Source organism: Anolis sagrei, chromosome 2, assembly GCF_037176765.1.
Source record: "Anolis sagrei isolate rAnoSag1 chromosome 2, rAnoSag1.mat, whole genome shotgun sequence".
Classification (NCBI taxonomy): domain Eukaryota; kingdom Metazoa; phylum Chordata; class Lepidosauria; order Squamata; family Dactyloidae; genus Anolis; species Anolis sagrei.
This window is the reverse complement of record NC_090022.1, coordinates 289,794,246-289,904,121: the sequence shown is the minus strand read 5'-3', so window position 1 is coordinate 289,904,121 and position 109,876 is coordinate 289,794,246. Positions and strand designations below refer to the sequence as shown.

At 42.4% G+C, this 109,876-nt stretch overlaps 2 protein-coding genes across 4 annotated transcripts; one reads left to right on the top strand and one right to left on the bottom strand.

Annotated features, from left to right (window-relative positions):
• Window positions 1-8,682: 8,682 nt before the first annotated feature.
• Window positions 8,683-80,959, bottom strand: ST8SIA5 (ST8 alpha-N-acetyl-neuraminide alpha-2,8-sialyltransferase 5). 2 transcript variants are annotated; one of them, XM_067464666.1, is made up of 8 exons: window positions 80,399-80,959; window positions 53,702-53,809; window positions 40,392-40,484; window positions 34,069-34,155; window positions 30,950-31,094; window positions 24,905-25,017; window positions 18,235-18,327; window positions 8,683-15,660 (listed from the first exon to the last, which is right to left on the bottom strand). In XM_067464666.1, the coding sequence occupies exons 1-8, from the start codon at window positions 80,791-80,793 to the stop codon at window positions 15,192-15,194; spliced, it is 1,503 nt and encodes a 500-aa protein (XP_067320767.1). In that variant the 5' UTR covers window positions 80,794-80,959; the 3' UTR covers window positions 8,683-15,191. The 2 variants fall into 2 exon arrangements, with proteins under 2 accessions (XP_067320767.1, XP_067320768.1); XM_067464667.1 differs by lacking the exon at window positions 53,702-53,809 and having other exon boundaries at window positions 80,399-80,958.
• A 12,395-nt stretch (window positions 80,960-93,354) lies between these two features.
• LOC132775336 (uncharacterized) lies at window positions 93,355-104,806 on the top strand. Of its 2 annotated transcripts, none has more exons than XM_067464664.1 (4): window positions 93,355-93,522; window positions 100,979-101,069; window positions 102,042-102,110; window positions 104,074-104,806. In XM_067464664.1, the coding sequence occupies exons 1-4, from the start codon at window positions 93,370-93,372 to the stop codon at window positions 104,481-104,483; spliced, it is 723 nt and encodes a 240-aa protein (XP_067320765.1). In that variant the 5' UTR covers window positions 93,355-93,369; the 3' UTR covers window positions 104,484-104,806. The 2 variants fall into 2 exon arrangements, with proteins under 2 accessions (XP_067320765.1, XP_067320764.1); XM_067464663.1 differs by having other exon boundaries at window positions 100,916-101,069.
• The last annotated feature ends 5,070 nt before the right edge of the window (window positions 104,807-109,876 follow it).

The following is a 109,876-nucleotide window of genomic DNA, read 5'->3' as shown; positions in this document are numbered from 1 at the left end:
ATATTCCATAATTGTCTAGAGTGGAAGGGGCAAGGAGGCTGATATGAATGATAATGGCAGTTGCATGCTGTTTTTTTCCTTGTCAGCCAATCACACAGCTTTCTGCAAGATTAGTTTCCTTCCCTCAGTATCTGTGTTTCTTTGTGGAGTTTTTGTATGGATAACTGAAACATTCTGAAACTTGGCAGGTTTGAAGTTGTAACTGTTGTCTATAGGTTTGCCAAGTTTCATCCTGATAGCTGTTGCAACCCAGATCAGGAAACAAGACCATAAGATTAAATCCACCACACTTGACTGTGGGAAAAACAATCCTTTTTTATTGATGAAAAATGGTTATAAAATGTAAAGTCAAAAAGCCACAGTAAAACTCAGCAGTCAGGAATATCTCTGAACTAGATCAAAATTCCAAAAGCAACACTATAAAAACCTGGAACCTGTTAGTATCTCACTAACCATACTTGGAAACTAGAAGCCTCTGGGAATGCAGGCCATGGGAAATGGGAACTCTGCCAGTGTAATGCCTCAGTCTAAACGATGCTTGATCTAACGAGACAGCCCGGGGGGAGACACTTAAAACTAAAGAAACTGTTTTGGGATACACCTCCAGGCTTGGAAGCCTCCTTTTCCTTTAATCTACTTGACCTTCGCAGACTCTGTGATTCACTCCTGTTTTTCCAAATCTGCCCTTTTCTATCCTCATTTAAAAAGGCAGGTGTTAACTCCTCTGGAGAGTTATCACCGCTTGATTCTGAAACATTCTCATCAGGATGTGTAGTTTCACTTTCCCAGCCACTGCCCTCAGAATCAACAGTTTCCAAACCATCAGGGAAAAATACATGTTCAGTAGCCTGTTCAGTTGCATCAAGAAATACAATCAAAGAATCAGGTTCAGGTTCACACGGAGGCTGAACCCCAACAATAGCCATAAAAATGACAGGGACATGAGCCTCAAAATTTTACCCATTGTAGCTAATGAAACAAATTTTAATGAAACAATTACGAAGCTTTGGAGATTCGGATTACAAAATGAAATGGGACCTTTTTACAAAACAAAGAATGGGTCATCCAAATCTCCAAAGAAATTACTAATCAGATTTCAGCCACTTCGCACACCTCTAGTCTCTCATCCAAGAGAGTCTCCCATCCATACCTGACCCTACTTAGCTTCCAAGATAACACGTATGTACATTCCCTTACTTGTGGAGTTGTCATTTTCTGAGGCCTTTGCAGAGCAGATTTACTTAGTGTATGGATGTCTATGTGGCATTCTGGAAGCATCATTTTACACTCTGCTCCACATTCTTGGATGTATGTAAGCAGTCATCAGTGTTGTATCTTCAGTGACAGACAAAAACTACTACTACTGTCTCCTCCTCCTTTTCTTGGCAAAGGTATGATAGTTGGGATCCAGTGCTGGTTGCACTACGCTGGTTGCGCAATGAGGCTCTTGCGAGACAGCGCACCAAGTGAGAGACGCAGCTGCGGGAGGATACCAGTGAAGTAATATAACACAGGTGGCACAGGATAACAGTGAAGTAATGTGACAGTAATTGGATTTGATTCATTTTTCACCACTGCTCATATTTCTCCCCTCCTTTTTATCCTTCCTTCCAATGCAACTATGTTTTTGAATGTGTTGCATAGGATCTCCGAATAGCTTACATCACTATGCTTACCTCTTTATCCTCCCCCTTTCTACTAAACTACCTTGTCGACTCTCACTGCGTCCGGTCTCTCGCGCACGTGGTGCTGTGTCTCGCACACGTGTTTCCTTCTCTAATGCAGAGCCACGTCGTGCAACCAGCTTAGCACTACCAGCACTGGATCCCAGCTATCATACTTTCTCACCCTTTTCTTTATATCCTGCTTTTTCTCTCTTAAAAGAGACTCAAAGACGTTATTCACTGAGACAGAATAAATTGGCTCTGTGCACTGGTAGTTAGATAGTTGCACAGTGTTGACATACCCCTGAGGGATGTATAGTGCGAGAACCACAAAATTAGATGACTGTAGACTTAAGTTGGATCTACACTGCCATATAATGCAATTTAGAACTGCATTATGTGGTTATTGTAGACCCATACAATGCAGTTCAGTGCAGTTAAACTGTATTATATGAGTGTACGCAGATGAAATGCTTATTGATAGTGAAGAATCCACCACGTTTTCCATATTTGTCAGACCTGCTTTGATGCTGAAAACATATTTTTAATGTTTCAAGAAGATTTGGCTCTGATGCCGAAACTGCAGAGCATGATGCTGTTAAATTATCCCAGCTGCTAAATCATCTAAATATCTCTTCCTGCAACATAATAAACTAGCAGAGAGGTTGGAATGAGTCCAGAAAATGCTTCTAACATGAATAGATGGTGAGAGCAAAAACACTGAATGAAAATAAAGTGGTGCATCTGCGGAAGGGGGATGTGACAGATAAGAAGGAAAAAAGAATGAGGTGTGGGAAAAAATAACCAACATCAAACAAGTGCTAGAAGGTGTGTGTGTTTGTCTGTCTGTATGTGCAATTTCTATCTGCAACGCGGTGAGGAGGGGAAGAATTGGCAGGGTTCTCGGTGACCTCATTCGGTACAAGGTGACTGCAGCAACAGAGTAAAGCAGAATGAATTTCAATGTGTGTACTGCAGAGGGAAGCTGGAGTCGATTAGAGGGAACAGTGGATGGTGTAGCTATGGGCTTGCCTATACTCGCCCAAAACAGCTGGAAGTTTTCACAATGTGCAGTGATTTCCATTTAATATTGTGAGCTTTTACGTTTCATTTGACTTTTTCCCATCTTGGACAAAATTGTGGATTCTCTGGATTTTATTGGAACCTCTTGAGTAGTTATGGTTAGGGGAAATTTGGACAACTCAATCAGATTTGATTTGCCCTGATTCACCGATCTAGGGCTGCTTGAGGATAGATAGCCTTCCTGGTGTTGATATGCCATAAGGGTGCATCTACACTGAAAAAATAATGCTGTTTGACCCTAATTTAATTGCCATAGCTCAACGCTATGGCAGTCTGAGATTAGTAGTTTGGGGAGGCACCCGCACTCTTTGGCAGAGAAGGTGGAAGACTTTGTAAAACTACAACTCCCATGCTCCATAGCATTGAGCCATGGCAGTTAAATTCTACAGTGTAATAATAATAATAATAATAATAATAATAATAATAATAACTAGCTGTCCCCTGGCACATGTTGCTGTGGCCCACATGGGGGTTCTGTGTGGGAGGTTTGGCCCAATTCTATTATTGGTGGGGTTCAGAATGCTCTTTGACTGTAGGTGAACTATAAATCCCAGCAACTACAGCTCCCAAATGTAAAGATTCTATTTCCTCCAAACTCCACCAGTGTTCACATTTGGCCATATTGAGTATTCTTGTAGAGTTTGGTCCAGATACATCATTGTTTGAGTTCACAGTCATCTTTGTATGTAGGTGAACTACAACTCCAAAATTCAAGGTCAATGCCCACCAAACCCTTCCAGTGTTTTCTGTTGGTCATGGGAGAACTGTGTGCCAAGTTTGGTTCAATTCCATCATTGGTGGGGTTCAGAATGTTCTTTGATTGTAGGTGAACTGTAAATCCCAGCAACTACAACTCCCAAATGACAAAATCAATTTTTTTTTAGTGAAGAACATACATTGGGTTGTTAGGTGTCTTGTGTCCAAATTTGGTGTCAATTCGTCCAGTAGTTTTTGAGTTCTGTTAATCCCACAAATGAGCATTATATAGATAATAACACATCATTTATATTCCACCCTTCACACCCCGAAGGGGACTCAGGGTGGATCATAATACACATACACGGCAAACATTTAATGCCACTTTGTATAGACAATACACAGACAGACAGAACAGAAGGAGGTGCCATGGAAGGTTGGCTCGAGTCCAGGGGGTGCTGTTGCTTTATCCTCAATGACAAAGAGCAGTCAGGACTTCTTCCTTTTGGCCTCACAGCATTTTCTGATCTTTTTTCTTTATGGCATTGGAAAACACCAACACCGCTTTTAGTGGTACCTAATTTCTCTAATCACAGCTAAAGCTGTTGTCGAATTGCTTAGGTAAACAATGAGCTAGGCTGACAGTTGGCACCTCATGCCAACCTGGGGCTTCGGATATGCAACCTTTTGGTTGATAGATCTTATAATTGCTGATGATTTACCAGCTGTGCTAAACCTCCAGCCCACCTACACTATAAAGACTTATAGTGTAAATGCACTATAAGTCTTTATAGCCTCATAACTGGAGCTCTTTCACGCTCAACGGTTGTAATACTAGGATTCCACTTCAACTGGTTTGATTGTCATCATCACACTTATGTGTATCTGTCTTTCCCCAGAAAACCTGGGATTCAAAGTGGCTTAACATTTAAAATAAATCCCCAATTAAAACATGGGTTCAGCAGGGTAGAAGGTAAGTGGGTTTTATACACGGTGATAAATATGTCAAATAACTTGGATCTATATAGGGTTTTATATATAGGGTTTTATAGGTCATATCCAAAACAAACTGCCAGCCAGTAGAGCTGTTTTAACAGGTGTGTAGAATGGTCTTTGCAGCCTTCCCCAGCTGTAGCTCTTTGGGATGGCTGCATCCTACATAATCCTAGGATTTGCAGTTTAAGGAGGAAAACATAGGCTTCTCTGCCATGTAATCTCAGCTGCCATACCTCTTGTCTTGAAGGGATGTAATTCAGGAAAATACACCACACGCACCAGCACAATATTACACTCCATTTGCAGCCTCAGACTGGAGCTGGTCATGGAATTAATTTATCATTATTAAGGTCAAAGATATGGGACGGATCAAGGAACAGGGCAGCTTGGGCGATGTTGGGCTGCTTAATTTGGTACCCTAAAATGCAGGAGCAAAACAGCTTATGTTTTAAGATAAGTTTCTTCCCCACCCCAACCCCTTCCTTCCTTCCTTCCTTCCTTCCTTCCTTCCTTCCTTCCTTCCTTCCTTCCTTCCTTCCTTCTCTCCTTGCTGGCTTTATTGACTTTGGAAATGTAATCATCTCTTACAGTACAATTTCAAGCAGCTGTTCTTTCATCTGCTGCTTTCCCCTCTTTTTCTGCAGCAATCATGGTAAGGCAGCTGTATCACCTGCAGCTGGAGAGAGAACATACTGTCCATTCCAGAGAATGTGAGTTTTATTAAAATGCTGCAATCAATGTCAATTCTACCTGAATTCATCATAATACTGCATCTTCATAATAATCCTATTTTTCTTTTTATGGTTTCTGGGCTTATGCATGGCTCCATTTTAGCTGTTTTCCTTAGGCCAATCTGGCTTCTTCGGCCTGGTCGGATGGCCATAATGGCAAGGGACGGCCATAACGGCAAGGATGGCCATAACAGCAAGACTACTGCAACGCTCTCTACGTGCGGTTGCCTCTGAAGACTGCCCGGAAGCTACAACTAGTCCAACGTGCAGCAGCCAAATTACTAACAGGAGTGGGGTACAGGGAGCATACTACTCCTCTGTTGCGCCAGCTCAACTGGCTGCCAATCGGCTTCCGAGCACAATTCAAAGTGCTGGTGTTGACCTATAAAACCCTAAACGACTCTGACCCAGTTTACCTGTTTGAATGGATTCTCCCCTACAAGCTTGTTAAGATCTTCTAGAGGGGCCCTGCTCTCGGTCCCACCACCTTTGCAATCGTGTCTGGTGGGGACGAGAGACAGGGCCTTCTTGGTGGTGGCCCCTCGGCTGTGGAACTCTCTCCTGATAGAGATCAGATCTGCCCCCTCCCTCCTGACTTTCAGAAAGATGTCTGAATGGATTCTCCCTTACAAACCATCAAGCTTGTTAAGATCTTCTAGAGGGGCCCTGCTCTCGGTCCCACCACCTTTGCAATCGCGTCTAGTGGGGACGAGAGACAGGGTCTTCTCGGTGGTGGCCCCTCGGCTGTGGAACTTTCTCCTGATAGAGATCAGATCTGCCCCCTCCCTCCTGACTTTCAGAAAGATGGTAAAATCTTGGCTCTGGAACTTAGCATTCTCAGATTGATGATCGAATCAATAACTGTTGACCACAAGGTGGATGGGGGTGAATTTGTGATTTACCTTGACAAATTGGCTTTATGTAATTCTTGATCTGTATTTTAATGTGTTTTAATGTATTAATGTACTATGATGTTATTATGCTTTAGTTTATTTGTATATTGATTCTCTGTTGTTAGCCGGCCTGAGTCCCTCCTTGGAGGTCGAGAAGACCGGGTTATAAAAGCTCTAAATAAATAAATAAGTAAATAAATAAGGGCCCAGCCGGCATATTTTTTCATCCATTACAGAACCATGTGGCAGCCAGTCACGACACCTTCTCCTCTTCAGCATCATGTGATGGCTTTCTCACTAACCTCATTGCTGAAACCCAGGCTCCCTTGAAGGAAGAAAAGGAAAGGATTCCAGGAACGGAAAGGGGAGCCTGGGAACCCCGCCCATTGCCAACAATGGGCCAGATTTAGCAGTATTTTCTGGCTGCAGAACAAAAATGGCTATCCAGGTACCTGCTTGTTTTTGGGAGGTGCGTGAAAAAAGGAAAGGATCCTATGAAGTGTGCTTTCTTATCCTTGTTGCTGAAACCCAGGCTGTTTTGAAGGGGAAAAAGGAAAGATTCCTAGGAACAGAAAAGGGAGCCACCCATTGCCACCAATGGGCCGTATTTTCCAGATGCAGAACAAAAACGGTTATCTGGGTACCTACTTGTTTCTGGGAGGTGCGCAAAAATGGATACAGGGGTCTACTGGAATCTGGCCAGCAGAAATGGATGAAGGTTCTGCCAAAATGCACAAGCCTAAGAGCAGATAAGCACTCCAGAAAGGTTGCCATTCTGGGAGTTGTGGTTTGGTGAGGCGCCAACATGCTTTGGTAAAGAAGGCTAAAGACCTTGTAGGATTAAAACTCCAATGATTCCATAGTGTTAAGGCCTGGCAGTTAAAGTGGTATCAAAGTGCACTAATTCTACAGTGTAGATTCACCATTTGTGAATACGTATTGAGGTTTCTGGTACTATAGTCCAGCTGGCATCCACAAGCCATAGAACCAAGCTCAACAGACTGGAAGCAGAAAGGTAGTTGCATAGAAGGGGAGATCTAGATAGCTGGGATTCCTGGTGTGACACACAAACAAATACCACCTCCCTACACCGTGAAATGCCTGTATGGTTTGTTGTGAGTCTTCAGGTCTTTTCTAACTCACAAAAAACCTAAAGAAAACTTATCAAAGGGTGTATTGCAAGATCTGTTGAGAGGATGGTTGCCATAGCCTTCCTTCAAGGCTGAGGGACTCTTAACTTCTTCAATGTCCTACACCAGCTTTTGCCCATATGGGTTACCAAGCTATTAATTTTGCACAGAGAGAATTGTTTTGTATTGTATTGTATAGTACAACCTCCATAACCACGGATCTAGTATTCACATCTGATAAAATGTGTCCCCTCCAGGCATTTTCACAGTCCTTACATGGTTGTAAAGTATTGGGCTGGAAGTTCTTCATTTCAATAGGGTTGACTATTTCCCATGTGTTTTTTGTATCCATATGAAGTCAATGGGTATGGAAAACATACTCCATTTTTAAGAAACCAGATGTAACTTCCATTTCCCCATCTATTCAGTTATGACAATACAAGAATCCCAAGAAGGTGCATTTTTCAAAACTCTGTGCTGCAGTTTCCAGGTTTACAAGAGTATACTCATATGGGTATATCGGAGAATATTTGCATAAAATGTATGTATTGTAAAATTTTCTACAATCCTTGATATAGTGGAGAAAGTTGCATGTTGAAAGGTAGATATTAGAGAATATTACATACAAAATAGAAATGTTGGGCAATGGCACTTGAAAACAAATGCAAATTGCAGTGTTCCCTCGCTACTTCGTGGCTCGCTTTTCGCAGACTCGCTGTTTCACGGGTTTTTGCCTCTTGGCAATGATGGAGTGTGGAAGGGGGTTTCACCCTCCCCCTCGGGAGAGAAGCAACCAATCATAAAAAGAAAGAGAGGAAATACAAAGAAGTATGTAAATCATGGCCTTATAGTCCCTTCCTTATAGCTAGCCCAAAAAAGGGTGCGCTGTGCCTTTAAATGTCTCCTGCTTCTGCCTCACCCTCAGAATGTGATATGTGTGTGTGTGTGTAGTGTCCCTACTTCGCGGATTTTCACTTTTCGCGGGTACTCCTGGAACGGAACACCCAGGATAAGAGAATAGCCATGTATAAATATGTGAGAGGAAGCCACAGGGAGGAGGGAGCAAACTTGTTTTCTGCTTCCCTGGAGACTAGGACGCAGAACAATGGCTTCAAACTACAAGAGAGGAGATTCCATCTGAACATGAGGAAGAACTTCCTGACTGTGAGAGCTGTTCAGCAGTGGAACTCTCTGCCCAGGAGTGTGGTGGAGGCTCCTTCTTTGGAAGCTTTTAAACAGAAGCTGGATGGCCATCTGTCAGGGGTGATTTGAATGCAATATTCCTGCTTCTTGGCAGGGGGTTGGACTGGATGGCCCATGAGGTCTCTTCCAACTCTTTGATTCTTTGATTCTCTGATAAGTGAGGGAACACTGTATAATTATTTTTTAAAATATAGGGTTAAATCCAATTTTTGTATTGTACAATTGACCCATTGCACCGAATAGGGTATAAACATGAACACAGATATACAAAATCCTACAACGTAAATTCCTTTTCTCTCAAATGGAACTGATAGAACTGGTTTATTTGTTAACACATTAACTTATCCCCCAAATACAACACAGTGAAGGATGAAAATACCCTGATTGCTGTTTTTAAAGTTATGGCTTACATCAACTTATAGGCTTTCTTTCACCTCATACAGTAAAGTTAAGAAAATATACATCAAAGTAATAAAACTATAAGGTCAACTATTTTAGCAAATGGTTAGTCAATGAGATCATCAAGAAACCAATAAAGTGCTCTTTCTTGTATCGAAGCGGGACCAAGAATATGATTCCTTTTCAACAATATATATAAAATAAATAATATATATAGTCAGTTCCCCATATTTGCTGGGTTTAGATGCACAGATCCCTCACAAAAGTAAAAAAAAACACAAAATAATAACATTGCTATTTTTTTTTAGTTGAGAGAAGTTTCCTCTAGAGATCTCTAGGTCCTCCCGGATGGTCCAGTGGAAGCTGATCACAGAATTGTACAGAAGGACCTAGAAATTCCCAGAGAAATGTTCTCTCCAGGAATCTCTGCCAACATGAGTCTGTGATTGGCTTTCAGTAGAAATTCTGGAGGACCTAGACATTCCTAAAGAGAACATTTAAATCACATTCTCAAACAAAAGAATCTGCAAAAGTCAATTCTGCAAATGGGGAGGGCCATCTGCCCTTCAGGTTAAGTTAATAGCAGAAGGTTAAGCCAAGCCTCAAAATATGAAGGAACTGGTCTAATCCACACTGTCCACACCGTGGGGTATTCTTTCCTCCTTTACTTTTCCTTCAGGAAGGCCTCTAATGAATGCAATAAAATTTGCAATGAGTGACACTTTTAAAGACAAGGGGACCTCATCCCATATGTAATAAACAAGGCGTAATGAGAACTCTAAAATTGTTTTGTCCTCTTCTGGAGCCAGTGTGGTGTAGTGCTTTTTGGTGGACCCTGAATTCTAGAGTTTGAATCCCTGCTCAGCCAATGGAACCCCACTAGGACTTCATCACACTAGAGAGAAAAATCCACTGAAAATCCAGTTTCTGCCTCCTGCAGAGTTCTGGGGTTTGTAGATTAGGAAGGAGCCATTAACAGCCTCACTACACTACAAACCCTAGAATTTTGCAGGAGGGAGAAACTGGATTTTAAGTGGATTTTTTCTCTAGTGTGATGAAGCTTTGGACAAGTTATACTCTCTCAGCCTCAAAAAAAACCCATCCGAAGTAATCTTACCAAGAAATGACCATGATAGGTCCACCTTAGGATCACCGTAAGTCATATATGAATTGAAGGCATGGAACAACAAAACATCCAATGGCAGCAAGCAATGTATGTTGCTACCAAAGAATCAAAACATAATTCTTAAACCATCTCTAGATACCAAAAAATCAAAGAACATTCATGAGATGTTTTCCAAAGTACTATGCATTATGCAATGTTCTGCCATTCTTGTTTTTGAAAAGTTGTGATTTCATTGAGTCAGTAGAGGACATTTGAATAATAAAGTAATTCTACAATGAATAAGATGCTATTCTTTTATCTTTAAAGTGAATACTAAATTCTTGCTAGGCAATAATATGACTAGGAATGTTGTCAAAGGAGACTGATCAATTAATCATTCCTAAGAGATCAATGGCTGAGCATTTGATGTCTCAAAGGGACTTTGAAGGCTTCAAAGCAGCTTGTACATGGTGGAGGTCTGGAGCTTGGAAAAGTTACCCTTTTGTGTTAAAGTTCCCAGAATTCCTTAATCAACATGGCCTGTACCATGCTGGCTGGGGCATTCTGGGAGTTATCAAAATTAAACCTTTCTGAGCTGCCAAATCCAAAACAGCGACATTCACCACCACCACCACCACCATCGCCATCATTGCATGTCTTTCAAGTTGCTTCCAACATAAAACAACACTAATTATATTGCAACATTTTGGGGAGCAAGATTTGTTCAGAGGGGGTTTGCCATTGCTTTCTTCTGAGGCTAAGAAAATGCAACTTCCCTAAGGTCACCCAATGGGTTTCCATGGCCAAGCGGGGATTCCAATCCTTGTCTCCCAAAGCCTGAGTCCAGGAGTCAAACTACTGTATCACCCTGGCTCTCCATCATCATTACACTCTGTTATATATATTCTGCCCTAATTCTAATTCACATATCAGTCCTTCCATTTTATCCCCACAACTGTGTGAGGTTGGTCAGACTAAAAGCAATTAACTCAAAGTCAACACAATGAGCTCCTTCTCTGATGGGGTGGTTAAACTTGGACATCCCTAATGCTATAGCGACTATTATCTGACTCTGCCAGAAGTTAGGAAAGTCACAGCTTCTCCTACACGTGGTTCTCAACCTGGGGTCCCCAGATGTTTTTGGCCTACAACTCCCAGAAATCCCAGCCAGTTTACCAGCTGTTAGAATTTCTGGGAGTTCAATGACAAAAACATCTGGGGACCCCAGGTTGAGAACCACTGTCTTACACTATTGTTCCTTGGTTCTGGAACCCACGCTGTCAAAATTTGCAACATCCTTGGAGCCAGACTCACACCAGAAGATCAAGTAGATGATATCCCAATGGAGAAACAGACTACCTTGTATGCTGTCATATTAGATAGAATAGGGGTTTAAAACTCATTTTTCAATATTTTCATGCATTGTGTTGCAGGTTCTCATGCACTGCATTGCAATTCTTGCATGAATGGGGAGGCAAAATTGCCTGGAAATCATTCCATTTTAATGTCTTTAGATCTTTGGAGGGACTGGTAGAGGTGCTTCAGGGGTCCATGCCCACCCCTGATGGAAATACGTGTTTACTCCCTATCCAAACTCAAAGCATTGCAATTATCTCACCATCAAAACTCAGAGCATGGGAAGAGTTGCACAGAAGGAAATATCAATGAAAGATTCTCCCCGTTGTAAGATCCTAATTCGGAATAGGCTAAATTTGCACTACAAATCCAGAATGAGTTTCAGGTCTGTGGAATGTATTTCTGGCTATGTGCATGTACATGCAAACACACAGCATTCCTTGAATGCTTGTTTAGTGGTTCCTGGAGGGTGAGAATTTGGGCAAGTCATTTTCAGATCTCAGGATCAATATTTTTTTAAAGAGTTGCACCAGCTACAATTTACTTTTCTTAGCCAAAATGAAAGATAAGATACACAATCTCCCTGTATGCTGAAACTAACACAACTCCCTTCTTTCTCCCTCAAGTGTCCTCAAGAGAACAAATTAAGAAAGCTATGGAGCACAATAGCAAAACAAAATAAGAGGCAGATAGATAAGGGTTTTGCATAGTCTGTTGGGTGAGTTAGTCATGAATAGTGCCTTCTGCCAGTTGAACAATGAATCCTCTCTGGGGCTGGATCTACACTGCCATATAATCCAGTTCAATGCAGTTAATCTGCATTATACAGCAGTGTAGATCCAGCCTGAGTGAAGCTCAAACTTTAAAAGAACTGTCCAAGGTTCTGAAGCCTAACTACCAACAACTTGGATCATTTCTTGAATCTGTGGAGTTAAACGCAGAATGGATTCAATGACTCACTGGAATGGAGGTCACTTGTGAGAAAACCAAGGAGAACTTGGCTATGATTGTGCGCAGGGGAGAGGCAAAACTATGATTCCCAATAGAGAAGAGAATCAAATGGAGATGGCTATGCTTCCAAAATTTCTCATAAGAATTTGTATCATTTACACATGACTCCTACCAGGAAAATAATATGCTGCCTTGGGGGATGCTGTTGTAACTGAAGCCTGTTGTTCTTCACGCAAGATGAGCTGCTTCTCATTAGGAGTTGCAGTGTATTGTGTATCTTTGTGCTGAATTTCCACCCCTCCACCCAATGTTCCAGGGTTTGCACTTCTTTGACAGCTCCTATACAGTTCAGACTAAAGCCCAGAGCAAATTCATGGCTCCAGAAGACTTTTCTGAGAAAAACCACAATGAAGTAAGCATGGCAACTACAGAGTTCTTTGCATGAATCAAAATGTGGGGAAAACTTCTACAAAATTGTGCCTTTGCTCTTCCACATTTCCACATTTCTAACAAATCCAGACTATCCATGGATTTGGACAGAGCTTGGAAAATCCAAGAAAGGATTCTGTTCATTATAGTCTGCAAAAGTCACCTTCCCAAGCTCTAGATCTGGACTGTTTATGAATGAGAAATTCATGCACCCTGCCATGCCTTTGGGTAGAACTTTGACAGATGTGATCCGAAAGAATAATTTTGCCAGTGGCAAATTAATGCAGGAATCTCATTTTTGCATGGACATATGTTCCCATCCCCACACTCTACACTGGCAGCTTTATCTTTCAATAAAAACATAATCTTCCTATTTGCTGCACAAAGGAAAATGTTGGTGCCAAGGTAATTTTAGATACCTTGAAATTACAGACATATCTCAGTTCACAAAGTACAGCCAGCCTTCCATGTTTGCTGGGTTTAGGGTCACAGGACCTCCTTGAAAGAGGAAAACTGCTAATTAAAAAAATACACTATTTTTAAACTATCTAGGAATCTTTAGATCCTTCAACAACAGGCTATGATCAACCAGAAGTTGACCACAGAATCTCATTGGAATTTACAAATATCTAGATAAGTGTTTTTCCGGGAATCTCTAGATCCTTCATCACAACTTTGTAGTCAACTTTGGGTTGAACATGACCATAGAATTGCACAGAAGAACATAGAGATTTCCTGAGAAACCATCTTAATTAAATCCATGAATGATCAAATCCACAAAAGTCAAACCCACAAATGTAGAGGGCTGACTGTAGACGTGTTCATGACCATAGCAGAAAATTTGGTACATGGCGCAGAAACATTGGGCTCATCCAGACTGATTCAGAAGACCACACAGTCCCAGATTCTGTTCCTGTTCTTCCTGGTTTTATTTTTAAGATCCATAGGTAAAGGTAAAGGTCAGGGCATTAAGTCTAGTTGTGTCTAACTCTGGAGGTTGCTGCTCATCTCTATTTCTAAGCCAAAGAGCCAGCATTGTCTGTAGACACCTCCAAGGTATTGTGGTCGGCATGACTGCATGGAGTGCTGTTACCTTCCTACAGAAGCAGTACTTATTGATCTACTCACATTTGCAAGTTTTTGAACTGCTAAGTTGGCTGAAGCTGGGGCTAACAGCAAGAGCTCACCCTGCTCCCTGGAACTGAACAGGAAACCTTTTGGTCAGCAAGTTCAGCAGCTCAGTGGTTTAACCCACTGCACCACCGGGGGTCCATACATGGTACTAATTCAGATGGGGGTGGGGGGTGAGAGCAAAGCCTGGGATTTTTCCAACCAGTCTGGATGCACCCATGGAAAGGATAAGAATAAGGTTCTGCACAACAAGACAGATGAGCACTGAATATGTTCCAATAATGTTTAAAATTCCATATTCTTCATTAACAGTGGTGCATGTGGGAAATTAGGATGGAAGTCAATGGAGCTCATGGCATGTTATACAAAAACAACATCCCTCACAGTATTTGGTGCATCACCTGATAAATCATACAGGCATGAATACCACAGTCTAAGAACAGAAAATCTAGATCCTGTCCTTTGCTGCAGACCCTCGGGTTTGGTGCTTAGTGGCGCTGGATTAATGGCTCACTACAGTGATGTGCTATGTCTCTATAACTTCTACTTGAATGTGCTTGTCGATTCCCTATGGGTTCTAGGACAATATATGGATTTCTCCCAAACAGACTTGTACAATTTATAGCACGCCAAGTTTGTTGGCCTTCAGCTCCCAGAATTCCTGACAATTGGAAATAGAATCATAGAATCATAGAGTTGGAAGAGACCTCATGGGCCATCCAATCCAACCCCCTGCCAAGAAGCAGGAATATTGCATTCAAGGCACCCCCAACAGATGGCCATCCAGCCTCTGTTTAAAAGCTTCCAATGCTGGCTAGGGATTCTAGGAGTTGGAGTCCCAAACACTTAGAGGGCCACAAGTCGTGAAGCCTTGCACTAAAAGACAAAAGCCTCACCCAAATGGTAAAAACCCTATGGCACTTTCTTCCTGAACCAATGTCCTTGAGATGTGTTAGTCTACAACTCCCATCCCTAGCCTTTCTAGGCTGAGGATAATGGAGCTGTAGTCCAACTTATATGGAGGGCACCAGGGTGTATGAACAAGGCTTGCCTACACAAGCGACTAGTAAGGGAAGGTGCTGGAAACACCCAGCTCTCAAGAAAGGCAAAAACCATTGAAGAACTGTACATGTTCAACCACTATTGCATAAATCTCAATATATTAAAGTTCTGCTGCATTGAATGCCCTGGACTAATTCACACAGTCATGACTATTTTTCTCCCCTCTAGAGCATGGTAACTTAAACTTTACCATGGGGGCACATTTGGAAGATGAAATATCGGAAGGAGACAAAAACCACATCGTGGAGATCGTTTGTGCCTCAAAAACAAGCACATGGGTTCGTTCCAAAGGCTCCGAGGTCCTGTTCTGTCCTCTCCCTTCTTCTTTATGTAGCACAAGACATATCAAACAGCCGCTCTCATCAACAGCAATTGCAGGCATCCGTGTGGACCCTCAGGATCCCTTTGCTGTGCATATGGAGAAAGTTGAATATTTCTGAAGGCATGGCGTGGAATCCCGGGCGAGGTTTGACATTGTCATAGTAATGATGGGTTATATATATCCCTGAGGGGTTCATGGGGAAAGCCCAGAATCCAAAAAGGTGTACTTCTTCGCACAGCTCCAACGCCGCCGTCACAAGGATCAGGCCGGTGCTGATGCGCTTGGCCCGCACGCCTTGATTCAGCCAATAGCGTGAGAGGTTGATGAGATACTGCGGGTGGAAAAAGTAGACGGCCTGCTGGGATTCAAAGTCATCCATGGCGTACCGGACCCGGATGGAGACTTCCGTGTTGCGGGTGTTGTAGAAGGCCGGAAGCAGCACGGAGGCATTTTCATATGTTTGCAGGAAATTATAAAAGGGCTTCCTCCACTTCTCCAGTTTGTGGAACCTGATGATGTGGAAGGAAAGAGAAAAACTAATTACAAAAGAACAGAAGAAAGCTCCAACAAGGTAGCCATGGATGGGGCCACACTCCTCCAAAAGACTGCGTCCACATCTTGGGAGAAGGGCTCCTCTCCAAATGTCAGCCCAAGTACATGCAAAGGTAATGAGTGCTTACTACCAGCTTCAGCTGATACACACCAGCTGTGCTCCTTCCTAGATTTGGAGGACCTAAAGATACTGGTAACCTCAAGGTTGGATTTCTGAGATGCATTTTATATTGGATCACCTCTGTACTGAATTCAAAAACAATTAGTTCAAAACATGGCAGCCAGACGTGTTACATTAGCATCTAGGAGTGAGCATATTACAGCTATACTAAAGTCACTCCACTGGTGCCAATTGGTTTCCAAGCAAAGGACAAAGTTTTGACCATTAAATCCCTATATGATTTGGGTCCAGGTAACCTACAGGCAGGCCAGTAGCCAGGATTTCATTTCGGGGGGGGGGGGGCTGAATTTTTTTCAGGGGGGTTTCGTGGGGCTGAGTTTCGGGGGGGGCTGAGTCTGAGTGAAAGAGGGTCTAGCCTAGCAAACCTTTTGTATCATTACCCCAATACCCTCATGCATATGGGATATATTGAGTATGGTCATCAGATCATGATATGAATAAACATAACAGCCTAAATAATGCACCAGTAAGGCCTTTTTGCGAACCACCATGAGAATTTCGGGGGGGGGGGGCTGAAGCCCCTCGAGCCCCCCCCCCCCCCCCCCCCCCGGCTACATGCCTGCCTACAGGATCATCTTCTCCTGTGCAATTTACCCACACACTTATGACCTCTGTGGGATGGCTACTCCAACTAAAAAGAACCCAACTGGCAACTGTCACTCAGAGGACCTTTTCATCAGCCACCCCAAAATTGTGGAATGACCTGCCGTAAGAGTTCCAAATGCTAAATCAGCTGTCAGATTTCAAGATGCAAATGAAGGTCTATTTCTTCCAGCAGGCCTAGCCAGTCAATTTTAGCTTGTTAATTTTAACCTACATGTTATTGGTGTAGTCTTCTGTATTCCGTTATATGTGTTTTAGTAGTGCTGTGTTGTATCACTCGGCTGGTCCAGGAGGTCACGAAGAGTCAGAAACAACTGAACAAATGAACAACAAAGTTCTTCACTTTCCCAGGGGCCTTATACCCCTATTTATTTATTTATTTATTTATTTACTTGTATACCGCAGTTTCTCAGCCCAACAGGCGACTCAACGCGGTTTACAACAAGGATAAGAATCAATCAACAATATACAATTTAAAACCATAAAAGCATAATATACAATATTGACACAACAATAGACCACACAATGCATCTCATAACTAGAGTCGTGATCCAATCCGTCGTCCAAATTTCCATTCCTGTAATCATCACATTCATTGCACTGTTTAACCGAATGCCCGTTCAAACATCCAAGTTTTTAATCTTCTTCGGAACACCATTAGCGAGGGGGCTGATCTTACCTCCATAGGAAGGACGTTCCACAGCCGGGGGGCCACCACAGAAAAGGCCCTGTCTCTCATCCCCGCCAGCTGCACCTGTGAAGCAGGCGGGATAGAGAGCAGGGCCTCCCCAGAAGATCTTAGGGTCCTGGCGGGCTGATAGGCAGAGATACGTTCGGATAGGTAACTTGGGCCAGAACCGTTTAGGGCTTTATAGGCCAACACCAGCACTTTGAATTGAGCCCGGTAGCAAATCGGCAGCCAGTGGAGCTGGTGCAGCAGAGGAGTTGTATGCTCCCTGCGCTCCGCTCCTGTTAGTATCATGGCTGCCGCGCGTTGGACTAGCTGGAGCTTCCGAGCCATCTTCAAAGGCAACCCCACGTAGAGAGCATTGCAGTAGTCTAGACAGGATGTAACCAGAGCGTGGACTACCGTGGCCAGACTCTTTCACACAACAGCACCAGCTTCAGGTTTTGTGCTCCCCATCTCGGATGCCTTCTAGGTGATTCCATGATATACTATCCCCAGAATTTAGAAAAAGTGAGATTTATAATAGAATTTGGTCACACCTGCAGTTTCACATAAGTGTGGTCCATCTAGGGATATATCTCTCATAGATACAGGGGTCTTACTGTACCTATTTGTATCTGTTCTCACTTTGTCCAACCATGGGAAGCTAACTTACAAAATGTGAACAGACTGGCACCCCTTTCATACATGTTTCCCTTGCAACTGGTATTTAAAGGCAGACTCCCCCTGAAACTGGAGGTTATGCATAGATTTCATGACTATAGGGCATGTCACTGCTATTGTGAGGTTCAGCTTCGGAGGCCTTAAGACAGATTGGATGGAGTTATATTTGGAATATTTCTTGCAGAACAAAGGATAAAAGAAGGCCTCTTTTGAACCTTTCCTTTCCTTTGATAAGAACACTCAAATTATTCTGATTTCCAGTTGCTATGAAATTATCGGGTAGAGAGCATGCACCACCAGAATTAATAACACAGCACGGTCTCTCCTTTTCAGAGGTTCTCTCAAAAAGGCAGAAGGGAAACGTGGGCAAAAGTGGGCACCGGGCAAACCACTGACCTTTCGGTGATTATGCTGGGATTAACTGTCACAATGTCAGTCTTTACTCCAACGTCAGCAATGTATTTCTCGGAGATGGGAGGCAAATTACACCTAAAGGAAAAGAACAGAACAACAAACAGGTTATTTATATTTCTCTTGTTACCAAGGAGTTTGGTAAGTTTCGCTGTGCCTTCATTTTATCCAAAGGACCCAGTGAGACTAAAACAAAGAGAATGCAATTGTGATTCATCTAAAAAGGGACTTGTTCACCCAAGTCTTTCTGGTTCAAACCTAGTATATAAAGCATTTTGGCTACTAGGGTTTGATAGGTTCATTCAGAAGAGACTGAAGTTCGGAATAAAACATACGAATTTGGACATCCGATGCAGTTTTGAACCATGCAGGAAAAGTTTGGGGGGGGGGATCCAACTTTGAACCACTTACCTTTTTCTTTTCTTTTTTGGAAAAATTCTATAATGTTTGGATGTCTCCCAATGTTATTTTAATTTTCACAACCATTAAGCAACTTTGGTAAAGGCAAGGGAATTTTCTAAAATTTCATGCCTTCCACACCACAGGTGATGCAAGGAGGAAGCGGTGGGCATGGCTAATCTTTAACTGTAGTAGTTTGTGAAGGCCAAGCCACCAATGGTAGAGATTGCAAAAGGCCCTGCTGTTAAACTACATTTCCATACACTGCACTGCTGCTCATTAGCCAAAATGGTTGAAGGACCCAAAAATAGCTGTCTGTAGCAGTCTTCGTCTAAATATAAAATAAACTGATTGAATCTACAAAGGTGTCTAAAGAAGGCAGCAAAGCAATAAGCAACTTTTGCAAAGCCAAGAGAACATAAACTTCTTAAAAAACAATCATCTTTCTTTTGCCTGATTGCCACAAGCAAGGCACTGGGGTAGCCAGCCACAGCCAGCCAGCCCTTTACATCACTAAGTGATTATAAAATAAAATGATTGATTGCATCTGCAAAAAGGAATAAATAGATGGATGTGTCTTGAGGGTCCCTTCCAACTCAGTAGAGAAAGCAAATGGATGTCAGGAGAGTTTGGATGGTGCCTTTCCACTCAGAAGAAAGAAGTCAGTCTAGATGTCCCTTGATGGGGTTTGTACTATGATTTCTGTTCTCCATCAATTTAACACAGTTCATGCCACACAAAGTTTCTGGAGTAGCACAACTACTTTCAAAGTAAAGACCACCCAATGAAACAGGAAATAACTTTCAAACCAGGAACAGATTTTCTCTTTTATTAAAAAATGTTTTTTTAATAAAAACTTTGAAAATTCACCAAAAATCCATGGATAAGTCAAAGGTTATGAAATGTGGTGATCTAACAGTAGTCCATGTGTTCTACTACTGTAGTAAGTTTCATCAGGATTGGTCTAAAATGAGGGAGGGAGAATCCCCTGAAGTTTCTCCAGTGCCAGTGCTGATTTTTTTTTCTACTGCGCATGCATGTCCGCATTAATGAATCGATTCAGAAGTTTCGGAAAGTTTTGAATTTCTTTCTGAAAAATCCGAAAGTGATTTTAGAATCAAGCCACCAGTGCCCCCTACATCCAAAACAAGTTTTGAACCATTTTATATTTTGGATCAGCCAAGCCTATTGGCTACCTTTGTGTAGAGAATAGGCCATAAATGAATAACAAAAGTAGAATATTTCAAGTGGGATTCTGGTAAATGACCCAAGAATAGTCCACATGATGGAGAAAGCCATAGCTCCATGGTAAAACATGTGCTTTGCATGCAAAAAGTCCTAAGCTTCAGTCCTTTATATCTCCAGATCTCACCAGATCAATTCCTTCTGGTGCTACTAATCCCAGAATCTCCATCCAGCACTGCTGCTGCATAGAATCAACATTGGTAGGAGAGGCTAAAGTCACTGGAATTTAGAAATACTTTTGTCTTGATAATCTAAAGTATATGTCAGATATTAATATGCTTTCAGCGATAATAAATGCATTATGTTTTCTGAAACATATGACAGGTTGAATGTGGCTTATTCAAAATGCTCAGACCCAGAAGCATTTCAGAATATCTGTATTTGCATATATGTACATAATGAAATATTTTGGAGATTTGATTCATATCTAAATATTAAAATCCTTTATGTTTCATATACACTTATACACATAGCCATTGTATATCTTACATCCAATGTTCTTAATGACCCAAACAAATCTTCATAGTTGGTTCACTGTGATGAGTAATGAGAAGAATCAGCAGCGAGAGCAAACGTTGCTTATGATTTCTATTAATGCTTAAGATTTCTTTCAATGTAGTCAGCCCTCCATATCCACAAATTCTTTATCCATGGGATCCACCATCCATGGCTTGAACAATAGAGGGTGCCATTTTACTATATTGTATGTAGAGTGACTTGAACATCGATAGATTTTGAAATCCATGGGAGTTCCTGGAAGCAAAACCCAGTGGATACCAGGGACCCACTGCATTTCTGTTTTTAAATTATAATTATAATTAGGCTTGACTGAACAAGACATGTCCCATGAACTCTTGCCTCATCCCAGCTGAGCTGTGCTTTTCACATCTGAACTCTAGGTGGAGCCAAGCAGCTGACAGAGCAAACTTTCTGCCTTCAGGGGAATGTAGGAAACTCAATGCAAGGTAGAGCTTTAGCCTCACCAAGCATGCACCACAATTTTCTTGCAATTGTACAACAATGCAGATGAATGTAAGCAAAGGTGGATGACCTGTCCCTCAAGAAAAACTGTCTGACCTTACTGATGAAATAGTTTAACTCCAGATCAAGCTTTTTCTTCTTCTAACCTAGCATTGTCTCATATGGACTCCTTAGGCTCACCAGCTCAAACCGAAATATTGCTTTCTGTTCATGTAATGGCAAACCAGTTGACTATGGGAAGCCCACAGAAAGGGCATGAATACAGTGTTATCTTTCTGGGTTTCCAATGGCAGTGACTTGTTTCCAAATTGGTGGAGCAGTGAATTCATTTAGAGTTTGAGGAGATATGGGTTGAGCACCTTGGACAGCTCCAAAGATGAAACCTTGTAGTGATGAAGCAGAAGCAACCAGCCACCTCTGCAAGCTTCTCTAAGCCAGCACCTTCCAGATATTTTTCACTTCTGCTCTTACTATCCTCAATCATGCACCATGTCTTGGATGATGGGCACTGCATTGTAGCACATTTTGAAGTTGGCAGATTGGAAAATACTAGTTTATTAGCAATGGGGTTCCCTGTAAACTTGTGCAAAACATATGCTCTGACACTGAGCTATTATAAATAACACTCTATTTGTATTCCATCCTTCTTCTTGAGGGGACTCAAAGCAGATTACAATATATCAAGACACAGGCAAACATTCAATGCCTTGTTACAGTGAAATACAATGACACACAAATGCATAGGCAAAGGCAAAGGCAAAGGCAAAGGCTTCTCCTTTCATTTCCGGCTCTTGAAGGTGGGCTCATCTCTGGCTCTGGGGGAGATGCTCATTTCATTTCCAAGCAAAGGAGCCTGTGCTATCCATAGACACCTCCTCATCGCGTGGCTGGCATGACTACATAGAACTTTTTTTTTTGGCCTTTCCCACTGAAGCAGTACCTATTGATCTACTCACATTTGAATGTTTTTGAAATGCTAGGTTGTCAGAAGCTAGGGGTAAGACCTCACCCCATCTCATGGATTCAAACTGCCAACCTTCAGGTCAGCAGTTCAATAGCACAAGGGTTTAACCCATTGCACCACTCGCAGCTCCAATTCCCCCCCTTTCCAATCTCATTATTTTTAAATCATTGTAATCCCAATGTTTTATCAAGATATTGCAAGGTAGCAAACAGAAAACACAACATTCAAAGGAATCTTGTCACACCTTAGAGACTAACTGAGAGAACAAAAGTGCAACAAGATCACTTTGCAGGCTCATATTCCAGACTAACATAATTAGGTCCAGAGATAAAGCAGTGTAAACCATTAAAACAATTCCAAATGAAAAATGTAAATGAGATAAAATCTCAATCCCTTGATAATGCACAAAAATGGTATGGTGTAATGGTTTGAGCACTGGACTACAACTCCGGCGACCAGGACTTCAAATCCATACTTGGATATGAAAATACACTGGGTGACTTGGAGCAAGTCATACACTCTAAGACTCAAAGGAAGTCAAAGAAACAATCAGAGCCAGCTAACACCTCCTAACAAAGAATTCCCCCAGGCAGGAGGCAACCAGGCTTTGAAGCTGCAAGGCCCCTCAATGTTAATCAGGTTGGTCAATTGCAACATTCACACTTGCTTCCATCAGGCAAGAGTTCTTTCTCTCACCCTGGACATTCCACAGATATACAAGGGTTGAATGAAAAGTAATGCCTCCACCTTCGTAACTCCTCAACACATGGCAGTACTGGTATGTGGCAGGTACTGGCTTGTTCAGTAGACTCTCCTCTACAGTTTCATTTTGGCGGGAAGCTTTAGCATTGGATGGTTGTGTTGTTAAAGTGCAAAGTATGGAACCCTGCGCAGATGGTCAGTCAATGTGACTTAAGCAATGTGCAGTCATTGAATTCTTGACAGCAGAAGGGGTCACCCCAAAGGAGATTCATCAGAGAATGCAAGCCATTTATGGTGATTGTGTTGATGTGAGTACTGTAAATTGTTGGGCAATGTTTAAAGATGTTGAGGTGGGAATATCTGACTTGCATGACTAAGAAAGAGTTGGACATCCTGTGACAGCAACCACCAAGTTTCACAAGCAAAAGGTTGACAGATTGTCATATCACTCAGAGAGAAATTTCAAGCATAATCAGCATTTCACAAGAATGTGTGGGTCACATTATTGCTTTGCTTGGCTACTGGAAGATCCATGCATGATAGGTACCCAGGATGAGAGAACTGTGAGACATTGGTCGCGGAAACAGAGTGTCGACTTCTTCCGTGATGGCTTCAGAAAACTTGTTCATCATTGACAGAAATGTATTCAATTGTCTGGTGATTATGTGGAAAAGTGAATAGTGGTAGTTAAAGAGCACATTCTAAGGATGATTTCTGCGTTTGATTTATTAAAATATTCCCATCCAAACTCAAGTAACAAAGGTGGAGGCATTACTTTACATTCAACCCTCGTATAAACCTCACTTGCCTAGTTTCCAACAGACCTCACAACCTCTGCCACAGATGTGGGTGAAACATCAGGAGAGAATGCTTCTGGAACATGGCCATACAGCCTAGAAAACTCACAGCAACTCAGAAGAAAGAGACAATTGCCCCTCACAAACAAATCTAACTAAAGAAATGTCATGATAAGCTTGACTTAGAATCTCCCTAAGTTGAAAACAACCTGAAGACATACAACAGCAAAAAGGCTGAAACCTTGTAGTTCTCCATGAGTAGAGTCATAAGGAAAGAAATGGGTCCTACCACCTCCAAAACTGCCCTGTGACTGATTGTTAGTCTGATTTATTGATTTTAGATCATCAGCTTTAGATGTGCTTCACTTCTTGAAATATTATATGCCATTAAAAGCATCAGGCTACCCACAATTGGTGACCGGTTTCTTCTGCATCATCACTACCAAACTCACTGTAAACAATTCTCCCACTTATCTGGATCTGTGATGAAAACATTTTGGAATTCCTCCAAAATATCTACAGTCAGCTTACATTCAGCCTCCCTAGGATAAAGAAATCAACAGCAGAAGCTTAACCTCTGACATTCGTATTGAGGAGAAACATGTTCTTGTTTCAAAGGCAACAAAATCAACACTGCTTCCAATTTTTCAGCCTTTGAACTTTTGTTTATCTGATGAGCCAACTATTGGGGAGATAACAGAGTGTCAGAATAAGTGAGGCTGTAATAGTCAGCCACTGGAAGATCAAATCTGGCCCTTGGAGAGAATGCCAATTTGGGGGTGAATGGATGCCTGTGCTAAATGGCTGATCTTTCAAGCAAATTAAAGTGGAGGCAAACAACCCGTCCCTAGTTGGTTTCTCAAAGTGAATGTAGACTACGACTCCGAGACCAGGGTTAGAATCTCCACTTGATAATGGAAACTCACTGGGTAACATTTCTTTTTCCATGTCAGGAACAACTTAAGAAACTACAAGTCGCTTCTGGTGTGAGAGAATTGGCCATCTGCAAGGATGTTGCCCAGGGTGCACCTGGGTTTTTCACCATCCTGTGGGAGGCTTCTCTCATGTCCCCACATTAGAAGCTGGAGCCGACAGATGGGAGCTCACCCCACTTCCCATATTCAAACAACCAACTTTTTGGTTAGCTGTCCTGCTGGCACAAGGGTTTAGCCCATTGTACCACCGGGTGACTGATGGAGTGCAACTTGTCTCAAAGCAACACAACAGTTGTTGCTAAGAAAACCTCAGAACAGGTTTGGCTTAAGGATTCCATACTTCAGAAACACTGTGAGGACACCAATCTGTCTTTTGACCAGTTAATTAACACTTAGATATAGATAGCTTAATAAGCAAATATATGTTTATTGATGTTGTTGTTGTTGTTGTGTGTCTTCAGGTTGTTTCCAGCTTACAGCGACCCTAAAGCAAACCCACTGCAAGGTTTTCTGAGGCTGAGAACATGTGATGCCCAGGAAATGCATGTGCAAAGCCAAAGCACTGACGCACTCATTGGTCATTCTTGAATATCGTTTAGGTATACAAAAAGGCATCATGCCGAGACAATTACCGGAACACAAAATCCGCACTGTCGATCTCCCGTCCACATCGGCTGTTCTTCAGAATCCCTCCATTTCCAACCACAGCACATTTTTTAAACTGGGAACGAGAGTATGGCATCTCCTATGGAAAGATGGGACAAACCAGATAGTTAATAGTAGCAATATATGAGGATTTTTTCCGTCATGCACTAGGATATATTTAAAAGCAGTGGTTCTCAACCTTCTTAATGTCTCATCCCTTTGATACAGTTCCTCATGTTGTGATGACCCCCAATCATAAAATTATTTTCATTGCTTCTTCATCACTGTAATTTTGCTACTGTTATGAATCATAATGTATCTGATAGGCAGGATGTATTTTCATTCACTAGAACAAATTTTGCACAAATAAATGATACACCCAAATCTGAGTACTGATGGGGTTGGAGGGGGATTGATTTTGTCATTTGATAGTTGTAATTGCTGTGATTTATAATTCCCCTACAATCAAAGAGCATTCTGAACCCCACCAACGATGGAATTGAACCAATCTTGGCACACAAAACTCCCATGACCAACAGAAAATATTGGGTTTGGTGGGCATTGACTTTGAGTTTTGGAGTTGTCATTCACCTACATCCAGAAAGCACTGTGGACTCAAACAATGGTGGATCTGGACTGAACTTGGCATATTTATTTATTTATCATGTCAAGAGCAGACCGAACAGTTGCATTGCATTTTTAACAAACAAACAGACAGACAGACAAAATACAAAGTTTGCAAGCTTGGTAGTTGATTAAATGTCCTTTGACCAGTATCTGGCCACTTGGAGTGCCTCTGGTGTTGCTGCAAGAAGGTCCTCCATGGTGCATGTGGCAGAGCTCAGGTTGCATTGTGGCAGGTGGTCTGTAGTTTGCTCTTCTCAACACTCCCATGTCATGGATTCCACTTTGTAGCCCCATTTCTTAAGATTGGTTCTGCATCTCGTGGTGCTAGAGCACAGTCTGTTCAGCGCCTTCCAAGTCGCCCAGTTTTCTGTGTGCCCAGGGGGGAGTCTCTTGGCATGAATCCTCAGTATGCCCAAATGTGGCCACTGGTGAAGTTAGGGGAAAATAGACCTTGAGATTTGGGAGTTGTAGTTGTTTGGATTTATAGTTCACCTACAATCAAAGAACCCCTTGAACGCCTGCTCTCCCCACCCCCACCCCTGCTTGGAGTCTCAGAAATAGCTCTCCCCTTGACTGAGAGGCCAGCTGAGAGACCAGCCAATCACTGCTGGAGGAGGGCTTTTGGTGGGAGAATTTGCTAGCTGTTTCCAAAAAGGAAGAGAAATATGTGTTTTCTGATGGTCTTTGGTAACCCCTCTGAAACACCCCTTGCGACCCTCCCAAAGGTCCCAACCTCCAGGTTGAGAAACACTGTTTAAAGGTTACATATTTTATTTGGCATAAAATGTATAAATCTATGAAATCCACTTCTCCACACAATAGTGTATGCTACTTTATCCAAGAAATTGTTTGCTTGTTTTAAAAAAATCTCTACAGCCATCCTTCCACAATGGTGGACTGAACATTTGCAGAGAAGACTAGTCGATTTCAGTGGTTAGACAGTTTTTGCTTGTTTATTGTGATATTAATTGACATGTTTTCATAATTGTATATTTCATTCTATTTTAATATTTATATTTTGTAGGTTTAAAGGTATTGTTTTTAAGGTTGTGACCTGCTTTGAATCTAGATCAAGAGGGATCAAGAGATGATGATAGTAATAATAATAATTATTATTATTATCATAGAATCATAGAATCAAAGAGTTGGAAGAGACCTCATGGGCCATCCAGTCCAACCCCCTGCCAAGAAGCAGGAATATTGCATTCAAATCACCCCTGACAGATGGCCATCCAGCCTCTGCTTAAAAGCTTCCAAAGAAGGAGCCTCCACCACACTCCGGGGCAGAGAGTTCCACTGCTGAACGGCTCTCACAGTCAGGAAGTTCTTCCTAATGTTCAGATGGAATCTCCTCTCTTGTAGTTTGAAGCCATTGTTCCGCGTCCTAGTCTCCAAGGAAGCAGAAAACAAGCTTGCTCCCTCCTCCCTGTGGCTTCCTCTCACATATTTATACATGGCTATCATATCTCCTCTCAGCCTTCTCTTCTTCAGGCTAAACATGCCCAGTTCCCTAAGCCGCTCCTCATAGGGCTTGTTCTCCAGACCCTTGATCATTTTAGTCGCCCTCCTCTGGACACATTCCAGCTTGTCAATATCTCTCTTGAATTGTGGTGCCCAGAATTGAACACAATATTCCAGATGTGGTCTAACCAAGGCAGAATAGAGGGGTAGCATTACTTCCTTAGATCTAGACACCGTCGTCATCATCATCATCATCATCATCATCATTATCATCATCATCATCATCATTATCACTGTATTTTCCACTTCCACCTTATTACACTCTATACAACCAAAAAATATGTTCTCTAGGCATGTCTAGATCAATAGTAGATCAATAGGTACCGCTCCGGCGGGAAGATAATGGTGTTCCATGCAGTCATGCCGGCCACATGAGCTTGGAGGTGTCTATGGACAACGCTGGCTCTTCGGCTTAGAAATGGAGATGAGCACCAACCCCCAGAGTTGGACATGACTGGACTTCATGTCAGGGGAAAACTTTTACCCTTTACCTTAGGCGTGTCTAGGTCCTCCAGCACAAATCTAGAATCAACTTCCATAGCAACTTGACCATAGAATTGCACCGGAGGACCAAGAAATACTTAGGGAAGTTTTGTCTTACAGTAAAAACAAATTACAGGGTTTTATATCTACCACCCTTTGCCCTCATGAACATTGGAGGCCTTCTCTATTTCAATCTGCATGTTATGAACTGCTGTGAAAAATTGCTGCTCCTCAGTTTGAAAGAGGTGCACTGTGGTTTGTACCAAACAGTTATATAATGGAGGGTAACTGTGCCCTAAAAGTCCATTCTGAATCATTTTGTGCAGAAAAATATTAATTTGGAGCAGCTCTGATTGCAAAGAAGGGACCAAGTTCAGCAGCAACATGCAGGCCTTGCAAATGTCAAGTCTCCAGTTCTAATCTCCAGCATATCTAGTGTTGCGGAGCTGGGAAAGTCCTCTGGCGGAGACCTTGGAGAGCTGCTGACAGTGTCAGATGGAGATGGATGAATGGTCTGAGTCAGGAGCTCCTTATAACTGCTGGCAACGGAGAGACCTGCTTATATAAGCATGCAAACGCAGCCATTAATGCATGCATAGTTTATGAGCAACTTTACAACTGGAAAACAAAAGTACACCCAAAGGAAGGAAGTGATGTGAAATGGGTTTCTTTTTTTTAAAAAAAATGTTTATTTATAGGACACATTGCCCATCAGCGCTCATCAAGGCAGCCATCCTGAAGCAGCTAATAAACAGTCTGCTCAGTCTGATTTTGGAATGACTAGACAAAAGGCCGTCAGCATAAAAATGAGAGCTGACATATGAATCACACGCATGTTGAACTTTTTGATCATTTCTGCTTGTTAACCAAGACTTGGCTTGTTGTGCCCTGAGCAAGCCATATCTGCAAGTGGAAAAGTGACCAACAACCACTTTGCTAGATGCCCAGCTGCAAATTAAGTCCGTCCGTGCAGTTTCTGACCCTTCACAACCCTCCCTTTCTATTTTTCAAATTCACCAGAATGCAATGTTAATTCTGGTTGCCATTTTGGATTATTTTCATTGTTCTTTGAGCATGGGATAAAGATTGGACCTTCCTGGGAATGGGTGGGTTAACTTACTGCATTGGAGACACTTTTCAGGCAAAAACTGCCCCAAAATTAGTGCAGGCAAAAATTTAATTACCAGCATTTGATAGATCACGGATATGGGGCATAATATCTACATGGAGACCATTAGCAGCAACTCTCTACACCTCTCCTACAGCACGGCTTTTGTTGGAAACCATCCTGAGTCCCCCCAAGGGGATAGGGCAAGTTATACATAAATAATAATAATTATTATAATTATAATTATAATTATAATTATTATTTGGTTGGTTGCATGCTGCAAGTCTGTTTGGCTGGTATTGCACCACCTGACATCCATTGGGAAGTAGCGGCCAATTATGAAAGGACCAAGGCAGTGACATCTCCAGCCCTTCCTCTGTTCAGATATCAGCCAGCATGCCAATGCCTTAAATCAAAATATAGCTTCATAAGATCTACAGAAATACTCACAGGAACACCTCAGCAAGTAGGAGTTCAAAAGTGGCAGGCTAAAACTCAGAACCTCAAGCCATGGCTGAAATGAGAGACTCCCCCCTGGGCACACAGAAGACTAGGCAACTTAGAAGGCACTGAACAGACTTTGCTCTGGCACCATGAGATGCAGAGCCAACTTTAAGAAATGGGAGTGTGGAGAAGAGCAAACCACTGACCACCTGCTGCAATGCAACCTGAGCCCTGCCACATGCACAAGGAGGACCTTCTCACAGCGACACCAGAGGCACTCCAAGTGGCCAGCTACTGATCAAAGAATATTCAACATAATGCCAAGTTTGTTTTAAATACATTTTAACTATACCCTCAATTCGCTTCTGACATAATATATAAATATTATTATTATTTGATACATAGTAAGATTAGTACACAGCAAACAAGATCACTATGCGGGCTTTTGTATTTGATCACACGTCGGACCCTTCCCAAGTGTCTAGGACTGTGTGATGTATCGGCGAATAATGTGTGAAATCCTATTTGGAGCTTGGACATGTAACATTTTGGACTCCTAAAACCTCCAACATAGAAACTATAAATATCACAAAGGACTTTTCCAAACTCTCAATCTATCTTGGATGCCCACGTAGCTCAATGGTATAGCTCAGGCACGGCCGAACTTTGGTCCTCCAGGTGTTTTGGACTCCAATTCCCACAATTATTAATAGCTGGTAGGCTGTTGGGAATTGTGGGAGTTGATGCCAAAAACACCTGGAGGGCCAAAGTTTGCCCATACCTGGTATAGCTGGAGTTCATAAACATTTTTGTTTACTATGTCTCCTAGAAATCCCTATTCTAACTCTGGTTGGTGGAGGATATTGGGAGTTGTAGTATAGCATTCCCAAGCTTTCTGATCCTCCTGTTATATAACCTTCCTTCCAGACTCTTGGACTCCTCCATATCAGTGCAATTGTGAATCCATTCTAGAGCATAGTCCAAACTTTACAGCAGTTGTTCCCATGTGCCAATCCTATTCACCAACCAGGACCAGTACCTTGGAGCTTTAAAGTTCTGACTAAAACCCAGATCAGTTTTACCTGGCCACAGACACAGGAGCAGCTTCAGCGATGCTACTATAACTGGAGGTCACAGACTAGCCTCTGAATCCATGGTGAGGAATAATGTGGCTGGGAACTTTATTATTGTTAATACATTTTTGGCAGCACATAGTGATCATCAACGACTATCCTATTTCCATAACTGCATCCCAGTCATTTTCCACATGATGCAACAGGTTAAATATAGGTCATACTGGCTGCCACCTTCTACTCAGAAAAGTGGGGGCAAAGAAATAGCTCATGTGTCTGATCAGGACAGTTATGGAAAAGGTCATTGCAATGTGTGGATGTCAGATTTGGACACTGAAGAAGAGATGTGACGCTGAAGGAGAGTTCTCAGCATAGCATGGGCCACCAAGAAGGCAAAGACATAGGCCCAAGTGCAAAACAAGCTCTGACTCTTGCCAGAAGCTCAAATGACTAAATGAATTTACATAACAGAGTAATATCATGTAATGGCACAACTCATTGCGAAAAAAATGACAATGCTCACTCAATTTGGAAGGCAGTAGGAAAAGAGGAAGGTGCACAACAGGTGGGTTCATTCTATCAAGGAAGTTACAGTCCTGAGTTTGCAAGACCTTAAATAACAGGACCTCTTTGAGCTCTCGTTCATAGGGTTGCCATAAGTCAAAGGCAACTTGATGGCACAAAACAGCAACTACATAAACAACAACAGCAATTGCAATGTGCAAGAAAGCAATGGTTGTAAATAAAATGGCCATAAGCACACTTAGGTACTGCACCTGTGGAAACATTTTGAATGTTTCTTGGTTGACGTGGAAGATTCCGCTTGTATCCACCTCATATTTCAGTTTTGTTCCTAAGGGAGTGTTCTTCTGAGTGGTGAATAGGAAGGCTGGGGCATTACAGCACCTTAACAACGTAGCTCTAGGGAGAGATCAAGACAGGAATCAAATGCAGCTCAGTTGCAAATGTAAACCCAACAAGAGGCACTTCCTCCAGCATTTATTTATTGTTATTTATTTATTCATTTATTTGACTTGTATACTGCTACTCCCAATTTGGCTCGGAGCGGTTTACAGCAGTAGATTAAAACAATACAATTAACTTTAAAATACAATATAAACAAGAACAGACATAGTCCCGAGTTATTCACCCTTGAAAGCTTGTCGGAAGAGAAAGGTTTTTCAGGCTTTCCGAAAAGCAAGTAGGTCTCGGATAGATCGGGTTTCAACTGGCAAGGTATTCCATAAATAAGGGGCTACAATCGAGAAGGTTCTCTGCCTAGTAGAGGACAGATGGTAAGTCCGGATGTTGGTAACTTCAAGCAAATTTTGGTCTTCGGACCGAAGTAATCTCTGGGGTTGGTAGGGGGATAAGCGGGCCCTCAGGTACGCCGGCCCCAGACCATATAAGGCCGTAAAGCAGTGGTTCTCAACCTGGGGTCCCCAGATGTTTTTGGCCTTCAACTCCCAGAAACCCTAACAGCTGGTAAACTGGCTGGGATTTCTGGGAGTTGTACGCCAAAAACATCTGGGGACCCCAGGTTGAGAACCACTGCCTTAAAGGTTAGTACCAGCACCTTGAAAGTAATCCGGTACTCAATCGGTAGCCAGTGCAGCTGTTGAAGAATTGGGGTGATACGACACCTCGCTGGCTCCCCGGCAAGAAGACAAGACGCCGCATTTTGCACCAGCTTCAGTTTCCAGATCACTGACAAAGGAAGGCCAATGTAGAGGGCGTTACAGTAGTCAAGCCTCAATATGACCATCGCCTGGATCACCGTAGCTAGGTCGTTCCTAGATAGGTAGGGAGCCAGTTGCCTAGCCTGACGTAAATGGAAAAATGCAGATGTGCTCACAGCAGAGACCTGGGCCTCCATTGTGAGCAGAGGGTCCAATAAGACACCAAGGCTTTTTACAGAAGATGGCGGACGTAGTGTCTCGCCATCCAGGGTAGGCAGCTGGATCTCCCTCCCACCCGGACGGCCCAGCCAAAGGATCTCCATCTTCGCTGGATTCACCCTCATTCCCTCTCCAGACGCTTTTCTCCCCACTGAAGCTCCAGTATGCCTTTGATCTTGAGATTTTCCCATCCAATTCAGTGGAAAAAAGAGATTCATATGTCTGTTCAAGTTTCTTCTTTTAGAATTATGGCCATAATAGTTGGGGCAATTTATAAAAAGATGAAATTTTCCAAAGTCCTGCATGTTCCTAATCACACATGCCTTCCTTTCTTCCTTTGAAGTGAATGGGGCTGCTCATGTTCTCCAAAGATGTCCTGGATGCAGAACTGCAAATCAGGGCAACCTGATTGTTAAACCTCTCTGCCCTTGGAGACCTTATGTAAAGCTTTTAAGGCTTTGCCCAACAAGCTTCAACAAAAGAGCAACAAACTGGAACACATCCAGAAGAGGGTGGTTAAGATGAAACATCATGCCAAGTCTCATGATGAAAAGGCTGAAGGAGTTGTGCATCTTCACACGTGGAGAAGAGGCCATAAGGAGGCAATCTGAGAGCCTTCTCAAATGTCTGTAGGGCTGTCACACAGAGGGAACAAATTCATTCCCTGTCATTGCAATGAATGAGACTTGAACCCACAAGTCCAAGGGTAAATGGGGCTGTTCTTATAGAATAATAAATAATAGATTTGGAAGAGACCACGTGAGCCATCTAGTTCAACCCCCTGCTATGCAGGAAAAGTACAATGAAAGTAACCCTGACAGATGGACACCCAGCCTCTATTTAAAAGCTTCCAAGGAAAGATCTTCCACCACAATCCAAGGAAGAGAGTTCCACTGCTGAACAGCTGAGTCAGCAAGTTCTTCCTAATGTTCAGGTGGAGTCTCCTCTCCTGTAAACTGAACTCATGTATTCTTCATGGAAGGTTCTCCATCAAAGTGTGGTGGATGCTACCAGAGATGCCACAGCAGAACACCTACAGTAGGTTGGAGTAAATGATCTTTGGCTGAATTTGGACATTTATTTTTTGATAATAATGTTGCTGTGCATTTTGTTACAAAGCTCCAAAAACCACAGTACGATCTTATCTTCAGTTCAGTCCCATTGACACTGCCGTTATAATGTAGACTGAACTGCATTATATGGTCATTATGTTAAACTGCATTATATGAATCCAGTTGGTGGAGGGCATCATCATCAGGGTGACTTTATGGTATCATTTAACAGATTGTTACATTATTAACCCTAAGGCATTAACACTTAAACAGCCTTAAGATTAATGAGAGAAAGGCAGAACACCTCAACGATTCTGTTCAAAGTGGTTCCTAAAATGCCCTTTAGGAGGAACTTTGGAAAACATGAGAAAATTTGCTCGATACACACATCCCAAAATCCAATTGTTCCACTAACTGACTGTTGTTCTAATGTCATGTTGCTATTTCCTTATAAGGCCCATCCAAGAGAATACCCTTATCTCCTTGATACAGGACAAGTGAATATGGAGATTGATCACTAGGATCCTATGGTGTATTTTTCGGCAATATAATTGCACCCGAAAGGTGTGTGCAGACGCAAATTTGTGCTAGTAACAGCACAGGAAGAGAGGAAAGCCTCCTTGAGATGGTAGGGATATCTAAAGTACCTGTGGAGCAAAGAACAATAATGATTATATCTGTTTGCATAAAAGTGTATAGAGCAGGCATGGGCTGCTGGGAATTGTGGGAGTTGAAGTCCAAAACACCTGGAGGGCCCAAGTTTGCCCAAGCCTGATATAGAGCCGGGCACTCCATTTTAGAGAAAACAAAGTGCTATGTCGATGGGGTGTTATGAGTACTTTCCCAAAACATGTGATCCACCAAACTGCAAAAACCAATCCTAGTTCTTCTGCTTCAACATCTACTTGGTTTATAGTGTTTTCTGATGTTTCAGTAATCTCTTACTTGAAGATGTTGGCTTGCGTGATATTCATCTCCCATTTGCACATCTGAAGGTTCTTCCACCTTTCAAACAATTCCGTCTGCTTCACCCTAAAAAAGAGGAAAAGAGGAGGACCTTTAATTCCTAAACAACTTGGGATCTTGATGTATGATGATGGAGGGAGCCTTTCTCCCTATACGTGCCTACCTATGGACAGAGATGTGCTGGAGGAATTGTCTTTTGTCTCCCAACAGTGAAGTCAATACATACGATGAGAACATGGGATGAGCTTTCTCACATGTTGCACCCCAGTTGTGGCATTATCGTCACCAAATCATCATAACAGTCAATCACTTGCCACTGAGTATGATAGTCTTCTATAGGTAGAGTCTTGGTAGTGGGTCCATAAGTGACTGTAGATACCTATTCTGGATCTATATGGATTTTCGCATTGAGTATATAAGGTTGTGACTGTTCCTCCCCTTGGAGGTCCAACTGGCACCAAAACTGGTTTCATTTGAGTGAAAACCTGGCTGTTTTCCAAAACCTTTGGGGTCCCATCTACAGTTTGAAACTCCATTATATGGCAGTGTAGATGGGGCCATGGTCTAAGGCATTCAGTTTGACATTGTTTTAAACTTTTTTAACTTGGCAACTATGTTCTACATGTTTTGTGCTGCTGTTATATTATTATTGTGTGCCTTCAAGCCACTTCTAGTGTACGGAGACCCTAAGATTAACCTGATACTGAGTTTTCTTGGCAAGATTGGTTCAAAGACAAAGATTTGCCTTTGCCTTCCTCTGGAACTAAGAAAATGTAACTATCCATGGCCAAGCATGGATTCCTGGTCTACCAAAAACCTAGGCATTTTGATTAATCAGAGTACGTGTAGAAAGAGATTGTGGGAATTTATCACTCTTACCACAACCATAGTTCGAATACAACATTTTGTTTTTGTTGGAGGAATTCCTTTGGGTCGGAATTTGAATTTTCATCCATTGATGAATTTATTTATTTATTTACAGTATTTCTATTCTGCCCTTCTCACCCTGAAGGGGACTCAGGACGGATCATAGAACACCTATACGGCAAATATTCAATGATTATACAATGACAAGACAAACAACAGATAGCAGTATATCTATCTATCTATCTATCTATATATATATATATATATATATATAGGCTTTCCCATCTTTTGGCATCTTTGAGGGCTGTGTTCGGTTCCAGCCACAGAGGAGTTCTGTAGCTCCATCTCTTTGATGGAGAGCTTTTCTTTGTTCATAAATTTCCTCCGTTTTCTGATATGCCTAATATACCTCCCTGCTTTATTTATTTATTTATTTATTTATTTACAACATTTATATACCACCCTTCTCACCCCAAAGAGGACTCAGAGCAGCTTACAAAGTGTGTGTGTGTGTGTGTGTATACACACACACACAATATATATTATATTATTAGCATAGTACAATGTCAGTATTAAATATTACTATATTGTACTATATTTATTTATTTTTATTTATTTACAGCTTTTATATTTCGCCCTTCTCACCCCACAGGGGACTCAGGGCGGATTACAATGTACACATATATGGCAAACATTCAATGCCAATTTTGACATACAACATATACAGACATACACAGAGGCTATTTAACTTTTTCTGGCCGCCAGGGGAGCTGTCGCTTTCATCGTCCATCTGCGACACTGATGAAATACTTCCGCATTCCCCGCATGCTTTTTGCTGGAGTGCTTTGCTGGAGTCTTTTTAATGGCCTCATAAATTAGTTAATTTAGCCTCCCCACACTTTAAGGTGGTACCTAATTTTCCTACTTGACAGATGAAACTGTCTTTTGGGTTGCAAAGGTCGACAACAGGCTACACAATTGGTTGGAAACCCACTCCAACCCGGGCTGGCTTCAAACTCATGACCTTTGGTCAGAGTGATCTTAATGCAGCTGACACTTACAATATATCATTATATTGTAATATTATTAGTAATATTACATGTAATATAAATATATAATAGTAATAATTATAATATCATATTATTAGTAGTATTATATTGCATTATATTATAATATTATAAATATTATATGTATATACAATATATTATATTATATTATTAGAATAGCAGAGGAGACAAAGTGTTACTATCCCCTGGCCTCCTCTCTCTATAATGTGGTTGCTATTTATCTACACATATTTGTTTTTGAACTGATAGGTTGGCAGAAGCTGGAAGGACAGGCATGTACCCTGACCCAGGCTTTGAACTATCAACCTTCCAATTGGCAAAATTTATTGCAACTTGGTGATTGTACCAGCTCCACTGGCTGCCGATTTGCTACCGGGCTCAATTCAAGGTGCTGGCGTTGGCCTATAAAGCCCTAAATGGTTCCGGCCCAAGATACCTATCCGACCGCATCTCGGCCTACGAGCCCACCAGGACTTTGAGATCTTCTGGGGAGGCCCTGCTCTCGATCCCGCCTGCCTCACAGGCACGGCTGGTAGGGACAAGAGATAGGGCCTTCTCGGTGGTGGCTCCTCGGCTGTGGAACACCCTTCCCGTGGACATCAGACTGGCTCCCTCCCTGATGATATTCCGCAGGAAATTAAAGACTTGGTTGTTCAAGAAGGCGTTCGAACAAGAAGTGCAATGATTGGTAATGACTATAGGAATGGAACAACGGAAAAGGATACTGGATTGTGGTTTGGACGTTGAGACGACGCGGAATGGCTTTTGTAGTAATGATGATGTTTTTTGATGATGATGTTTTTGTTATTGCTGGATTGTGGATCATTTTATATTGTGTATTGAATTTTGAACCTTGTTCTTTCTATGTTATACACCGCTGTGAGTCGCCCCCGGGCTGAGAACAGCGGTATATAAGCAAAGTAAATAAATAATAATAATTAACCTGCTGTGCTAAAGCCCAGCCCCTTCCATGAACCACGGAAAACTTGAGCAGTTTCTTTTTGAACTAGAACTCTCCATCCCACATGACTACTGGTGTTTGGCAAAAGAAATCTCAGGGCAAAACTGATGAAAATGTGAAACCCAACCCCATCATCAGAGGACAGAACTTTTGGACTTCAACTCTTAAGGTAAGGGTGATGATTAATTTCACACCCTCCATGCATCAATATGGGAGGCATTTTGTTTGTCCATCAACAGCAGCCTTCTGACATTCAAGTCACCTTAAAGAAACTTTGGAAGGGCCAGCCGATCTCTAAACCACCTGACAATCTGTCTTTAAATATCCATCAGCCCTTAGTGTTGCGTAAAGAAAGGAGGGCACCCCAGATCTAAGAGGAAATTATCTCATTCTAAAGAGGACACACTATATTAGAAAGTCATTAGCAGTATATGTCCTGTGCGCATTTGCCTATAACTTTGTCTTTCACGCAACACGGTTCTTTTCCCCGATGGCACTTCTGCAGAAAAGGGGTTTAATATTTAAAAGTGGCATGACCTGTGATTTTATTTCCCCATAAGCCATTCTTAAAGAACTAGGTCATCCTGTGCTTTAGACCAGAACAGCATGAGAAAGTGGGCAACTCCCCAAGGTGGAGCATAGCACAAAAAGGTGCATAGGGTGTGGAGGTAGGGAGAAATGGGTTGTGGAAGGGAAGCGAGAAAAGCCAGGAAAACACAGCAATGCACCAAACAAGGGCGCATCGCAGTAAGCGGTTGATGTGTCAGACATGATGATTCAGCATCTTTCATGCACTTTGATCTACCGTATGTTGCACATGAGGATTTAGAGATTCATAGAGAAATGTATTGCCAAAGGCTGTCATTGCACTGGGACTGTGGCGCAGCTGGCTGGGAGTCAGCTGCATTAAGATCACTACTGACCAAAAGGTCATGACTTCGAAGCCAGCCCAGGTCGGAGTGAGCTTCCGACCAATTTGTGTAGCTTGCTGTCGACCTTTGCAGCCCGAAAGACAGTTGCATTTGTCAAGTAGGAAATTTAGGTACTCCTTATGCGGGGAGGCTAATTTACGACGCCATAAAAATCTCCAGAAAGCATGCAAAGAATCAGGAAGTACTTCATCAGTGTCACAAATGGGCAGTGAAGCGACAGCTCCCCTGGTGGCCTGAGTACCCTCATGAAAAAGCTGGAAAGTGAAATAGCCTCTGTGTGTCTGTCTATATATGTTGCGTTTCTATGGCATTGAATGTTTGCCATGTATATGTACATTGTAATCCGTCCTGAGACCCCTACGGGGTGAGAAGGGCAGAATATAAATACTGTAAATAAATAAAATAATAAATAATCACTAGTTTGTTGTAGGTTTTTTGGGCTCTATGGCCATGTTCTAGAAGCATTCTCTCCTGATGCAGGCAAAACGTCAGTAGAGAATGCTTCTAGAACATGGCCATACAGCCCAAAAAACCTACAACAACCCATAGAGAAATGTTCTCACTGAGAATCTCCAGCTCAGAGATGTCAAACCCACTGTCATTAAGGGTCACATCAGCCTTATGGTTGCTTTCAAAGGGCCACTGAATTCATAGATGGAGAACCCATTGATACAGAGGGCCAATTATAATTTTTTAACATAGTGGTCAGTGCTCTTTACTTTTTACCCAGTTTGGGTCCCCAAATGTTTTCAAACAATGACTTCTATCACGTTTGATTATCTACTATGTAGACTGGGGATAATGGGAATTGCAGCCCAACAGCACTTGTAGCTCTGAGGTTAGAGAAAGGTTAAAGGACATTTTGAAGTCAAACATCATATTCACAAGACTAGTATCTAAATCCAAGCCTCACTATCTTAACTAAGCAGAACAAACTGTAGCCTTCCAGATGTTACCGTATCCCAACTCCCATCACCTCTAGTCATGATATCTAATGATGAAGAATATAGGAGTTGCAGTCCAGCATCTGGAAGGACACATAAAATGAGGGGATGGATTTGGACCGCGGGACATGAGTTTGACACATGTGACCTAAGTCTTCCACTGGTGGGAAGTTGACCATAGCATTGCACTGGAGGTCCTAGACAGAACCTAATCAAATTCATCAATAACTAAATCTGCAAAAAGTGAAACCCATAAATGTGAAGGACTGTACTTATGAATGTGTCTGTACCTTATATAACACTCCCGCACAAATATTTACTGGCTGGAATGTGTTGGTCTTCTTTTTTCAATATTTTGTTCCTCTTTTGTATTTACTATTTACTATCCTGATTGGGTTTTCCACTGCAATTCTCTCCTTAAGATGCTGTAAAATTTAGTATTCTACTCAGAACTGGGAGTTTCATCCACTCCAATGTTTTAAGGATGAAAACTGGAACACGAGTGGCCAAGAAACATCAGAGTATGGTCAAGATGGGAAGTGAGAAAGAGAAAAGGAGGAGAGCCTGCAGCAGTTTCCTTTTGTCTGAGTCTACTGGGAAGAATAATAAAACTTTATTTATATTCTGCCCTATCTCCCCAGAGGGACTCAGGGTGGATTCCAACATACAAAGGCAAACATTCAATGCCTCCATTAAGCAAACAAGTACCAACATTAGAATCCAAAAACCCCACATGTGAAAACATTAGAACCTAACATCAACAGGTTAAACTAAATGTAATCAAACAAAAATGATAAAACAACATAAAATCTGACATAAAAAAATTCAGATTAATTTACAGACGCCAACAATTGTTCACAAGGTGTTGTAGGTTTTTTCGGACCATGTTCTAGAGGCATTTCTCCTGACGTTTTGCCTGCATCTATGGCAAGCATCCTCAGAGGTAGTGAGGTCTGTTGGAACTAGGCAAAAGGGTTTATATATCTGTGGAATGACCTGGGTGAGACAAAGGACTCTTGTCTGCTGGAGCTAGGTGTGAATGTTTCAACTGACCACCTTGATTAGCATTTGATTGCCTGGCATTGCCTGGAGCAATCTTTTGTTGAGAGGTGATTAGATGCCCTTGTTTGTTTCCTCTCTGTTGTTGTGCTGTTCTAATTTTAGAGTTCACAACATTGTGTGGGTTGGTTTTGTGGCCAGAGTGGTTGCATGGCCACTGATGTTAACTGGGCTAACATTAACTGGCAAAGCCCGGGTACGAGATAGTTCTCAACCAGAGGTCCGATAATGATCTCTCATTGTCTAACAAGATCCCACCTTCTCCTCTCCTCCGAGCCAAGCTGAATTAATTTCAACTTCTTCAACATAGTTTGCATCAATGAAACACCATATGCGTTCCCCCTCCTCCCACTCACCTTGCAAACTGGTGGCCAGACACCAAAGAGGAGCTTTATGCCTAAATGGAGAGTCAAACCCAGTTCTGTCTGGCTGAAGCCACAAAACACTCACAAAACTGAATGGCCCCACTTACATTGAGAGCACCTTCACATCAGTGATGCCTTTTCTCAGTTCCAGGCATTTTGAGGAGTTGAACTCTAAAGGGCCTTCATAAAAGTCAAAATACCTGAAAGAGATGGAAAGGAGGGGAGAGGAGAGAAAAAACATAATCACAACTTGTCAGTTTATGAAATAAACACAACCATTTAGTTTCAGATTCCTAGACAACGGACTCTGTCTATCTGTCTATTCAACCAATTCATATCTCTATCTATATCTATCTATCTATATATCTATCTATCTATCTATCTATCTATCTCAGTGCTTCTCAACCTGGGGGGTCAGGACCTCTGAGGGGGTTGTGAAGGAGTGTCAGAGGAGTTGCCAAAGTTGCCTTCAGAAAACACCGTATTTTCTGTTGGTCGTGAGGGTTCTGTGTGGGAAGTTTGGCCCAATTCTATTAATAGTGGGGTTCAGAATTCTCTTTGATTGTATGTGAACTATAAATCCCAGCAACTACAACTCCAAAATGTCAAGTCTATTTTCTCTGAAGTCCACCAATGTTCACATTTGGGCATATTGAGTATTTGTGCCAAGTTTGGTCCAGATCCATCATAGAATCATAGAATCATAGAATCACAGAGTTGGAAGAGACCTCATGGGCCACCCAGTCCAACCCCCTGCCAAGAAGCAGGAATATTGCATTCAAAACACCCCTGACAGATGGCCATCCAGCCTCTGTTTAAAAGCTTCCAAAGAAGGAGCCTCCACCACACTCCGGGGCAGAGAGTTCCACTGTTGAACGGCTCGCACAGTCAGGAAGTTCTTCCTCGTGTACAGATGGAATCTCCTCATTGATTGAGTCCACGGTGCTCTTTGGATGTAGGTGAACTACAACTCCAAAAGTCAAGGTCAATGCCCACCAAACCCTTCCAGTATTTTCTGTTGGTCATGGGAGTTCTGTGTGCCAAGTTTGGTTCAATTCCATCGTTGGTGGAGTTCAGAATGCTCTTTGATTGTAGGCTGAGTATAAATAGGAGAAACTACAACTCCCAAGTGACAAAATCAATCCCCGCTCCCCATTATTCAGATTTGGGTGTATGGAGTATTTGTGCCAAATTTGTTCCAGTGAATGAAAATACATCCTGCATATCAGATAGAATCATAGAATCATAGAATCAAAGAGTTGAAAGAGACCTCATGGGCCACCCAGTCCAACCCCCTGCCAAGAAGCAGGAATATTGCATTCAAATCACCCCTGACAGATGGCCATCCAGCCTCTGCTTAAAAGCTTCCAAAGAAGGAGCCTCCACCACACTCCAGGGCAGAGAGTTCCACTGCTGAACGGCTCTCACAGTCAGGAAGTTCTTCCTCATGTTCAGATGGAATCTCCTCTCTTACATTACAATTCATAACAGTAGCAAAATCACAGTTATGAAGTAGCAAGGAAAATAATGTTATGGTTGGGGGTCACCACAGCATGAGGAACTATAATAAGTGGTCATGGCATCAGGAAAGTTGAGAACTACTGTTGTAGGGAAGATGCATTAGGTTTTTCTACACAGTGCGGTATGGCCCCATATCTTCCGGAGGATATATTTCCAGACTTGCATGGATTTACAAACCCCAGATAATAGCAAACCCTTTTGAAATGAAGGACTTCTGATCCAGGAATAAGATAGAGCCATGCTAGTGGACCTAGAAAAGACAGGACATATGTTGTCAGATGTGGATTAATGACACCAGCAATTCCACACCTACGGATAGGGGAGAAGTAGTGCATATGTTGTGCTTACGATGTGCGTATGTGTGTTTGAGAGAGACAATGAAGAAGATTGAAGGAAGGAAGGCTTTACCACCTTTGGTGAACGTAGGCCTCAGAGTGTATAACTAACTGGAAATACAGTACAACCCGAATTTTGTCCTCTTCCCAGTAAAGTTTTGCAGGGAAATGATATTGAGTGATATTGCTCAGCAAGCAGTGCAACATTTCCCTGCTGTTCATCCTTCTGTCAGGAATCCAGGTTTGCTCCTTTTGTTTGCTTGTTTTATGAGCCACTTATCTGGGTAAACAGGAAACAACCAATGGAAAGACTGCGGGGCACCTTGAAGTTTTTCTTATCAATTTGGCTACCAGCCCTGGCTTCATCCTTCTCTGTTTCTTTCACTCTTGGAAACTCTTCATAAGCCAAGTTTCCCTCTCGTCTGCCGGATGCCCATATGGCAGGTGAGCCGCTCAAATGTGAGCTGGAATGTTTGTTTTCCCACCACTACAAATTTAGGAAATGCAAGCAGCACGTCCATGCCATGACATTCATAAAGGTTTATTATTCTGTCTTCATGGTTGTCTATGGGCAGGTGCTTTCTCTCCCTGCAGCACATCACACAGCTTTCCAAGGCATTTAAAGGAGGCCCAGGAAAGGAGGAGTGATGACCTGGAGATATCTTCTCTGTGTTTCCTTTAAAAAGCCCTCTTTTTTCTCTACTGCAGGCTTTGGGTTTAATGCTTCCTTGAAGCTGTTCCTACTTTAGATGTGCTGTAGGTGCTTTCTCGCTTTCTCTCCCTGCAGCACATCACACAGCTTTCCAAGGCATTTAAAGGAAGCCAAGAAAAGGAGGAGCAATGACCTGGAGATATAATCCCGGGGCTTCCTTTAAAAAAAAAAAAACCCTATTTTTTTCTCTACTGCTAGCCACTTTCTGCTTTGGGTTTAATGTTTCCCAAAAGCCACAGGGAGGAGGGAGCAAGCTTGTTTTCTGCTTCCCTGGAGACTAGGATGCGAAACAATGGCTTCAAACTATTTATTTTATTTATTTATTTACAGTTCTTATATTCCGCCCTTCTCACCCCGCAGGGGACTCAGGGTGGATTACAGTAAACACATATATGGCAAACATTCAATGCCAGTTTGACAAACAACATTTAACAGACAAAGGCTATTTAACTTTTTTTTTTCTGGCCGTCAGGGGAGCTGCTGCTTTTCATCGTCCATCAACAACACTGATGAAGTTCTTCCGCATTCCACATTCCCCGGAGTCTTCTTTCTTTATGGCCTCATAAATTAGTTAAATTTAGCCTCCCACACAAGGTGGTCCCTTATTTTCCTACTTGACAGATGCAACTGTCTTTCGGGTTGCAAAGGTCGACAACGGGCTACACAATGGCTGAACACCCACTCCAGCCCGGGCTGGCTTCGAACTCATGACCTTTTGGTCAGAGTGATCTTAATGCAGCTGACACTCAGCCAGCTGCGCCACAATCCCGGTGCTACAAGAAAGGAGATTCCATCTGAACATGAGGAAGGACTTCCTGACTGTGAGAGCCGTTCAGCAGTGGAACTCTCTGCCCAGAGTGTGGTGGAGGCTCCTTCTTTGGAAGCTTTTAAGCAGAAGCTGGATGGCCATCTGTCAGGGGTGCTTTGAATGCAATATTCCTGATTCTTGGCAGGGGGTTGGACTGGATGGCCCATGAGGTCTCTTCCAACTCTTTGATTCTATGATTCTATGATTCTATGAAAAGCTGTTTCTACTTTCTACTCTAGAGGAGAGGTAACTAGGTAGTAGTAGTTTTCTGAGAATGAGGCTTTTCTTTTTTGTTTGCTGGGATTTATTATTATTATTATTATTATTATTATTATTATCTTTTAGAAAGAGAGGAAGGGGAGGAGAAAAAAAACTAAAAGAGTGCTTCTCCCAAGCCCCCAAGCACACGTCTGCAACCCACTCACCCATCCCGCATGTCTCCAACTCCCAGTCAGACCCACTAAATAAAAAGAATCAAGAAAATATAGGAAAATGAAGGAAATCAAAAAGATTAAACTGTGATGCCGAACAGGGGAGGAGGAACCATAGAATCATAGAATCAAAGAGTTGGAAGAGACTTCGTGGGCCATCCAGTCCAACCCCCTGCCAAGAAGCAGGAATATTGCATTCAAATCACCCCTGACAGATGGCTATCCAGCCTCTGTTTAAAAGCTTCCAAAGAAGGTGCCTCCACCACACTCCGGGGCAGAGAGTTCCACTGCTGAACGGCTCTCACAGTCAGGAAGTTCTTCCTCATGTTCAGATGGAATCTCCTCTCTTGTAGTTTAAAGCCATTGTTCTGCGTCCTAGTCTCCAGAGAAGCAGAAAGCAAGCTTGCTCCCTCCTCCCTGTGGCTTCCTCTCACATATTTATACCGAGATTGGCTGCCACGTGGTCCTGTTATAGACAGGAATTCATGACAGTTAGGCGCTTGCCGTTATGGGCACCTGAACAAACCAAAGAAACCAGATTGGCTGAAGGAAATGCCTAAAAATAGATCCGTGCTCAAGACTATTGACCATATAGTTGTGCCAGAGGACCTAGAGATTGCTAGGCAGGCTACTTCCCTAGGCATTTGTAGGTCCCCCAATGTGATTGTATGGTCATCATCCACCGGTTCATCAAAGAGCCACACTGGAGGATCTAGGGAGATGTTATGTCATATTTTAAAAGTATGTTTTTATTCAGGGTTTTCACTTTCATAGGAGTCTTGAATCCCTAACCCATCAAATGTGGGGGTCCCATGCAGCTGGTCGGATTGCAAACCCACACCAGGTTTCAATTTTATTTCTCGCCAAGCTGTTGAACCCTATCTCCAAATAGGTCTACTAATTTGGATAATTCCTTTAAAGGTCACACTATATATCAGAGAGGAGTCATCACCCTACTGACATGGGACCCACCAGCACTATTGGCATATTACCAAATAGTTGATTAATTACAACTTCACTGCTGTGTCACGTTCAATACCAAAGTCTCTAAAAAATGGTACAACAAGGATGTCATTTGCACGTCCAAGGCTTGGTGATAGTTTACAAAGCTACAAGGACTGCCGCTTCCATATGTGAATGAGTCAGCACAGTTCAAATACACAGATGGAATTTTCATGCATCTTGATCATGCTTTTAATCCCACGATGGACTTTAAAAGCGTGCCATCTGAGCCTCATCCCAAAACATTTGCAGTGTCGCCATTTCTGGCCGCAGTAAGGAAGGCAGATATAGCTGAACAGTAGACAAAATAAGGCTGAGAGGTTACATGATAGCCATGTTTAAATATTGGAAAGGGTATCGTATTCAAGATGGAGCAAGCTTGTTTCCTACTTCTCCAGAGACAAGGACATAGAAAAATGGATTCAACCTACAGGAAAAGTGATCACATGTAAACATTTAGAAGAACTTCCTGATGGTATTGACATTGAACCCAAGGACTCCTGCTTTCAAATTGATCAAACCACAGCTGGTTGCAGCAGTGAGTTTCGCAGATCCAATATCTGCACCAGCTGCACCTCCAACAGAAGTCTCTCTTTCTCCCTTTCAGTTTCCCTCTGGCCACTTTGTAATGAAGTCCCTAATAAAATGTATCACTTTTCCTAACTTTCAGCTCTCCATTTGATACATTGTGTCTTTCTCTGACTCTAACACATAAACCAGCTCTTTTCCAAGCTGCAAAATCTTGCAGGCTTGGCTAGGACACTCAGGCAGCGTCCCAGGTGCAAGGGACTGAGGTCGTTTAAGCCGCGGATACCGCATCCAGTCTTTGGATCTCCGTATCTGCGGCTTAACCAATCCCTTCTGAACCAACGCCATATTGATCCTTGACTAATTAGACTAACTGCTATCTCACTTTTTTTTAACAAACCCCTAACACCCTGAAATCTTCCTTTTGGCCCTATCTAAAGATTCCTGAGGGCCCCTGGTGGCGCAGTGGGTTAAAGCACTGAGCTGCTGAGCTTGTTGATCGAAAGGTTGCAGGTTCGATTCCGGGGAGCGGTGTGAGCTTCCGCTGTCAGCCCTAGCTTCTGCCAACCTAGCAGTTCGAAAACATGCAAATGTGAGTAGATCAATAGGTACTGCTTTGGCGGGAAGGTAACGGCGCTCCATGCAGTCATGCCGGCCACATGACCTTGGAGGTGTCTATGGACAACGCTGGCTCTTCGGCTTAGAAATGGAGATGAGCACCACACCCCAGAATCAGACATGACTGGACTTAATGTCAGGGGACTACCTTTACCTTTACCTTAAAGATCCCTGTGGATACTGGAGAACTCTTTGTAGGTTCATGGTTCCACTGAATTGACATTTGTTTTTCCCTTGTCCCTGGGCAAGTCACCTTGAAAAAGCCTGCAGCAAGGTGGTTTCCCATCCAAGTACTAACCTGGCCCAACCCTGCTTAACTTCTAAGATCAGATGAGATTGGGCATGTTCAAAGTGGTACAGTGGAATAAGCTGCTTTGAAGTATGGTGGAGTCTCCTTCTTTGGAGGTTTTTTAACACAGGCTGGATAGCCATCTGTTGGGAATGCTTTGGTTATGTCTTCCTGCATGGCAGAATGAGAGTAGACCCTTGAAGTCTCTTCCAAAGCAATGATTCTCTCAATCTATGTTACAAAACAAAGCTGAGATCAACCCGGAGGCCCACATAGGGAGTAATGGCAAACCCAATAAGAATTCTGTCCCCAATGAAATTTTCCTTCTGCCTCAGATTTCAAGTATCACAACAAGTAAAGAATCATTCACACTTAAAAATCTTCTATTTGCTGTGTTCACAGTCCCTTGGTCACTTTGCCTGTTCCTTTTCTCTGGGTGCCTAACATGCAATTCTAAAGGTAGTACTGAAGAGTTAAGATACCGCAATGTTAGAAACCTGGAAGACTGAAGGGGGATTTCATTTGATGGAGCAGAATACTCACCAGTTGTGTGTGTGCCCTCATTTTGCCTGTACACACCCTATAAGCTACACCTCTGCTCCCACCCCTGTTTTGCAGTCTCTCCCAATCCACATCCTCCCTTGTAACACAGCCCATTTGCAGCTGTGCAAAAAGGCCTCTTCCCAAATGCAACAGCGACACACACAAAAGCTCTGCATTTCTGCCCACGTGCTCCCTGCCGCGAGTGTGGTTTGCGCGTTCTCACTCTGAAGGATGCAATTATGCAGGCTTTTAAAAGCTGCAGAAAGAGCACAGAAGGCAAACTACTTTCTCTGCCTTACTCCGATTACCAGAGCAACTTGATGTTCAGCAATAAAATGGCTAGTAGACACAGAGGGCAGTTGAATAAGCATTCTGCTCCTGCAAAATAGGTTTCTACACCCCTACAATGCAATAGTTGCTGCTAAAATGGTATATATTCTGCTTTGCATTGGGACAAGAGTCCTCTTGTTATTTATTTGCACCAATCCCATAAAAGCCAGCAGTTGGTGACTCCAAGGTCCAAAAAGTGAATGATGAATCCAATCCAAACAAATGCTATGTTCAGCAAAGGACAAGAGGGATTCTCTCACTTCTGCAGGAGTCTAGGGTATACCATGCAGCTGTGGACAAGTTTACATAAGGACCACCAAATGCAACAATGCCCAAACACGAATCAAGGAAAACGAAAGGCACTGCAGACTAACTCAGAGAAGTCAGCCATAGCACAGCACTTGATGAACCAACCTGGACACAGCATATTATTTGAGAACACAGAAATACTGGACCACACCAACAACCACCATGTCAGACTACACAGAGAAGCCATTGAAATCCACAAGCATGTGGACAATTTCAACAGAAAGGAGGAAACCATGAAAATGAACAAAATCTGGCTACCAGTATTACAAACTCTAAAATCAGGACAGTAAATAAAGAGCAACACTTAGAAAACAGGAGAAATACAGCCCGGAAAACTCCCAGCAACCCAATCTAATCTGGGTTTTAGTTTGAATTGTCAAAGGTGCTGGACCTATTTAGAAGGCAGAGGTCAACACCATGGAAATCAGCTCAGAAGTTCAGACTAAAAGCTAGAATCAGAGTCATGAACTGCATCAGCTCACTCTCATATACCGCCATGTAATGCAGTTTCAGAATGCCGTTTAACTGCATTGAACTGGATTAGGTAATTCTTCATTGGCATATAATGCAATTCAATAACTGCATCCTTAAACTCCATTGTATGGCAGTGTGAGAAGGCCTCTGTTGATTTGAGAATTGGACCACAGAGGGGGGGGGGGGTGGGTGGGTGGGTTGGATAGCATTGTTGTTGTTCATTCGTTCAGTCGTTTCCGACTCTTCATAACCTCATGGATGGCCCACCCCAGAGCAACAACAACAACAACAACACAATTTGGAATTCTCTCCCAGAGACATCTAGTGCCTCTCCAAACTACAGATCCCATTCCTCTGCAGAACAAAGCCATGGAAATTAAAGCGGACTCATACCTCTACAATGGCATGGTATGGGGATGCCCGCTGCAAGTTCATTTGAAGAGAGATGCTTCAGGTTTTCTAAAGCACCAACTAATATGAATTCATACATAGTAAATGTGCATAGTGGCTCCCTGATGGCGCAGCAGGTTAAACCACTGAGCTGCTGAACTTGCTGACCGAAAGTTTGCAGGTTTGAATCTGGGAAGCAGCATGAGCTTCTGCTGTCAGTCCCAGCTTCTGCCAACCTAGCAGTTCGAAAACATGCAAATGTGAATAGATCAATAGGTACCACTCTGGCCGGAAGATAATTGCACTCCATGCAGTCATGCTAGCCACATGACCTTGGAGGTGTCTACGGACAACGCTGGCTCTTCAGCTTAGAAATGGACACGACTGGACTTAATGTCAGGGGAAAACCTTTACCTTTACCTACATATAATTAATGGGCATGACTCTTTTTGTATACTGAAAATGAACTCTTATTTGGCTTTATTTAATTTACGCCCCTGCTTTTTCACTTATGCAAGTTGATTTACATTAAAAGAAGTTGCAGCTTTGAAAATGGTTAATAAATAACTGAAAAAAATAATATCAAAAGCACAAAGTTAGCACAGTTGAATACACATTTGAAACCTGGTTTTGAATAAGATAAAAGCACAGTGCGCCCCATTAGAAGCCTCATCGGCCACATGAATGAAGAGCCAACGGCCCACCGACATAAAAAGGTCTTTGTCTGCTGGAAGAAAGAGAGCCGAGAGTGGCCAACCAAACGTCCCGCCAACTATGAATTGCTGATGCAAGTCACGTTATATAGCTTTTCTTGGTGAAAAGGGTGAAATAACGGTCTTGGCAAAGAAACTGGCTTCCCTCACTCTAAACGGACTTCATGATATTGACACCTCATCAGACGGCATCCTTCTGAAGGAGTCCAGGTAGAGATGCTTCCTGTCTTGACTCTGCAATGAGTTGTGAGATTTTCTAAATTGCATCCATCACCAGACAACAACGGGATCACTACCAACCATCCAAAACTGCTGAAATGCAGTTATAATCTAGGCAGGCCTGTTCTGGTATGTTTGTACGAGGAGCTCCAACTTCTTTTTCTTTCTTTGAGTGTTTGCATGTATTCCAAGGTTCCATGCATTTTGCAATAAGGTGGCTTTCCTTGGTTTGCAATTATAGGGCCGAGGACCTATCAATCATCATTAGATTCTTTAGTTCTGCCCCTTTTTCTGGGTTTAGGAGGGGAAAAGGGGACCTCTAGTTCAGTTCACACAGAGAAGCCTTTCGTACAGGACGTGAATCAGTTCTGCCTGTAGAAAGCTTTGTCTTTTACAGCTTTTGCTAGGAGAATTCAGTCCCACAGCTCTACAGAGAACTACAGCTTTTGCTGGGGGGATCCAATCCCGCAGCTCTACAGAGAAGCATAGCCTTTGCTGGAGGGAATCCAGTCCCACAGCTTTACAGCCAGCCTACACTGGGAATTGAAGACTTTCTTTCCTCTTGCAAATATACAAAAGGACTCTGTTTGGTAAGGACCACTCGCGGCAGCCACAACGCCATTTGGACCGGGTGTAGCGGCCCACTCCAGCAGAGCCTAAGGTAGATTGCCCAGGTAGAAGTCAAGGATTTCCCTGATAGAGAAGAAGCAGTTCATGAAGATAGTTGCTTGTCCCTTGTGGACAAGATTAAGAAAGCCACCAGTTGATTCAAAGCCTTGAAGTATTTGTTTGATTTATTGAAGACCTAAGCACTAATAAGAGTACCTTGGACTGAGAGTGCATTGGACTGCGAGAAGATCCCACCAGTCCATCCTCCAGGAAATAAAGCCCGACTGCTCATTGGAGGGAAGGATACTAGAGACAAAGTTGAAGTCCTTTGGCCACATCATGAGGAGACAGCAAAGCCTGGAGAAGACAATTATGCTGGGGAAAGTGGAAGGCAAAAGGAAGAGGGGCCGACCAAGGGCAAGATGGATGGATGGCATCCTTGAAGTGACTGGACTGACCTTGAAGGAGCTGGGGGTGGTGACGGCCGACAGGGAGCTCTAGCGTGGGCTGGTCCATGAGGTCACGAAGAGTCAGAGACGACTGAACGAATCAACAACAACAACAAGCACTAATAAAAAACTTTGTTAACCTTTCCAAGTTTCTAAAGACTTTGTTTAGGGAAATCCAAAGAGCCTCTAATCCGAGGCACCCCCGATGTCCCGTTGGGCATACAGAACACATCCTGTCTACAGACCTTTTCACAGGCCCAGTGTGTGACAGCACAAGGCCCCTAAGAACATACGAAGTTGAGAAAAAAGTTGATACTCACCAGAGGTCCTTCCAGACAGGCCTTATATTTTGAGATCTGATCCCAGGTTTTCTATTTATCCCACATTATCTGGCAGAGCGGACTCATATAATCCAGTTTAAAGCAAAAAACCTGGGATCAGATCCTGGGATATAGGGCCTGTCTGGAAGGGCCCCAGGACTTTGGTTTTTCTAGTTCAGTGATGTCAACCAGGACTTCCAGGACATTTTGAGATAGGGATCTGTGCAAGCTTTGCATGCCGACGCACTGCTTTACTCCTCATGCAAAGCATTGGCAGTTAACAGCTTCCATGTCAGTAGACTTAAATCTGCTCTGAGGGTGCATCCACACTGTAGAATTAATGCAATGTGACCCAACTTTAACAGTCATGACTCAATGCTATGGAATCCTGGTGGTTATAATTTGGTGAGGGCACTAGCACTTCTCGGCAGGAATAGCTAAAGACGTAAACATCCCATAGCACTGAGCCATGGCAGTTGAAGTGGTGTCAAGCTGCATGAATCCTACAGTGTAGATGAACTCTGAGTTTCAGTCTGAACATGAAAGGATCTACCCAAGGGATAGTGTTCAGTTCTATTAAAGGTTGGACTAAAACCCAAAGCTGATTCTACTGTCTCACTGATATGGAAGCTACCACCTACCTACTGAATTGGGAAAAGTTCATTTTCAGATTCTCCATGGAGGATTCTGGGAGTTGAATCCAAAGCAAAAGAAAGTTTCCAAAAAAAGTATGAAACAACTTTTAGGCCTTTCCACACTACACAAATTTAGTGCTGTGGTGGCACTTTAACTGCCTTAACTTTAACCTATGGAATCCTGGGATCTGGAGTTCATTGTTGTGTGCCTTCAAGTTGCGTCTGACATATGGCAACCCTAAGGTGACCCTATCACAGAGTTGTTTGGGGTCACATCACTCATAGCCATGGGACAAATCAAACTCTGGTCTCTAGAGAAATAGTGCAATGCGCAAACAATTACACCACTGAAGCTTGTTTTATCATATCAGAAGTGACTTGAGACTAAAGTGGAAGTCGCTTCTTGTGTGAGAGAATTAGCTGTCTGCAAGGATGTTGCCAGGGGGATGCCCGGATGTGTTACCATCCTGTGGGTGGCTTCTCTCATGTCCCTGCATGGCAAGCTGTGGCTGACAGATGGGAACTCAACCCATCTCACAAATTCGAACCGCCCACCTTCAGATCAGCAGTTTAGCTGGCACAAGGGTTTAATCCATTGTGCCACCACGGCTACACACTAAAGCTTAAAAAGGAGCATTTAGAATTATCATCCATGTGATATAAGAACCATGTGATATAAGGACTAGGACACACAGAATCATAGAATAATAGAGTTGGAAGAGACCGCATGGGCCTTCTAGTCCAAGTCCCTGCCATGCAGGAAAAGCACAATTTGTTGGGAATCAGCCTGTGTTTGTGTTTCAGGATCCTGATGTGGGAAATGATGAGGGAAATGATGAGAGAAATGATGATGCTGAGATACAAGATGGAGATGGTTTGGTCAATGATTTTCAGGTAGACAATGACAGAGAGGTCCCAGTGCAAAGGGCAGTTTCTCATGAGAATATTCCTGCTGGGCCTAGCAATGATAGTTCACTCCCTCTCTCTGTGAGCTCTCAAGATTTGGGTTTGGAAAACAATCTGACACCTGGGAATTTTAATGAGCAGCCAGATAGGGAGCTGAAGAATGTGGTGGCTGGAGATTAGCCAGGATTGACAGCAAACTCAGTGTTTACATCGCTCTGAAAAGCTTCGTCTGATAAGGGTTAAATGTGGGGGAAAGCGAAACCAATTTCTAAGTTTGGGGATATAAGGTTTGCCTCAAGGGGAAACTTGTTAGATCAGGCATCGTTTGGAAATTAAGTTCATGTGCCATGGAAATGCTGTTCAAAGGGTCTCATTCCTATGGATCTTTTTTAGCTTTTTGGATTGTCTTTGCATCCTGTTGATTCCTGTCTGGTTAAAATTCTTGGATTGCTTTTATTTCTGGTGTGGACATTGTTTTGTGTTACTATTTTTATGGACTTAGTACATTTTGGAATTTTCTTACACGCATTTATTTCTTCTGGCTATTTACTAAGCTTCAATAAAAGAAGATTTGTTTCTTCACTCTTCATGTGGCGTGTTTTAAAGTCAGAGGGCTTTTTCCTGACCTGGAGTGCAACACAATTAAAGTATCCCTGACAGATGGCCATCCAGCCTCTGTTTGAAAACATCCAAGAAAGGAGCTTCCACCACACTCTAAGGCAGACAGTTCCACTGCTGAACTGCTCTTACAGTCAGGAAGTTCTTCTTTCCTGGGTTGTTGTAGGTTTTTTCGGGCCATATGGCCATGGTCTAGAGGCATTTCTCCTGACATTTCACCTGCATCTATGGCAAGCATCCTCAGAGGTAGTGAGGATTCTCCTTTCCTGTCATTTGAACCCATTGCTCCATTTAGTCCTAGTTTTCAGGGCAGCAGAAAACAAACCCACTCCCTTATGACGTCCTTCCAAATATTTATACATAGCTATCATGTCCCCTTCTCTCAACCTTTATATCTGCAGGCTAAACAGACCCAGCAATTCAACATGCTCCTCATAGGAATTCATGGTCTCCAGACCTTTGATCATTTTAGTCACCTTCCAGTCTGTCAATCTCTCTCTGAAATTATGGTTCCAGAATTGGACACAGTATTCCAAACAAAATAGAGGGGCACCATTAGGGGCCATTGCCATGACAGTTAAAGTAGGATCATAACGCCATAAATCTGCAGTGTGAGACGCAGCTGCCCTTTCCAGCATCATGCCATCTGTGTTTGTACCTGGTGCCTGTGTCACCGCCATTCCTCAGAGCTCCGCCATCCGTAAAATTGGGGCTGCTGGTCCAATTGATCACTTCCTCTCCATTCTGCCAGCTAAACTGCAGCCTACTAGTGAGAAAACGAGGCAGTTGATATTTCACATCTTTCATCGGCTCAGTTTCGTTTCAGCATCAGTCACAGACAGTCATTGTCAGGGTATATTTTCCAACAAAAGCAGAGAGAATGAATAGAACCAATTTATTCTTAAAAGGTTGGGTAGCCACCCCCCACTCGCAGCTTTCTTCAGTCTGAGGACTAGATTTAAATACACACACAAAAACTCAAATATGGAAGACTTCTGAGGATTTGGGCCCCCACCCTAGCAGCCTTCAAGAAGGATCTAAAACCTTGGCGCTTCCAATGTGCCTTTGGAGAGTGGCCATATACTTACTCCCTGTTGTTTCTCCCATAATTGTTGTCCTCATATTGCACCTTTTTTAGGCCGGTCTCCACTGTTTCGTACCCTACGTGCTCCTCCCTTACAAATATACCTTTTTCATTCTTATCTCATCCAGAGTTTTAGCATTTTATATCGTACATTTGGCCTGCCTACTGTGTTTGATTTTTTTTCACTTTGTCATTTTGCACTGTTTTATTTTGCTTTTATGCTTTACTTATTTTTATTGTGTTGTTATTTATTGTGTTCTGTAATATTTTGCTGTAATGTATTACCGGGCTTGGCCTCAGGTAAGCCACCCAGAGTCCCCTTTGGGGAGATAGTGGCAAGGTATAAATAAAGATGATGATGATGATTATTATTATTATTTGAAACTTTACTTTACTTACTTAAGCGATCCCTCATAGTCCGAGGATGATGGTCCTCCAAGGCCGGTGTTCTGTAAGTGGGTCTGTAGGTGACTGTGGAGCCCAATTCTTGATCTGCATCTTCTGCTGCAGTAAGGGCATTAATTTCCAGGTGGAAGGCGGTCCCGGTCGGGGTTGACTTGACGCGCCTTCCTCTTGGCATGTTTCTCTCTTTCGTCCTCCATTTGAGCCTCTTCAAACTCCACAGCACTGCTGGTCACAGCTGACCTCCAGCTGGAGTGCTCAAGGGCCAGGGCTTCCCAGTTCTCAGTGTCTATGCCAGAGTTTTTAAGGTTGACTTTGAGCCCATCTTTAAATCTCTTTTCCTGTCCATCAACATTCCATTTTCCATTCTTGAGTTCGGAGTAGAGCAACTGCTTTGGGAGATGGTGGTCGGGCATCTGGACAATATGGTCGGTCCAGCGGAGTTGATGATGGAGGACTATCACTTCAATGCTGGTGGTCTTTGCTTCTTCCAGAACGCTGACATTTGTCCGCTTGTCTTCCCAAGAGATTTGCAGGATTTTTCAGAGGCAACGCTGATGGAATCATTCCAGGAGTTGCATGTGATGTCTGTAGACTGCTCACGTCTTGCAGGCATATAGCAGGGCTGGGAGGACAATAGCTTTATAAACAAGCACCTTGGTATCCCTACGAATGTCCCGGTCCTCAAACACTCTCTGCTTCATTGGGAAAAAGGCTGCACTCGCAGCGCTCGGGCGGTGTTGAATTTCCATGTCAATGTTGACTTTGGTGGAGAGGTGGCTGCCAAGGGAGCGGAAATGGTCAACATTTCTTTTCTAATGTTACACCATTAAGCTGTATATCTGGCATTGGAGAGGGATTGCCTGGTGACTGCTGGAAGAGCATTTTGATTTTCTCGATGATTAATGACAGGCCGAGCTGCTCGTATGCTTCTGCAAAAGTGTTTAGAGTGGCTTGTAGATCTTCTTCTGAATGCACACAGACGACGTTGTCATCAGCATACTGGAGTTCTATAATAGATGTTGTTGTAATTTTGGTTTTGGCTTTCAGTCTGCTGAGGTTAAATAGCTTGCCATCTGTCCGATAGATGATTTCCACTCTGGTGGCAAGCTTCCCATCAACAAGATGAGATATCATAGCGATGAAGATGGAAAATAAAGTTGGGGCAATAACACATCCCTGTTAAATGGGTTACTTTGGGAGCCATAGCTGTCCAAGACTTTTGCCTGTTGTTATTTGAAACACAAAATGAGTCCACAGCAGACACTCTGCTGGCTGTTGTATTGGATCACACGCCGGATACTTCCCAAGTATCTAGGACTGTGTGATGTATCGGCGAATAATGTGTGCAGATCCCAGTAAGGTGGCCTTTTGCAGATGGTAATTTTATCAGCGCTGATTGTGTTTAAGTGCAGGCCAAGGTCCTTATTGTTATTATTATTATTATTATTATTATTATTATTATTATTTGGAATGCTCAAGCATATGAGAATGCGTCTACACCAGACATGGGCAAACTTCATCCCTCCAGGTGTTTTGGATTTCAACTCCCACAATTCCTAACAGCCTACCAGCTGTTAGGAATTGTGGGAGTTGAAGTCCAAAACACCTCGAGGGACAAAGTTTGTCCATACCCAATGTACACTGTAGAATTAATGAAGTTTGGCATCACAAGAGTTCTGCTGTAATGGCTCCATCATGGAAACTGTCATTTTCCAAGGTTCTTTGCCCAAGAGTGCTGGTGCCTCACCAAACTACATATCCAATCATTCCACAGCATTGAGCCATGGCAATTCAAGTGGTGTCAGACCGCATTACTTCCACTGTATAGAATTTCCTGACCGATTATCCAGAGAACATTTCAAAGGAGAAGCAACTTGGAAATGGACTCCTCAAGCCCAAGGCAGAGTTTCGGCCAACATTACATCCAGTCCCTGCCTTGGGGCTGGGACTCTATTATATAATAAGTCGTCGGGTTCCTTGTCACCACATCTTAGCTTGAACTCTCTCGTAACTTTTGCAGTGCTTAATTGGATCCCCGCACTCAGGGCTATCTGAAGGTCAAGCATGTTAAGCCTTTTTAAACATTTTTTTTTCCTTCTCCAAAGTTTTCGCTCTGATCTTCGCTCTGATCTTGCTTTGGTCTGGATCCAAGATGTGAGGTTTTGTGTGGGTCGGACATCTGTTAAATGTGATTCTCTGAACACAGCACACAAAGATCCCAAAGAGGAGGCCGGGTCAAGAGGGATTACAGAACGAGAAAATGACGCTCCGTTCTTTCATGTACTCCCATTCTTTTCTGGTTCCTCATTTGGAAATAATTTCAGCCGCAACCAGATCAAGGACATTAGCAGTCATTAACATCAATGGGGACATTTGAGGTTTTGCCATTGCTCTAGAATTTCTCTTTTGCAAACTTTTTTCCAGTGAAAGCTTTTTGGATTACAAGTCCCAATATCTCCCAAATAGGATAGCTACTCTTCTTCAGGCTAAAGGATTTGAGGAAATGTAATTTTCAAAAAATGACAGTCCCATGCTCTGTCTATCTCTTATCTGAAATGGTTTCTGTAGACCTTTGCTGGAAATATTTGGGCTTTGAGCCATAATGCTGTGATATTTTCATTCTTGCAGCTCTGGGTCCACATCATTTATCCTGCCAACATTATAACCTCTTGATCTGTGTCTCACAGACATTTGGCTGGGTTTTATAGTTAATTTACATGCCAAGATTTAATTTTCATTTATCAATTTATTTTAGGTTTTTGGAGCAATGCCAAGAGAACTGCTATTACTAAACAGTTCAGGTCCTGCCATAATGGTCCAGTTTTCAGGCCCCGAAATGAAAGAACCAAAAAAAATCCCTCAGTGGGTTAAATTGCTAAGCTGCTGAACTTGTTGACTTAAAAGTCACAGGTTCTAATCCGGGGAGCAGCGTGAACTCCTACTGTTAGCCCCAGCTTCTACCAACCTAGCAGTTCGAAAACATGCAAATGTGAGTAGATCAATAGGTACCGCTCCGGCGGAAAGGTAACGGCACTCCATGCAGTCATGCCATCTACGGACGACAGCGGCTCTTCGTCTTAGAAATGGAGAGTGGCACCAACCCCCAGATTTGGACACAACTGGACTTAATGTCAGGGGAAAACCTGCTCCAGGTGATTTAATGATATGTCTCCACTGGAAGTTTCTATAGAGTTGTGTTGAAGGACCTAGTAAATCCTATAAAGGATACCTCCAACACAACTCCATGTACAGTCACAAGTACGGTTGGTGGGGATAAGAGAAAAGGCCTTCTCGGTGGTGGCCCCTTGCCTCTGGAATGCCCTTCCAAGGGAAATAAGGAAGGCCCCATCCCTCCCTTCCTTTTGTAAGAGCCTGAAGACCTGGTGGTTTCAGCAAACCTTTGAGAATGACCAGTTCCAGCCTAGCCCCAAACATTGTTGAATATGGCCTTGCACTTCTTACCTATTATCCGGTCATCCCTCTAATAGGCCCTGGAAATGAGCAGCCACAAACCCGTACCTGCTATTGCCATTAGCCTGTTATAGCACTGTACTTAATTCCCAGCCCCCTCATATTTGGAGTTTGCACTAGCCTCGGCCCGGCCTTTTAATTGCTCTGAACAGGCAGGATTATTTTGTAATATATATATATTATTGTGATAATTTTATGCTTATGTTGTTTTGTTGATTTTATGTTATGCTGTTTACTCTGTATGTTTTGGTGATGTTGCTTGGGAACCGCCCTGAGTCCCCCTCGGGGAGATAGAGCGGTATATAAATAAAGTTTTATTATTATATAGTCTTGTCATAAATCTAACTTCAATAATATAATCCAGAATCATATGCATTTGAATCCAATATTTTTGGGTGGCAAGCAGGGATTTGAACCCTGGTTTACAGTTTCAATCCCACACCCAAACTACTGCACCACAATGGTTTATTTATTTATCATGTCAGGGGCAACCAGACCATTGTATTACGTTTCTAACAGAACAAAACAAACAAACAGATAAAAAAACACAACGTTTGCAAACTTGGTAGTCGATTAAATGTCCTTTGACCAGTATCTGGCCATTTGGAGTGCCTCTGGTGTTGATGCAAGAAGGTCCTCCATGGTGCATGTGGCAGGGCTCAGGTTGCATTGCAGCAGGTGGTCAGTGGTTTGCTCTTCTCCACACTCGCATGTTGTGGATTCCACTTTGTAGCCCCATTTCTTAAGATTGGCTCTGCATCTCGTGGTGCCAGAGCGCAGTCTGTTCAGTGCCTTCCAACTCGCCCACTCTTCTGTGTGCCCAGGGGGGAGTCTCTCATTTGGTATCAAGCCCTACGAGGAGCGGCTTAAGGAGCTGGGCATGTTTAGCCTGAAGAAGAGAAGGCTGAGAGGAGATATGATAGCCATGTATAAATATGTGAAAGGAAGCCACAGGGAGGAGGGAGCAAGCTTGTTTTCTGCTTCCTTGGAGACTAGGACACGGAACAATGGCTTCAAACTACAAGAGAGGAGATTCCATCTGAACACGAGGAAGAACTTCCTGACTGTGAGAGCCGTTCAGCAGTGGAACTCTCTGCCCCGGAATGTGGTGGAGGCTCCTTCTTTGGAAGCTTTTAAACAGAGGCTGGATGGCCATCTGTCAGGGGTGATTTGAATGCAACATTCCCGCTTCTTGGCAGAATGGGGTTGGACTGGATGGCCCATGAGGTCTCTTCCAACTCTTTGATTCTATGATTCTATCAGCCATTGGTTGAGGTTCTGGGTTTGAGCCTGCCACTTTTGGACTCTCCCTTGCTGAGGTGTTCCAACGAGTGTCTCTGTAGATCTTAGAAAACTATTTCTTGATTTAAGTCGTTGACGTGCTGGCTGATACCCAAACAGGGGATGAGCTGGAGATGTCTCCGCCTTGGTCCTTTCACTATTGGCTGCTACTTCCCTGCGGATGTCAGGTGGTGCAATATCAGCTAAACAGTGTAATTTCTCCAGTGGTGTAGGGTGCAGACACCCTGTAATAATGCGGCATGTCTCATGAGGGCCACACCCACTGTTTTAGTGTGGTGAAATGTGTTTAATATGAGAAAGAGGTGATTTTACCTCTTTCTCATATTAAACAAGATGATGGGCTACAGTTATACCAGGTGTTTTTTTTTCCTGCTTACCTAATGCTGCTGACCCTTTTGTCATCCCTGGCAGAATGGCACTTGGGGATTGTGCCAGTACAAAGCGGCCATACCCCCACTGTGCCAGTCTGGTCATTTTCAGAACAGCAAGCTGTATGCAGCAACTGATGGGGAAAATGGATCACAATTGTCAACAGAGGTCTCTGTAGCAGAACGAGGCGAGCACTGAGTGGAATTGATCCGACAGAAGCAAGAGAGAGCTCAAGGTTGCTCAAGGGGAACGGGCAAGATACGTCCCTGCGTGTCCTAAGGCTCTGCAGCCGTGCTCGGAAATAAAGACTCTTTGGTTTTCACCATCAAAAGGGAAATGCATGTATTTATTTATCACAGGTGAGGATGACAAGGTGGCATACCGTTACAGTAGAAAGCATCCCCTCCCCTTCCTTCAAAGACAAGGCACAGAACAACATCATGGCCTAGTTTAGTGAATTAAGGCTGAAACAAAATCCTTCCCCAAATTACTCTCGTCAAAATTCTCCCTTCGATTCCGACAGCCAGCGTGCTTTCTAAATCCGCTCAGTGCCTGCAGTGTTCAGTGTGCATTTGCTATTCATCATCTTCCTTTGACAAGGGACAGTTTTGCAGCAGCAGTCGATGTTCTGACAGTGTCTGACAGCTGCCTTGAGAAGGCATCCTCCCTCGGTCTGTACGAAATTTATATGTTCATTTCCTCCATGGAGAGGCTGAAGGATTTGAGACCCTGAGCCTCTCCTTTTTCCAAAGGTAAAGGTAAAAGGTTTCCCCTAACGTTAAGTCCAGTCACACAGTCATAGAGTTGGAAGAGACCTCATGGGCCATCCAGTCCAACCCCCTGCCAAGAAGCAGGAAAATTGCATTCAAAGCACCCCCGACAGATGGCCATCCAGCCTCTGTTTAAAAGCTTCCAAAGAAGGAGCCTCCACCACACTCCAGGGCAGAGAGTTCCACTGCCGAATGGCTCTCACACTCAAGAAGTTCTTCCTAATGTTCAGATGGAATCTCCTTTCTTGTAGTTTGAAGCCATTGTTCCACATCCTAGTCTCCAGGGCAGCAGAAAACAAGCTCACTCTCTCCTCCCTATGACTTCTGCTCATGTATTTATACATGGCTGGCTATCATGTCTCCTCTCAGCCTTCTCTTCTTCAGGCTAAACATGCCCAGCTCTTTAAGCCGCTCCTCATACGGCTTGTTCTCCAGACCCTTGATTATTTTAGCCACCCTTCTCTGGACACATTCCAGTTTGTCAATATCTCTCTTCAATTGTGGTGCCCAGAATTGGACACAGTCATGTCCGACTCTGGGGGTTGGTGCTCCTTTCCATTTCTGAGCGGAAGAGCCAGTGTTGTCCATAGACACCTCCAAGGTCATGTGCCCGGCATGACTGCATGGAGCACCATTACCTTTCTGCTGGAGTTGTACCTATTGATCTATTCACATTTGCATGTTTTTGAACTGCTAGGTTCCTTGACCATTTTCTATTGCCATTCAGGACACCACAACAAAAAATCTGACAATGTCTCCATGTATGTATGTATGTATGTATGTATGTATTGTGATGACTTTCAAAAAGATAACTTGGAATCAATGTATTGTTGAAGGCTTTCATGGCTGGAAACACTGGGTTGTTGTAAGTTTTTTGGATATATGGCCATGTTCTAGACCAGTGTTTCTCAACCTGGGGTCAGGACCCCTGAGGGGGTCGCGAGGGGGTGTCAGAGGGGTCGCCAAAGACCATAAGAAAACACAGTATTTTCTGTTGGTCATGGGGATTCCATGTGGGAAGTTTGATCCAATTCTATTCTTGGTGGAGTTCAGAATGTTCTTTGATTGTAATGAATTATAAATCCCAGCAACTACAACTCCCAAATGTCAAGATCTATTTTCCCCAGACTCCACCAGCATTCACATTTGGGCATATTGAGTATTCGTGCCAAGTTTGGTCCAGATCCACCATTGCATGAATCCATTGTGCTCTCTGGATATAGGTGAATTACAACTCCCAAACCCAAGATCAATGCCCATCAAACCCTTCCAGTGTTTTCCATTGGTCATGGGAGCCAAGTTTGGTTCAAATCCATCGCTGGTGCAATTCAGAATGCTCTTTGATTATAAGTGAACTATAAATCCCAGCAACTACCACTCCCAAATTACAAAATCAATCCTCCCCCAACCCCACTAACATTCACATTTGGGTGTATTGGGTATTTGCACCCAGTTTGATTCAGTGAATGAAAATGCATCCTGCATATCAGATATTTACATTATGATTTATAACAGTAGTAAAATGACTGTTACGAAGTAGCAACGAAAACAATATTATGGTTGGGGGTCACCACAACATGAGGGACTGTATTAAGGGGTCACGGCATTAGGAAGGTTGAGAACCACTGTTCTAGATTGTTATTGGGTTGTTGTAGGTTTTTCGGGCTGTATGGCCATGATCTAGAGGCATTCTCTCCTAACGTTTCACCTGCATCTATGGCAAGCATCCTCAGAGGTAGTGAAGCTCTGAGGATGCTTGCCATAGATGCAGGCGAAACATCAGGAGAGAATGCCTCTAGAACATGGCCATATAGCCCAAAAAACCTACAACAACCCAATAACTTGGAATCCTTTTAAGCAAAAGAAACCTCTTCAATTATTAAACCCTAAAAGGAGCTGACAAGTTGGCCATACCTATATATATGCGTGTGTGTGTGTGTGTGTGTATGCCTATATGGATGTCCCTCAACCACCGTATATCCAAGAGGAACCATGTCCTGAATCCTTAATCCTCAAACTTTGAGGTTATGCTCTCGCTGCCTGTATTTTTGGACTCTGCTTGGGGGCATGGTTAGGGAATGTATCGTGAACACCTGCCACTATGACATTGATTACAACTTCAGTTCACTGAGGCCGTGCTCTGTTTTGTAACTCTCCATGGGAAGAACTTGAAAAAATTTAGAACCCCCTCCCCAATTTCCCCCCATTTTCTAAGCAATTGTGGTATCGGTTTTTCAGATTGGAGAATAAAGGATGTAAGACAAGGTTCCCATATATTTAGTCTCCTTACTTTATTTTCCAAAAGCCATGCAGTAGGTAAACTTTCACATAACATTTGGTACACCACAATTCAAGAGAGATATTGACAAGCTGGAATGTGTCCAGAGGAGGGCGACTAAAATGATCAAGGGTCTGGAGAACAAGCCTTATGAGGAGTGGCTTAAGGAGCTGGGCATGTTTAGCCTGAAGAAGAGAAGGCTGAGAGGGGATATGATAGCCATGTATAAATATGTGAGAGGAAGCCACAGGGAGGAGGGAGCAAGCTTGTTTTCTGCTTCCCTGGAGACTAGGACACAGAACAATGGCTTCAAACTACAAGAGAGGAGATTCCATCTGAACATGAGGAAGAACTTCCTGACTGTGAGAGCCGTTCAGCAGTGGAACTCTCTGCCCCGGAGTGTGGTGGAGGCTCCTTCTTTGGAAGCTTTTAAACAGAGGCTGGATGGCCATCTGTCAGGGGTGATTTGAATGCAATATTCCTGCTTCTTGGCAGAATGGGGTTCGACTGGATGGCCCATGAGGTCTCTTCCAACTCTTTGATTCTATAATTCTATGATTCTATGTATCTCACATCACTAAAATCCCTGCTTTTGGTTTCTCTTTCTTTAATTTTACCACAAAAAACTGGGGAAAACGTATTGATTCGAGTATAAGCCAAGGGTGGGAAATGCAGCAGCTACTGGTAAACTCCAAATTAAAAAATTCATACCACTAAAATTACATTAATTGAGGCATCAGGAGGTTAAATGTTTTCGACTATTTACATAAAATTGTATTTTTAGATAAGACTGTCCAACTCTGATTAAACCATTATTCTAACCTTCTTCACTGTAAATGTTCTTATGTATTCTTCCAGTAATAATAAAGATAGTAAAATAAGAAATGTAATCATAATAATAAGAGTAAAAAAATGGAAATGTAATAGTAACAGTAATAATAGAGTAAAATAATAAATGTAATAATAATAAAGTAGAATAATAAATGGAATAATAACAATAATAAAGTAAAATAATAAATGTAATAATAACAATAATAAAGTAAAATAATAAATGTAATAATAACAATAATAAAGTAAAATAATAAATGTAACAATAATAGAGTAAAATAATAAATGTAATAATAATAGAGTAAAATAATTAATGTAATAAAAATAACAGAGTAAAATAATTTAAATGTAATTATAATAACAGAGTAAAATAAATTTAATAATAATAATATGTTAAAATAATGTAAAATTAACACTACATCGTGATACAGCGAGTTAAACGACTGAGCTGCTGAACTTGCTGACTAAAAGGTTGGCAGTTCAAATCAGGGAGCGGGGTGAGCTCCTGCTGTCAGCCCCAGGTTCTGCCAACCTAGCAGTTCAAAAACATGCAAATGTGAGTAGATCAATAGGTACTGCTTCTGCGGGAACGTAATGGCGCTCCATGCAGTCATGCTGGCTGTGGGCTGAAACACTCGGCTTACACACGAGTATATACGGTATCTGCTTAGAATGGGACTAAATGGCAGTGTAGACTCAGATAATCCAGTTAAAATCAGATAATATGGATTATCTGCCTTGATATTCAGAATTATATGGCAGTGTAGAAGGGCCCTAAGAAGGGTTGGAGGCGACAACATAATTTTCTCTGTTTCACCAAACTCAACTCAGATTCTAAGCCTCCATCTACACTGCCATATAATCCAGTTGCTGAATGCAGATTAACTACATTGAACTGGATTATATGGCAGTGCGGACTCATATAGTCCAGTTCAAAGCAGTTAATCTGCATTCTGAAACTGGATTATATGGCAGTGTAGATCCAGCCTAAGAAAGATAAATTGAGCTCCTTGTGCCATTTTCAACACATTTTCTGCATCTTTGTGTCTTAGCTTTCTTGTCTATGGATACATCTACACTGTCATCATCAAACGAATGCAGTTTGGCATCACTTGAACTGCTATGGCTCAATGCTATGAGGATCTAGGAGTTGTAGTTTTGTGAGGTACCTGCACTCTTTGGCAGGGAAAGCTAAAGCACTTGTAACACTACAAGTGAAAGGGTCTTTGAGTGAAATTAAGCAAGGGGTTTTGAATGAAATTAACAACATAAGAGAAGTATACCCTTTCTCTGTAGAAAAAGAGCAATACGGAAGAAAATGTTTTTAAGAAACAAGATGTGACATGTAGAGGTACAAGGAGGTACTTTCTTACACAGGATGTTGTGTTGTGGTTAACTTCAAAGGTTGTAGTAAAGTGCAGAGTCTGCATGTACAAGAAGGTACTTTCCATCAAAAAGTCAAGGGAGAGGGGCTGGCAAGAGAGTACTTTCCATGACAAAAAAAATGTTTTCTTTTGTTAAAGGTTAAAATTGTTGATTTCACAGTAAAAGGTTAAAATTGTTGATGTCAGTGGTACTTTCCCTTTTTGCATTGTTTGCACTAAGGTATAAAGATATGCAGATTTCAAGAGAAGAGGATGGCAGTCACTTGAAGGGTAGCATCTACGTATGCTGTCAGGCTGTTCGTCTTCTTCATGAAGAAACTAAAATAAAACCTTGGGTTTTTTTATCTTTCATCGGGACTGTCTCCTTCCTTTCGTGCTCCCGCGATGTGGACCTAAGAAGACCCAATTTAGGGTCTCTAACACAAGTGCCATTTTTATTGTCTCAGAAACAACTTGAGAAACTGCAAGTCGCTTCTGGCGTGAGAGAATCTGCTGTCTGCAGAGTAGTTGCCCAGGGGATGCCTGGATGTGTTACAATCCTGTGGGAGGCTTCTCTCACGTCCACACATGGGAAGCTGGGGCTGACAGACGGGAGCTCACCCTATCTCACAGAATCAAAACGCCGACCTTCAGGTCAGCAGTTCAGCCACCACAATGTGCCATAGCATTGAGCCATAGCAGTTCAAGTGGTGCCAAACTATACTCATCTGATGGTGCAGATGTCCCGTATGAGGTCTTGAGAAAAAGGCTTATCCACCTAATGATAATTGCTATTGGGTTCAAATCAAGTTTTCAGTTTTTGGGAATGGCTCCAAACCAGTGTGAGAGCTTTGTAGATGAAAAACGTGGGCTACAGATTGGGGACTAAACAATTAATGCGCACAGCTTTGGTGGGAGAGTGAAATTATTGCCAAAACCATTTGATAATTTGCTTTTTTTCCCCCCCTCATCAAACCAAAGCAGGGATCAGGGAGAAAGAAAGGCAAACAATATCCAGTGAGTCAGAAGAAAACGTCCCCGCTGTTAACAAGGCTGCGGATTAGTAGAGGTACTAATAAATATACCAGGGATTTTAGTGCAGGGATACTTTCAGAGTCAAATCGTACCTCATAGGGAACAATTGAACTGCAAGAGCTTGCAAATTCCTGCCGTTCTTTTACATCACCGTTCAAGTACGTGTGATCCCTTCCCACCCGTTCCGTTTTGTGAAGGTCCACAAAGGGGAGAGCATTATGTAATGCAATTGGCACTAAAAATGAGAAAAAGTAGAAAGGGGGTGGCACGCAGTCAGGAAACTTTACTTTTGAATATGCTGAACCAATGTAAAAAAAGACAAGGGTTGAATGAAAAGTAATGCCTCCACCTTCGTTACTCCTCAACAGATGGCAGTACTGGTATGCGGAAGGTACTGGCTTGTTCAGTAGACTCTCCTCTGCAGTTTCATTCTGGCGGGAAGCCTTAGCATTGAATGGTTGTGTTTTTAAAATGCAATGTATGGAACCCTGCGTAGACGGTCGGTCAATGTAACTTAAGCAACATGCAATCATTGAATTCTTGACAGCAGAAGGTGTCACCCCAAAGGAGATTCTGACCGCATTTCTGTGTACGAACCCACACAATCTCTTCGATCATCTGGAGAGGCCCTGCTCGCACTCCCACCTCCATCGCAGGCGCAATTGGTGGAGACGAGGGAGAGGGCCTTCTCAGTGGTGGCCCCCTGACTCTGGAACTCACTCCCCAAGGACATCAGGCATGCCCCAACTTTGGCAATCTTTAGGAGGAGCCTGAAAACGTGGTTGTTCCAGTGTGCCTTCCCATAAGGAAGGCACACTGGAACATAAGGAAACTCCCGGCAATATGTCCCTAATTGCAATAATTGCAGTTTATTAGTGATCTAGGACTGTCTGTATTTATTTATTTATTTATTTACTTCACTTATATACCGCAATTCTCAGCCCAAGGGCGACATTGCGTACTGTATGCTCCATTCTTTTTCCAAAATTCTATCCTAATTATATTTCAGCTGGTCTTGCTCAGCATTATTTTTAAAGTTTTAATCATTACATTTGGCCCAGCCATATTTTTAAATGTTATTGTGTTATTGTTGATGTTAACTGCCAATTTTTATCAGTTTTATTTTATTGTTTTGTATTACTGTTGTTGTTGTTTTTGCTGATGTATTGTGGGCTCAGCCTCATGTAAGCCGCACCGAGTCCCTTGGGGAGATGGTAGCGGGATACAAATAAAGTTATTATCATTATTATTATTATTATTATTATTATTATTATTATTATCAGAGAATGCAAGCTGTTTATGGTGATTGTGTTGATGTGAGTACTGTGCATCGTTGGGCAAGTAAGTTTAAAGATGTTGAGGTGGGAACATCTGACTTGCATGACAAACAAAGATTTGGACGTCCTGTGACAGCAACCACCCAGTTTCACAAGCAAAAGGTTGACAGATTGATTCAGGATGATTGTCGTATCACTCAGAGAGAAATTTCAAGCATAATCGGCATTTCACAAGAATGTGTGGGTCACATTATTGCTTTGCTTGGCTATCAGCAGATCTGTGCATGATGGGTACCCAGGATGAGAGAACTGTGAGACGCTGGTTGCGGAAACAGAGTGTCGACTTCTTCCATGACGGCTTCAGAAAACTTGTTCATCATTGGCGGAAATTTATCCAATTGTCTGGTGGTTATGTGGGAAAGTGAATTGTGGTAGTTAAAAAGCACATTCTAAGGATAATTTCTGTATTCGATTTATTAAAATATTCTCACCCAAACCCAAGTAACGAAGGTGGAGGCATTACTTTTCATTCAACTCTCATAGATGTAGCCAACATGTACAATTCAGGCATCACTGAATTTTGGACCACCAGTTTGACATCATGTTAACAGTCATGGATCCATCATGGGAGCTTTCATTTTCCAAGATCTTTCATTTTCCAAAGAGGGCTGGTGCTTCAGAAAACTACAACTCCCAGGATTCAAGAGCATTGAGCCATGCCTGCTAAAGTGATGTTAAACTGCATTAATTCTACAATATAATCCGAGGCCCTTTATACACTGTCATATAAAATCCAGATTATCTTATTTGAACTGGATTATATGGCAGTGTAGACTCAGATAATCCAGTTCAAAACAAATAATGTACATTATCTGCTTTGATAATCTGGATTATATGGCAGTGTAGAAGACTTACATTAACCCATTCATCACCAGCTGCTAGGTCTGCCACCACTAACCACCATCAACTGTGGGACATGATACAAGACAATATTAAAGGTATAGATTTCCCCCTAACGTTAAGTCTAGTTGTTAAGTCTAGTCTCTGAGGGTGGTGCTCATCTCCATTTCTAAGGCAAAGAGACAGAGTTGTCCATAGACACCTCCAAGGTCATGTGGCCAGCATGACTACATGGAACGCCGTTACCTTCCTGTTGGAGTGGTTCCTATTGATCGACCTACACTTGCATGTTTTTGAACTGCTAGGTAAAGGTTGGTAAAGGTTGTCCCCTGACATAAAGTCCAGTCATGTCTGACTCTGGGGTGTGGTGCTCATCTCCATTTCTAAGCCGAAGAGCCAGCGTTGTCCATAGACACCTCCAAGGTCATGTGGCCAGCATGACCGCATGGCGTGCCGTTACCTTCCCGCCAGATGGTACCTATTGATCTACTCACATTTGCATGTTTTCGAACTGCTAGGTTGGCAGAAGCTAGGGCTGACAGCAGAAGCTCACGCCGCTCCCTGGAATCGAACCTGTGACCTTTTGGTCAACAAGCTCAGCAGCTCAGTGCTTTAACCCACTGCGCCACCGGGGGGCCCTTTGAACTGCTAGGTTGCCAGAAGCTGGAGCTAACAGTGGGAGCTCACCCCAATCCCCAGACTTGAACCACTGACCTTTCAGTCAGCAAGTTCAGCATCTCAGCAGTTTAACCTGTTGCGCCACTAGGATATAGATGAAGAATTATTTTGAAGGGGAAAAAACATAGACTATGAGAATGACAGTGTCAAGAACAGGGTCTGACACCCATTTATAGCACACCATTATTATTATTATTATTTTCAAGCACTGTCTCTTTTGTGCTCTGTTCCCATTAGCTGCCTCTGCTCACATCTGGAGACGTTGGGTTTCATAATTGCCTAAATTACAGCTATTTAAAGGGAAGCAATTAAATATGTGGCGCATGACAAACAACTCAGAACAGGTCTGTCAGCTGTGGGCGAATGCTGAGGAAGGCCAGCCCAGTAAGCGTGGCCTCCTCCAGTTTAAATGGCCCCAGCATCGTCGAAACAGTCCAGATCGCCTTTTAAAATGCTCCATGTGGGAGGAGAAACCTTCTGAGCCTGCATTTATCGGCGGAAAGAGCTTTCTGAACAGCTGCGGTGACAGAACAGAAAGCGATGTTTCAAGCAGCGCCATGAGAATTCGAGGTTTAATGCTTTCTCTCTAGGGGTCTGATTATGCATGCGCTCCAGCCACTCGTCTGGCCTGCTGTAATGCGTTGGATATGGAGCTGCCTTCAGAAAGGACTCAAAAATGGGCCCAAAACAGAAATGCTTGGACATTTCGATCATCTCAGCCTCTGCATTCTATCATTGGCACTCACTCCTCGCTCCATCTCTAAGAGTTGCATCTATACTATAGATAGAGTTAATGCAGGATGACACTGCATTAATCGCCACACCTGAAAGCTGTAGAATTGTGGAAGTTGTAGTTTGGTAATGTATTAGTGCACTTTGGCAGATTCAGCTACAATGCTATGATTTCACAGCATTGAGCCATGGCATTTTTAAGAGGTGTCAAACTGCATTAATTCTACAATGTAGATGCACCCCTAGAGATGGAACTAGAATCATAGAATCATAGAATCAAAGAGTTGGAAGAGACCTCATGGGCCATCCAGTCCAACCCCCTGCCAAGAAGCAGGAATATTGCATTCAAATCACCCCTGACAAATGGCCATCCAGCCTCTGCTTAAAAGCTTCCAAAGAAGGAGCCTCCACCACACTCCGGGGCAGAGAGTTCCACTGCTGAACGGCTCTCACAGTCAGGAAGTTCTTCCTAATGTTCAGATGGAATCTCCTCTCTTGTAGTTTGAAGCCGTTGTTCCGCGTCCTAGTCTCCAAGGAAGCAGAAAACAAGCTTGCTCCCTCCTCCCTGTGGCTTCCTCTCACATATTTATACATGGCTATCATATCTCCTCTCAGCCTTCTCTTCTTCAGGCTAAACATGCCCAGTTCCCTAAGCTGCTCCTCATAGGGCTTGTTCTCCAGACCCTTGATCATTTTAGTCGCTCTCCTCTGGACACATTCCAGCTTGTCAATATCTCTCTTGAATTGTGGTGCCCAGAATTGGACACAATATTCCAGATGTGGTCTAACCAAAGCAGAATAGAGGGGTAGCATTACTTCCTTAGATCTAGACACTATGCTCCTATTGATGCAGGCCAAAATCCCATTGGCTTTTTTTGCCGCCACATCACATTGTTGGCTCATGTTTAACTTGTTGTCCACGAGGACTCCAAGATCTTTTTCACACGTACTGCTCTCGAGCCAGGCGTCACCCATTCTGTATCTTTGCATTTCATTTTTTCTGCCAAAGTGGAGTATTTTGCATTTGTCACTGTTGAACTTCATTTTGTTAGTTTTGGCCCATCTCTCTAATCTGTCAAGATCGTTTTGAATTCTGCTCCTGTCCTCTGGAGTATTGGCTCTCCCTCCCAATTTGGTGTCGTCTGCAAACTTGATGATCATGCCTTCTAGCCCTTCATCTAAGTCATTAATAAAGATGTTGAACACTCACTACAAGTGAGGGTCAGGAGTAAAACACAGGTGTCAATATGATCAGTATTTCCAAGCTTGCGAGTTGCATATCCCATATACTGGTGGACATTGACCTTGAGTTTTTGGAGTTCTGGATCAGCTACACCCAGAGAGCACTGTGGACTCAAACAATGATGGATCTGGACCAAACTTGGCACACATACTCAATATGCCCAAATGTGCACACTGGTGGAGTTTGGGGAAAATAGATCTTGACATTTGGGAGTTGTTGCTGCTGGGATTTATAGTTCATCTACAAAGAGCATTCTGAACTCCACTAATAATGGAATTGAACCAAACTTGGCACACAGAACTCCCATGATGAACAGAAAATACTGGAAGGGTTTGATGGGCATTGCCCTTGGGTTTTGGAGTTCACCTACATCCAGAGAGCACTGTGGACTCAAACAATGATGGATCTGGACCAAACTTGGCATGAATATTCAATATGCCCAAATGTGAACACTGGTGGAGTTTGAGGAAAATAGAGTGTGACATTTGAGAGTTGTCGTTGCTGGGATTTATAGTTCACCTATAATCAAAGAGCATTCTGAACTCCAACAATGATAGAATTTGGCCAAACTTCCCACACAGAATCCCCATTCCATGAGGGAACTCACTGGCACAAGCCAACCTCTAGCCTTGCATGCTCTCCCTCACTACCACATGCACACCATGTTGCCACGCGCTGAGTACACCTGCTCTCCCCTCCCCACTTAGAGTCTCAGAAACAGCCCTCCCCTTGGCTGAGAGGCTGGCTGAGAGGCTGTCCAGTCACAACGGAGGAGGAATTTGGGTGGAAAGATTCACTGTCTGTTTCCGAAAAAGAAGGGAAGGACAGGATGGACCATGAGGGACTGGATGGCCCATGAGGTCTCTCCCAGCTCTATGATACTAGGTGGAGAGATATTCAGCCTTCTTTGCCAAAGGCGTTCCTAAGACCATCAGAAATATGCATTTTCTGATGGTCTTTGGTGCCCCCTCTGAAACCCCCTCACCACCCCCCTCATTTGTCCTGACCCTCAGGTTGAGAAATGCTGATGTAAATAGACCCCCAGCTTGACCTACCTCAAAGGGGGGTCTTGAGAATAAATGGAAGACATAAAGCTCTTCCCTGAGTTTACTGGAGGAAAGGGAGGATATAAACCTTAAGGAACATAATGCTTTTGGGCAATTTTTTTTTTCGTGTCAGAAGCAACTTGAGAAACTGCAAGTAACTTCTAGTGTGAGAGAATTGGCCGTCTGCAAAGATGTTTCCCAGGGGATGCCTGGATGTTTTGATGTGTTACCATCCTTGTGGGAGGCTTCTCTCATGTCCCCGGATGGAGAGCTGGAGCTGATAGAGGAAGCTCATCCGCGCTTCCCCCTGGATTCGAACCTGCGACCTGTCGGTCTTCAGTCCTGACGGTACAAGGGTTTAACCCACTGTGCCACCTGGGGCTCCTTGGGCAAAGATGACGCCTGGGCTTCAGCAATTCCTAATATCATATTTTGCATGTCTACTCAAATTAAGGATCTCAAGTCGCATCTTTAAACGCAGTTCTTTGGCAGTGAAATCATGTGCAATTACTTTTAAGAAAGCATTTACTGTATTGTACGTCTTCCAGTTTCTTATCCTCTCGTTCTGCTCTCAATTCAAAGGGACTGTTTTATTGCTTGTATTAATCAAGTAAGAATGACAACACTCCAGAGATTTGTTATTATTAATAAGGCTTAACTGTGATTTGATTTCTTGGTTCTGTTAGCTTCGATTGCAAAAGCAAACAAAACTCAGGACCTCCTGATATTTTTCAGTCAATTTCCTCAATTCCTTATTTAGACCAACGTAACACATGGTCTTCTATAAACAGAAAACTGTACAAGGGGAAAGATATTCACTCTGTCTGTTCCTTGAACCACTAGCTTTCTGAGTTTAGAGAGTAATCACACAAAGAAATATTCAGATACGAGTTTCCAATATGTTTGCAAGATTTTTCCTATCTCATTTCACAACAGCTGAGTGCTTGCGATACCATCTTCTTATGGCAAATAATATAGATCTGGACGGTTGTGTTTTCGAAGGCTTTCATGGCTGGAATCACTGGGTTTCTGTGACTTTTCCGAGCTGTATGGCCATGTTCCAGAAGCATTCTCTCCTGATATCTTGCCCACATCTATGGAAAGCATGCTCAGAGGTTGTGAGGTTTGATGGAAACTAGGCAAGTGAGGTTTATATATCTGTGGAATAATGTCCGGATGTGAAAAAGAACTCTTGCCTGTTTGAGGCAAGTGTGGATGCTGCAATTGATCACCTTGATCAGCATTGAATAGTCCTGCAGCTTCAGGGCTTGGCTGCTACCATGTCAATTACCATGTCAGACTACACAGAGAAGCCATTGAAATCCACAAGCATGGGGACAATTTCAACAGAAATGAGGAAACCATGAAAATGAACAACATCTGGCTACCAGTATTTAAAAAAACCTCTTAAATCAGTAAAAAACAAAAGGACAACACTCAAGGAATTCCAGACAAAAAAACAATCACAGCCAGCTAACCACCTCCCAACAAAGGATTCCCCCAGGCAGGAAGCAGCCAAGCTTTGAAGCTGCATGGCTATTCAATGCTATTGATTATTTGGGGTGCTGATTTAGAAAACTGCATTGGATAGACCACATCAGGTCTAGTTTCTGATACAGAACATATGCCATCCAGTAGGCACCATCTGCTCACCCACAGAAACCCATATTTAATAATCTAGAGCTGATGTGGTCTATCCAATGCAATTTTCTGAATCGGCACCCCAAATAACCCCAGGGAATAGACCTAAAAACAAAGACACCAAGAAAAAAATTTTTTTGGTTGGGCTGTGTTGTCATCCATTGATTTTGTTAATGCTCTGCACTATAAGAAGGTTTTGCGTGACCAATAACTCTCCTTGCAACGATAATTGGTAATTGGGTTGTTGTAGTTTTTTTGGGCTATATGGCCATGTTCTAGAGGCATTCTCTCCTGACATTTTGCCTGCATCTATGGCAAGCATCCTCAGGGGTAGTGAGGTCTGTTGGAACTAGGAAAATGGGTTTATATATCTGTGGAATGACCAGGATGGGACATAGAACTCTTGTCTGTTGAAGCTTAGTGTGAATGTTTCAACTGACCACCTTGATTAGCATTTGATGGCCTGGCAGTTGTTTGGTGTGGCTTGTTAGTGCCTGGGGCAATCTGCCAGGCCATCAAATGCTAATCAAGGTGGTCAGTTGAAACATTCACACCTAGCTCCAACAGACAAGATTTCTTTGTCTCACCCTGGTCATTTCCTAGTTCCAACAGACCTCACTACCTCTAAGGATGCTTGCCATATATGCAGGCAAAACGTCAGGAAAGAATGCCTCTTGAACATGGCCATATAGCCCGAAAAAACCTACAACAACCCAGTGATTCCGGCATGAAAGCGTTCGACAATACGATGTAAAAATTGTGAGGTCGCAGACTGTATTTTAGTTCTTACAGACCACTGGTGATCCACAGGTTGGGAACCACTGCTTTAGCTGGAGAGATCTTGCATAGATCAGGAGGGTCGGATTATCAGTGGTTCTCAACCTGGGGTCCGCAGATGTTTTTGGCCTACAACTCCCAGAAATCCTAACAGCTGGTAAACTGGCTGGGATTTCTGGGAATTGTAGGTCAAAAACATCTGGGGACCCCAGGTTGAGAACCACTGGATTAGATGGTCCACAAAGCCCCTTCCAACTCAATGATTCTGAGATTAAATGTCCATGGGAAGCTGGCTATTTGAGAACTGATACAGGGAGAATGGAATGAAGTGACCTAGGAAAGTCATGACTAGTTAGAATCCCAAAATGAAGCACTCCAAAACACAAATCTTGATGGCACTAGAGATTTTACAAAAGCCTCAGCCTGCATTTTTCCATACTTTAACCAAAGGTTTCGTGACTGCATGCCATCAATCAAAGAAGACAATTTGCACTTGACAAGCAAATCCCATCCATCTCATTGGGGCTTCAGCATGATTGATCGCCTATCATTCGCGCTTACATGCATGTATTTGTGTACCTGCCTTAAAGTCATCTGTCGATTTATGGCTACCCCATGAATTTTGTAGGATTTTCTTAGGCGAGGAATACAGAGATGACCCTACTAGTTCCTTCATCTGAAACATAACCTACAGTTGGTACAACAACATCCTTTTTGACATGTCCCTTTAATGCTATGCAGTAAATGTTTTGCAAAGAAGTAAGTAAGACAGTAAAGAGCAAATGAAGTAAAGTGGTTTGAACATTAGACTGCTTTGGAGATCAGGGTTTGATTCTCTGCTTGGCCATGTAAACCTGCTGGATGGCCTTGGACATGTCACACTCTCTCAGCACCAAAAAGGCCCATGATAGGGTCACTACAGTGAAATCATAAGTTGTAAATAAATCATAGTTGGAAGAGACCTCATGGGCCATCTAGTTTAGTCACATTCAAAGCATCCCCGACAGGGGACAAATGCAAGATACTCCACCAAAGCAGAAAAAACGAAATGCAAAGATACAGAATGGGGACGATGCCTGGCTCGAGAGCAGTACGTGTGAAAAAGATCTTGGAGTCCTCGTGGACAACAAGTTAAACATGAGCCAACAATGTGATGTGGCGGCCAAAAAAGCCAATGGGATTTTGGCCTGCATCAATAGGAGCATATGGTCTAGATCTAGGGAGGTAATGCTACCCCTCTATTCCACTTTGGTTAGACCACACCTGGAATATTGTATCCAATTCTGGGCACGACAATTCAAGAGAGATATTGACAAGCTGGAATGTGTCCAGGGGAGGGCCACTAAAATAATCAAGGGTCTGGAGAACAAGCCCTATGAGGAGCGGCTTAAGGAGCTGGGCATGTTTAGCCTGGAGAAGGATGAGAGCAGATATGATGGCCATGTATAAATATGTGAGAGGAAGCCACAGGAGAAGGGAGCAAGCTTGTTTTCTGCTTCCATGGAGACTAGGACGCGGAACAATGGCTTCAAACTACAAGAAAGGAGATTCCATCTGAACATGAGGAAGAACTTCTTGACTGTGAGAGCCGTTCAGCAGTGGAACTCTCTGCCCCGGAGTGTGGTGGAGGCTCCTTCTTTGGAAGCTTTTAAACAGAGGCTGGATGGCCATCTGTCAGGGGTGATTTGAATGCAATTTTCCTGCTTCTTGGCAGGAGGTTGGACTGGATGGCCCATGAGGTCTCTTCCAACTCTATGATTCTATGATTCTATTATTATTATTATTATTATTGTCGTGTCAGGAGTGACTTGAGAAACTGCAAGTCACTTCTGGTGTGAGAGAATTGGCCATCTGCAAGGATGTTGCCCAGGGGACACCCGGATGATTTTTATCATCCTTGTGGGAGGCTTCTCTCATGTTCCCGCATGAGAAGCTGGTGCTGATAGAGGGAGCTCATCCGCCTCTCCCTGGATTTGAACTTGCGACCTGTTGGTCTTCAGTCCTGCCGGCACAGGGGTTTAACCCACTGTACCAGATGGCCATCCAACCTCTGTTGAAAAGCCTCCAAAGGAGGAGCCTCCACCAAATAACTTGAAGGCACACAACAACAGTAAATCAGAGAATGTTGAATAGAGCTTACTTCCAGCTAAGGATATCTAAACATAAGATTTTAGGGAGCAGGCCGAAGGACTTGCTTCAGCATTAATGCATGCAGGTTAGTATTCAATTTCGCTATAACAAGAAAATTCCTGCCATGGAAGCATAAATAAGATTCATTCCTTTTGAAATTATCTCTAGACCCACTTTGTTGCTTTTGTCTCCTCACCAGGAGTCACATAGAGATGTCATTATAGATCAATGCCTCTTAAAAATATATAATCCTGACTTCTATATGCCTAGAGACCACCCAGTCCTGACAACTGGAAAAGGAAGGGATCCTAACAGAAGCCTAGTTAGATGGGCAGAAAGAGGTACAGATTTCTACTACTGAATAGAAGAAGATGTGAAGGGAAACGGAAAGCGAGCAGAGTGAGACCTCTGGGGAAAGAAGCAAAGCAGGAGGTCCAATTATTCCAATAGAAGATTTATTTCAAAATCATTATTTATAAAATAATTAAGTATCACAAACAGTTGTGATTATTTTACCAAAAGACCTGCTTGTAATGGACCGAGCTGAGCCAAGCCAAGCCTTCTCCTCAATGGCTTGAAATATGTTGAATAAGGATGACAACTGCGTATACACTGAAATGGCTAAAATGTATGATGTGAAGTTGACCTCTAAACGCTGCCTTCAAGCTCATGTAAAAAATATACATAGGAGAAAATCACTGTAAGAATTTGCATGGATTTGAGCAGCGGGTTAAACAGCTGAACTTGCTGACTGAGGAGCGGGGTGAGCTCCCACAGTTAGCCCCAGTTTCTGCCAACTTGGCCGTTCAAAAGCATGCAAATGTGAGTAGATCAATAGGTACCACCTTAGCAGGAAGGTAATGGAGCTCCATGCAGTCATGCTGGCTACATGACCTTGGAGGTGTCTACGGACAACGCTGGCTCTTTGGCTAAAAAATGGAGATGAGCCCCACCCCGCAGAATTGGACTCAACTAGACTCAATGTCAGGGGAAACCTTTACCTAGTAATTTTGAGCACTGGACAATGACACTGGAGAGCAGGGTCTGAATACCCACTGGATGACCTTGGGTGAGTCACGCTCTCTCAGCCTCAGAAAGGCAAGGGCAAACGTCTTCTGACCAAATTTGGCTAAGAAAGCCCTGTAATAGAATCATAGAATCAAAGATTTGGAAGAGACCTCATGGGCCATCCAGTCCAAATCCCTGCCAAGAAGCAGGAATATTGCATTCAAATCACCCCTGACAGATGGCCATCCAGCCTCTGTTTAAAAGCTTCCAAAGAAGGATCACCTTAAGGCCACCATAGTTTGGAAATGACTTGAAGACATGCACCAACAGCCAGGAAAGTATATCTCTATCCAGGAGTGCAGCCTGCCTCCTTTACTGATGTCTATCTTGTAATACAGCATTGGCATAGACTGAGCCGGGTGGCATAGACAGAGCCCCCAGTGGCACAGTGGGTTAGACCCTTTTGCCGGCAGGACTGCTGACCATCAGGTCAGCAGTTCGAATCTGGGGAGAGTGGGTTGAGCTCCCTTTGTCAGCTCCAGCTCCCCACACAGGAACAGGTTCGCAGGTTCGAATCCAGGGAGAATCCAGGGAGAGCATGGATGAGCACCCACTATCAGTTCTAGCTCCTCATGCGGGGACATGAGAGCAGCCTCCCACAACGATGGTAAAACATCAAAAAACCATCCAGGCATCCCCTGGGCAATGTCCTTGCAGACGGCCAATTCTCTCACACCAGAAGCAACTTGCAGTTTCTCAAGTCACTCCTGACACGCACAAAACATTGGCATAGACTGTTAATTCTCGTATTTTACGGTTACCTGGCTCTTCTCTGTGCCCATTAAGGCACACACATGCACACATACACATAGTCATCTATCTCTGCCAGGAGATAATACCACTTCCTGCATCTGTTTCAGGAGGTGGGCTGTAGCACATAAAAGCATATGTCATAAGAAATCTGATGCGGCTGAGATCTTCATTACTCAGATGCCATTCCCACTGAGTTCAAACAGGACTTCTTTGGAGGGAAGCAGGATGACAGAACACCCGCTATTAAGCAGCCAAATCCTGTGCTCATTTACTCAGACATTTGCAGTCCCAATGGAGTTAGGTTGTCGAAAGCCAGTGTGTGCCACCCTGTGTGTTTATTTACTCAGGAGCCAATAGCAAATCAGACTAGCACACTGGAGAATATGGTTTCGATCCCTGCTCAGCCATGGAAACTCACTGGGTGACCTTGAGCAAGTCACACTCTCTCGGCCTCAAAGGAAGACAAAGGCAATCCTGCTTCGGAGAAGTCTTGCCAAGCAAACCTGAGGGAGGGTCAATCTAGGGCTGTCATAAGTTGGAAACAGAAATGCTGGACCCTTCTAACAACTACTATGGCAGACTAAACAGAGAAGTCATTGAAATCCACACGCATGTGGACAATTTCAACAGAAAGGAGGAAACCATGAAAATGAACAAAATCCGGCTGTCGGTGTTTAAAAAACTCTAAAATCAGGACAGTAAATAAAGAGCAACACTCAAAAACAGGTAAATTCCAGGGATGAAACAATCAAGGCCAGCTAACACCTCCCAACAAAGGATTCCCCCAGGAAGGAAGCAGCCAGGCTTTGAAGCTGCAAGGCTATTCAATGCTAATCAAGGTGATTAATTGCAACATTCACACTTGCCTCCAACAGTCAAGAGTTCTTTCTCCCACCCTGGACATTATTCTAAAGATATATAGACCTCCCTTGCTTAGTTTCCAACAAACCTCACAACCTCTGAGAATGCCTGCCATAGATATGAGTGAAACGTCAGGAGGGAATGCTTCTGGAGCGTGGCCAGACAGCCCGGAAAACTCGCCACAACCCAGTGATTCCGAACATGAAAGCCTTCAACAACAACCTGAAGTCACATAGCAGCAACAACAATGATAACAAGGCTTTATCAAACCTCACTCTTTGGAGCCTGCATTTGGAAATACAAGATCTCTGTCCTGCATTTGTGACATTCATGGTCCTCCTGCCCTGCAGTGAGTAGAAGATGAAGATCCACGGCTCTGTCTTTCCTCCTACACAACAACAACAACCCTTCCTGGTAGGTCAGGTCAGGATGGCGACACAACACTTACAGCAATGAATTGTCGAAGGCTTTTGTAGCTGGAATCATGGAATTGTTGTTCGTTTTCCGGGCTGTCTGGCCATGTTCCAGAAGCATTATCTCCTGACATTTCACCTGCACCTATCCTCAGGATGGCGGCACAACTTTTAGAGCAATGGCCAGAAGAACTGGGTAGTTGTATGTTTTCCGGGCTGTCTGGCCATGTTCCAGAAGCATTCTCTCCTGACATTTCACCTGCACCTATGGCAAGCATCCTCAGGATGGCGGCACAACTTTTAGAGCAATGGCCGGAATCACTGGGCTGTTGTACGTTCTCCAGGCTGTCTGGCAATGTTCCAGAAGCATTCTTTCCTGACGTTTCACCTGCATCTAACCTTAGAGGTTGTAAGGTCTAACAGCAATTCCCTTTGAGGCCTGATTTGTTATTCCGCCTTGAGTTTGAGGGCTGCCTTTAGAGGTCAACTCCGCACCCTGAGTTTAGAGAGAAGGGCTGCCAATAAAGGGCAAGCATCACAAAGTAATGGTTAGTCTTGAATCTTTCCAGTGCCCTTCAATGCTTTGTAAGGGGCATGGGCTAATTGGGGTCCTCCAGGTGCTTTGGACTCCAACTCCCACCATTCCTAACAGCCTCAGGCCCCTTCCTTTTTCCCCTCAGCCGCTTAAGCGGCTGAGGGGGGAAAGGAAAGGGCCTGAGGCTGTTAGGAATGGTAGGAGTTGAGGTCCAAAGCACCTGGAGGACCCCAATTGGCCCATGCCTTCTCTGTACCCACTCTATCCCACCAAGGGCATCCCAAAGGACATCTCCAAAGATGCCTCCCAGGCGCAGGAGAGGCTGCAGAAGCCAACCTGAGAGCTGGGTTGCTTTGGAGTTGGCCTCCCCCTCTTTGGAGGGGGTGCTTTTTTACCTCCTCAAGTAGTTCCTCCCGTAGAGGATCTGCTGCACCAGCGTCACCACGGCGAAGGCGCAGACGAAGATGAAGAGCAAGGCTCGGTTGCCCAGCAGATCCCGGCTGGAGGTGGGATCCGTGTAGCCCATCCTGGAGAGGATGCGGCAGGAAGGAGAAGAAGAAGGCTGAGAGGCTGGGGAAGAGACCCCGGAGACCCGGCTGGGCGGCAGAAAGAGGAGGAGGAGGAAGAAGAAGAGGAGGGCCGGCAGCCCCTCCTCCTTTGCGCCCCTCTCCTCCTCCTCCTCCTCTCCTTCTCCAAAGGCGGGCGGGCGCAAAGCAGCAGCAGCGAGGCAAGGCGAGCCGGAGAAGCAAGGGGCACCAAGGCGGGGAAAAGGACAGCAGCGGACCCGCATCCATCCTCCCTCCCTTCCTCTTCCCTCCTTCCTTCTTTCCCTCCCTCCCCAAAGAAAGGAGGGAGGGGAAGGGAGGCAGGAAAACCCGGCCCAGGCTGTGCGTAAAGTTGCCCGCGTTTGGAGAGCGCGCGTTTGGAGAGCTCCTCTTTCTCTCTTGCGCGCAGGAAGATGGAGCCTTTCCAAACAGCCTTCCTGGAGCTGGGAGAGCAGGATCCACACTGCGCCACTGGACTAGTTTTGAAGCCGAGCACCCCCCACCCCTAAAATAAGGGATAGTGACTTATAGTTCTGCAAAGGGCAAGGGCACCAGACTACACAATAAGGGTTAAGTCTTGGTCACATTGCCAAGGCACTAACAACAAGGACCCCACTAGACTTTTGGGGAACAGCTGGATCTTGGGACTTCTGCCCTTCATCAGAGTTGTAGTTTCCCAAGGACCAGCTTTGATCCCAGCATGGCAGCTCTGCCTAATGTTTTGGACTCACAAGGACATCTTTCCCGCTCATGAACTTACAGAATCATAGAATCAAAGAGTTGGAAGAGACCTCATGGGCCATCCAGTCCAACCCCCTGCCAAGAAGCAGGAATATTGCATTCAAATCAGCCCTGACAGATGGACATCCAGCCTCTGCTTAAAAGCTTCCAAAGAAGGAGCCTCCACCACACTCTGGGGCAGAGAGTTCCACTGCTGAACGACTCTCACAGTCAGGAAGTTCTTCCTCATGTTCAGATGGAATCTCCTCTCTTGTAGTTTGAAGCCATTGTTCCTTGTCCTAGTCTCCAAGGAAGCAGAAAGGAAGCTTGCTCCCTCCTCCCTGTGGCTTCCTCTCACATATTTATACATGGCTATCATATCTCCTCTCAGCCTTCTCTTCTTCAGGCTAAACATGCCCAGTTCCCTAAGCCGCTCCTCATAGGGCTTGTTCTCCAGACCCTTGATCATTTTAGTCGCCCTCCTCTGGACACATTCCAGCTTGTCAATATCTCTCTTGAATTGTGGTGCCCAGAATTGCACACAATATTCCAGGTGTGGTCTAACCAAAGCAGAATAGAGGGGTAGCATGACTTTCCTGGATGTAGACACTAGACTCTGATTTATGCAGGCCAAAATCCTATTGGCTTTTTTAGCTGCAGCATCACATTGTTGGCTCATGTTTAACTTGTTGTCCATGAGATATTTTCCCCACATACTGCTGTTGAGCCAGACATCCCCCATTCTGCATCTTTGCATTGCATTTTTTTTCTGCCTAAGTGGAGTATCTTGCATTTGTCACTGTTGAACTTCATTTTGTTAGCATTGGCCCATCTCTCAAATCTGTCAAGATCGTTTTGAATTCTGCTCCTCTCTTCTGGGGAAGCTGGAGCCTTTCCTGCCAGCCTTCTGGAGTTAGGAGAGCAGAATCCACACTGTGCCATTGGACTAGTTTGATGCTACTTTCATGGCCCTGGTTGCAGGCAAGGGAATCCTAGGATACATTGCTTGAGAGGGAAAGAGAGACGGGGAAGACCCTGCACGCTCAAAGTGCCCAATCCCTTCTGGTCTTGGAAACTAAACAGAAGCAACCCTGCTTCATACCTGGAAGGGAGAGCACCAAACATAAGCAGGTGTTGTACTGTATTACATAGAATCACCTCATGGGCCATCCAGTCCTATCCCCTTCTACCAAAAAGCAGGAAAATCACATTCAAAGCATTCCCAACAGATTGCCATCCAGCCTCAGTTTAAAAGCCTAATCTACAGGGTGAAGCAGCATAACTTCCTTTTTTCAAAACTTAATAAAAACCCATTGTATGTAACAGAATTTTTATTGTATTGTCGAAGGCTTTCATGGCCGGAATCACTGGGTTGTTGTAGGTTTTCTGGGCTATATGGCCATGTTCTAGAGGCATTTTCTCCTGACGTTTCGCCTCCATCTATGGCAAGCTTCCTCAGAGGTCATAGAATCATAGAATCAAAGAGTTGGAAGAGACCTCATTGGCCATCCAGTCCAACCCCATTCTGCCAAGAAGCAGGAATATTGCATTCAAATCACCCCTGACAGATGGCCATCCAGCCTCTGTTTAAAAGCTTCCAAAGAAGGAGCCTCCACCACACTCCGGGGCAGAGAGTTCCACTGCTGAACGGCTCTCACAGTCAGGAAGTTCTTCCTTGTGTTCAGATGGAATCTCCTCTCTTTATTGTAAGAACTGAGGGAATACATGTGTCCATTCTTGGCTTCCTTCTCACCAACTCTCTCTCTCTCACACACACACATACACAGATGTACTGCCTCAGCTCAGATGTTAGCAGATGTTAGCTTGCAAGCAAAAAGTCTCCCTTCCTCCTCTTCTCAATCTGCAGCCATCTGAACAAGTTACTTCTCAGCTGTGCAAATAAACTAGCAACCAAAATGTCACAACTGTGCCTTAGCAGAGACACCATGTCAAGACAACAAGCTCTCTGGAAAGGCATGAATAAATGAAGTGACTCCTGTCTGTTTGGTAAATGCTCTGCCAGTGTATTAGCAAAACCAGGGGCAGAAAGAGGATGAGAAATCTGTGAGCATTTGGCAGGCCATAATGACCCCTGCAGTGTAAGAACTGTTTGAGTAGGTGTAGAAGTTTGAAGTAGGTGTAGAAGTAGGAGTAGAAGTTTGAGTAGGTGTGCATATTTCCTCCATTGAGATGAGTAGTCTTGTGGAAGTTGCTTATTCTTTTACTTGGTAGTCCTCATCTGCAAAATCGAAATGTGTTTTTCCTCCTTTGTGTACCTTTGCAAACTTAGGGATACTTCTTCTTCTACTTACTTCTACTTAAGCGATCCCTCGTTGGCTGAGTAGGATAGTCTTCCAGGATCAGTATTTTTGTGGGTCCGTAGGTGACTGTGAATTGTGGCGCAGCTGGCTGAGTGTCAGCTGCATTAAGATCACTCTGACCAAAAGGTCATGAGTTCGAAGCCAGCCTGGGTTGGAGTGGGTTTCCAACCAATTGTGTAGCCTGTTGTTGACCTTTGCAACCTGAAAGACAGTTGCATCTGTCAAGTAGGAAAATTAGGTAGTACCACCTTAAAGTGTGGGGAGGCTAAATTAACTGATTTATGAGCCCATAAAGAAGACTCCAGCAAAGCATTACAGCGGGGAATGCGGAAATGCTTCGTCAGCGTCGCAGATGGATGATGAAAGCGACAGCTCTTCTGGCGGCCAGAAAAAGTTAAATAGCCTCTGTGTATGTCTGTATATGTTTGTATGTCAAAAATTGGCATTGAATGTTTGCCATATATGTGGACACTGTAATCCGCCCTGAGTCCCCTGCGGGGTGAGAAGAGCGGAATATAAAAGCTGTAAATAAATAATAATAATATTCTTGATCTGCATCTTCTCCTGCAGTGAGGGCATTGGTTTCCAGGTAGAAGGCGGTCTCAGTCGGGGTTGGCTTGATGCACCTTTCTCTTGGCATGTTTCTCTCTTTCGCCCTCCATTTGTGCCTCTTCAAATTCTGCAGCACTGCTGGTCACAGCTGACCTCCAGCTGGAGTGTTCCAGGGCCAGGGCTTCCCAGTTCTCAGTGTCTATGCCAGAGTTTTTAAGATTGGCTTTGAGCCCATCTTTAAATCTCTTTTCCTGTCCACCAACATTCTTGAGTTCGGAGTACAGCAACCGCTTTGGGAGATGGTGGTCGGGCATCCGGACAATGTGGCCGGTCCAACAGAGTTGATGGCGGAGGACCATCACTTCAGTGCTGGTGGTCCTTGCTGAATAAAAGCCCAACATTATCTGCTATGAACACGGATATATGGCTGTATGGACATCTCCCTGTCAAGAGTAAAAGCCTAACATGAGGCCTGAAGAAAGGAGAGCTTTCACCTCAATATAATTGCCAGAGCTAAGCTTAACATGAGGAGTGGAATTGTCTGTGCCTTCCTGGGGAGTTAGTTGGGAGTGAGAGGAAGGAGTTGTCTGCAAATTTCCTCTGGAGCCTAGCAATCATGATGAGGTTGAGAGAGTGTGACTCTCTCACACAGGCAAGAACGTATGAGGGGAACTCGGCTTATTGAGGCCACCCAAACCTCCAGCCCTGTCCTGACCCTCTGCTGGAAATTCCCTGTCAATAAGTAGAAACTGCCCAAATTGTAGGGTGTCTCCCTCACGGGTATAAACATTATGTCAAACTTTGGCCTATTATAGCTAATTTTAAAAAACAAAAAAAAAATTAAATCAATACAAATTTTGTCATTTGGGATGCAAGTGAACTACAACTCCCAAACTCAAGGTCAATGCTCACCAAACCCTTCTAGTGTTTTTTTTTTTTTTTTTGTTAGTCACAGGAGTCCTGTTATGCTATGTTTGGTTTAATTCCATCATGGTAGGAGTTCAGAATGCGTAGGTTAACTATAAATCCCAGCAACTACAACTCCCAAATGACAAAATCAATTTATTTTGAGTGATAGTCACTCCTTGGGTTAGTAGGTGTCTTGTGGCCAAATCTGGTGGCAATTCGTCCAGTGGTTTTTGAGTTATTATTAATCGCACAAACAAACATTACATTTTTATTTATATACTAGCCATCCCCTGCCATGCGTTGCTGTGGCCCACATGGCTGTTCTGTGTGGGAGTTTTGGCCCAATTCTATCGTTGGTGGGGTTCAGAATGCTCTGTGATTGTATGTGAACTACAAATCCCAGGAACTACAACTCCCAAATGTCAAGATTCCATTTTCCCCAAACTCCATCAGTGTTCACATTTGGGCATATTGAGTATTCCTGTAGAGTTTGGTCCAGATCCAACATTGTTTGAGTCCACAGTGCTCTCTGGTTGTAGGTGAACTACAACTCAAAAACCAAAGGACACTGCCCACCAAACCCTTCCAGTATTTTCTGTTGGTCATGGGAGAACTGTGTGCCAAGTTTGGTTCAATTCCATCGTTGGTGGGGTTCAGAATGCTCTTTGATTGTACATAAACGACAAATCCTAGAAACGACAACTCCCAAATGACAAAATCAATTTTTGAGTGAAGGACATACATTGGACTGTTAGGGGTATTGTGTCCAAATTTGGTGACAATTCGTCCAGTGGTTTTTGAGTTCTGTTAATCCCACAAACGAACATTACATTTCTATTTATATACCAGCCGTCCCCTGCCACTCGTTGCTGTGGCCCAGTCTGGTGATCTGGAAAATAATATATGTAATGTCTTGATGCTTGTGGGTAAACACTATTTCTTCTTGTTTCTTTGTCAGTGTTGATGTGGAGATTGTCTGGTTTGCCTACTCTGGAACATGCAACATAGAATTGTCCTTCTTTTGGGATCCCTTTCAGTCTATGATACTATATCTGTCATATACATATGTGTGTGTGTGTGAATTATGTCTATCTATCTATCTATCTATCTATCTATCTATCTATCTATATGGCTGGATAGCTATTTGTCAGGAGGGCTTTGGTTATGTTTTCTTGCCCTGGTTACGGGAGTTGGACTGGATGGACTTAAGGCAGCATTTATTTGATTTATTTGGCTCGGAGCGGTTTATAGCAGTAGATTAAAACAATACAATTAACTTTAAAATACAATGAAAACAAGAACAGGCATAGTCCCGAGTTATTCACCCATCAAAAGCTTGTCGGAAGAGAAAGGTTTTACAGGCTCTCTGAAAAGCAAGTAGGTCACAGATGGTTCGAGTTTCGACCGGCAAAGCATTTTTCAACCTGGGGTTGGAATCCCTGCGGGGGACATAAAGGAGTGTCAGAGGGATCACCAAAATCATCAGAAAACACAATATTTTCTGTTCGTCATGGGGGTTCTGTGTGAAACTTTTGGTTCAATTCTATTGTTGGTGAGGTTCAGGATGCTCTTTGAATGTAGGTGAACTATAAATCCCAGCAACTACAACTCCCAAATGTCAAGATTCTATTTCCCCCAAACTCCACCACTGTTCACATTTGGGCATATTGAGTATTCGTATAGAGTTTGGTCCAGATCCATCATTGTTTGTGTCCACAGTGATCTCTGTATGTAGGTGAACCACAACTCCAAAACCAAAGGACACTGCCCACTAAACCCTTCCAGTATTTTCTGTTGGTCATGGGAGAACTGAGTGCCAAGATTGGTTCAATTCCATCACTGGTGGAGTTCAGAATGCTCTTTGATTGTAGGTGAACTATAAATCCCAGTAACTACAACTCCCAAATGTCAAGGTCTATTTCCCACAAACTCCATCTGTGTTCATATTTGGGCATATGGAATATTTGTGCCAAGTGTGGTCCAGATCCATCATTGTTTGAGTCCATAGTGATCTCTGGATGTAGGTGAACTACAACTCAAAAACCAAAGGACACTGTCCACCAAACCCTTCAGGTATTTTCTGTTGGTCATGGGAGAACTGTGTGCCAAGTTTGGTTCAATTCCATCATTGGTGGGGTTCAGAATGCTCTTTGATTTTAAGTGAATTATAAATCCCAACAACTACAACTCCCAAATACCAAAATCAATTTTTTTGAGTGAAGGACATATATTGTTTTGTTAGTTGTCTTGTGTCCAAATTTGGTGTCACAAGTGGTTTTTGAGTTATGTTAATCCCACAAACGAACATTACATTTTTATTTATATAGACTAGCTGTACCCGCCACGCACTGCTGTGGCTAACCTTCCCTCTTTCTCTCCTACTTTCCCTCCTTCCTTCATTCCCTTTTTCCTTCTTTCCTTCCCGTCTTTCCTTCTCTATCTCTTTCCTTCCTTCCCCCTTTTTTTCTCTTCTGCTGTTTCTCTTTTTTTCCTTCGCACCCTTTCCTTCCTTCTTTCCTTTTTCTTTCCTTCTCTCCTTCCTTCCTTCTCTAACTTTCCTTCCACCCCCTTTTTCTTTCCCTCCCTCTTTCTCTCCTTTCTTCCTTCTTTATTACTTTCCTTCCTTCCCTTTGCTTCCATGCTTCCTTCTCCCTTTCCTTCTTTCTTTCTTTCCCTCCCTCTTTCTTTTCTTTCTTTTTCTTTCTTTTTCTCCCCTTCCCTCCCTCTTTCTTCCCTTTTTTCTGTATTGTCATTTAGCTTTTTGAGGCTTTTTAAGTCCCTTCCGCTGTGTTTGTCAGTGTTTTTATGAGTGAAGAACATACATTAGGTTGTTAGGTGTGTTGGTCATTCGTTCAGTCGTCTCCGACTCTTTGTGACCTCAAGGACCATCCCACGCCAGAGCTCCCTGTCGGCCGTCACCACCCCCAGCTCCTTCAAGGTCAGTCCAGTCACTTCAAGGATGCCATCCATCCATCTTGCCCTTGGTCAGCCCCTCTTCCTTTTGCCTTCCACTTTCCCCAGCATAATTGTCTTCTCTAGGCTTTCCTGTCTCCTCATGATGTGGCCAAAGTACTTCAGCTTTCCCTCTAGTATCCTTTCCCTCCAATGAGCAGTCGGGCTTTATTTCCTGGAGGATGGACTGGTTGGATCTTCTTGCAGTCCAAGGCACTCTCAGAACTTTCCTCCAACACCACAGTTCAAAAGCATCGATCTTCCTTCTCTCAGCCTTCCCTAAGGTCCAGCTCTCACATCCGTAGGTGACTACAGGGAATACCATGGCTTTGACTAGGCGGATCTTTGCTGCCAGTCTGATGTCTCTACTCTTTACTATTTTATCGAGACTGGACATTGCTCTCCTCCCAAGAAGTAAGCGTCTTCTGATTTCCTGGCCACAGTCTGCATCTGCAGTAATCTTTGCACCTAGAAATACAAGGTGTGTTGTTAGGTGTGTTGTGTCCAAATTTGGTGTCAATTCGTCCAGTGGTTTTTGAGTTCTGTTAATCCCACAAACGAACATTACATTTTTATTTATATAGATGGATCTGTGTGTGGCTCTTTTGCAGAAGGGAACTCTGCAAAACAGGAAATGGTAGATTCGTGACCTGAGGGCCATATGGCTTCTTAGATAAAAGCCTGAATACACAAATTGCAGTCTGCCTAAGGCAGGGGTTAGGAAAAGGGACAGTACTGTAACCACAGGGTCCTCAATGAGCAAAGGTATCACAGAACTGAACAAAAGACCAACATTATCTGCTATGAACAAGGAGATATGGCTGATTAAAAACCTAACATGAGCTTTCCCCTCAATATAATTGTCAGAGCTAAGCTTAATATGAGGCCTAACATGAGCCATGCGACAAAATGTAGACCTCAGTATGTGATGACACAGTTATTGAATGTTATGTGATCCTGGAATTTGTAATTTGGTGAGATATAAAATAAAAAAGCAGTCAAATTAAATAAAATATAAGTCCTGCATGAGGTATACTAAATTATATTACATTACAATGCAATATATTTCGAATTATATTATACTAAACCCATTGTCCTATTTCCAACAGACCTCACTACCTCTGAGGATGCTTGCCATAGATGCAGGCGAAACGTCAGGAGAAATGCCTCTAGAACATGGCCCTATAGCCCGAAAAAACCCACAAGAACCTATATTATACTAGCCGTCCCCTCCCACACATTGCTGTGGCCCAGTCTGGTGATCTGGAAAATAAAGAAACGAGAAAGCGTTGGTTTCTAATATATATAATATCTTTCTGCTTGTGGGTAAACAGTATTTATCGCTGTTTCTTTGTCAGTGTTGATGTGGAGAGTGTCTGGTTTGCCTACTCTGGAACATGTAACATATCATTGTTCTTATTTAGGAGTCCCTTTCAAATCTATGGTACTATATCTCTCTGTGTGTGAATCATATCTATTTATATCTATGGCTGGATGGCTCTCTGTCAGGAGGGCTTTGATTACGTTTTCTTGCCCTGGGGAAGGGAGTTCGACTGGATGGCATTAAGCATTTTCTGTTGGTCATGGGGGTTCAGTGTGGGAAGTTTGCCCCAATTCTGTCGTTGGTGGGGTTCAGAATGCTCTTTGATTGTAGGTGAACTATAAATCCCAGTAACTACAACTCCCAAATGTTAAGGTCTATTTCCCCCAATCTCCATCTGTGTTCATATTTGGGCATATGGAATATTTGTGTCAAGTTTGGTCCAGATCCATCATTGTTTGAGTCCACAGCGCTCTCTGGATGCAGGTGAACTACAACTCCCAAACTCAAGGTCAATGCCCACCAAACCCTTCTAGTGTTTTCTGTTAGTCATCGAATTCCTGTGTGCCACATTTGGTTCAATTCCATCATTGGTGGAGTTCAGAATGCATAGGTTAACTATAAATCCCAGCAACTACAACTCCCAAATGACAAAATCATTTAATTGTTTTTAGTGATGGTCACTCCTTGGGTTAGCATATGGAATATGCGTACTAGGTTTGGTCCAGATCCATCATTGTTTGAGTCCACAGTGCTCTCTGGATGTAGGTGAACTACAACTCCCAGACTCAAGGTCAATGCCCACCGAACCCTTCTAGTGTTTTCTGTTGGTCATGGAAGTCCTGTGTGCCACATTTGGTTCAATTCCATCATTGGTAGAGTTCAGAATGCGTAGGTTAACTATAAATCCCAGCAACTACAACTCCCAAATGACAAAATCTGGCGGCAATTCGTTCAGTGGTTTTTGAGTTATGTGAATCCCACAAACGAACATTACATTTTTATTTATATAGACTAGCTGAATCAGCCATACATTGCTGTGGCCAGCCTTCCTTCCCTCTTTCTCTCCTTCTTTCATTCTCTTCCTTCCTTCCCTCTTTTTCTTTCCCTTCTTCTTTCTTCCTTCTCTACGTGTTTCTTTTCTCACTTCCTTTGTACTTTGGTTCCATCCTTCCTTCCCTCTTTCCTTCCTTCCTTCCCTTCCTTTTTCTCTCTTTCGTTCCTTCTCCCCTTCCTTCCCTCTTTCACTTTTTTATTTCATTCTCTCCCTCCTTCTCTCCTTCCTTCCTTCTCTACCCTTCTCTCTTTCCGTCTTTCTCTCCTTCCCTCCTTCTTTCCCTTCTTTCCCTCTTTCTCTCCCTCCTCCTCTCCTTCCTTCTCTACCTTTTTTTCTTTCCTTCTCTCCTTCTTTCCCTCTTTATCTCCCTCCTTCGCTCCTTCCTTTCTTCTCTACCCTTCTTTCTTTCCTTCTTTATCTCTTTCCCTCCTTCTTTCCCTCCTTCTTTCCCTCCTTCCTTCTCTACACTTTTCTTTCCTTCCTTCTCTCCTTCCCTCGTTCTCTCCCTCCTTCTCTTCCTCCTTCTCTCCTCCCTCCCTCCTATACCCTTCTTTTTTCCCTTCCTTCTCTCCTTCCCTCCTTCTTTCCCTCCTTCTTTCCCTTCTTCTCTCCCTCTTTCTCTCCCTCCTTCCTTCTCTACATTTCTTTCTTTCCTTCTTTCTCTCCTTCCCTCCTTTCCCTTCTTCTTTCCCTCTTTCTCTCCCTCCTTCTCTCCCTCCTTCCTTCTCTACCTTTCTTTCTTTCCTTCTTTCTCTCCTTCCCTCCTTCTTTCCCTTCTTCTCTCCCTCCTTCTCTGCCTCCTTCCTTCTCTAACTTTCTTTCTTTCCTTTTTCTCTCCTTCCCTCCTTCTTTCCCTTCTGCTATCCCTCCTTCTCTCCTTCCTTCCTTCTCTACCCTTCTTTCTTTCCTTCTTTCTCTCCTTCCCCCCTTCCTTCTCTACACTTTTCTTTCCTTCCTTCTCTCCTTCTTCCCTCTTTCTCTCCCTCCTTCCTTCTCTACCTTTCTTTCTTTCCTTCTTTCTCTCCTTTCCTCCTTCTTTCCCTTCTTCTCTCCCTCTTTCTTTCTCTCTTTCCTTCTCTACTTTTCTTTCTTTCCTTTCTCTCCTTCCCTCCTTTCCCGTCTTCTTTCCCTCTTTCTCTCCCTCCTTATCTCCTTCCTTCCTTCTCTACCTTTCTTTCCTTCTCTCCTTCCTTCCTTCTCTGCCCTTCTTTCTTTCCATCTTTCTCTCCTTCCCTTCTTCTTTCCCTTCTTCTTTCTCTCTTTCTCTCCCTCCTCCTCTCCTTCCTTCCTTCTCTACCTTTCTTTCCTTCTCTCCTTCCCTCCTTCTTTCCCTCTTTCTCTCCCGCCTTCCCTCCTTCCTTCCTTCTTTCTCTACCCTTCTTTCTTTCCACCTGAGAGGTGTCTTGTGTCCAAATTTGGCGGCAATTCATTTAGTGGTTTTTGAGTTCTCTTAATCCCACAAAAGAACATTACATTTTTATCTATATAGTTACTAGCCATCCCCTGCCACGCGTTGCTGTGACCCACTTTGGTGGTCATGGGGGTTCTGTGTGGGAGGTTTGGCCCTATTCTATCGTTGGTGCGGTGCAGAATGCTCTGTGATTGTAGGTGAACTACAAATCCCAGCAACTACAACTCCCAAATATCAACATCTATTTTCCCCAAACTCCACCAGTGTTCACATTTGAGCATATTGAGTGTAGAGTTTGGTACAGATCCATCATTGTTTGAGTCCACAGTGGTCTCTGGATATAACTGAACTACAACTCCAAAACCTAAGGACACTGCCCACCAAACCCTTCCAGCAAGTTCTGTTGGTCATGGGAGAACTGTGTGCCAAGTTTGGTTCAATTTCATCGTTGGTGGGGTTCAGAATGCTCTTTGATTGTAGATGAACTACAAATCCCAACAACTACAACTCCCAAATGTAAAGGTTCTATTTTCCCCAAACTCCACCAGTGTTCACATTTGGGCATATTGAGTATTCGTATAGAGTTTGGTCCAGATCCATCATTGTTTGAGTCCACAGTGGTCTCTGGATGTAACTAAACTTGGTTCAATTCCATCGTTGGTTTGGTTCAATTCCATCATTGGTGGGGTTCAGAATGCTCTTTGATTGTAGGTGCACTACAAATCCCAGCAACTACAACTCCCAAATGTCAAGGCCTATTTCCCCCAAACACCACCAGTGTTCACATTTGGGCATATGGAATATTTGTGCCAAGTTTGGTCCAGATCCATCATTGTTTGAGTCCATAGTGCTCTCTGGATGTGGGTGAACTATAATTCCCAAACTCAAGGTCAATTCCCACCAAACCCTTCCAGTGTGTTCTGTTGGTCATGGAAGTCCTGTATTCCATGTTTGGTTCAATTCCATCATTGGTGGAGTTCAGAATCCTCTTTGATTGTAGGTTAACTACAAATCCCAGCAACTACAACTCCCAAATGTCAAGGTTCTATTTCCCCAAACTCCATTTGTGTTCATATTTGGGCATATGGAATATTCGTGCCAAGTTTGGTCCAGATCCATCATTGTTTGAGTCCACAGTGCTCTCTGGATGTAGGCGAACTACAACCCCCAAACTCAAGGCAAAACATCCAGAGAGCACTGTGGACTCAAACAATGATGGATCTGGACCAAACTTGGCACAAATATTCCAGTATTCTCTGTTTGCTATTGGTGTTCTGTATGCCACATTTGGTTCAATTCCATCATTGGTGGAGTTCAGAATGTTCTTTGATTGTAGGTGAACTATAAATCCCAGTAACTACAACTCCCAAATATCAACATCTATTTCCCCCAAACTCCATTTGTGTTCATATTTGGGCATATGGAATATTCGTGTCAAGTTTGGTCCAGATCCATCATTGTTTGAGTCCACAGTGCAGCCGAGGTTATAAAAGATACTTTTCCTATGCCTTCTGGTTGAAAGAAAGACTCCCTATCCCATGTGCACCTAGCTGAAAATATGACCACCCCTCAAAAAAGATGGGCTTTAGTGCACCAGCCAATGGGCATTCTCAGTTTGAAAAAGGGGGTCCTCAGCCAGAAATATGCTCCCACCCACTTCCTGTCATGCATAAAAACCCACAGAGACCTAGGATCATTCCTTTGTTTCTGCTGGATCTCTTCACTGGAGAGGTAAGTCCAGGGTCCCTATCTATCTGTCTCTGTCTGTCTGTCTATCTATCTATCTATCTATCTATCTATCTATCTATCTATCTATCTTATATATATTTTATATAAAATTTTAAATAATTTAATATGGGGTCTCCTTGTTGTGGTAGGATTAGTTTGCTGAATTAAAAAGGTCTCTAGCCTTCATCAGCTACTCCAAGTGAATTGCTAATCTAGACCACATTTGGGAATTCCAGGCTTGTTTTGCAACAGGAAATAGGGGGGCCAGGTTGTGTTTCAACATGTGTTCCTGGAACAAAGGAGGAATAAGATTCTGGTGTACTTGTTTTAATTAATTAAATACATTACTACATTTATATATAGACCTTCTCACCCTAATGCGGCTCACAAATTAAATGTGCATACAATGCAGTATACTGTAATATTATTTGTGTGTGTGTGTGTGTATAATTTGCATATATATATTGTATATTATAAAGTTTTAAGACTTTGTTTTACTTGCCAACCATCCATGATGGTAAAGCCAAGTAGTTTTCTAATTTAGCAACTATGTGATATATTTCTGCATAGGCATTATCTCATTAAATAACACACACACACACACACACACACACACATACATACATATATATATATATATATATATATATATATACACACACACACACACACACACACACAATTTATTTAAGCATTATCTCATTAAATAACATTTATATATATATATATAAATGCATTTCTGCATAGGCATTATCTCATTAAATAACACACACACACACACATATATATATATAAAATATATTATTTAATGAGATAACATATTTTATATATATGTGTGTGTGTGTGTTATTTAATGAGATAATGCCTATGCAGAAATGCATTTATATATATATATATATAAATGTTATTTAATGAGATAATGCTTAAATAAATTGTGTATATATATATATGTTATTTAATGAGATAATGCCTATGCAGAAATATATCACATAGTTGCTAAATGAGAAAACTATTTGGCTTTACCATCATGGATGGTTGTATATATTATATATTGTTATTTAATGAGATAATATTCAACTCTCCATATATACTCTGCATAAGCATTATTTCATTAACATCAAAGTTATATATATAGAGAGAGAGAAAGAGTTATAGATAAATATTCAAATCTGTGTGTGTGTGTGTGTGTGTGTGTGTGTGTATTATAAAGTTTTAAGGCTTTATTTTACTTACCAACCATCCATGATGGTAAAGCCAAATAGTTTTCTCATTTAACAACTATGTGATATATTTCTGCATAGGCATTATCTCATTAAATAACATTTTAAAATTATATATATATATATATATACACACACACACACACACACACACAACTCTCTCTATATATACTCTGCATAACCATTATTTCATTAACATTAAAAATTATATATATATATATATATATATCTGTCAGGATCCAGTTTCCGGAGCCCAGACTTTGGCGCCGAAAACTAGACTCCTGACGTTTCACCCTGATAAGGACCCTGCAGCTGGTGGCCTTGGAGGGAAGCAGTTGTCTGGTGGCGGGAAGCTTTTGCGCGGGGTTTTGGGTTTGGCGGGAGTTCACGTTTTGAACTGGTGGGAGTGTATATAAGGGATTGCCCGCTGCGACCAGGCAATCCAGGCTTTTCTGTGTCTGAGAATCTGATAGTAAAGTTCTTTGTTTGATTACGATGGAAGTCTCGTGTCATCATTGAGCCCAGCTGTTGTGAGCTGACATATATATATATAGTTATAGATAAATATTCAAATCTGTTTATATATAATTTGTGTGTGTGTGTGTATATGTATATATATATATGTATATGTATGTATGTATGTATGTATGTATTGTATATTATAAAGTTTTAAGACTTTATTTTACTTACCAACCATCCATGATGGTAAAGCCAAATAGTTTCTCATTTAGCAGCTATGTGACAAATTTCTGCATAGGCATTATCTTATTAGATAACATTTTAAAATTATATATATATATATATATATATATATATAATTTTAAAATGTTATCTAAACAAATTATAACACACACACACATATATATTCAACTCTATATATACTCTGCATAAGCATTATTTCATTAACATTAAAAATTAGATAGATAGTTATAGATAAATATTCAAATCAGTGTATATATAATTTGTATATATATATATATTGTATATTATAAAGTTTTAAGGCTTTATTTTACTTACCAACCATCCATGATGGTAAAGCCAAATAGTTTTCTCATTTAGCAACTATGTGATATATTTCTGCATAGGCATTATCTCATTAAATAACATTTTAAAATTATATATATATTCAACTCTCTCTGTATACTCTGCATAAGCATTATTTCATGAACATTAAAAATTATATATAGATAAATAGTTATAGATATATTCAAATCTGTGTATCTATAATATATATATATAGATAGATAGATAGATAGATAGTATATTATAAATTTTAAGACTTTATTTTACTTACCAACCATAAATGATGGTAAAGCCAACTATGTAATATATTTCTGCATAGGCATAATCTCATTAAATAATATTTTAAAATTATATATATATATATATATATATATATACACACACACACGCACACATACACACACACACATACACACACACATGTATACACACACACACACACATGTATATATATATATATATATATATATATATATATGTGTGTGTGTGTATATATATATATATATATATATATATTCAACTCTATATATACTCTGCATAAGCATTATTTCATTAACATCAAAATTATATATAGAGAGAGAGAGAGTTATAGATAAATATTCAAATCTGTGTGTGTGTGTGTGTATAATAAAGTTTTAAGGCTTTATTTTACTTACCAACCATCCCATGATGGTAACGCCAAATAGTTTTCTCATTTAACAACTATGTGATATATTTCTGCATAGGCATTATCTCATTAAATAACATTTTAAAATTATATATATATATATATATATATATATATAGTATATTATAAAGTTTTAAGACTTTATTTTACTTACCAATCATCCATGATGGTAAAGCCAAATAATTTTCTCATTTCTGCATAGGCATTATCTCATTAAATAACATTTTAAAATTATATATATATATACTGAAAAATGTCTTCCTGTTTTGCAACAGTTACCTCTTAACAAAGAGGCCAGAAAAAAAGCCAGGAAATGAATATTCAGAATATTCATTGGCTTGGCCAATTGGTCAAATGGGTAGTTTTGAAAACAGGAAAGTGTGTATTCTCAGGGGCTAATGAATTACAGCAGGTTCATAGAATCATAGAATCATAGAATCAAAGAGTTGGAAGAGACCTCATGGGCCATCCAGTCCAACCCCCTGCCAAGAAGCAGGAATATTGCATTCAAATCACCCCTGACAGATGGCCATCCAGCCTCTGCTTAAAAGCTTCCAAAGAAGGAGCCTCCACCACACTCCGAGGCAGAGAGTTCCACTGCTGAACAGCTCTCACAGTCAGGAAGTTCTTCCTAATGTTCAGATGGAATCTCCTCTCTTGTAGTTTGAAGCCATTGTTCCGCGTCCTAGTCTCCAAGGAAGCAGAAAACAAGCTGGCTCCCTCCTCCCTGTGGCTTCCTCTCACATACTTATACATGGCTATCATATCTCCTCTCAGCCCTCTCTTCTTCAGGCTAAACATGCCCAGTTCCCTAAGCCGCTCCTCATAGGGCTTGTTCTCCAGACCCTTGATCAGTTCGTAACTGAATACCCCCTCTAGGCATGGGAAGTCCAGGCTTATTTTGAGGCAGAAAATAGAGGCCTAGGGTTGAGTCTGTTTTCATTTCAGATTTGTTTTGTTTGCTTTATATAAGTAATACAAAAAGTTGTAGATTTTTTATTTTATTTCATTTATACAGGTAATATCAGCCACCTTAAATTATAAACATATAACATAAATTCAACAAATGTTAATTTTGTTTCACAATCCATTACAGCATTCGTGTATTTCGCCATGTGTTCCTGGAACAGATGAGAAATAAGTTTCTGTTATGTTTTAATTAATTAATTAATTAAATTACTACATTTATATATAGACCTTCTCACCCAAAGAGGCCCCAATACGGCTCACAAATTATATGTACATACAATCTATCTATATATAAATGCTCTGTGCATAATGAGTACCTTAAAAACAAAAGAGCCAATGGACGAAATCACACCAAATTTGGCAACAAAACATCTCACAACACAAGGAGTGACCATCACTCAAAAAATTATGATTTTGTCATTTGTGAGTTGTAGTTTCTGGGATTTATAGTTCACCTACAATCAAAGAGCATTCTGAACTCTATCAACGATGGAATTGAACCAGAACTCCCATGACCAACAGAAAATATTGGAAGGGTTTGGTAGGCAGTGACCTTGTGTTTGGGAGTTGTAGTTCACCTACATCCAGAGAGCACTGTGGACTCAAACAATGAAGCATCCAGACCAAACTTGGCACAAGCGCTCAATATACCCAAATATGAACACAGGTGGAGTTTGGGGGAAATAGACCTTGACATTTGGGAGTTGTAGTCACTGGGATTCACAGTTCACCTACAATCAAAGAGCATTCTGAACCCCACGAACGACAGAATCGGGGCAAACTTCCCACACAGAACACCCATGACCAAGAGCAAATACTTAAGGCCATCCAATCCAACTCCCTTCATCAGGCCAAGAAAACATAATCAAAGTCCTCCTGACAAAGAGCCATCCAGCCATAGATATAGATAGATAGAGATAGATAGAGATATAGATAGATAGATAGATAGATAGATAGGATTCACACACACAGATATAGTATCATAGATTTGAAAGGGACCCCTAAAGAAGGACAATGATACCTTGCATGTTCCATGGTGGGCAAACCAGACAATCTCTTCATCAACACTGACAAAGAAACAGCAAGAAATACTGTTTACCCACAAACATAAAGAAATTACATGTATTAGAAACCAACACTTTCTCATTACTTTATTTTCCAGATCACCAGACTGGGCCACAGCAACTCGTGGCAGGGGACAGCTAGTATATTATATTGTTATTGTAACACAATATTAACATTATACAGTATACTACTACCTTGTACTATGCCACTATACTGTAATATTATTAGTAATATATATAATTAACATTATTAATATTATATTATTAGCATAGAACAATATTAACATTATATATTACTATCTTGTACTATGCCACTATACTGTAATATCATTAGAAATATTACATCGAATATATAATATATAATTAATATTATTATGTTGTATTACATTATAATATTATCAATATTATATGTATATACGATCTATTATATTTTATATACAATATAATGTATGTTACATTGTATATTATGTTAAATCGTATATTATATTCGCATATTGTATTATATTTAATATATAATAAATATTATGTTGTATTACATTATAATATTATCAATATTATATGCGTATACAATATATTATATTATATATACAATATAATGTATATTACACTGTATATTATGTTAAATCTTATATTATATTCACTTATTGTATTATATTTAATATATAATTAATATTATGTTGTATTACATTATAATATCAATATTATATGTATACAATATATTATATACACAATATAATGTATATTACATTGTATATTATGTTAAAACGTATATGATATTCACACATTGTATTATATTTAATTATAATTTATAATTAATATTATGTTGTATTACATTATAATATTATCAATATTATATGTATATACAACATATTATATTATATATACAATATAATGTATATTACATTGTATATTATGTTGTATATTAAATTCACACATTGTATTATATTTAATATCTATCTATATAAAAATGCTCTGTGCATAATGAACACCCTAAAAACAAAAGAACCAATTAACAAAATCCCAACAAATTTGGCAACAAAACGTCTCACAACACAAGGAGTGACCATCACTCAAAAATGATGATTTTGTCATTTGGGAGTTGTAGTTCATAGAATCATAGAATCAAAGAGTTGGAAGAGACCTCATGGGCCATCCAGTCCAACCCCCTGCCAAGAAGCAGGAAAATCACATTCAAATCACCCCTGACAGATGGCCATCCAGCCTCTGCTTAAAAGCTTCCAAAGAAGGAGCCTCCACCACACTCCGGGGCAGAGAGTTCCCCTGCTGAACAGCTCTTACAGTCAGGAAGTTCTTCCTCATGTTGAGATAGAATCTCCTTTCTTGTAGTTTGAAGCCATTGTTCCGCGTCCTAGTCTCCAGGGAAGCAGAAAACAAGCTTGCTCCCTCCTCCCTGTGGCTTCCTCTCACGTATTTATACATGGCTATCATATCTCCTCTCAGCCTTCTCTTCTTCAGGCTAAACATGCTGGGATTTATAGTTCACCTATAATCAAACAGCATTCTGAACTCCACCAACAATGGAATTGAACCAAACTTGGTACACAGAACTCCCATGTTGTTGTTCATTCGTTCAGTCATCTCCGACTCTTTGTGACCTCATGGACCAACCCACGCCAGAGCTCCCTGTCGGCCGTCACCACTCCCAGCTCCTTCAAGGTCATTCCAGTCACTTCAAGGATGCCATCCATCCATCTTGCCCTTGGTCGGCCCCTCTTCCTTTTGCCTCCCACTTTCCCCAGCATAATTGTCTTCTCTAGGCTTTGCTGTCTCCTCATGATGTGGCCAAAGTACTTCAACTTTGTCTCTAGTATCCTTCCCTCCAATGAGCAGTCGGGCTTTATTTCCTGGAGGATGGACTGGTTGGATCTTCTTGCAGTCCAAGGCACTCTCAGCACTTTCAGAACTCCCATGACCAACAGAAAATACTGAAAGTGTTTGGTGGGCGTTGACCTTGAGTTTTGGAATTGTAGTTCATCTCCATCCAGAGAGCACTGTGGACTCAAACAATGATGGATCTGGACCAAACTTGACATGAATACGCAATATGCCCAAATGTGAACACTGGTAAAGTTTGGGGGAAATAGACTTTGACATTTAGGAGTTGTAGTTACTAGGATAAATAGACCTTGACATTTAGGAGTTGTAGTTCACCTACAATTAAGGAGCATTCCGAGCCCCACCAACGATGGAATTGGGCCAAACATCCCACACAGAACCCCCATGACCAACAGAAAATACTGTGTTTTCTGGTGGTCTTGGGTGACCCTTCTGACATCCCCCTGGTGACCCCAACCCCTCCCCGGGTCTTGACTTTCCAGGTTGAGAAATGCTGCCTTGGGCTGGGTGCAAGCAATGGTAGGGAATAGGTCTCAAGATGTTTGTACAACCTGTTTAACGCTCATCTCTTCCCCTCTCCCTCTGCCCCTTCCTAGATTCAACAGAAACTGCCAGAAATGAGTCATTACAATCAACATATTTTTCCTGTTTATACTCAGAACCAACCATACGTTGAAAATATGCCGCTACAAGATGTTTTTGAGAACGTTGAAATTCCAGCTGTGGAAGTGCCTGATCTTCAAGTGATGGGTTTGTCCTTATACTCCAAAAGATAATCTATATAAATAAAAATGTAGTGTTCGTTTGTGATATTCACAGAACTCAAAAACCACTGGGGGAATTGACACCAAATTTGGACACGATACACCTAACAACCCAATTTATGTCCTTCACTCATAAAAATTGATTTTGTCATTTGGGAGTTGTAGTTGCTGGGATTTATAGTTCACCGACAATCAAAGAGCATTCTGAACTCCACCAACGATGGAATTGAACCAGTCTTGGCACACAGAATTCTAATGACAAACAAAGAATACTGGAAGAGTTTGGTGGACATTGACCTTGAGTTTTGGAGTTGTAGTTCACCTACATCCAGAGAGCACTGTGGACTCAAACAATGATGGTTCTGGACCAAACTTGGAACAAATACACAATATGCCCAAATGTGGAAAGTGGTGGAGTTTGGGGAAAATAGAATCTTGACATTTGGGAGTTGTAGTTGCTGGGATTTGTAGTTCACCTACAATCAAAGAGCATTCTGAACCCCACCAATGATGGAATTGAACCAAACTTGCCACACAGTTCTCCCATGAGCAACAGAAAATACTGGAAGAGTTTGGTGGGCAGTGCCCTTTGGTTTTGGAGTTGTAGTTCACCTACATCCAGAGAGCACTGTGGACTCAAACAATGATGGATCTGGACCAAATTCTTCATGAATACTCAATATGCCCAAATGTGAACACTGGTGGAGTTTGGGGAAAATAGAATCTTGACATTTGTGAGTTGTAGTTGCTGGGATTTGTAGTTCACCTACAATCACAGAGCATTGTGAACCCCACCGACGATAGAATTGGGCCAAACCTCCCACACAGAACCCCCATGACCACCAGGGTGGGCCACAGCAATGCGTGGCAGGGGATGGCTAGTATAATAATAAAATGATCGCCCACTGTGTGTGTGTGTGTGTCTTTTCTGAAAAAATGCTTGCTTGTTTTTCCACAGAACAGATGTTTTCTGACGATTCCGTGGATGAACCACCAAAGGTGACAACCACTTCTTCTGTGAATACAGGTGATGATGGTTCGGATTATAAACTGACTAAAGTGTAACACAGAACATAAAATGCTACAACAAAATTAATCAAAATCAATAAACAGTCTCAATCACATGAAATAACAAACTTACAGAAATCAACAGAACATCCCAATTAAATTAAATTAAATAACAACATCAGAAAGCATTTAGAAATAGCTAATCATGTGAATGTATTTGTATTAGAAATATTACATTTAATATATAATATATAATTAATATTATGTTGTATTACATTATAATATCAATATTATATGTATATACAATATATTATATATACAATATAATGTATATTACATTGTATATTATGTTAAATTGTATATTATATTCACACATTGTATTGTATTTAATATATACTGTATATATACTAGTATAAGCCTAGTTTTTCAGCCCCTTTTTTAGGCTGAAAAAGTTCTCCTCGGCTTGTACTCGAGTCAAGGTTATTTATCATTTTATTCTGTTATCAGTATTATTTTATTACATTTATTATTTTACTCTATTATTATTTTATTACATTTATATTATTTTACTCTATTATTATATTTATTATTTTACTCTATTACTATTATTATTACATTTATTACTTTATTATTACCAATAATAATTACTTTATTATTCACAAGTACCTCGTGAAGGTGGATCTGGCCAGGGTGGTCCACGCCTTAGTCACTTCCAGATTGGACTACTGTAATGCACTCTACTCGGGGCTGCCCTTGAAAACGGCCCGGAAATTTCAATTGGTCCAACGGGTGACGGCCAGGTTGTTAACTGATGCTCCTTACAGGGAGATGTCAACCCTCCTGTTTAAGGAGCTCCACTGGCTGCCATTCATTTTCCAGTCCCAATTCAAGGTGCAGGTGCTTACCTACAAAGCCCTAAACGGTTTGGGACCCGCCTACCTGCGTGACCGCATCTCTGTGTTACGAACCCACACGATCTCTTCGATCATCTGGAGAGGCCCTGCTTACGATCCCACATGCATCGCAAGTGTGATTGGCGGGGACGAGGGATAGGGCCTTCTCGGTGGTGGCCCCTCGACTCTGGAACTCTCTGCCTAAGGACATCAGGCAGGTCCCGTCGCTAGCAATCTTTAGGAGGAGCTTGAAAACGTGGTTGTTCCAGTGTGCCTTTCCAGAATAAGGAAACTCCTAGCACTATGTCCCAACGCACTTTATCAGAGATCCAGGATATCTGCATGCCCATCGCCCTCCAGACACCCCACCTTGTCATGCCCAGCACTTTTAATTATTGCATTGTTTTTAATTGTGTCATTGGGTGTTGTTAATGTTATTGCTTTGTTTTTTGAGTTATTGTGTTGTTGTTGTGACTGCTGTTTTATTGTTGTATTTGGGCTGGGCCTCTTGTAAGCCGCACCGAGTCCTTCGGGAGATGGTAGCAGGGTATAAATAAAGGTTTATTATTATTATTATTATTATATTATTATATTTCCATTATTTACTCTATAATTTTTATTACATGTTATTGCATTTATTATTTTACTCTATCAGTATTGGTAATAGGTAAGCACATTTACATTGAAGGAGGTTAGAATAATGGTTTGATCAGAGTTGGGCAGTCTTATCTTAAATTACAGTTGTATGTAAATACACAAAAAAATTTAACCTACTGATGATTACCAGTACAAGCTAAATTTCTCACCTTTGGCTTATCCTCGAGTCAATACGTTTTTGCAGTTTTTTGTGGTAAAATTAGGTGCCTCGGCTTATATTCGGGTCGGCTTATACTCGAGTATATACGGTAATAGATAAGCAGCCCAATAACCCCATCCCTGAGACTTCCAATCCATCAACTTCAAAAAAAATTAGGTAATTGTGTGTGTTGTGTGCATGTCCATGTGTCTCCTACAGAATGTCTCTCTGTACATATGAGAAATAGCTATCCATGTTTTGATATTTTATTCATTATTTATTATCACTTTTAGGAAAAGGCTTGAAACGCAACAGGTCTGAAACTCAGAAACCAGCTAAACCTTGTGAGATGCAGAAAGGCAACGACGTCGCAGATAATCATGTCCAACCAAAAAAAATGAACTTAATTGAATGCCTTACTGAATTACGTAGACTGACCTACGAAGTAAGCGACTGTTATAAACATTATAAAGCTTTCAAAGAGAGACATGATCAAATCATAGACCGTGATATTCCAAATATTTACAAGGAAATTTTAGCAAGAATGAATCTTACAAACTCAGAACACGATCAGATGGGTGGAGGGTTGCACCAGAGAGGTAGAGGAATGTGCAAGAAGCCTGCACCAGGAGATCTGTACTGGAAAAGAAGACTTAAATTGATAAAAAAGGCAAGACAAACTCTTGCCAGGTCCAAAAAGTAAACAAAAACAAAAGCAACAGGACCTCAACGAGGTCAGACATGGCTTCTACCAGTACAGACACCCAGAGGGAAGGGGATTCTCCTGAACACCAACAGGTAGAACCACCATCGAATGAGGATGACTGCCAATCCCATCAGGAAGGAAGACCTCAATGGTGATGAGGATGAGGCTCACGGCATTTTACATTTCCTGACTATAACACATGACCTTCATCTTCAACAATGTAACCCCAACAGACCGTACACTGTCTGTACGGAAAAGTATGGAAAACCCTGAACCATTTCAGTGTCTTCATAATCTACTTTAAAGCTATATACCTTAAATAGTCTCTGGTCATTATTTTTTTTCTTGATGTTTAAGTGTAATCCTGCCTTTTCACATTCTTCCTTGACTTTATTTGGTAATTGTTCCATGTCTCTGCTATTTTTTGCCAGCAGTATGGTGCCATCTGCATATCTTATATTGTTAATATTCTCCCTCAATTGAACCATAGAGTTGGAAGAGACCTTGTGGGCCATCCAGTCCAACCACCTGCCAAGAAGCAGGAAAATCGTATTCAAACACCCCTGACAGATGGCCATCCAGCCTCAGTTTAAAAGCCTCCAGAGAAAGAGTCTCCACCACACTCCCGGGCAGAGAGTTCCACTGCTGAACAACTCTCCCAGTCAGGAAGTTATTCATGTTCAGGTGGAATCTCCTTTCCTGATCATTTTGGAGCAGGGCAACCAAAATGATCAAGGTTCTGGAGAACAAGCCCTATGAGGAGTGTTAATATTCCTCCCTCCATTGAATCATAGAGTTGGAAGAGACCTTGTGGGCCATCCAGTCATCCATCCAAGCCTCCAACTCCGTGTTTCTTAACCTGGGGGTCACAAGGGAGTGTCAGAGGGGTTGCCAAAGACCATCAGAAAACACAGAATTTTCTGTTGGTCATGTGGATTCTGTGTGGGAAGTTTGGCCCAATTCTATCCTTGGTGGGGTTCAGAATGCTATTTGTTTGTAGATGAACTATACATCCCAGCAACTACAACTCCCAAATGTTAAGTCTCTTTCCCCAAAACCCCACCAGTGTTCACATTTGGATATATTGAGTATTCATGCCAGACCCATCATTCTTTGTGTTCACAGTGCTCTTTGGATGTAGGTGAACTACAACTCCAAAACTCAAGGTCAATGTCCACCAAACCCAGTATTTTCTGTTGCTCATGGGAGTTCTGTGTGCCAAGTTTGGTTCAATTCCATTGTTGATGGAGTTCAGAATGCTCTTTGATTGTAGCTGAACTATAAATCCCAGCCACGACAACACCCAAATGTCAAGGTCTAATTTCTCCAAACTCCACCAGTGTTCACATTTGGGCATATGGAGTATTCATGCCAGGTTTGATCCAGATCCATCATTGTTTGAGTCCACAGTACTGTCTGGATGTAGGTGAACTCCAACTCCAAAGCCCAAGGTCAATGCCCACCAAACCTTTCTAGTTTTTTCTGTTCATCATGGGAGTTCTGTGTGCCAAGTTTCGTTCAATTGCATTGTTGGTGGAGTTCAGAATGCTCTATGATTGTAGGTGAACTACAAATCCCAGCAATGACAACATCCAAATGTTAAGGTCTATTTTCGCCAAACTCCACCAGTGTTCACATTTGGGCAACTACAACTCCGAAATGACAAAATCAATCCCCCACTCACTCCATCAGCATTCAAAACTGGACATATCAGGTATTTGTGCCAAATTTGGTCCTGTGAATGAAAATACATCCTGCATGTCGGATATTTACATTACAATTCATAACAGTAGCAAAATTATAGTTATGCAGTATCAACTCTGTCACTCCTTTCCACCTGCTACTAAGGAGGCTGTTCAGGTCCTGATCCGGTGCTTGGCCGCTGTAACAGTCTAGATGAGGGCTAACAAATTGAAATTGAATCCAGACAAGACAGAGGTACTCCTGGTCAGTCGTAAGGCCGAACAGGGCATAGGGTTACAGCCTGTGCTGGATTGGGGTCACACTCCCCCTGAAGACGCAGGTTCGCAGCTTGGGTGTGATCTTGGACTCGTCGCTGAGCCTGGAACCCCAGGTCTCAGCAGTGACCAGGGGAGCATTCGCACAGTTAAAACTGCGCCCGTACCTTGGGAAGTCTGACTTGGCCACGGTAGATCATGCTCTGGTTACATCCTGCATAGACTACTGCAACACTCTCTACGTGGGGTTGCCTTTGAAGACTGCTCGGAAGCTTCAAATGGTCCAGCGCTCGGCAGCCAGGTTGCTAACAGGAGCGGCACTCAGGGAGCATACAACTCCTCTGTTGCGCCAGCTCCACTGGCTACCAGTTTGCTACCGGGCACAATTCAAAGTGCTGGCATTAGCCTATAAAGCCCTAAACGGTTCTGGCCCTACTTACCTCTCCGAACGCATCTCCTCCTATGAACCGACTAGGACACTAAGATCATCTGGGGAGGCCCTGCTCTTGGTCCCGCCTGCATCACAGGCGTGCTTGGCGGGGACGAGAGACAGGGCCTTCTCAGTGGTGGCCCCTCGGCTGTGGAACGCCCTGCCTGCAGATATCGGATTGGCCCCCTCCCTGCTGGCATTTCGGAGGAAAGTGAAGACCTGGCTGTTCGAACAAGCATTTCATTAAACAGTGTAATTGAACATAGGAATACAGAATAATGGATGACGAGACTGGATTCTGATTTTACTGTTGAGGCGCTAATGATTGTTATACTGATGTTAATTATTTATGTGATAATTGTTTTTAATTGCCCTATACTTGTTTTGTGATATTTTGTACTGATGTTGTTCGCCGCTTTGAGTCGCCTGAGGGCTGAGAAAAGCGGTATATAAATAAAGTAAATAAATAAATAAAATATCAACAAAAATAATGTTATGGTTGGTGGTCACCACTACATGAGGAACTATATTAAGGAGTCGCGGCATTAGGAAGGTTGAGAAACATTGCTCTAACTGGTTCCAGGATTTCCTGTGTCATCACCACTTTCTTTAATACCGGTTTGAAACTGCATTAAATGGTCATTGTAGATGGGAGCATAGTTATTCTCAGTGTGAATCACTTTGTGGAGGCATTTTCAAAATCATTTCGTAATGCCCTTTATTTCTTTTTCAGTCCAGTAGTCCAAACGATTCATCTCAAAAAATGCCCATGTTGAGGCTATTTGCTATTGTGATGCATGACTTTTTTCTTGTGGCGGCGAGTCACGTGGTTGTGGTATTTAATAATGTTGAAGATCTCCAACTTGTAATGCATTTCTTCCTTCTTCTTTTCTGACGTAACGCAAACACCGGGTGTCTCAGGAATTGCTGGACAGGGCTGCGGAAAATGAGAAACAAACACTGATTTGCATCAAGTAAAAAAGGGGGAAAGAAAACATAAGCAGAGTTCCATTTAGAGGATAACCCAGGCTTGGGCAAACTTTGGCCCTCAAGGTGTTTTGGACCTCAACTCCCACCATTCCTAACAGCCTCAGGCTCTTTCCTTTTCTCCCTCAGTCGCTTAAGCAAACTTGGGCCCTCCCGCTCCCTCCCTCCTTCCGTCCTTTCTATCTTTTTTTCCTTCCTTCTTTCCATTTTTTCCTTCCTTTTTCCTTCCTTCTTTCCCTTACTTCCTTTCTTTCTTCTCCCCTTCCTTCCTTCCTTCCTTCCTTCCTTCCTTCCTTCCTTTTTGATTCCCTTTTTCTCTTCCTTTCTTTCTTTCTTCTCTCCTTCCTTCCTTCCCTCCTTCCTTCTTTCCCTTCCTTCCTTCTCTTTTTTCTTCCTTCTCCTTCCTTCATTCCTTCCTTCTTTCCTTTTTTCCTTCCATTCTTTCTGCTCTCCTTCCTTCCCTCCTCACATACTTCCTTCTTCCCTTCTCTCCTTCCTTCTCTCCTTCCCTCCTACCCTCTTTCCTTCGTTGCATTCCTTCCTTCTCTTTTTTCTTCCTTCTCTTTTTCCTTCCTTCCTTCTCCCTTTCCCCTTTCCTTCCTTCTTTCCTTTTTTCCTTCCATTCTTTCTGCTCTCCTTCCTTCCCTCCTCACATACTCCCTTCTTTCCTTCTCTCCTTCCTGCTCTCCTTCCCTCCTACCCTCTTTCCTTTCTTCCCTTCCTTCCCTCTTTTTTTCTTCCTTCTCTTTCCTTAATTCCTTCCTTCTCTCCTTCCCTTTTCCTTCCTTCTTTCCTTTTTTTCCTTCCGTTCTTTCTGCTACCCTTCCTTCCCTCCTCACATACTTCCTTCTTTCCTTCTCTCTTTCCTTCCTTTCTTCTCTCCTTCCTTCTCTCCTTCCCCTTTCCTTCCTTCTTTTCTTTTTTCCTTCCATTCTTTCTTCTCTCCTTCCTTCCCTTCTCACATTCTTGTTTCTTTCTTTCTCTCTTTCTTTCTTCCTTTCTTTCTCTTCCTTCTTTTATTCCTTCTCTCCTTCCTTCCTTCCTTCCTTCCTTCCTTCCTTCCTTCCTTCCTTCGCAGCTGAAGGGGAAAAGAAAGGGGCCTGAGGCTGGGAGTTGAAGTCCAAAACATCTGGAGGGTCAAAGTTTGCCCATGCCTGGGATAATGAAATAAAAATTGTTATGATTTCATGGAATTAGGGGGAAATATTGATTTGGACATTTGGGAACATCTATGGAAAACATCACACTAATGGTGAATGTGTGAGCAATTCTCTTCATTAAGTGACTTATACTTATGAGTCTTACCTGAATGTTTTTTATGATCTTCAATAAAAGGCAGAGGATTGCCAAGCCAACAAGTATACCGAGTGCCACTTGACAATGAGCACCAACCATTTCCAGGCATCCTTGGGATAGGATTTTGAATCCTTTCTCATCAGGACTGCGGTGTATTCGAAAGACTGAGCAATACAGATAGTTAGAAGATGACTTTTTACTCAACCGGTCCTCTAGATCCTGTTGAGAAATGTTTGCCAAGGATGGTTGTTGATAGCACATGAGAACAATATCTTGCAACAAGAAAAGAAAACGGGAACAGTTTTGGAAAACCATTCCGTCCAATCGTTTCCAGCCAGAAATACCATCCTGAGTTGTTGCTCCTGTTGTTGGAGAGACTTAAATCTAGGCAGCATTGTTAGCCAATCAGATGTGGACAAATTTATGAAATCATAAAGAGGCTCCAGATCTTTATAAGAAAGAGGCTAAGATGTCACGGGAGCAGCACAAGGTCAACCTATGGAGGATATCTAAAAGGTAATTTGACACTTGTTAATGCTTACTTTGCGTAATGGGTTGAGCTGCCCCTGCCCGGATGTTTTAATGTTTTACCATCCTTGTGGGAGCCTTCTCTCATGTCCCCAAATGGGGAGCTGGAGCTGACAGAGGGAGCTCATCCACCCTCTTCCCGGATTTGAACCTACTCCCCAGATAAAATAACATTTAATCTATATATATAT

Excerpts from the sequence above, each read along its gene's own strand:
- ST8SIA5 (XM_067464666.1), bottom strand. The coding sequence starts at position 80,793 with ATGCGGGTCCGCTGCTGTCCTTTTCCCCGCCTTGGTGCCCCTTGCTTC. Across the intron at positions 53,810-80,398 it reads GGGAGGAACTACTTGAGGAG|TAGGCTGCAGTTTAGCTGGC; the intron begins GTAAAAAAGCAC and ends TTTTCTCACTAG. Across the intron at positions 40,485-53,701 it reads GGCGGTGACACAGGCACCAG|GTATTTTGACTTTTATGAAG; the intron begins GTACAAACACAG and ends CATCTCTTTCAG.
- LOC132775336 (XM_067464663.1), top strand. The coding sequence starts at position 93,370 with ATGGGCTTTAGTGCACCAGCCAATGGGCATTCTCAGTTTGAAAAAGGG. Across the intron at positions 93,523-100,915 it reads TGGATCTCTTCACTGGAGAG|ATTCAACAGAAACTGCCAGA; the intron begins GTAAGTCCAGGG and ends GCCCCTTCCTAG. Across the intron at positions 101,070-102,041 it reads GCCTGATCTTCAAGTGATGG|AACAGATGTTTTCTGACGAT; the intron begins GTTTGTCCTTAT and ends GTTTTTCCACAG.